At 33.3% G+C, this 129502-nt stretch overlaps 2 protein-coding genes across 2 annotated transcripts in view; both read left to right on the plus strand.

Moving 5' to 3' along the window:
- Window positions 1-19091, plus strand: part of LOC129221058 (ragulator complex protein LAMTOR3-A-like) — a 20877-nt gene extending 1786 nt beyond the window's left edge. The window contains exons 2-7 of the mRNA XM_054855496.1: window positions 845-879; window positions 5081-5139; window positions 10132-10265; window positions 11545-11608; window positions 14788-14874; window positions 18986-19091. Coding sequence (XP_054711471.1) covers window positions 845-879; window positions 5081-5139; window positions 10132-10265; window positions 11545-11608; window positions 14788-14873 — 378 coding nt within the window. The 3' untranslated portion in view covers window position 14874; window positions 18986-19091. The remainder of the gene's footprint in view (window positions 1-844; window positions 880-5080; window positions 5140-10131; window positions 10266-11544; window positions 11609-14787; window positions 14875-18985) is intronic.
- A 35566-nt stretch (window positions 19092-54657) lies between these two features.
- On the plus strand, window positions 54658-102563 carry LOC129221059 (bone morphogenetic protein 3-like). The gene is made up of 6 exons (XM_054855497.1): window positions 54658-54868; window positions 77192-77461; window positions 84371-84546; window positions 91858-92071; window positions 99301-99515; window positions 102372-102563. The coding sequence occupies exons 1-6, from the start codon at window positions 54658-54660 to the stop codon at window positions 102561-102563; spliced, it is 1278 nt and encodes a 425-aa protein (XP_054711472.1).
- The last annotated feature ends 26939 nt before the right edge of the window (window positions 102564-129502 follow it).

The raw sequence follows: 129502 nt of genomic DNA on the forward strand, positions 1-129502 counted from the left end.
GTCCCGTCAGAAACGTATAAACTGTGCTTCACTATATAATCTCTTTCTCAAATCTTTGTCTCAAATTCAAAATCATCTGAAATCCAATAGGATTTGAAATCAAACAATGGTTTTTGGAATTGTCTAGAAATATAAGATAACTCTTGTTAAAAATTGTAATTGTCCAAAAGAAATGTAATTTTCAGTAAAAAAAGTGATTATATCAATTGGGGGGGGGGGGGCAGGAGCAATAAAAATACATCAGTTGTCCAACTGATCAGAAAGTAAAACTTCGTACACACTCTTACTGATCCATTCTTTTCTAATCTCCTGCTTAAACTATGAATAGTTAAAATAGAAGTAAAACAACATTTTAATTCACTTGTTGAATGGAGTTGATCAGCAGTTTTCCATGTTCATGTCTGAGTGATTGGGCAAGAGAAAAAAGCAGCAAAGCATGGATATATTTTAGTAACATTTCAGGGGAGGGGAAAGGACAGGGCCAGATTTACACTTTTCCTGAGCTGGGGAAAATCTTGCTCTCCCATCTTTCTTCAAGCTTTTATATTGATTTTCACCCCCCCTCCCACAGAGATAGGGTGTTGCCAACCCAAAAGTTAATGCTGGGGCAAGGCCCCGGCTTGCTCCTCCTAGGTTCGTTTTAATTTGAAGAACAAATTACTATGTATCAGATTACCTTCAATATTTTCATTAAATATGGTGAAAAAATGATTTGCTGTCGGTTTTTCTGTGATTTTTTTATGTTTATAAGTTATGTATTGTATGTTTTATAACTCATAAAAATTTTATATTGTATACTCATTTAAATTTAAAAATTTATTTCAATTTAAATATTTAATTTCAGGATGCAAAGAAATTTCTGCAAGACATTATTAAAAAGTTAGTATTTTTAAATTGCTGTTAAGTACTGCTCTTTCTGCAACAAATTATTTTTACCAATGATATATGCAGAGCCTGATTACTGAATAGGCCAACTAGGCCGTGGCCTAGGGCCCCCATTTTTCAAAGGCCCAAATGGTTATTTTTTTTAAAGCCAATAGCTAAAACTTTTTGCCGGTGGTTAAAATTGAAAGGGGTTGACTGCACAAGGGCCCCGAAAAAGCATATGGCCTAGGGCCCCCTGATATCTTAATTGGGCCCTGGATATATGTGTACTCTCGCAGTAACAGAAACTGCGACTTGGGTCGTAGACTCTAGAGGAAGTCTGTAGATGACTTCTTAGGCAAGAAAACAAGTTTTTTTAAAGAAAAAAAAAAAAAAATCCTTTATTTCATCTAATGAGTTAGCATACTTTCTGTTATGTAATTGGGCACAGAGTGCATGTACTTCAGCCTTTCTTCATGTCAATTTAGATTTAACGATTAATCTAAAGTCGGTATATCTTGCGGAGTAGGTTTTGATTTTTCATTTGTGTCGCAGATTGCTGGAAAAATCTGGTACTGGGTGTACATTAGAGTATTATTTAAAGTTGTTTCATAAATAATATTTTATGAATTATATTATTTATTATTCTTATAAATTAAGTATCTGCATTTTGATGGTAAAATGCAGAGAAGTTTGATATAGAGCTTGTAGAATTAAAAAATTAATTTTAAAAAATGTTATTTGGCCTATACTAGGGGTACATCAATGTTTTACAGTGAAGGTTCACTCATGAATCAGTGAAGAACAAATATCTTAAGTATGTAATTGATGTTAACTTACATGACAAATACATATCAGTTTGAAGTCTTACATAAATTTTATTTATTTAGATTTCTATTAATCTATTTAAATATCAAGTTAAATAGTTAAATGATAAAACATTACTCATATTTCAAAAATTTATGAACAAAATTAACAAGGAACATGATACAGCTAAAAAATAACTGAAATACAGTAGTATTATCCATGTATATAAAACTGTCCGTGTTTCTTTGTTGGCAAGAAGCCCCCATAGCACCTACAGCCCTGAAACTTGGCACAAAATTCGAATGTACCCATTAGGTTTGCACCTCAAAGCCAAAATTCTAAATTTCTAGTTAGTTTTTTCTTAATTCAATGTTTTATGTGATTTTTAACCCTTTTTTGTGTTCATTTTGTCACAGACCCCTAACCAATCACACCAGGCAAATCTTTTATTATACTATAGTGTAGCAATTTTAATTTCAAATATGATGATTAAAAATATTTTGAAAATTGACCGATTTTTGAAAAAACCTTTATTTTGAGTTTTTTCCCGGGTTAACTTATCATGATGTGAAATGATTAGAAATGATCATTTTACATCAGAAAGGTAGAGGGGGGGGGGGGGGGGTAATTGTTTTTTATTCAACAGACTTCCTTTAAATTCTTAGCATTGACTTCGCTGTGCGGGTACTGCTAGTGTAACATATAAGTGGTTGAATCTATTGGTGTTCATATCAGGTTACTCATTGCTTAATCGTAATATTTATCCGTCAGTTATCTCCCTAACTTGGACATGGTGTCAAGGAGAATCTTACGTTTTCAAAGAGAAAATGTGCAATCAAACATGTTTGAATTTTCTTCGGTATTGGTTAATCTTGGGTGTGTAAGGCTGTAAAATTCTTGGACATTCTAAATTTTCTTAGACTGGATTTTAATGTTTATGAAGTCTGCTGGTGAATAAGCTGGAGTTACACATATTTTCTGGAGGTTCATCAAACAATATTTAATACAAAAGAATATTTAAAGGGGGTAATGGAAGAGGCACAGCTCCCTCATGAAATTCATTTTAAACCACTCACATTGTGAATAAGGAGTTCAATAGTTTCTAATATAAATCTTCAAAGTATACTTGTAATATTTGGCTTGGGCCGTGACGAAATATATTCCTTTATGTGTTACCGAGTCCATATATCGGCTTCCAAACAGTTGCGTTTGGTCCCTTTTTTACTCAAAATGCAAAATATTTCGAAAAGGATTTTGTAAGTGTTCTGATCTTACCTTTGTAATCTAAGATTTCATCTTGAGAAAATACCCATCTTCCTTATGTGAGGAAAAGTATAAAACTTTCTTAGACTTTTAGTATTAAAACTTCTTTAGCTGTAAAAGCAACAAAGTTGAATGCAACTACTGCATTTCATTGTAATCAGTTGATTAACGCACTTTCGTTACCCAATGATTTTTAATGTAGGTCATTGAAATGCTTTATCACAGCAACGAGAAATATGAAATTAAGCTGAAAACTCTCTAAAAATGTAGGCATTAATTGGATTTTCCTTTGTCCTCAAGCGATAATATCACCTCAGGCAGCAAATCTGGAGATTTCTTTTAATGTAACCCAAGTCTAAAGCACTGGGCTTCAAAATAATACTCAGGGTGGTCAACAATCAGCAAGGCTTTCTTCCTCAACTTTTACAGGCCAGACGACAACAAGAAATGATGTGCTATAGATATAACTCGGGGCCAAAACCAGACTTTTTTTTGGGGGGGGGGGGTTACCAAACACATTTTTCGAAACATGTATATGGTCTATCAAATTTGGTTTCATGTGTATTCTATTGATTTTTGCTACAATAAGTTATCTAAATGGAGGGAGGGGATGTTCTTACAAAACCCCATATTGCTACATAATGATTGCATTTCACACAATCTGACGACCAAACGGCACGACCTTGAGGGTCACAGATTTGGACAAAATTCTAGTTATAGGTCCATTCCCACTAGATATGAACGCAGATAAAGCGGTTTGACTGCATAGGCCCTAGTTTCTCTGCAACGAGGGTCCAAACTTGCCAGTTTGGCCCCAGAAATGCAATGAGTTTCCATTGAAATTTCAGAATTGGACACTATGTTCGATCTCCCAACACACCTTTGGCATCTTTTGTTAGTAAATTGAGTATAAGGGAGAACACGTATTTATTTACGGGCATTATCTAAGTTATTTGAAAAGTCGAAACGATCTTGTACTTTTGTGTGCCATGTGCAATAAATCAGAGCTTTTTCTCTTCTCCCTTTTTTTGCTTATCAATGTGGGATCCCTTTGATAGCAGACGATAAATATCCAGTTAAAGTAAATGTTTTTATTAGCAAACGATAAATACTGTTTACTAGCAGACAATTAAACAACCACCGTCATAGTAATCATGTACCATGACGATGGGTAATAGTATAAAACAAAAATAATAGTTTCATTTGCAAACGATAAATATCCCGTTACTATGTTATTTTGGCATTCAAATTAGTGAAATTAAAAGTAGTAGCCAATTTGAGAACCGTTTATTAAATATTAGTATTCAAAGTAATTAATTTAAAGGTAAGCATGCGAACGGCTCATACTGCAGTACAATAGTAGAAGAAGCGAAAAAAATGGTAATTTTAAAGGTAACTCCATTGCATTTCTGGGTCCAAATTATCAACTTTGGACCCCCATTGCATTCGAACTAGTACCTATGCAGTCAAACTGCTATACCTGGGCTCATATTTAGTCGGAATTGACCTATATCTATAATTTTGTCCAAATCCGTGACCCTCAAGGTCGTGCCGTTTGGTAGTGAGTTTGTACAATTTTTCAGTCATACTAATTTCATTTCACAAATAAAATTGAAATAATAATAACAATAATATTATTTTTGTCACCAATATATAAATAAATAAATAAAGGGAAGCATTTCTTTGGATGAAAAATTTCGGAGGGGATTTGAACCATATAAACCACCCCCTTGCATACGGCCCTGATGTAACTTGTTCTTTCCTTTTGTATTTTACTTCTTAATTGACTGCAATCTGTGCATTATTTTTCTAAATAACTTTGCAGTTGAAAATTGTTTTCAGTCTTGTGATCCTTATTTTTAACTTCTCAAAGCAGATACATGTCACTTAATTAAAATTTAAGAACTTTTAAATCAGACAATGAACATAAACCCCAGCAATATCAAATACACACAAATTAATATTACTGTTTGTTGGGTCTAAAATTAATTGAGCCTTTATTAATTGGGCCTAAAAGTTATTTGCCTTATCCTGTTTTTTTTTTTTTTTTTTCCTTTTTCAGTTGATTTATAAATTCTTTACCATTTTTTTTCAGTTCCTTTTGCTATCTTTCTGTTGATTTATGCTATTTGTGTTCCCTTTTCAGGGTTGATGGCTTACATGCTATATTAATAACTGATCGGGATGGTATTCCTGTTATAAAAGGTACTTGTGAATTTTTTCGTATTAAATTGCTTCCATTTCTTAATTACATTCTTAAATTATGGAAGAGTACCTTGATGATGTTCATTAACTCTAATCTTTGAGAGTATCAATCATTCTATAAACTACTTTAAAAGCAACAAATGTTCCTTTGTGTTTCATGTGGGGGGGGGGGGAGGAACATGCAATAAAGTAATTGGTAAGTAACTTTTTCCATAATGAATCTATCTGTTGGAAATACTGTTAAATATAGCAGGACTGCTAGTTTTGCTACAGATTATAGACGTACCGAGTACTCGGTACTCGGCCTACTCGGCCAATATGCCGAGTACTCGGTACTCGGCCAAATTTTGATCAGATACTCGGCCAATACCGAGTAGTTGCAAAAAATTGAATATATTAAAATTAACAAAAAAGCTCAAGCATATATAATTTTCTGCAACCATTTACAATTCAAATTTAAATTTTGAGAATAATGAAGTTTGAAATACTTCAATGGAATAAATCTTGGTTCGAATGTCTCGAAAGTTAATAAAACTTTTTTGTTAAAAATTGTGCAAATATGGAATTTTTGCTACAAACTAAAATTAGTTATAAGATATATATAAAAATACCTTAGCTTTAAAAATAAAAGGAAATAAAACAACGTTAGAAGCACAGTGCTGGATCACTGCAGACACGTGTTTTGGCGTTACGAGGAATTTCTTTTTCAATGCACAAAATGTGATCTCGTTGATTTAAAGGCATCCGGCAAAAGTCGAATTTTTTGTCGTATGCCTTTACATTCTTTAGTTCACATGTTATGCACTGAAAAGACGATCCTTGTAACACAGAAAAACGTGTCTGCAGTGTTCCTGCACATTGATTTTTTTGCTTTTAAAAATTATTTATGTTTAGCGAACTAGACCTATAATGAATAAATTTGTATAATTTGTTTTAATTCCAACTTGATAAGTCATACCTTTTATTTATTCATTTTTAATTTAAAAAATATTATTTTTGCAAAATTTTGTAGTTAAATTTCAGCAGGAATTTAGTTTAAAAACTATTATATGGACAAGGAGGTCTATACTACTATTGCAATAAGTTCAAAATTCATCGGTGTGTGTCGGTGGTCCTTCTTTCAACATAATTGGTACTGGGAAACTCGGCCGAGTAGTGAAAGGCCGAGTTACTCGGTAACTCGGTACTCGGCCGAGTAGTAAAAGGCCGAGTACTCGGTACTCGGCTACTCGGCCAAAGTGCTACTCGGTACATCTCTACTACAGATCAAAATACATTTTGAATTTTGTTTTTAAGTGCGGAGCCATTGTTTTGAAGTAGAGGAACGTTTCATGAATAAGTGGATATCAGATGGAAAATTTTCCTTTTCATCAACTACTATGCATTATCTTTATCTTTACTAATAATAAAGCAGTAAGTCTCTCTGTCCGGAGGATGTCTGGAGGATGTCTGTAGGATGTCTGTAGGATGTCCGTAGGATGTCTGTGACGCGCATAGCGCTTAAACCGTTCGGCCGATTTTCATGAAATTTGGCACAAAGTTAGTATGTAGCATGGGGGTGTGCACCTCGAAGCGATTTTTCGAAAATTCGATGTGGTTCTTTTTTTATTCCAATTTTAAGAAAAAAACTATCATAAATTACGAAATCATCCTAACGTGGAACCGTAACATGGGCACAAGCCAATTGGCGAGATACGAAATTATCATAACGTGGAACTGTAACGTCGGTACAAGCCAATTGGCGAGAAAATTCACCATACATTATTTGTAAATATACAGGCGAACCAAAAGACCTTTAATCTTTCCATTACGGGCGAAGCCGTGCGGGTGCCACTAGTTGCTTATAAAAATGAATGGATTTTTGCATTATAATTAGATAAAAGCTTTCTTTCTCTTTCTTTCTCAAAAACAAATAAAAAACATTAATAAGTAAAAAAACCTTAAAACAACAATAATAATAAACCTTACTCTTTTGATAATTTAATTGGATTAAAACATATTTTTACGAAGTCATTTTTGAGCTTATTTTATTTTGTTTTCGAACTTTGACTATTAAAATGATGAGCTTCTCAGCTATTTCTTATAAAAACATCAAGCTATTTGTTAGTTTAGAGAAACATTTGAGACACTAAAGAGCTCAAAAACACTATGCAAAAATAATAAATACCAATACGAATTTCCGATATGTTTCTAGATTATAAAGAAGCTTTTTTTTTTTTTCAATGCGAAAGAGATAAACTTACGAATGTCTTGGATGAAATTGTACGGATGTAGCAACAAGATAACAACAGAATCAAATTCTTCAAATGCCTTTTTATCTACTTGCTTTTTTTTACATTAAAAGATGCATTCTTTGTAACCTTGAATCATGTCTGCTACTTTTATTCCTATTTGCATGTTCACTTTCTTTAGATTTTTTGAACATATCACAGAAAGGTAAATATTTTAATTTTTTTGAGAAGCTAATTATGTGATATGAGAGTCATTCCATTGTAAAAAGACAGTTTTTTAAACAAACTTGTCCAAATTGAAACTTTACAAATGTATTTACAAAATATTTCATGTATCATTGTACAGTCAACTCCCGATTATCGTCGGTCGGATTATCCACGGCTCGGATTATCCGCGAGTTCTTTCACATTTCTTTTTTTTTTTTAAACTTATGATTGTGTTGTTGTTCACCTTTAAATTTTACATATATTTTTTATGTTCAATGTTAGTCGATGCAATGCAGCAATGTTCAGGGCAGGATTTAAGGGAGGGCAGGTGGGGCTACTGCCCCGGGGCCTCCACAACAAAGGGGCTCCCCCACAATAAAATTTTTACAAAATAACTTTCACATTTCCAAAATATCGGATATATATATCCTTCCTTGCCTCAGGGCCTCCACACTTCCAAATCTGACCCTGGCAATGTTTCTTGTTGTAATCAGTGGTGTTCCCATAGGGTATACTCCATATATGCCGTATACTCTCAAGCCTCATAAATTTTTATATTATGACATACCATATATATGATTACATACACAAATTGTACTTAATCGTTTGCTGGAAGTATACCCTCAGAAAAATTGATGGGAGCATCACTGGTTATAATTAAAATGATTGTGTGAGTGTCCTTAATATTTTTTATCTATTGCATGCACTAAGTATTGTTTTTTGCCCATCATTCGGATTATCCGCGTTTTTTTGCTTATCCGCGGTTACCGTGCCACCCTATTCCGCGGATAATCGGGAGTTTACTGTATTGTTTACTGTTCATACAGTGGCTCCCAAAAGTCTTTGTACACCTTCGACTTTCAACGAAATAGGCCCAAATCCATTGGTTAGAATAAATATTCCGAAATAGGTATTTAATTATAAGATCTATGGTCTATTTTTAGCAAAACTACATGAAAAGTTTTAAAAAAATATTAAAACTTAATTTTTTAAAAACCAAAAACCAAAAAGTGCCGGAAATTTTATCTCACAAAAGTCTTCGTACACTTTATAAAATGTCTATATATTATTGAATAATCTAACTTTTGATTAAGTTATTAATTAGTAGAATATCATACAGCATTCATAACACCTTTTAAACGTCTGGGAATAAATTTCATTCTTTTTCTTTCTTTTTTTTTTGCGTAATTTCTGAGTAAGTGTTCAACCACACTTCGAGTCTTACTATTTCTAGCTCTATTTTCGTTTTGAAGCCCTATTTTCGTAATCTAGCCCCCAGATATCTATAAATACGTTACATTAAGTTAAAATCTGGAGATTGAGGGGGTATTTTCAAAATTTTAGGACAATTTTCGAGGCACTAGACGCAAACGTTGAAAATCGTGTGCTTCTTATCGTTATTTTGATAGAAAACAAAGTTGTTCCCAATAATCAAATTTTTGGCTAAGAGTTCAAAATTGGTTTTTAAAATATTTATAGGAACAGCATGATTCATTATTTCATCCAAAAACTCCAAACTACCAAGTCCTGATGCTGAAATGCACCCTCACTCTAGAACACCTCCACGGTCCTGATTAACTGATCCAAATAAGTTCTTAAGATTAAGTGCCTAATTTTTTCTTCTACTTACAGTTATACAACAATTTAACCAAAAATGTTGAATTAATTTTTATCTGTAAGTAAGACGTAATTCTAAAACGTTTTGAGATTATTTATCATTGGTTTTGCGACGAAAAGCGTAAGCTTTCTGTTTTTCGCACGATCAAGAAAATTTCTGCTGGAAGAGGTCTCATTTAACCCAGCTAATCAGATAACTTGACGAGCAATTTTAGGTGAAAATTAAATGTAAAATGTTTCATTTAACTCTGCAGAAACTTTTACATCACTCAAATGTGTATTTTTCATAATTCTTTTAACTTTAAATCTCCGATTACGTTTTGTCAACTTTGCCGGTTGACCTTTTCTTACCTTGTTTTCGGTCCGATTTCTTACTTTAAAGCATTTTATCAAGCACTTTCATATACAAACAAATAAATTAACTACATTAGAGACATTTCAAACCAATTTACCGCTACTGTGGGAAAAAAATTCAAATTTTGAATGGTGTTTGCGGTTTGTTACGAATACCAGCCATTTTATAGTAATAAGCACAATATTAAGGAATAAATAAACAAAAAATTAAAGCCAAATGACTTATAAGGGTCAACACACTGCAAAAATATTAATAAAACGGCATATGATAATTTTAAACATGAATTTATTTGAAAATATTTGAGTGTACGATGACTTTGGTGGCGTGTTTTTTCTCTGTCTCTTCGTTTTCTGACCCATTTCAAAAAGAAAATCCGTCAGTATTTTGAAAAGAACCAATGGGATGTATTTAGAATGACTTAGGAATGATGTGAAAAAATATTGGACTTCATATTCGAATTCAGTTCCGAGTTATTTTGGTTTTACTAAAAAATTTCAAAGTGTACGAACACTTTTGGGAGCCACTGTACATTGTTTTCATGAATTTAAGATTCTTGTGAACCCGAGCTTGTTTGTGTTTCAGTCAATACTGCGGATACTCCAGAAGTCGTCTCGAAAGCCGGATTTTTAGCATCGCTAAGCTTAGCTGTTGAACAAGCTGGAAAGCTAGGGAGTGGTAGAAATAAAAGAATCATTTGTATGTTTAGTAGCTTTCAGGTAAGAATGCGATTTCAAAATGAATGAATTCTGAAACAGTCTGATGACAAGAAGTAACAAATAAATACCCTTGTATTTTGACTTAACAGGCTTCGCACTGTTTACCAATCTGAGAAATAATCAGTAGCAAAAAAAAAAAAAACACATGAAACTAAAAAGTTGCTTATGCATGCAGTGCATAGAAAATTTAATAAATCTACTTTCTGTGTGAAAAAAAAAAAATACAAGGTTTGTTTCAAGTAGAAATGATAAATTTCTTTTTTAAAACTGAGAATTTTTCTGAAAATAGAATTTTTTGATACTTTTTCGTGAATGTGCTTTAAAAAACACCTATTTTTGTGAGCTGTTATTTTTGTAAAAATGATATTAATGATTTTACGAGCCAAAAATTTTGCGAATTTTATATGAGAAGTATGAAATTGGATTATATAAATAAAGTTGAAACCTTTCGCAAGGCTCTTTTGCGATCATGACAGGCTGGTAAAAATTAAAGCCTTGGAAAAGTAAGTGCTTTTACAGTAGGCTACTGATTTGTTATTAAAAATTGTCAGCTGTGATGTTTTGAAAAAGTGAAAATTGACATTGATATACAACAAGAAATTTTGTTATTGGGTGATCTTTTTGTGGTTATTTAACTGTGAGTACATAAAACCAGACACATAAATAAATAGTTGACTTTTAATGCTTTAAAGTATTAGTACAGAGAAAAGTATTCGAAATAATTTAATTTGGATAAGTTAAAGTTTTCTATTTTTGTTATAGAGTCTTGGGTATTTAAATAAAAATACAATTTTCAAAATTATATTAAACTGAAAAATGTTAGAGTAACACATTTTTAAAAAAAATACTGATAAAGTGAAATTAAGCAAAAAACGTATTAAGTTTAAATAAGAGGTTCAGTGGTGACCAATTGAATGTGAGTTGAATAAGCTTCAAATTTTCCCATTGTGTTTCATCAATATACATATGCACAAAATTTTTAACTTTTAAAATTACCTTCACATGGCAAGTTTAGTTTGGTAGAAAAACTATCAGAAAAATGAAACTTTTTAAAAAGACGTTACAACTAACTCAAAAATTTAACTTTTCTTCATTGCGATTGCAAGTTTATTTGTTTAATTTTAAAATGTCTTGTAAGGAACTTCAAGCTATTTTAAGGCCACACATTTTTTACAAATATCAATCCAAATCATGTGCTTATAATTATAACTTTATTGTGTTAAAGAAATTTGCTGTTTAAATATGTTACCTGTGTTAATTTTTTGTTTTAATTTTTCAGGTTGTTCTGTTCAACAAAAGTCCTCTAATGATTACTCTAATTGCAACTTCAAAAGCAAATACAGGTAAATAATAAACTTCTGATTAAAAAAAAGAAGCCATTTGATTTACTATTATTTACACATTTAGAATATTTATCTCTGGCAGAGTCTTAGTGCATCATGAGGTTGGTCAAGAGAAAGTAGAACTAGTAAATAACTTGTATGCACACAAAAGCAAAGAATTTCCTTTGTGGGAATTGGTATTGAAAATATGTTCTGAGAAAAAAAAATAGTATTTTAATACTAGTGTTTCGTTCTTAGAGAACTAATTAGTTTATATACTACCTTTATTGATCTTACACCTCAAATTTTTTATCTAAACTAGTATCAACATTTCTTTTATTGCTTTTTGATCCTCACCATGAAGCCATACGTTGTGTTGTAATGAAACAAGCTGATGTGTGCATCACATGACTTCCTTTTACTCCAATTTAATGTTATTTCCCCATCATTGGCAATTTTAATGTGATTCAATAGTTTACTCTCTAAATATCACCAACAGTGGCCAAATTGAAACCAGATTTTAAAAAAAATAAAAATAAAAAAATCGCCAAATTTGTCGCCAAGTTGGTGACAAAATTTGGCGACCAAAAGACTGGTGATATATCGCCAAGTGTCCGCCAAATAATAACACCACTTGAGTTTGCATCGAAATTAACAATGATTTCCCCCCAAAAAAGGGGCAAAATACCCCTTTAGAAACACCTGAATGCAACCAAAAGGGGAGGTGCATAACTAGATCCCTTTAGCAGCCTACATACCAAATTTCAACTTTCTAGGACATACCGTTCTTGAGTTATGCGACATACATAAGCACATACGCACGTCACGAGAAAACTCGTAATTAACTCGGGGGTAATCAAAATGAATATTTCGGGTGTCTGTACGTTCCTAGGCATATATCCACGTGTGGTCGGGTTGAAAATAAAACTCAGCATTCATTCGGAGGTGAGCCAAATGGAAATTAAGGCCGATTTTTGAGTGAATTTTTTCGCGAATACAATACTTCCTTTTTTGTAAAAGGAAGCAAAAAGAAATTGATGTAAGTAGCAATCAAAAGACACTGGGGAAACATGTTTTTGGCGCTTAAATCACCTACCCGTGTCCCTTACTCCCTTATGAGGATATAAGTTCTTAATATCTGATCGTATCCTCATGTATATAATAGCCAATTCACTGATCGAGTAACGCTGACACACCGACAATGAAACTCGTGCAATAGCATGATAATTTAATATTATTTTCTGGCAATGTTTGACATGCAGGGAATGCTTTATTTTTACAAAGCTAAACTGGATCCGGTAGCTTAACTGTTTTATTGGTAAAACTCATTTAGGAGATTGAAGAAAAGAAAAACTGGTCAACAATGAACGCTACCTACTGGAGTTAAGTGTTCATCCACTGGAGTGAGGGTTAAAATTTCAAGTATCAAACTATCCTCAAACAGGCAATTGCTTGGTTCAAATGTAGAAGCAATTTTCACCCGTAATACCTTAACGGGCGATTTTCTAGCTTAAAAAATAATCACCAAATTTAGCTGGAAATGGACTCATAAACAGTTGCTGTAGCTTTGTTGAAAATTTAAAAATGATGTTGATCTGATCACTGTTCCCAGAAACTTCTATTTCTTACTAAGTGTGGGACTTTTCATAAAATGTTGCTTGACTTTGACTTAATATTTCAACACCAGGTGGACAAAGGCTGATTTATGTGTCATAGAGAATTTTTCACTATACCCTTTCATCTACTGCTTATTGCATTTGAAAAATTTACTACACTTCCTATGGTTCCCTGGTCAAAGCTGACAGTTTTTCCGATTTGTTCTGTGTAAAATTCTAATAAAGTCTCTACATTATTACATTCTGTCTTAGTTTCATATAAGAATACGCTCTCATGAACCCCATGAGTTCAAAGTGGTATAGTTTTTGTTCTAGTGTTTTGGTCCTAGACTATAGTTGGGGCAAATCTAACTCCACGGTCTTCACAATCTTCAAGGTCAGATTTGATCGAACTATAAATTGAATACTTCATTGATTGGTTTTTGACTCTCAAAGCCGGCAATTTCTCAGGAATTAACACTGAAAAATTCTTGAGGAAATTTCTTTCTCAGGACTAACTATAGAGTTTTGAATCCTGTCTTCTAGAAACCAAATCCTCTCGGCGCAAAATAAGTTCTTCCTGGGCTTTATTTTGTATAGTAGCTCAGCCTCCATACTTTTGTTTTCAGTATGTTTCATTCTTTTTGCATGTGCATGTGAGTTCAGGAAAATGTTGGAACTTATTGCATTAAAAAAAAAAAAAAAAACTTTTAAAAAACCTGTGTTTTAAAATAGTTTTAGCTGTGGAAATATGTACTGCAAAAGCATCATGCTTTAATTTGACATTGTAATTGGCAGTTACAATCAAATCTCGTTACAAGGAATACCGACACAACAAAATATCCGTTACGACAAACAAAACATTTTGTCCCGTTTTAAAACGCATTAAGATAATATATAAAAAATCTTGTTTGAACAAAGCGGTTTTTTTCCCAAAAATTCATTTCGACGAAATGTTTTTCTCAACATAGTTTGAATATTTTATACTTATTGCTGTTTTCAGAAACTGAAAACAGCTTTCACAAACTGTAACGGTATAACTGTAATTACTAAACAGCCATTGAATTTGGAAATCTGCTCATACTGAAGCATAAGTTGATGGGTGACAACAAAAGCCAGTGTCTAGTTATGAGCAGTTGATTTCTGAGCACAAAACATAATGTGCTCTGCAAATTCGCAAGGGGGCAGCAAGTTTTCATTTTTTCTTGTGGTCAGTAAAGTGACATTCATAAATTAGAATATTTTATAATGTTCTCTGGGACTAAATATCTCGTACTAAAGAAAATAGCAACACTTTTTGTGATAACGACCAATGTTTTTTATCAGATTAAATAATGAGTGTAGTTATAATTTAGATTGTTAGTAATGGTAAATGTTGCAGATTCAATTATATTAGAGCAGATTTGCAAAATTAACACTTATAAAAACAATGAAGACTATTCCGTTACAACGAATATTCTGTTACAACTAAATATTTTATGGGTCCCTTGGAGTTCATTGCAATGGGATTTCACTGTATTTGAAACGAATTAATTATTAATTAACATTATTCAGAAATAAATTTATAATTCTTGTTTAATAATGTTTTATTTTTTTCTATTGCAGGATTTTTACTTAACATTGAATCTGAACTAAGTAGTTTTATTGAAGATTTACAAAGAGCAATTGAAGATAATCAAAGTTTGATCTGAGGTATATGAAAACATTTTTTTTTTATGTTGTTAGAAGTACATAATGAATGTGTAATAATGTATTGGACTGCTGTATTTTTTACCTATTAGTTTTTTTTTCTGTAGAAGTTTAAAGTTTTAGTTTTTTGTTATTTAAGTTGGCTTTCCCAAAGTGGGGGATTGAAATTTTTTTGAGATGCCATGTAGAGAACTTGAAAGGGATCACAAAGAGCCCAAGACAGAATTTGTAGTTGTCCTGATATTCCTGATAAAAAATAATTTGTCTTGAGTTTTAGCTTTTTGTCCTGATGTTCATGATAAAAAAAATTAAATTAAATTAAAAAATGAGGCAGTGAGAAGCAAAGGGATGTAAGTGGACATTTTTAAGTTTTGAGTAAAATGACATAATGATAAGGTCCTAGGTAGACTTTCATCAAAATTTTTTTCTAAATCATGCGGTGAAACAGAACATACCAGAGCTGTTAGTACTAACTCTTGCTGCAAGACAGAGGAGAGGTTCACCTACCATTTGTACTGGTTATCTCCAAATTTTTAGTTTTGCCACTTACATCCCTTTGCTTCTCACTGCCTCGTATGCATTTTTTCTTTGTCAACTAAAACACATTAGTGCCAATTTTGCATCACAAATAACTCTTTTACCTAAAAAGCAATTACTTCTCTCAGAATTTGTTCCATGCAAGAACCAGTTTTTAATTCTGATGAAGTGCATTCATGTGGCTCGGAGAAAAAAATCTAAAATGGTCTGTTTTGCTATTGAATCATTCATTTCAAAAACCAGCCAAGCGACACTCTAAAATTTCAAAAAAGCGTTTTTACCTTCATATAATTTTTTTTCTATAACGATTGCAATTCTTTAAACTAAAAGGGATACATAGTTGGGTATATTTCTTTCAATAAGCAAAGTTGTAATCATTGAATAATTTAGTTGGTGATACAAATGTTTTTTCTTGAAATTAGCAATTTTTTCATTAGGCTGTTTTTTTAAATGCACTATTAAATTGTTGATTAGTTTTTTAAATAACTTGCAGCATCTGGCTGGCATTATCCCCCAACCTGTTTTCTCCCCACATTACCAATGTGAAATGTAATACGTGATTTTTAGGTTTTCGGGAGCAGAAATCGAAGCTATTCATAGAAATCACTTTTTAGTAAACTAAACACGTTCTCCGCTGGTAATGACCTTCTAACTAATGCTCCAATCATCCTCATTTTGAAAAGAAATTTAATTTGTGATGTAGAACAATTTTTAGGAATTCTTAAACTAAAGCTGTATCACTTAAATTGAATTTCAACAATGTCTGTAATACGCATGTGTAAAATCTTTTTTTTTTTGGCAATGGAGGGGGAGGGGGAAGTTGAGAATGAAAGTACATTCTAATGTGCAGGCAGTGTTTGACCACAAGATAGAAGTAGCTGTAAGCAGTTCACATGCTGTTGCTCCATTTTCATACTGCTCTCTTTTTGTTCGCTGCTGCCCAGTTCTCACAAACAAAATTTATGTACATCCAGGGTTCGTACGCTCCTTCAAAACTCCTCCAATATTCCTTCATTTAGGAAATTTTTTTGAAGGGCCCTTCAAACTCCTTCATGTTTTAATTCCTTCAAAACTCCTTCTTTTTTAGTTCAAGGCTACATAATCCTCCTCTATGACTCCAACTTAAAATCCTTCAATCGACAACTTTTTCTTAACTTTGTCACAAGGGCGAAGGTACAAAGGTCGATTTTAATGTAGTAATTAATTTTTTTCATAAACACGTGATTTACAAATTGATCGTAGAAGTCATAAAAGTTGAAGGTGAAAATATTATTAGGTGACTAAGATATTTCATAAGTGAAGTAAAACATGCTTAAATGGTGCTTGGTTATTTTTTAAAGTTTTATGATTATTGCTTTTTCCTTCACCACACTATCAGCAGCAAAAGTCAGTTTGTCTAATTATTATTAAATATTCCAAAATACATAAGTAGATATACTATATTAAGTAATTGTGTTAAAAAACAATGGTTTATTAAGTTGTAGTTATGATATTGTAAAAAGGGCTGGTCATCCACTAGTGATGTCATGCCTTGAGGGAGAGACGGGTTCATGAAATTGTGTCAAGGGGAAGATAGATGGTGACAAAAATTGACATCTCACAGTTATTATAATAATATGTTTATTGAAAATATAGCATATGACGAGGAGGAGTAAGGTGAAGTGTTACACTTTGTGACAAAGAATTTAGATGTTCTGCCTTTCTTCCCTGGTATAAGTTTTCAGGTTGCTAAGATTCTGAAGCGATTCCAATTCCAAGTGGTATTTTCTCCTATTAATAAACTTTCTTTCTCTTCTCTTAAAGATCCTATTCATCCTCTTAATTGTTGTGGGATCTATAAAATTGTTTGCAATTGCGGACTCGGATACATCGGACAGTCCCGCCGTTCTTTGAAATTTCGGTTAAAAGAACATCAAAACTATGTGAGGAAACAACAGCTGAATAAATCCAGTAGTGCCCAACACTGTTGGGAATCAAATCATTCTTTTGATTTTAACTCTTATCAAATTATCCAAAAATGCCCCAATTCGTTGGATCTTGATTTTTGGGAATCTTTCCACATCCTGAGGAACCGTTCTAATTTAGTCAATGATCTTACTGCAATTCCCTATTTTTCTTCTGTGTGGACTCCTTTGTTAAAATTGGTTTAGTTTTTATATTATTTTTTATGTAAACGTCGTACATTTCTTACTTTTATTTTTTTCATTTTTTGCTTTCTTATTTCGTTTTGTGATTAACTAATTCCAATATGTTTATCCTTCACTTTGTTCTTAAATGCATTTCTCCATTTGATACATTGCTTTCATACATAGTTTTTCCTGCTGGTAAATTTATTGCTAATTTATTCAGAGTGGTTTCATTTTTGGACTTTTTGCATTGTTTATGGGTTTTCTTGGAAAATTTATTACTTAACGGTTTTTTCCCTGATGGAGTTATATAATAAATTTTGCCTCCAGGTGTCATTTTATCTTTTTGTTTTGTTTAATTTCTAGTTTTTGATATTTATACTATCTCCTGTTGCACCGTGTTGCTTTTCTCGGATGACTTTTCATCCAGAAGCTCGCATTTCTTTGCATTGAAAAAGGTGTTCCTTGTAACACCGAAACACGTGTCTGCAATATTTTGCAATATTTGTGCTTTCTGACGTTGGATTACTGATTTTTTGAATATCCATACATGTTTCAACTTCGAAATTTGCCGCCCTGGGCACAATATAAAATTTGAAATTCATGTTATAGGTTTTCATTTTGCTTCAAAAAATAAATAAATAAATAAATAAATAAATAAAAATGCCTTAAATCTATCTTGTTGTCATTTGGCAGCACAGGAGTGTGCGTATATAAAAATTTATTTTGCAAGGGACCTAAGCCAAATAGTATGAGAAATTTGGAAATTTAAGCCTCTTTGCCACTCCTGCCCCCTCCCTTTAAATATGCCCTTGTGGCAGCATACTCAATTTAGTCTTTAATAAGAACAAATTGAATTATGTTCTTGTTCCCAATAGCCAAGAAAATATTCACTGAAGATGCGATTAATTCAGTCTTAAACCTGTTAATGCACCAATCTTGTGTAAGGGGGAAAAAAAAGCCTTCACAAATGTTTTTTTTAAAAAATAGTTTAGTGCACTTGAGAATGCCTACTTTTTTTCATTCTATGACGATGTACTACTTAAATAAGGCATTTTTACAATTTTTATCAATATTTTGGGACAATTGATGCTGAATTATTTGTTTCTTCAGTTAAATACAAGTAGTTGTTTATCCATAAACCATACCTAAACTAAACTAAGATTTTTAAAAGTATTTTTCTCATTATTTGAACAAAAGGTTAAAGCCAAAGAACGTTATTTTAAAGTACTTCCAAAATGCCGTGCGTTTAAGGCTTGTACACATTTTAACAGAAAAAGTACTATATCTTGAAATTTTCTATTAAAGCTTTGTTTTAAAAGCTTAGTTAAAAATTTTCGTAAAATAAGTTTTTTCAGCTTCAGAATTTTTTCCCACTTTGTTGAAGCATTTAAAATTATAAAAATTATCATGGAGATTTGTATTAACAAGAACTTTTGTTTCTTTTTCAGTTCTGTTACATTTTGATGGCTGAATGGTTTTGGCCATGATAATTGATTTTGTACATACCTATTTATCTTTGTTATGTGTAGTAAAATAAAGTATTTTGATTCTGTATTTTGTTTTGTTTTTTCACTTTTTTTTGTTCTTGATTGCAATTATAAAGTTAATTGTTGAAAGCAATTAACTTTAAACAATTAACAAATAAGCTCAACAAATTAATTTTAAGGCTCAATTTTAATTTATTTTAAGCAAGCAAAGAATTGCAGATGGGGACAATACTGAACTAGAGACATGTCCCTGGTGTCTTTGGGTTCCATTAATAAACCTGCAGTTTTTTATTAATTTATGTACAGTCAAGTTGGCTTAAAGAAATAGCCAATTTGCCAAGAAAAAGTATCCTAATAAGTGGAATATTCCATTATCCAAGATAAAAGTGACCAGTTACAACAATTGGTACATTGAAAGGTTATTACATTAAGCGGATATTCTTTTAACTGATATTCCAATAAGCGAGCTTGACTGTATTAATTTTTTGTTGTCACAGAAGGCTAAAATTTTTTGTGCCTTCATCATGGTTGGGTGAAAAATACCCAATATTTTTAAAGAAAAAAAAAACTCTGCCCAGAGCCCTTCAATTCAAAGTTAGCATGCACTTGTAGTTTTTAAGTTTTTTTAAATTTTAATATTTTTTCTGGCATTTCATGGTGCCTATTTGGATTTCATAATTACAGTAGAACCTCTTTAATTAGGACTAGTAATTGCAATACCGAATACGGGTATTTCGTGCAATTTCGTAATACCAGTATTTGCTCAGGTAAAATATATTTTAGGTATCAGCTGAAAATATTAAATAGTTTCAATTAAGGAATTTTCAATTTATCTTATTAAATATCTGCTTACACTGCTGTGCTAAGTGCAAAAGTCGTATCTGCAGCTGAGGTCAAACCGAAAAACTGCTATTTAAAGTTTTACGCCTCCATGTATTTGATCCAGATTTCACTTTTTTAGATTTTTTTAAAAAATAGTTTCAATTCACAAATGACAATAAAACATTGCATAGGGGTAAAACATGTTATAAAGAACCACCTCGTAACAATAACTCAATTTTGACAAAAAGTGTAGATACCACTTTTGTGCTTAGCACGGCAGTACATTTTAAATGTACATTTCTTTTTCCATGATACAAAACCAAAATCAATCTGTTAATGTAAAAATTTGGCTTAAAAAGTGCGAACTAATAAAATATCATCAAACAAAAGTAGCAGAAATACTGCAACATATTTTCATTACTAGATGGTAATTTTAACCGCATTTTTCTGTGCTTTTGTGCACTATGCTTTTATTTTCCCCCCATTTCCCTGATCACTCGGTTAATTTTGTGAAACTTAATTTCAATTGTAATTTTGAATGCATTTGTCCTATGAGCAATTTATTCCAACCATTAACCTTTCTTAACATTCTTAAACAACCTTTATGATTTCTTGTTTAATTATTTGTCTCAACTGTATTAAATTTTGACAAAAACTTTTCTTGTTAGCACAACAAATAGTAATTTGAAGTCACCAGTATTGGTTTGTTGTCCTGTCTTCCTATTTGGGCTTTCTACTTGATAAGATAATATTTAAAAATTATGTATTGTCTTGAGAATTTGCATAGAAGTAAAGCATAATCAAATCAAACATTTTCAGATATTTAAATAATTATGATTGTGAAGAATTTTGAAAAGAAAGAGAATGCGAGTAAGAGAAATTAACAAGGTCAAATTTAGTCAAGTTTATTGGAAACTGCAAACCAAAGGACTATTCGAAAGCAAACACAAACCTCTTCTGCTCAAGAGAAAATGATGTTAAAGTTTAAAAGGTAACGTCTCTCGGAATGAAACATTACAACTAGCTTTATTTAAAACTAGTGGTACCCGCACGGCTTTGCCCGTAGTAGAAAATTAAAAGGTCATTTGGTTCACCTGTATATTTACAAATAATGGATGATGAATTTATCGCCAATTGGCTATGTTCATTCTCTCTCCCATTCCACGTCATGATAATTTCGTAATTTACTCGTCCATCGTATGATAATTTTGCTCCGGGAAATGTTCTTAAAATTGAAATAGAAAGAACAAAATCGAATTTTTGAAAAATCTCTTCGAGGTGCACACCCCCATGCTACAAACTAACTTTGTGCCAAATTTCATGAAAATCGGTCGAACGGTCTAGGCGCTATGCGCGTCACAGACATCCTGACAGAGAGACTTTGAGCTTTATTATTAGTAAAGATTAAAAAAAAAAAAAAAAAAAAACACACACACAATACAAAAGAAACACACACAAAAGGATTTATCCAAAAATAACACGCAAGAAACCAAATTAATGATGAATGACTTCTAGACAATTAGAGGAGGTGTCTCACGCATTGTTAACAGCACCACCGATCTGCGTGAATTCAGAAAGTATTTTCAACTGAGGAAAGTTGAGCACTGAATGAGTTCCAGGCTTTGGGACAATTCAATAGATGCATTATGTTTTACAATATCATGACAGTTATTATACCATTAACATAGCTGCTAAATTATTTGAAGGCAGTCATGGGACTGGTGGACAGAAGCTATCCTTTTATTGAATAAGATAAGTTTATAATGTTTAAGGTATGTATATTGAAACAGAAAAACGAATTGTGACCCCCGAATTTTGCGGCATGCCGCAAAATTGGGGGGTCACCATATTTTCAATAACACTCGCCTGGTTCTTTTGCGGCATGCCGGAAACATCGAGGTTAGGAAAAAATAAATAATACTTTAAAAATATATGTTCAGCTTGAAAATGAATATAAGTGCTATACATATCTTATTGGTATTTAAAAAGTTTAATTTTGTAACATCATTAGTAATTTTTACAAGAGGGAAATATTGTTTAATAACGAATAATTTTGCAAAAATTAAATTAAAATTAAGTATGCAAACATTGAAGGAGTAAGTTACCGCCCTTAAACCGGTGCTAAAGAATTAACCATAGCTATTCAATAACTTGCCTCTCTAAAAGGAACCTAGAATAATTTATTAAAAAAATTATAAACAAATTGCAGTAACGATGATTGCTTCTGTATTGTTTACTTTATTGGCATATAATTAAATCCATCAATAATGACCTACAATTAGGATTGGGCGATTTCAGAATTTTAGTACCGCGATATATCGCTCTCCAAATATCGATATATCGATACATTCTTGGGGGGTTGAGGGGTGCAAAGGATCGAAAAACAACAAAAAACATTTCCAAATATAACATTTCACTAATTGAAAACTTTCCTGGAGGAGGGCGTGTTCAATGGTATAGCTCAATGCATGACAGAAGTGCGTCGCAACGAAAAAGTTTTAAATATTCAATTCAATATTTTGTTTAAATCTTTCAATTTGAGCAGCCTCAATAATTTGAATGTACTTTGAACTATATTTCGTATTGATGTCTTAAATAGCTTGTTTTTAGTCATTTAATAGCTTTTGCTTTAAGACTTTTTACTTTTTAGTTGAGTAAAATTAAGTAAAATACTAATAATAAATCTTTAAAGAATGCAGCTATAAATGCACTGCAGTTTGATATGTAACTTAAATATTTTCGGGGGGAAAAATTAAAAGTAAAAATTTTATTTATTTATTTTGAAAAAATCAGAATATTATCAAAATTAATGCAATAAACTTTTTTTGGCATTTTTAAATAAATAATAAGGCATTTTTATATTTCAATAAAATTTTTCATAATTTTTAAAATCCACGAATTATGTATATTATTCATTTATGTTACAGTAGTAAATAAAAAAAAATGCTTAAAAATTGTACTTACTTTTTAACTTCATCTGACGGTCTTAGAGAATCTTGGTAAACCATCCAATAAATGTCATCAATTGACAAGCTCAACTTTTTCAATCATGGTACTTGTTACTCTTCCGAAAATGCGTAGAACTTGCATAAAGAACCCATGCCCGTGCATGGTAGAACTCAATTCCATCTTCGTTAATGCCGTACAACTTTCACAAACAACACTATGTCATCGCATTAACGTTAATGCGTACAACTTTCACAAAAAACACTTGTCAGCGCATTAACGGTAATGTCTGCGAGAAGAAGTTCGAAAGTTTCAGTTTCAGGGTTGCCGGCGATAACGCTTTAAAATTGGATAACCGTTTCAAGTGTGCCTCGTGTTATGAACGGAATAAAAATTTTCCCTCTTATTATCGAAGATTCAGAGTCACAACTGACTACAACTGTATTTATGTCGAGGACTGCATACTAAGTGCCTTGCCTCCTTTATTTTATATACCGATAGATGGCAGCACCATCACCGGATCGAACAGTTAATGAGAATTTAGAACTAGTCTAGGAGCTAATAGTTACCTGGTACTAGCACCCCCAGAGGTATCGTTTCACTTGGAGGACATTGAGACCACGAGCATATTTAACGTCGCCCAGTCCCCTTTAATGACGACGGTGGGTCTTCGACCATCGAGGTTCGAACCCAGGACCCTCCGGCCCCGAATCCGACACTCTACCGATCGGGCTACCGCGGCCCTATTATCGAAGATAATAAGCTATTTTCATTCAGCTATGAATTGCGCTCCGTTTAGTGAGATACGAGAGCTCGGAAGGAAATGATTGAGCTGGTGGTGTATTTTATTTGATCTCATTAGGTTTTTTCATTTTTCATTTCTTTTTTAATACAAACATTTTGTTCAGTATATTTCGCAAACCTTTTATTCAGCGTAATATCAATGGTTTACGTTTAATTAGAATTATGAACCGTGTTGATACCTCCATTTCTTAATTTTTAATTGTTGCATTAAGATGCTTTTTTAACCAACACGCATTCACTTTTCCGGGCCCACGAGAGGCCATATCAGATTTTTCAGAAAATAGGGGCGCGGTCCTTAGAATGGCTCCGCTCTTGAAAACGTTTTAGGGGGATGGGATCTGGAGACCAATCTGACAATGGGTCCACCTTGATCTTCGGCGGCCCTGTTAATTTTCCCTTGTACTATAATTAAAAATAAAATAACTGATTGAAGAATGCAGTTAATTTCTTTATGCTCAAGCGAGGAATGGCAACACCACACTATTATCCAGCAATTTCTTCACGCTGAGCAAAATAAAAAAGCAAATAAAAATGAATTTTCACTAACTTTTAATTGCTTCTAGTTCATTTTCTAGTTATATTAGCAGGTTTTTGTTTTTTTTTTAACGGTAAACGGGGAGTAAACGTTTTTAGAAGTAGTTTTTACGAGCTTTCCAACCATACCAAGCTCAAAGCACTAAAATGCATTTTTCGTGTAGAAAAGGCGGTTTAAAAAATGAATTAAAACTTAATGTTTCACGCTTCCAGCAATGAATTTCAACAATGGAAAAGAGATAAAATTAAAATTTTTGAGTTTCGCTAACTAAAAAACGCTTATAACTTTTTTTTCTAGAGGATTTAGGTTATTGGACCTTGGGCACCCTGACAATTTTTTCATTAGGAGTATTTTTTTAAAACCTTTCCAACCATATCAAATTCGAAAAAATTGGACCATCCGTTCGCTTAGAAAGAGCCATTTACGAAGAAAAAATTTTTTTTTATTAATATCTCTGTTAATTAACGTTCGATTTCAAAAATTTTTACTGATGACACTAAAACTCGGCAATAGCTACCGAACAAAAAAAGAATGAAGGAAATCGGTTCACAAACAAAGGAGAAATCGGTACCGAAAGGAAACGGCTTGCCTATTAATATATAAAGATGAGCTTATTAATTTTAATTATTGTTTTTTCGTTTTGAAAGCTGTTAAAGATTTTTTTAATGGAAAAAATTGTATTAGCTCCTTTGTTTAAAAAGTGCTACTATTTTATTTGTTCGTTTTTTTTTTAACGCATCTAATTTTTTTTTTAGATGAGTGAGGAATATTTTATTCCTAGAAATCAGCTCAAAATATTAAAAAAATATGTTTGAAAAAATTTACGATTTTAGCTATTTTTGAGAATATTGATCAGGTACTAAAAAGTAGTATGGGTATACGGGAAAATAGGCTTGTTTAGTTCTAGAAGGAACTTCTTGTTCAAATATACTTGAAAAGCATCACGTTAACGAAATATTAATGTTCTCACCAGTCGTAGGATATACTTCCGAGAAACGAGAGATATACATGTAAACACTTCATCAGCATTATAATCATTTCAGTCATAAGAAGCCTACTACTGAATATAGGCCTCCCCTTCCTGACAGACATCCACCTAGGGAAACTCAGAACTTGGTTGCGTTTAAAAAATTTAACAAACGGTATTGCGAAAAAAGTAGTTTCTAAGACCAAACATGGCGACAATAAATATGAAAAAATTGCTGGGATTGAAAATACACCGGGACCTTCTTACTAAAACAAAGAAGATTTTTACTAAACAAAGAAGATTCTGAATGCAATTTTGCTTTAAACTATCTGTTACATTTTTGTTACCACAATACAAATCTCCTGTCATTAATTAAAAGATTTTGAGCTTGGAGCCAATTTTACTATGGCGAATCACCGCAAGGTAGCGTATTCGAGCGCTGGAGTTCCGAATGACGGACGAAAAAGGTAAAACAAACGCTCGTGGTAACGAAGTAAATGCTAATTCGGAACTCCAGCGCTCGAATACGCTACCTTGCGGTGATTTACAAAACTGCCGATGAAACTAAAACATTGCCACGTTGCGTTCCACGTGTATCTGTTGACGTAAACACAGGCAGTTTGTTCTGAGTATTTATTAACGCAATCGATGAGTCTTAGTTTGCTTTCAGCTACAGAAATTAATTCGTCCCTTAGTAGTATTCTCGAGCTTCTCAAAATAATGTTAGTTTTCCTTATTTCCTTCTCAAATATGAGTTGATTGAAAATAGTGAAAGCGAAAACTGGATTAACAAACTTGGATAACGTTATACAAGGTAAAAATTTTTATTGTTTTGTATGAATTTGTAAGAATATGAGTTTTTTTTAATCTTAAATTAATTTAACTAACCATCTTTTACAGCAGCATTTAGTTGGAATGGACGGTATGCAAAATATTTTCTTGAATATATTATCGTAGAACAAAATGAAAAATGTTTCACCGAGAAAGAATTTACTTTATTCCTTTTATTCTCAGCTGAAAGGTTTCGCCAAATTGGTTTAGGGTTATAATTTTAGTATAGTGCGAGCAAAGTAGCCTTGGCGAGATTTCGCGTTTTTAGTTAAACCATTTTTAATTTTTATCATGAGTGGAATAAAATGGTAGTAAGATTACAGAATTCGATAAGTAAAAAGAAATAATGGTCAATCAACTGAAAAGAAAACTCCCACCAAATATCCGTGAGAATTCTGTTGATGATTTGCATAGCATGACATAATTAAATCGTAACTCAGAAATTAGGAAAATCGAAACAGAAAAATTTTAAATTAACTGATTCGAGAATTCGAGAGAAATAACTCAGCAACAAATGCAAAACAATAAGCGCTAGCCAAGCAAGGCAAAGAAGTATCATCTTCTTTCGATAATAATTTGTAATGTCATATTGAATTTTCTAGCATTAATTGTTGTTTTTGTCAGGCCACAATTATTATTTAGTTTTATCAAGAATTGATAAATATCGAATTCAACATCGTGGAAATAGACGTAGTTTGCATTAATCTTTGACGTTTAGTAATGCTTCTTGAATTCTCATTTCTTTCTACGTGGGCCAGAATATCCACAAGACTTTGAAAATTATTTTAAAAGAATAAAGCAAAAAATATCATACATACGAACAAAAATCACAACACTTTTAGCATTTTCTTCGTTACCACATGCGTTTGTTTTAGTTTTTAAGTCGGCCATTAGACAGTGACTGCAGTGCCTCCTATAGTTCGTTGGAGTTGCGAATAAGTCTAGTAAATTTTGTTCGTATGCATGATTTTTTCGCTTTATTCTTTTAAAATTAATTTTCAAAGTCTTGTTGATATTCTGGCCCACGTAGAAAGAAATGAGAATTCAAGAAGCGTTACTAAAGGTCAGAAATTAATGCAAACTACGTAGTTCGTAGTTCTAAGCAGCCATTTCCACGATGTTGAATTCGATATTTATCAATTCTTGCTAAAACTAAATAATAATTGTGGCCTGACAAGAATAACAATTAATGCTAGAAAATTTAATATGACATAACGAATTATTATCAAAAGAAGATAATACTTCTTTGCCTTTTGCGCTAGCGCTTATTGTTTTGCATTTGTAGCTAAGTTATTTCTCCCAAATTCCCGAATCGGTTAATTTAAAAATTTTCTGTTTCGATGTTTCTAATTTCTGAGTTATGATTTAATTATGTCATGCTATGCAAATCTTCAAAGAATTATCACGGATATTTGGTGGGAGTTTTCTTTTCAGTTGATCTACCATTATTTCTTTTTACTTATCGAATTCTGTATTTTTTCTGCCATTTTATTCCACTCATGATAAAAATTAAAAATGGTTTAACCAACATGTGGAATCTCGCCAAGGCTACTTTGCTCGCAAATACTAAAATTATAACCCTAAACAAATTTGGCGAAACCTTTCAGCTGAGAATAAAAGCAATAAAGTATATTCTTTCTCGGTTAAACATTTTTCATTTTGTTCTACGATAATATATTCAAGAAAATATTTTGCATACAGTCCATTCCAACTAAATGCTGCTGTAAAATATGGTTAGTTAAATTCATTTAAGATTAAAAAAAAAACCATATTCTTACAAATTCAAACAAAACAATACAAAATTTTTACCTGGTATAACGTTATCCAAGTTTGTTAATCCACAGTTTCACCATTTCTCAATCAACTCACGTTTTAGAAGGAATTAAGGAAAACTAAAATTATTTTGAGAAGCTCGAGAATACTACTAAGCGACGAAACAGTTTCTGTACCCGAAAGCAGTGTAAGACACATCGAACGCGTTAATAAATACTCATAACAAACTTCTGTGTTACACGTAGAACGCAATGTGGCAATGTTTTAGTTTTTTCGGCAGTTTTGTCCTTTGAGCAACTCCAGCGCTTTCTCCGCAAGCGCTGGAGTTGCGAATTTCTGAAGATTCATTTTGCCTTTTAACCTCTTCCAAATGAAAAAAAAAAAAAAAAAATAAGTCAAGCAACATTAAAACTTAGCAACTCTATTCTACGAGACCTTTTTACTTTTCAAACTTTACCAAAAACAAAAATGCATAATATTAATTTAAAATATCATCATGAAACTAAACTTTACGTATATCAATAATCAAATATGTCAAAAACAAATAAAATAATTTGCAGTTTTCTCCGTTGCATGAAAATAAAACACTTTTAATTCACTTAACTTTGACATTCAATCAATCGATCAGTCTGTAACTTTCGTAAATGGTCTATGAAAAACCATATTTTGACACTAATTATTAACTACTCTATTTTTAAAAATTAAAAATATCTACAGAATTTTGAAATTTTCCCGTTTTTTCATCTCGTCAAAAGATGGTTTATCACAGTTGTTTTTTCTCCCAAGAAAGACAGACTTAAATCTTTCCCATAGGCTTCAAGTTAAAAAGATTTACATCGCACAACAAAGACTTAAAAAAAAAATAAGTAAATAAATAAATAAAAATCATGAGAAAACATTCCTTTTTCTTTTTTTTTTCTCTTTATCTCTTGCATGTTCTACATTAAGATCGCATTCCAACTTTCCAATTAGGTTTCTTCGGAGCAAATTCGGAAAGTTACATCAGTTTTTATGATGGATTCATTATATATATATCCCTGTAATGTTAACTTTTTTTTTTTTTTTTTTTGGCTGCCCAAAACTGAACAAAATAAAAAAATATATGAAATTTTTTAAAAAAAGCGAAGTATAGAAATGTCTGGTCGTGATTTTTTTGAATGAGTTTCATTAACATAAGTTTCAAATACTAAAAAAAAGATAACACCAAAACAAAACTTCTCCTAATTTTGCAGCTAACTAGTTTCTGTTGTTGAACACGGAAACTTTTCCCATTTGTTGCTATGATTATTTTATCACAAGTATCACACGAGATTTACCCTACGTCACGCATAAAATTTCAATAAAACAATTTACATTTCAAAATCATACAACTTAACTTTCATTTGAAGCATCTCTTCCGTTGCATAAAGCCCAAATATATACCAATAAACATTCTAAAAATATAAAATTTGAAAAAAAAAAAAAAAGAGAAGCTAAAAAGATGTTTAAAACACAAATTTGATTTCAACGCAAAAACAAAAAAATCTAAACACAATCCTGTACACCAAAATATATGACTATGCTGTTTCTTAAATTACATGCCAAAGTTTTCGACATTCCACGAATAATTCCAAAAGCCAAGTCCTATTACGTTTCTCTGTACAGAGACGTTTAAAATGTATCACAATCAGAAATTTCCTCGAGAAGAAAACCATACAGCAGCTGTTCAGAATTTTCAAATGCTATGGTTAAAACATGAGCTATTCATTCTAAATATTCCGAAAGTCGTATCCTTCATACGCTAACACCGCCAAGGCGTAATTCAACAAAACCTTACATCTCCGTTCCCGCAAATATGTGTTCATCAGGCCCCTCTCAGGTCGAGTGGAGTTGCAGCCTGATTAGAATTTCTTCGAATTTATACAGACGATATATTGCAGAACATAGTCGGGTCCTGGACTCGCTTCGAAATTCTCAATCGATCGCCTGCTTGGAACAGTCTTTCTTATTTACGAGTTTAATCAAATGATTTCAAGCCCGTTGTTCGGGGCCACCCTGTTCCATAAAGATTCGGTGACGGTACCTATTAAACTTGCTGAGCAGCCTGAGTTTGCTAGAAAATTTCCTTGATTTTGTAGTTGAAGTGGTTCCGGGTTTGTCACTTTTATAAGAACAACAGAAGACAGTAAAGATTTGTATCGTTCAAGAATTTGAAGCACCGACATTCCACAACATTTCTTGGAGCAGACATGCTTACATAATTTTTGAATTTTCATGCGTTTAATAAGACTATGCAGCAGTTAAAGATTTTATGAATATTTTTATTAAAAACATGCTGAATAAAGGTTTAGTATGTTTTATACGGAAAGCATGTTGTAATATTAAAAATTGGCTTATTTCATTAATTTTTGTAATGCTGAAAGTTATATTCAGATCGTAATCAGTTGTTGGAAATAGTGCGCTACAAGTAGCGACGCTACTGTAGTAGCTATATTTTTTAGTAGTTTGTAGTGTAGCGCACTACTTTAAAAAAAAAAACAGAATAGTGAGTAGTTCGATACAAAAAAAAAATGTAGTTTGTAACAATTTCTGGAAACTACTTTCGAATTAAGTTAAAAAAAAAAAAAAACATTTTATCAGTAGCGTAATAAAGAGGATGGCTTCTAGATCCAGGCCCATAGCTTGAAGTTCAAAATTAATTACTTATAACCTACAAAATATAAGTTCCTATAAAATTAATTAATATATAGAAAATTGAATCTTTTCTCCTTTGCTTAAAAGATGTTTTCCTCATCTAATCAATTTTATGTATGTAATATGCATGCCGATGTAAAATTTCAATCAAATTATGAATTTTAGTCAAATTATTAATTATTAACATTTTTCAAATAGCCGAATTGTAAAAATTTTAATCTTTAAACTTTTCAATCCTCTCTTGCAGCGAATAGTCGTAAAAATAGTTGAAAACAGAAAAGAAAGAAAGAAATTCTAATTCTGAGAATTATTCCCAGTTCAAATGATCAACTTAAACTTTATTAATATGGACAACTTTTCGGATTTTTTCATTCAATCCTCAAACCGTATATGGTATTCTTTTTATTTACTTATTTAAAACAAGAAGTTCCGTCTAGAACTAAACGAGCCTACTTCACGTATACCCATACTACTTTCTGATCAATATTCTCTAAAACAGCTAAAATCGCAAATTGTTTCAAACATATTTTTTTAATATCTTCACCTTTTAAACAAAGCAGCTAATACACTTTTTTCCATTAAAAAAATTTTTTTAGCAACTTTCAAAACGAAAAAATACTAATTAAAATTAATAAGACCATTAAAATAAATACATCATATCCAAAAAAAAAAAATTCTTTCTTTTTCCCCTGTTGCCAAAAATAATTTTTTAAATGAATTAATGCACTTATCAAAATAAATAAAAACAATAAAATGTCAACTTAAAGAAATAATTTTTATTGTCAAAAAAAAAAAAAAAAAAATCATCTGGGCATATTTTATGTAGAAACATAAATGACTTCGAGTTTATTCGCCGAAAACTGAATACCTAAATTAAAACTTTAGCGTGAAAATAAAAACAAGTAATATCAACAACAATTATTTCACAGTTAAAACCATAGCTGCGGAGTCGGAGTCGAAGTCAATCTCATTTTGGAATGAAGGGGTCGGAGTCGAATATCCAAGAATCGGAGTCAGTCATTTGTCCTCCGTGTATAAATTTTTGCCAAAGCTACGAAGTCACAGTCGAAGTCGGGGAGTCGGAGTCCGATTAATTGTCGGGCACAGGAGTCGGAGTCAGGTGCCCCTAAATTCTCGGAGTCGGAGTCTGGAGTTTGGCGTTAAAACCAATTCTAACAAAATTTGTTTGAAGGAAATCCGCCTTAAAGTACGGAATATGCATTGACTTTCAGTTTCCCCGTAGGCGCTGATGTTCAGGGATTTGAACTGTTCAAAATTGAACGGAAAATTGTTCAAATCAAAAAGATATTTTATATACAAGTTTTTCATCGAAAGCTTTTTCCGACAAAGTTTGTTTGAAGCAAATTCGCCTCACAGTTCGGAATTGCCTGGAATTTCCCCGTAGGCGCTAATGTTAAGTTTTTTTGAACTGTTCAAAATTGACCAAAATGGTGTTCAAATCAAAAAGTGAAATATGGGAATGAGGTGTCCTCGCCGAGATCTTTCGAGCAAAAAAAAGTTTGCTCGAATCGGATTATTCATTCAAAAGTTATTTAGGGGGGGGGGGGGAGGGGACAGACAGACAGACCGACAGACATTTTCCCCCATCTCAATACCCTACGTTCCAATTTTAATTTTTCGATATTCATTTAATTATTTTATTTATTTTTGACTTTTTTTTTTGTTTTTTTGCGATATTTTTAAGATGCATTAAGCCTTCTTTCATGCTTTTTTCTTCTTTTTCTGACTTTTACTGGGAAAGCAGGCTAAAAAGTAGCGAACCTTAGAAAAACACGAGTTGACAAATATATATATATATATATATATATATATATATATATATATATATATATATATATATATATATTAAAGCCGAGCAAGGCTCGGTCGTCCAGATACTACTATACATAATATAAATAATTCAATTCTAAAATCCTCCCCTCATATATCTTAAATCATATTTATTCTATTAAATTTCAGAGAAAATAGAGCATAATATTTTGGATATTTTGGAAAGGGGTGGTATATATGCATGTTGGTAAATTTTATAAAAAAATTATGCTTATCTTTTAATTTACCCTTTCGTTACACCACAAAAATAAAAACGAGTTTCAAAATTGTACGAACCTTTGGGTTTCTATAAACATTACAGGTTATTATTATTATAATTATTATTATTTTTTTTTTGGTGAATAGAGGGGCGCTGTCACCACATGTTAGTGCCCCAGGGTGACACCCATGCTAGGAACGCCCCTGTTTTACCTGAAATTGTTTTATTTTCATATTCGAAATCCTCCCCCCCCCCCGCATTAATTTTGTTGCTAAAAAGATACATTTTAAATAGTTTAGAGAAGCTAAAAACTATTACGTGAAAATTTTGGTTAGTTTTAGAAAATCGACGTTGACTTAGAACTTTTAGTCTTAAGTCTTACTTCTAGACAAAATTCTAGTTTATTTTTAAATTATCTCACTAAATTTGAAAACTATATTAAAAAATTGAGTTCAATCACAAAAATTATGCCTCTAGTTGATGCTCTAAAATTTTAAAAGACTGAAAAATATTTTATTTTTAGACATCTCATTAATTTATCTGAAATCTATGCATCGAAATAAAACCCACTTTCGTGTAAATAGTTTCAAATTGGCAAAAGTCTTTGATAACCATCTGCGCTTTGCGATAACAAACAATAAAATTCTATGAAATTAATAAGCGAATAGGAAACTGTGCCTTCAAAAATTGAATCCAATTATCCCAGAACTTTCAGATTTCGTTTCTACTCTTGTTATATAGCACACAGGTCTGCTCTCCAATAAAAAAAAATCGTAACGAAAGAAAATCGCTTCAAATTCAATTTTTCTTTCCGAATGGCTTGCTGAAAAGTTGATCAGAAATTAATTGGGGCAGCCCAAAGATTAATTGGCTGACGTCAGTTTATAAAATAAAAGCAATCAATTTCAAGTTTGAAAAATGATTGTGTATTAAAGCAAGACAATTTCATATCATTTCTTTTCAATCAATACCTGTAATAAGAAAAAGAATGATGTAAAAGTCGATTTCAAGTGGGAAAAAAAACTTTTGTTGAACACAACATGGATCGTTCAACAAGGCTCACTTCCAAAAAATATCCAATTAAAAAGTGAAAAAGATAAAAACTAGAAAAGTATTTGACATAATTTTTTTCAAGCAAAACACGACATTCATCACTTAGACAAAAAAGTCGATTTTGTTTGATAAATAAATCAAACTACTTGACTTTTACGATTTCTATGTAAAATAATGGCAGTGCAAATCATTAATAAAATACCGTAACGAGACAGGAACTACGGTTGCAGGGCGTTCCTTACGAAATTGGTACATTGTATTTTTAAGTTGAAAATCCAGTATTCTATAAAATGCCTTAGGCATTGTATATTATGGTGGGCCGATATTTTCGAGAAACGACTTCTAATAGTAAAAAAAAAAGTTTTGATTGACATCCTAAATGTAGGAAACATTATTAAAAAATAAATATTATGTCTTTATATTGCGCACGATTTTCAGAATAAAAAAAAAAAAACATTTTTGTCGCCACATTATTTTTTAAAAATTTTGTTTTTATGTTATTTAAATGCTTCCTTTTAATGAACTATCTTTCAAACTTATGTCACATAAAATATTATAGCAGCAGGGTCATTCTTCAAAAAGTGTAACTTTTCTGTCACACGCCATTTACAGTAAAAATTTCAAGGAACAATTCATTTAACAATGATTTTCAATTTCATCAAAAATATATCTATTTAATCCTGCCAAAATTTTTTTTAATAATAATTTTTATTTGAGTATATTTTTCGTTCATAACATGTGAATTCTCACCTCCGTGACATGTCACACACCTTGTGTGACTGTTTATGTTGCTTAATAACTTGTTTAATTAAAAGTATTTGCTCATTTATTTATTATTCCTTTCTCAAGTGTCACAAATACTAATTGTTTAAGTATATTTAATTTTTACTTCCTTTTACAAAAAAGGAAGTATTGTATTCGCGAAAAAATTTTCACTCAAAAATCGCCCTTAATTTCCATTTTGCTCACCCCCAAATGAATGTTGAGTTTTTTTTTCGATTCGACCACATGCGGAAAAGTGCCTAAGAATGTATAGACACGCGAAATATCCATTTTGACCATCACCGAGGTAATTACAACGACTTTTCTCGTGACGTCTGTATGTATGTGTGTATGTGCGTATGTGCGTATGTATCTCGCATAACTCAAAAATGGTATGTCCTAGAAAGTTGAAATTTGGTACATAGACTCGTAGTGGGGTCTAGTTGTGCACCTCCCCTTTTGGTTGCTTTCGGATGTTCCTAAGGGGGTCTTTTGCACCTTTTTGGGGGGAAATCATTGTTAATTTCGATGTAAACTCAAGTGGCGTTATAATTTGTCGGACACTTGGCGATATATCGCCAGTCATTTGGTCGCCAAGTTTTGTCGCCAACTTGGCGACAAATTTGGCGGAGTTTTGTTTTTTTTTTTTTTGGTTTCAATTTGGCCATTGTTGGTGATATTTAGAGAATAAATATTGAATCACATTAAAATAGCGAATAATGGGGAAATGACATTAAATTGGAGTAAAAGGAAGTCATGTGATGCACACATCAGCTCGTTTAATATTATGTTTTAGTTCGTTTTAGTAGGACAAGGAATCATGTCACACAATAAATTCTCACCTCCGTTTCCTAAACACAAAATGCCATTCCTCATTAATATGTGGCAGTAGTGACATCACATTTTATTTTCCATGATCAAGGGTTATCATACCCTTGTTTATTTTCAGCCATAGTTGAAGTTGTGAGATTTTTGTCAAAAGCCAGGAAGAAAGATTTTTCTTTAAAAACTTAGTGTGGTTCTTCTGACTTCTCACCTCCTTGAACTTGAATTTCATGGATGTGAAATTAATGTAAAAGAAAAGTGAACATGTTTTCATATGCTTAACATGTGCAGATTGTAGCAACGAAGAAACAAAATATTCCCTGAAAAATGTATCTATTAGGCCTATATTAATGGAAAATTCCTCACCTCCGTGACAGACCTTATCAATGACATTATTTCTGAGGTGAAAATAAATGATGGAGGGGAAATACATCACTAATAGGCATTTGACCAAAATTATAAATTGCTAGTATATCCTCAAATTTATTATATTCTATTTTTTAACATACATTTGAAACTACTAATGAAGCTGTACTTTAATTAAGAGAGCTTAATATTATGTTCCCACTAATCATTAAAATAGCTGATAGTTTGCACAACTAACAAAATTTCTACTTTGATATTAAATTGGCCTCAATTTTTAAAGATTAAAAGATTTTGTATTTTTTTTATTTCCGTAAATAAGGCATTTTTAATTTTTTTTTTTATGAGTAAAATTATTGGAACTTAGCTGGACCATTGTTTATGGTTACTTCCAGTAGGTAACACTTTCATGTAAGAGTAAAAAAAAAAAAAAAAAAACAGAAAACAAAAGGTATCGAAATTGAAAAACATTTGCATTCAAAAGTTACGTTTTCTGGAGAATGACCCGAGCATTTCTTTACGAAATATAAAGAGGAAACTTTTGCATCTATCTGAAGTTTTCCAGAAATTGAAGTTCAAATCCGCTTTATTTTGACTGCAACACAAAAGATAAGAATTCACTAAACAGAAAACTCACCACAACTCCGCAAAAAAAATTTCTTTTTTTTTTTTTGAGCAATCACGATTGCTTATTGCTTTCATTTGACTGTTTTGAATTCCTTTGATTTTATTTCCCCCCCGTCACCCTTCGCAGCATCACCGTCGACCGACTCCTCACAATGCTGCACCTCTAGCGAAAACCGTCTCCAGGTTGCATCCATATCCTACACACACGCGCATACATACATAACTACACACACGCACACACACATGCATACACATACACACACAAACACATACACACACGCATACATACAGACACCTACACACGCACATACACACAACTGCCCACACATTCATGCCTTCACAGACACAAACACATATGCCTACACACACATACAGATACCCCGCCCCCACGCACACAAACACTCATACACACAACACCCACACACTCATGCCTGCACACAGACACAAACACACATGCCTACACACATACACATACCCCTTGCACACAAACACACATACCCCCACACACAAACACACACGCCTACATACACACACACTCGTCATTGCGAAAAACATAATTTAAATTCAAAATGAGAAAATTCAAAATATTATTTTTTTTTTCAAAAGAAGAAAGAACACTAGAGAAAATATCTGGTGTAAGTTTCATCAACAATTAAAATGTCAACTATCACGCTTCCATAATAAGTGTACCTCCCTTCGAAAAAAAAAAGACTCTTAAGCTGACTTTGATATCCAGTTCAAAGACGGATCTAGGTGCGGGGGAGGGCGCAAGCCGGGAGCCGTGCCGTCATTTTGACCTTGCCCTGTCAAGGTCAAAAAGTGTCTAGCGGAAAAAAGGAAATTAAATTAAACGTCTGGAGAAAAAAGGATCTCAATGAAGCCTCATTTAAGGAGAGGAAAATATTCGCCTTCAGTCATCACAGGAACACTCAAAACAACTTCTATGCATTCTCCATTGTGTACGGAACAATTTGGTTTTAATTCGGAGTGATTGAATTATGGGTCAATAAACCCCAGACGATGATTTCATAAAGGGAGGGGTTTTTCATGTTTTTTAATCCTTGCCGCGCGTTGTCAGAAAAGCCAGTAGTAAGCCACATACAGCAAACCCTCATTAATTCGGGCCCTATTAAGCCGGACTTCGCTTAATCCGAACAACCATTTAGATGTACATACTGAAAAAATAAATAAAAAATTATTAAATATAAACAAAAAACCCGACTGCGTAAAAACCAAAAAAAAAAAAAAAAACCTAAAAAGAAAAATGTTTAAGCCCAGTAGTTTAGAATGTTATTAAGTACTACTGAATAACTACACCGTTGAAATAGTTTTATAACCGTACACAGATAAGACAAATCATAAATTCAAATACGGGATAGGGGACCATCCCTTTCTGTTTAAAAAAAACCCGTAAAATTTAGGAATAAGGAACAGACATACGTACATAGACTTATAAACACATTACCCTTCTTTGCGTCGCGCACGCGCAGTCTGGTAAAAAGCGAGTTTGCGTAATGATGCATTTTTAACCCCCGACACGCAAAGGAAGGGGGTTATAAGTTTGACGTGTCTGTGTATCTGTGTGTCTGTCTGTGGCCCTCTAGCGCCTAAATAAATAGACCGATTTTGAAAAAAAAAAAAAAAAAATTCGAAAAGAGAGTTGATCGAGAGTGTTCTTAGCTAGGTTGCGTCTTTGGATGACATTAATTAACGAAGATATTAATTAAAAACCTCTAAAAGATTTTTCGCGATTTTTGCAGTGAAAACATAGTTAAAAATTTTAAAATTTAATACCAAAATAAAGAGAATTTTTTTCCGCGTCTGATAGAATGTGTTTGGAACTTCCATGTCTCATAGAATTCGAGTTATAACGTATTTTAAAGCAGATTTTAATAACGGCTAAGCCTTTATTCACGCGATTGATAACCGAATTCATTGTTGGCCGAGAAGGAATTTAAAATTTTTATCTGTTCCCAGTTTCTATTTAATTTTCTTTACTCTTTACTAATAATAAAGCTGAAAGTCTCTGTCTGTCAGGATCTCTGTGACGCGCATAGCGCCTAGACCGTTCGGCCGATTTTCATGAAATTTGGCACAAAGTTTTAGCTTTATTATTAGTAAAGACGATACTGTGATTTACCATGAAAAAACCGGTTTTTTTTTCTTTTTTCTTCTTTTTTTACTGATAATTTTAATGCAACAACAAAATTGTTTCGAGTTTCTGCAACAGATTTAAATTATATACGTATTAATTTGGATCAGAATTCACCGGAGAAAGATAATGCCACTCAAAAGCGACATTTTCTGACCCATTAGGGCATTGAACCCAAGATCGCGACGCTCTAACCTACTCATCTAATGGACCTCCGCCTCACGATGATGTAATTAACGCAATGCGTGATAAAATAACAAAATTAATTGAGGCGGAAGCCTTTGTTTTTAAAATTATGTACAGTTGAACTCTCTTAATACGATCACGTTTAATACGAAATCACAGCTAAAACGAACATTTTGTACGTTAAGTTTGGTTTGCTATTTAATTGAATTAAAAATGTAAAGCGTAATATTGTAACAACCCCAGTAATTGGCACTTTATGAGTTTGTCCTTAAACTGACCTTTGCTTTCATTACTTAGAAAAAAAATATTTACTTGCAAATATTTTTGTACCAAAGAATGCACTTTCGTGCATCTATTTAGTTCACTAAAATCAAAAATAGTTGAATTGATATTTTTATAAAAATATATATATATACTAGCAAAAATACCCGGCGTTGCCTGGGTTAGTAATAATTATGAGAAACAATTGTTACTTGCCCTTGTTTTCTGTTTTAAACGAAAGAATTTAAAACAAACCTTTTTGACGTGATTAAAAATCTAGCTTCTTCCTTACTCATTAAACTAAAATAGCAATAAATATAAAGAACAAAATAGTATTCAATTATAAACGAAGCACGACATTTAAGCATATACAAATTTGAAGAATTTCCGAAACATGAAATTAAACTTTACATGTTTAAAAAAATCTATCTGTTAGTACTTTTTTTCTTTTTAAATCTAAAACCTTCTCTGTATGGCTATTGATGTACGAACGGTTTTAAACAATTTAGCCGCCCGTGTTCCCCTTACACTTGCTTTAGTTATTTTGGGAAATTTCAATTTTTGTGGGCACTTGGTGCGGTTTAAAATCTTACCAAATTTGCGAGAATCATTTCGGGAGACTTTCGATAATACTCCCCCTTCTTACTAATTTTTATTATAGAAATATTGTTGCCAGATGCTGAGATACTTTTGGTCCAAAAAAAAAAAAAAAAAAAAAAAAAAAAATGGCGCTAAATGGTTTTATCCGAAACGGTTTTTCCAAAATAAGTAGTAAAATTTGGCAATTGTTTGAAATCATGCAAAAAGAAAAATTAATGGAAGTTTTTGTGCGGTTTATGGATTTGCCTAATTTAGTTGTTGAATTACTTTACACAGTTTTTTTTTTTTTTTCAAGTATCTTTGATTGGCGATATTTTGTTTACATGGTGAAAGCTGAGAAACATTATTAAGTAGTCTTTGGGCTCAAAAACAGCGACAGTGGAAAAAACTGCCAAATTCATCAGCTACTGAAATCTTTCTGAAAAAATTCTGGCGATATTTCTGCTGGTTGATTGGATATAGTGAGCGAGTGTCCAATCAGTATAAATAATAATAATAAACCATTAATTACATAAGTTCCGTTTAAAAGTAAAATGATCAGCCAAATCCATTTATTTTTAGCCAATCTTGTGGAAAAACATTACTTTTAGATTTGACTTGAGAAAAGCCTCAAAAAGTCAGACGAAACGCAAAAATATTCAACAATACAACAGTTCTTGGGAGTTGAGATGACTCACTAAATATGACTTGGGTTGATGAAAGCCTTCGAACAGGGAACAAAAAAGCTCATAACTCGTTTTTTATACAACTTAGAAACTTCGAACAGATGCTATCTTCAGCAGAAAAATTGGCGCTTTCGATGGACATATAATGTTAATATGTGCACGTTTTTTTCCACACCCATATTGGGGCATTTATGCGAAAATTGGGACTAAAATTGGGACAAAAAGGGAACTATCAATCGGATTTTTTTTTGAACTGGTCTATAAACCTTCCCAGTACCAAACTGAACAAACGGTGAAAGTTTCAGCCAAATCTGCCGGGTAGTTTCTGCGATCTTAGGGAACAAATTTACCAAACTCCATTTATATATATATATAGATATATAAAGTTACCAAAATCACCAGTAATTTGCACCTGATACCCCAGTGTATGACACCTTGTGATCCAGTCATTGGCACATGTTAATAAAACTGGAAAATCACTTTATTTTTCACTTTTAGATTACAGAATTTTAGTCAATCATATTTTATCATCATAAGAAATATAATTAATGTTAATTTAAAATAGATAACTTTACATAAATTAATGTTAAATCACACATCATAACGTTGAAAAAGTATTTTTGAGAAATAAAAATAAATTTGGAGTGTTGGATGGAAAAAAATACCGAGAATATTGCTATTTCATTAGTCGGTAATGCAGTTTCGATTTTAGGAATTATAGCTGTGTCCACAGAAAAAAGAACATTGACCCGATGATTCTAAGGGACCATAAAAAATGAACCGATTCTCTACAGTCGCAACATCTGACTGATGGCCAAACATATTTGTTTTTCATTGTTTCTCTTAAAACTTTAACAGAATATTTTGTAGGATTCAAATCAATAGTAGAACCCATATGATATAGCTGCTGCTGAAGTATCAGAAATCAAACTAGTGACATATTGCACAACACTTTAGTGTTTATAGACACATGTGCCAATTACCGGAGACTAGCAAAACTGAAGCACCACTAAATGGCATACATCATTGTTTCAAAAATCCAAAAAGGGACAAAATATATTTCTACCCACTCAAAACAACATCTGCCATCTAAACAAAACTTTTGACAACGAAATTTTAAAACATATTTTGAGTCATATTTTAATGGATTGATGCGCATGCTTCCCTTAAGCCAGAGAAGAAGCTTTTGCAACAAAAATGGCTGATTTAGCACAACCCACAATTGTTTCTCTTTCCTATACACTGCTACCATTCAGTAACATGAATTGAAGTTATAATCTTTTAAGTAAATGTACATTCAGTTGATATATAGCCTTCTACTTTTAAAATATTGTATACGAACCTTATTTTAAGACATTTTTGCTGGAAGTGCCAATCACTGGTGACCTGCCAATTACTGGGGATGTTACTTTACGTACATTTAATTGAAAGATTCGGCTAATACGAACAAAATTTTGTGACCTCTTTACTTAAAATATTCGTGGTTGAATACTGTAATTTTCTTTCATTGAAATCATTCATCATTTTATTAGGTGGTAGAAGTCCCATTGTGTACATATCGTAAAGTAAATTCGCATTAGAAAATAAAGTCCACATTTTTTTACCTGTAGACATTTGAATTTATCCAAAGGTAAAATTGTTCATCTTTTATTGTGGATTACAACCTATTCCGCGATTGTTGATTGACATCTTCTTTTTTTAATATTTTCCAAAAACATTTTTTTATAAGAAGTATGATGCAGTGAGAAGCAAAGGGGTGTAAGTGAACATTTTCAAGTTTTGAGTAAAACGCGTATAAAGATTAGCTCCTAGGTAGGCTTTCCTTGAATTTTTTTTTCTAACTCGTGCTGTACAGCTGCACCTACCAGGGCTATTCGTACTATCTTTCCCCAAGACACAGGAGGGGTTCCCCTACCATATATACTGGTTATCTCCAAATTTTTAATTTTGCCACTTGCATCCCTTTGCTTCTCACTGCCTCATATGATTTTTCCTGAATGTGCTACTAGTTGGATTACAATAGGTGTTAGTAGTAATATTTTTAAAATATAGGTAAACATTTCTTCGCTCTTTCACAGTATCATTCACTCACGGTTGTTACGAACAGCGGATAATACGAGCAATTTCGTGGAATTTCGACAGTTCGTATTAAACGAGTTCAATTGTTTTTTTTTTTTTTAACTTTGTATCGTGATTTACCGTGTTAAAATACGTGTTTTTTTTCCGATTTTAATACAGAAACATAACTGTTGCTCAGACTCTTGCACAGAGTTTAGGTTACAGACTCATGAAAATTAGACTCAGAATTTTGCAACTAAAACAAATCATTTTAAAGCGACCTTTTGGACCCATGGGGGATCTAATACAGAATTTTCTCACTATTCGCACGACGCTCTAACCAGCCGAGTCAATGCTTCCCTTGCTAGATGCTACACATAAAAGCAATACTTGATTTAAAAAAAAAAAAGCGTAACGAATCGAATTTTTGGAAAAAACGCCGTTGTTTGTTTATTTTTCGCCGAAAGCGGTGAAAAAAAATCTTTGTAATTATGCCTTAGTTTTGATGTTTCATCAATTATTGAGGAAGTTATAACGCTAAGTAACACAAAAAAAAAAAAACAGCTTTTGTAAATAATATGTATGATTAAAAAAAGTGCAAATCTTTCACTGGTGTAGATAACAATGTATTGTATTTCTGCACTCAATACTGATAGCACGTTTTGGGAACAATAGTTGATTTATTAATAAAATTGTTATCAACTTTTAATTGATGTAAATGTTTCTCTTATGGTAACAATGTAGTTTGGCAAGTGCATCTTCATTGCATTTGTATTCCATTCTTGTGGTTGAGAAACATTCTAATTAAAATGCGATTTACGGCCAGGTATATAGCAAATTTATCGAGCATGTCACTTTCTGTTGAGATTCGATATCATCCGTAGACCCAGGCTCGGGAGAATATTTTGAATCGATTGGACGCATAAAGTTTCAACTGCTAAATGAATTCATTTTTGACGGCACTTGATGATTTTTATTAAAAAGGCTCGTCAAGGATCGTTTTCGTGATTCAAAACTTAACAAACCTCATATGAAGTAGTGAGAAGCAAAGGGATGCAAGTAGACTAGTTTACGTTTCGAATAAAACGCGTTTAAAGATCAGATCCTAGGTAGGCTTTCATTGATTTTTTTTCTAATTCATGCTATACAGCAGCACCTACCAGTGCTACTATTACCATCTCTTGCCCCAAGACGGAGGAGAGGTTCACCTACCATGTGTACTGGTTATCTCCAAATTCTTGATTTTGCCACTTACATCCCTTTGCTTCTCACTACCTCATATGATTGTTTTGATTAATGAAAACACTTGAAACGAAAGTTTTTTGCCCAACCTACGGCCCGTAGGCCACATGCGACTCTCGAAGCTGACCCTATTATCCGTTGTTTTGCTCAATGTTACAAATTTAAAACTATGGTTATTTAGAATGTTGCAAATTTGAAATCAAATGTTCAGAAATTGGTTTCTGGAAAATAGATGCAAACTTTGCCTTAACAAAATAAGTAATAACAATGACATCTCTTGGCGGAGTCCGATGCTCTGATTTTACCACGAAATGTAAGTGAAAAAAGTATAAAACAAACCCTAAAAAAATCGTTTTGGGTGACTTTTTAAATATTTTAGGGTGAGAACTCCTATGAGTGCTCCAATTTACTTCAAATGTTCCTGTTCTTGGACATTGCACCTCTCTAGCCCCTCAGAAGAATGTTAATGCTGCATACAGTGCTCCTTTCTCCTCCAAATAAAAAGAATGGCTGTGAAACTGATGAAAAAAATTGGGGAGCGCCATTTCCCAAAAATGAAGGGAAAGGTGTTCATGTTTAGATTCAGGGGGTCATTTTACATAAAAGGCAGCTAGAATGGTGTGTAAAGCATTTTGAATGTTTTTTTTTTCTTTTTTTACCGCGAAGTGTAATTAGTTTCGTCTTCAATCATAGCAGAGCGGCGCCTTTGACAGAAAATGATATGACACTTCCATAACACTATCCATAAAGGCGGCTACTGTAAATGATTATATGCATGATATTCTAATTGCTATTTTCAGCATCTTTTGCAATTATCTTTTTTCTGATTACGAAAAAGAAGTTTAATTGCACTTTTTGTTTGTCTTCTCAGATAATTTAAGTCTTATATAAATGTGACCGTGCTGAATTCGCAAAATGGGAGCTGCAGCCTCTGGCTAATGGCGTCTGAAAGAGGTAAAACCAAGACAGATCCACTTACGTAGGTTATTGATCTGTCCAATAAGACAACTGCCTTGCCCGTGCAAAATTGGAATATTTTTCATCTTTGGCTACTTTCTTAAACCACTGTAAGTGGCGTATTCAAGCTCTAGAACTGCATGTATGATAAATGAAAATTGATTTAAAAAAGCTTTGTGCTCAATATGACAAAACACAAAAGTAAATAAAGCTCAAAGTCTTCATCAGTGCTGAAGAGATCATTGTGACCTTGAAATTGAAATATGCTGTATTTTGAGATGTTGTGCTTTATTTGCGTTGGTTTTCCACTTTACTCAAGCATATGTGGTGCTTCGAAAATTTTATATTTTGATATCAAAGTATGAAATATGTTTTGATATTGGGGAGGGTGGCCCAAAGCGGGTAGGCATTCGTATGCCGCCGCATGGTGTGCAAGCTGCAATGTATGCGTACGGCGTGTTTACTCGAACATCCCCAAGTTTCAATCAGTCACAAGGTAGCGGCAGTGAAGCGACATGGCGTAATCAGGCTTAAAACATGGAAAATGATACGCATTTAAAACAAAACTGAAGGTATGTAACTTGTGATTAGTCGAAAACCAGTTTATTCTTTTATTTATTTATTTATTTATTTATTTTAATATCAATAGCATTATGTTATTCTGACATCATCCACCAACAAACTACGATGGTCATTTCGTTTGTTTCCTTCGAAAATTTAAGGTTATATTGAAATAAAAAATGCACTTTTGAGCAAAGCGGGTATAAGATTTAATAATACATTTATTTATAATTTCTTGACACGTGAACTGACTTAGATTTTCCATTTCAATAGGATAAGTATAGCTTCAAAAAGTTATTTTTATGATGGCAATTAGTTAATCTATTAATTTAAACAGTTATTTCTTTATCTATATATATATATATATATATATATAAATGAATGTTTGTATGTATGTCATCCATGAACTCAAAAACTACCCGGCAGATTTGGCTGAAACTTTCACCGTTTGTTATTTTTGGTATTGGGAATGTTTATAGACCAGTTCGAAAAAAATTCGATCGATAGTTCCTTTTTTATTCCAATTTAAGTCACAATCCATTGGATAAATACGAATAAAATGATCGGCTGCAGAAATTAATTCGCGTGAAAGATCTCATTGATAAGAAGTTAGCTGTTGCCATTTTTCTTGAGTTTGAACAAATAAATTCTTTCTTTATTGTTTTATGGCTTTTTATGCAACGGGGGGATTTAAAACTTTTTCTATTTGATATTTTTAGCGATAGATAGATCTTGCAAACTGCGTGAGTACAAAATTTGAGTATAGTCACGGCTTCACTTGATACCTGGACCGATTATTATGAAAATTGCTATATATATATGTATTTTTCCACGGAGAAGGTGCATAATATGTCGTTGAAGCCACTCGCCACCAGGTGGCACTGCAGAGTAGCAACTTCTGCCCCGTTCAACCGATTGTCATGAAAATCAGTATAATGATGTATTTTTTTGTTGGCGTAGCAACGCGCGTCGGGTACAGCTAGTATTTTATAAACAAATGTGCTGACTTAGATTTTCAATTTAAATTGGATAAGTATAACCTTTTTATATTTTTTTATAATGGCAGTTAGCTAGTCAATTAATTTAATCATTTATAATTTCCTATTTGATTGGCAAATGTACCAAATAACAATTAGTTAAGCTTACCCGCTTTGCAAAATAGAATGCAAATGATGCAAAAATCACCTTTATTTTGAAGTTCAAGAACCCTGTTAGGTAATAAAACCGAAATTGTTGCTATAAAAATTCAAAAACTACTACTTTCGAGCGTTCTTCATTAACATACCCACTTTGGGTCACCCTCCCCTATTTCATATTTTGATCTTCTGAAAATTTCCTATTTTTATAACTATCTATCGGCGAAAGGCCTAATATTTCCCGCATTTCATCGATGAAAATTCTCCAATATTGGTCTTTCATAGCAACATATAAATACACATATTTTTTATACATACTAGCTGCGTCGGCCGGCTTTGCACGGTCTACCTCTAAGATAAAAGTTATGTCATGTGACGCAGGTTCAACAATCAGTCTTAAACAAAACAAATATGTACCGTATTACCCCGCATTATCCGGCATGCCGGAAAAATGCGAGGTTGACCAGTAATGCTGAGGAATTCAAATTTTCCGGCATGCCCGATAATTCGAGGTTTTTTTTTTTTTGAAATAAAACAAAAGTAAATTTCCCCATTCAGTTCCAATCAAAAAGCAAACCACTGTAAAGAAAAAATAAATAAATCTCAAAAGTGACCGTCTTTCAAAAAAAAAAAAAAAAAACATGCATTGCATATATTATGTACTTGTTATTTATGGTAGTTCATTATTAATGAATTGAATTATATGCCAATAAAGTAACCAATTCAGAAGCAATCATCGTTACTGCGATTTTTTCATAATTTTTTTGAATAAATTATTTTAGGTTCCATTTAGAGAGGTAAGTTTAATATTTTAAATAAAAAATAATCATATAAGCTTTGTACTACAATATGATTAAAGTGAAAAAAACCAACGCAAATAAAGCACGAATTTTTGAAGAAAATACAGCATATAGCTATTTCAAAGCTACAATGGAGCCTCTTCATCAGTGCAAAAAGCTCACCAACGCAACCAAAGTTGTTGAGTTTGCAAATTAGATACAGACTAAGATTTTTGTCCACACGGATGAAAGTTTTTTCAAATGCTGAACCTTTTCCTGGAACTTATATGGAGTCGTCTCCCATATGATAGTTTACAACCATTGAGCGTTGGGTTATTTTTGCTTCCGAGAAGGAATGTGAAAAATGAAGAGAAATAGAGACCATTTATCACCTGTTGAGTGTAGGCACTTCATCTACTGAAATAGAATAGTTTTTTTTAGCATTTAATTTTGTTAATACTTCACTATAAAGTGTTGAAAAGGTCTCAAAACCGTTAGTCTTTTTTACTTCCTTTTACAGAAAAGGAAGTATTGTATTCGCGAAAAAATGTTCACCCAAAAATCGGGATTAATTTCCATTTTTCTCACTCCCAAATGAATGTCGAGATTTTTTTTCAGCCCGACTACACGTGGATACGTGCCTAGAAACGTACAGACACAAGAAATATTCGTTTTGATGATCCCCGAGTTAATTACAACGAGTTTTCTCGTGACGTCTGTATGTACGTATGTATGTGTGTATGTGTGTATGTATGTCGCATAACTCTAGAACGGAATGTCCTAGAAAATTGAAATTTTGTACGTAGACTCCTGTTGGGGTCTAGTTGTGCATCTTCCATTTTAGTTGCATTCGGATGCTCCAAAGAGGGTCTTTTGCCACTTTTTGGGGGGAAATCATAGTTAATTTCGATGTAAACTTAAGTGGTGTTACAATTTGGCGGACACTTGGCGATATGTCGCCAGTCTTTTTGGTCGCCAAGTTTTGTAGCCAACTTGGCGACAAATTTGGCAATTTTTTTTTTATTTAGTTTTAATTTGGCCACTGTTGGTGATATTTAGAGAGTAAACTATTGAATCATAATAAAACTGCCAATAATAAGAAAATGACATTAAATTGGAGTAAAAGGAAGTCATGTGATGCACACATCAGCTCGTTTGTTTTAAACCGCTGTGTGCTTACAATTTTCAACAAGTTAGTTTTGGACAGTTGTATTTTTCATAAGTGTAGATTCTGCAACATAACTTTTTTTTTGCCATAACTATTTAATTTATTGTTTAATTAGCGCAAAATTTTATTCTGAGTTAATCCTAATAACACAAAAACTCAAAATAAAACAACGTGCTAATCCAACAGTAAATTAAATAACTATGGCAAAAAAGTGTCATGTTGTGAGCTCTACATTTGGATAAAATACTGTAAAATGGCCCTTTTGTAACGACTATGCTAAACATTTGCGCGTTCGGTTAAAAAATTGCTTTAAAATATGAAAGATAATTCCTTATTTGTTAGATAAAATATTGATTTATTGCAGTTTAATAATAAATTTTTAATAGTGAAAGAAGATATTTGTTAACCATTTTAAAAATTGTATTAAAATGACCCCATATAATTTTTTGTGTGTGTTCCACAACTTAAATCAGTTTTAAACAGTAATTTATACTGACAATGCCACACTACATTAGTATCTCAGATGGAACAAATGACGTTTAAACTAGACGTGTGTCGATTAATCGGTAACACCGATTAATTGGTAATGATTGATATAATCAGCCAAATTTTGCCGATTAATCGTTGGAAAAAAAGAATTTTCGAAAATATTTTTTTTAATTATACCTTCAACTAGAAACTATGATGAAGAAGCTATTTATTAACAATAAATAAATGTAACTTTCTGAAAACATTCCTATAACATATCGTAAGAAAGTGCGCAGAGTGAAAACAAAAATAGTTTTGAAAGTGCGTAAAACTGAATGAAATATTAAGAATAACCTCACAGATGATAGTCACATAACAGTTTAATGAATGGTAAAACTCCAGGGCCTTTAAATTGCGATGCGAAAAACATAAGTAAGAAACTCCCCTATCAAAATTTATATCTATATCAAGTCAATATTAATCCCATCCTAGGCCCCAGTTCCTCACTCTTTTCACAACACCTGCCTTGCAGCTACTTTTAGTTTTTTAATTATTTATGTTATTTCTTTTTATCTGTTGACAGAAATGTAACAGAAATAATCAAATGTGTAAATGATCCCCCTGCAACCTCACCTCAACTCTCTCCAACGAGAAAAGAAAAACTTTCCTAATTATTTTGTTTCATTTCTTATAGAAAATCAGGATCATTTAAAAAGCTTATGTTATGACACCCTCACTCCAGTTTTTGACGACGCATCGTTTTCTTTTTCCGTTATTTTGTTCCTGGCAACTATGCATGTGAGTACATAATACATTTTTCAACTTTCACTTTAAATTACTAATTTTTACATCAGCGAAAATTTTATTTTTTAAAATATTAGATTTTTTTTTTTCAATATATTCATACTTGATTATTATTTCATTTGCAAACTGATTGTTGGAGGCATGCTATTTTTTTATTTATTTTTCCTCTTTTGAATAAATATACACATGTATACAATGTTGAAACATTTTCATGTGTCGATACTTTCTCCTTTAGCATAGTACTTCTAGATAACCTTATAACCTTTTTAAAAATATAAATCTTGAACTTAAAGGCAACTAATAATGTTTTTAAAATAAAATAAAATTGCTCCTAAATAAGGCTGCTGACCATAGTCTGCCCCCTAATATTATTAAACTTTCATGTCTAGTTAACATAATGTAATTTCAATTAACAATAATATGAAAATTGGCTAAAAGAAATTGGATGAACGTTTGAATTTATTTTGGGAAAATTAGAAAAGTAGAGAAAAATAAATCGACTCTCAGAAATAAACGCAAGTGTTTCAAAAATCAATATTGTAAATGAAAACAAAATGACGGAGAAATTGGTAGAATTGAAAATAATTATTATAATTATTAATCGGCTCTGCTGATTAGTCGGAAGTTGGTTTATCGGTTCATTCCTAGTTTAAACGTTTCATAAAAGCTTTAAAATGGTTGTCACTACGTCAACCATCATTTGACAACATAAATATAATGAAATGTGCTACCTGGGACGAGTTGCTGTGACCCTGATTTTGACCATTAAATAGAAATTAATTTCAGTACAGCCTCATTAATCCAGGTTAATAGGGGATGCAGGTCGTCCGAATCCTTGAAAGTACGAATTAAACAAAACACTTTTAAGTTGCGCCAAGATACATAAACAAACTACTGCACACAGTAAAAGTTGTATTTTGATTAAACGTGAGACTAACCTAAGAGAGAAGTACATTACAAAAATACAATTATACGGCCTGTAACAAGCAACGATAAAATTAAAAATTTTTAAAAACCCCGACTGAGTCGCAACTGCAGAATCAAGAGGGAAAATTGAAAATCCGTTTAAAAGCCTTAGATTATTAAAAATTAGTGTCAAGTGTTTTATTTGCTACTAGTGGTACCGGCACGGCTTTGCCCGTAATAGAAAAATTAAAAGGTCTTTTGGTTCACCTGTATATTTACAAATAATGTGTGGAATTTTCTCGCCAATCGGCTTGTACCCATGTTACAGTTCCACGTTATGATAATTTCGTATCTCGCCAATTGACTTGTGCCATGTTATGGTTCCACGTTATGATAATTTCGTAATTTACTCGTCCATCTTATGATATTTTTGTTCTTAAAACTGAAATAGAAAAAGAACCACATCGAATTTTCGAAAAATTGCTTCGAGGTGCACACCGATTTTCATGAAATTTGGCACAAAGTTACTTTGTAGCATGGGGGTGTGCAGCTCAAAGCGATTTTTCAAAAATTCGATTTTGTTCTTTTTCGATTCCAATTTTAAGAACATTTTCTTGAGCAAAATTATCATAAGATGGACGAGTAAATGACCAAGTTATCATAACGTAGAACCGTAACATGGGCAAGCCAATTGGTGAGAAATTCATCATACATTATTTTTAAATATACAGGCGAACCAAAAGACCTTTTAATTTTCTACTACGGGTAAAGCCGTGCGGGTGAAACTAGTAAATAATATTTGTTAAGTTTTTTTCTTTTTTTTTTTGTTTGGTGCTTCCTTAATACCTTATAAAACTACTGAAGTAAAATATCATCTCAAAGTTTTTTTTTAGCCTACTTTCCCAGTAAAAGTCAGAAAAAGAAGAAAAAAGCATGAAAGAAGGCTTAATGCATCTTAAAAATATCGTGAAAAACAAAAAAAAGTCAAAAATAAATAAATTAATTAAATAAATATTGAAAAATTAAAAATTGGAAAGTAGGGTATTGAGATGGGGAAAAATGTCTGTCGGTCTGTCTGTCTGTCCCCCCCCTAATAACTTTTGAATGAATAGTCCGATTCGAACAAACTTTTTTTTTGTTCGAAAGATCTCGGCGAGGACACCTCATTCCCATATTTCACTTTTTGATTTGAACTATTTTTTGTTCAATTTTGAACAGTTCAAAAAAACTTAACATTAGCGCCTACGGGGAAATTCAAAGCAATTCCGAACTGTGAGGCGAATTTGCTTCAAACAAACTTTGTAGGAAAAAGCTTTTGATAAAAAAACTTGTATATAAGATATCTTTTTGATTTGAACAATTTTCCGTTCAATTTTGAACAGTTCAAATCCCTTAACATTAGCGCCTACGGGGAAACTGAAAGTCAATGTAGATTCCGTACTTGAAAGCGGATTTACTTCAAACAAACTTTGTTGGAAATAGCTCTTGACGACCTACTCCCGACTCCGACTCCGAGAATTTAGGGGGACCTGACACCGACTCTGACTCCTGTTCCCGACAATTAATCGGACTCCGACTCCCCGACTTCGACTCTGACTTCGTAGCTTTGGCAAACATTTATACACGGAGGACAAATGACTGACTCCGATTCTTGGATATTCGACTCCGACTCTTTTATCCCAAAATGAGATTGACTCCAACTCCGACTCCGCTGCTGTGGTTTTAACTGTGAAATAATTATTGTTGATATGATTTGTTTTTATTTTCACGCTAAAGTTTTAATTTAGGTATTTAGTTTTCGGTGAATAAACTCGAAAAATATGCGCAGACGATTTTTTTTTTTTTTTTGACAATGAAAATTATTTCTTTAAGTTGACATTTTATTGTTTTTTTTTTATTTTGGTAAGTGCATTAATTCGTTTAAAAAATTATTTTCGGCAACAGGGGAAAAAGAAACGATTTTTTTTTATATGATGTATTTATTTTAATGAACTTATTATTATTTTTTCGTTTTGAAAGCTGTTAAAAATTTTTTTTAATGGAAAGAAGTGTATTAGCTGCTTTGTTTAAAAGGTGCTGCTATTTTATTTGTTCGTTTTTTTTGAAGAAAAGTAAGGAATATTTTATTCCTAGAAATCAGCTTAAAATATTAAAAAAAATATGTTTGAAAAAATTTGCGATTTTAGCTATTTTTGAGAATATTGATCAGGTACTAGAAAGTAGTATGGGTATACGGGAAAGTAGGCTCGTCTAGTTCTAGACGGAACTTCTTGTTTTCATTGTCATCCATCGAAAAACAAACGAACAATTCACATTTTAGTGTTTTTTCAAAAGATTTCCCATTAAAAATAATCAAATTTTTGAATTTCCACAGTCAAGAGCAAAAGTTTTGCACGGGTCAGCTAGTTTTTGGTATTTCATTTTAAATTTCTCTCACAAAAACGACAAAAGAACTTTTCTAAAAGTTTTCAAACGGTACACATTTTCATTCAAAATTCTTTTGAAGGTATTTTGGTTCTTCTAGCTAAAAAAAATGTAAATGAGATGCACTAGTTGCATTGTGCCCTGAACCTGGCTATTTTTAACTTTGGACTTTTATTTAAAAACAAAGAGTATAAATAATTTTTCCGCTATTTACAACAAAAGAAATAAAGCGATATTTTCAGTAAGTTACCGCCCTATAGCCAGGGCTAAGGAAGAAATACGTGAAATATACCGCCAGCTCAGTCATGGCTTCCTTAAGAGGTTTTCCATCTCCAGCTCAGTCACTTTCCTATGCCGGGCTGATGAGTGCTAATAAGCACGAAACTGCATGTCCTCGGCTGGAAATGACTGAGCTGGCGGTGTATTTCACGTATTTCTGCCTTAGCCCTGGCTATAGGGCGGTAACTTACTGAATACACCTACCTTGCCTTCAAAATTCGAGTTGAACCGAAACATTGCTTCGGTCACTCGTCTGGTTTGTGCTAATTCTGTATTAGCTACCAGTTTGTTTGGCACTCTTGGCTTCCTTAAGAGGTTTTCCATCTCCAGCTCAGTCACTTCCTATGCCGAAACTGCAGTCCTCGGCTGGAAATGACTGAGCTGGCGGTGTATTTCACGTAAAGCGATATTTCTCAAAAAAAAAAAAAAAAATTAAGCCCTATGTTAGCTATTAAAAAATTTAGCCTTTTGTTACTGGACCAATTGGCCAAGATCGTAAACTGTATACTTTTCAGATAAAAAGTTCTATATATAGTTATTTATGTTAATGAAACAAAGCAAAAGAAATAATAATAACTAACTGCTTCTTATATTCTCTTAATATGTTAATCCTTATCTGCCCATGAATATGAAAAATGGCGAAAAACAAAACTTAATGAAAAAATAAAAATAAATAAATTGAATATAACGAAAATAATAATTTTGAAACATTATCATTTCATATTACACAATAACCTTACAAAAACTTTTCTTTACAATGTACAGAATTTTTCGTCCCAACTTGCTTTTGAGTTTAGGCAAACAGGAAATCAACGAAAGAAAAGAATATCATAGCAACGTAGCGAAAACTTCGCGCAGACAAATTTCCGTCACTAATTGTGACTGAACTCCAAGCGGCGCGGCCCGGCTTGGCGGGGTTAAAAAATCGTTATAGTAAAGAATCTGGAGAAGCGAATGTCGTCGAATCGAAAGTGCATTGTATTCAGTTATACCATAAACTCTGAACTTACTTTAGACGGAAAACTTTCCCTCTGAGAGCATGAACGTGCGCAAAACCAAATAATGCCTATTTCGCGCAAAAGGCACTGTCGAATGATATCGTTTCTTCTAGAGCGCAATCGTCTGCGAGCTCCATCCTATCTCCGACGATCAGCCGCATCGTTTCCGGTCATCGGCACGCAGTGGGGAACGGAAGAAAATCATTCGGAAATTCGGCGGAACGTCTCCAGTTTCTGTTCCGTGAAACCATTCGAATCAAGGGCTTTTTGACAGGTGATTTGAAAAGTCCTAGGATTCATTGTTGCTAATAATATTTTTGGTTGGAAGAGGGTTTTAGAGATTAGCTGTTCGAAAAGTCCTAGGATTCATTGTGGAAAAATAGTTATTGGAAGAAGATTTTAGAGTCGAGCTATTTGAAAAGTCCTAGGATTCAATGAAGAAAAATAGAGTTATTGGAAGAAGATTTTAGAGACTAGCTATTTGAAAATCCTAGGGTTCATTGTGGAAAAATAGAGTTATTGGAGTAACTTTTTAGAGACTAGCTATTTGCAAAGTCCTAGAATTCATTGTGGAAAAATAGAGCTATTGGAAGACGATTTTAGAGACTAACTACTTGAAAAGTCCTAGGATTCATTGTGAAAAAATAGAGTTATTGGAAGAATATTTTAGAAACTAGCTATTTGCAAAGTCCTAGGATTAATTGTGGAAAAATAGAATTATTGGAAGAAGATTTTAGAGACTAGCTATTTGCAAAGTCCTAGGATTCATTGTGGAAAAATAGAGTTATTGGAAGGAGATTTTAGAGACTAGCTATTTGAAAAGTCCTACGATTCATAGTGGAAAAATATAATTTTTTATTGGACGAAGTTTTTAGAGACTAGCTGTTTGAAAAGTTTTGTGAACTCCACTCAGGCACCAATGTCTCCATGCCTTTGAATATTTCAAGTTTTTATGAAAATGTGGAATGTTTTGTTTATGTTAAGTGCTGTCGCGTCGAGTGCATCGGAGAGTGTGTGGCCCGTGGAGAGTAGAGTTCTTCAACTACGGAATGCCTCTCCTAGACCCCAGTCGCCGCCTTCGTACATGCTGCATCTGTACAACAGGTACAGAAAAGGACGCATGCCGTACAGTGCTGCCAACACAGTTCGAAGTTTCTTTCCCACTCCAGGTAAGACACATATTAAAATTTCTTTTTATCTAATAAAGTACAGTGACCCAGCGTTATATCACTCATTGAGATATATGCCGCTTTTCCTTCGTTACCAGCTAAAATAAACAAAAAAGAAAAGTTGCTGTATGCAGTACGTGGGGAAAAACTTCCAGGAATAGTATTTTCTTTTTTAAATCAATGAAAAAACTGGCATATTTTCCCATACACTTTGTTGCAGTTTAAGCGGCAATTTTAGATTCGTATTCCAGCATAGAAGAATACAAATGTTTTAAATTATTATTACTTTTTTTGTTTTAACAGAAAAATCGGTAGAGTAATTTTCTTATGCTTTTTGTTCGGAAAATCGTCTTAATATGATGATAAATTATTTTTTTTTGTAGGTGCACATGTCAGTAGTTTGTATATTAATTGAATCGTTGTATTTATGACCTCGGTTACATCGCGTTTTCGGATATATCGGGCTGTTTTGTTGTTTCTCTATAAGCGCAGCACAACGAGGTATATATTTATTCTGGTAGGGTTACTTTATCGAGATTCCTACATAAAGTGTTTGTGTCGTTCTTAAAAACTGTTATGATACCCAAAATTTGATACATAAAATATATACAGAAAAACCCGTTTACAACGAATACCAAAACAACGAAACATCCTTTTCAGAGAAATAATTTTCCCGGTCCCAAATTGCTTGTCATTACATTGCTTGAATTCCATTGCAACAAAATTCTCGTTACAAAGAATTAAATTGAATTGCTTTTAGCTAAAAACAATTTTTATTTATTAATTCATTAAAACTTGTACCTTTTCACTTGGTAGGTAACGCAAATTTCCAACAAAATTTAACCAAACAAAAAGCCACTAAATTTAATTACAACTGATTTATTAAATAAGGACAATGCCGACTTTGTTACAACTCTTTATTTATACAGTTGAACTCTCTTAATACGACCACTCTTAATGCGAAATCACGAACAATACGAACATTTCGTTAGTGAAATTTGATTTGCTATTTAGTTACTGTTAATAATCTCACGCATAATACTTGCAATAAAAACCAAGCTTCAGCTAAGACAAACAAAAAAGTCTCAGCTCTTCACACACACACACACACACACACACACACACACACACACACACACACACACAAAACTTTCGTGATCGATTACAGAAACATTTTTAGAAGAAATTATTCAATATTTTATGCGGTTTTAGAAGTTCCAACAAACATAGAGAAGTATATATTAAATCTTTTTATAGAGACCAAAGCCCATACACCTGTTTACCTATAGCTATTTCAATATGCTTAGATGTTGTATTTTGCTGTATATGTTTCATTATGGAGTACCCCTTTAATACGTTTTCAAGGGCTACAGTCAGAAAATACCGATACACAAATATAATAAGGGAAATTTTATGCCAAAATATATGAATAGTGAAAATCAATAGGCCTAAAAATAACTAAATATAAAAGTTTTTTTTCTTCCAAAAATGTTGAATTTTTAAAAGTAAGTTAATTTTTTCTCAACGTACCATTAATTACGTTACAATGTGTATGTTAGTAATGATAAAATAATAAATTCTTTTTTAAATATGGACACTTTTTTTTCTCACGATTTTACTTAATCGCAGTTGCTACAGACAACGTTTAATAGGATCAAATTTGAGAATTTTTGATATTTCGTATTTGACAAGATCAACAACTTAATTATTTTTTAATTTACGAGCAGTACAACCAACGATATTTTATCCGGAGTAACTGGGACCAGAGGCAATCCGGATTCTTAAATAAGCAGAAGAAAAATCTTTTATTACAGCAAAAAAAAAAAAAAAACCGACAGAATTACACAGGATTATTTCTCGCAAACACTTTATCATTTATAGTTCAGCTGCAATGGTGTCGGACTGAAGCTCCAAGTACGCCATGTGGTTACAGTATTATAATTAATTGTACTTCTTTTGCAGAAGCTCTGCATTTCATCAAAATGAAAAGCGAATATTTGGTGAATTTATAGTTCCGTTCTTGCTATCAAAATTTCAAATTATTGTTTGAGTGACTGTATATGCATATTTTTTAACTCTACAAATTTGATCCGGATAAACCGGAGGTCCGAATAACCGAAGACCAGATGAACGAGGATCTCCTGTATTTATTTATATAAGTATTTTGATATATAGCAGTTGATAACTGTTTCGAAATGTCCAATAATCTTTAAGAAAAAAATTATACAATACGTAGAAAAAAGATAAATAAATTGCTTCCTCTGTTTATATTTTACTATACTAAGGTTTTACTTTGCTATATTTAGTTATTTACTATACTAAGGTGGGTAGGGGATAGGTAACAAATTGGATGGATAACAAAGCAAACAAATATTCCTTATGTTGTGTTTGCTCATTCTGTTTAAATGTTTTAGTCTTAACATTTAATTCACTTTTATCAAATCATATAGGACTAAAATTGCTAATTAATTATATTTTTAACTAGTTGTACCCGCACGGCTTTGCCCGTAGTAGAAAATTAAAAAGGCATTTGGTTCGCCTGTATATTTACAAATAATGGATGATGAATTTCTCGCCAATTGGCTATATTCATTCGTTCTACCATGTTACGGTTCCACGTCATGATAATTTTGTAATTCGTAAAGATTACTTAATAGTCTTTACTAATAATAAAGCTGAAAGTCTCTCCGTCTGGATGTCTGGAGGATGTCTGGATTTCTGGATCTCTGTGACGCGCATAGCGCTTAGACCGTTTGGCCAATTTTCATGAAATTTAGCACAAAATTAGTTTGTAGCTTTTGGATGTGCACCTCGGAGCGATTTTTCGAAAATTCGATTTTGTTCTTTTTCTATTCCAATTTAAAGAACACTTTCCCGAGCAAAATTATCATAAGATCGATGAGTAAGTTTCCCAGTTATCAAAACGTGGAACCGTAACATGGGAAAGCCAATTGGAGAGAAATGCACCATACATTATTTGTAAAATATACATGTGAACCAAAAGACCTTTTAATTTTGTACTTCGGGCAAAGCCGTGCGGGTACCACTAGTTTTGATATATAGCAGTTGATACTTGTTTCGAAATGTCCAATAATCATGAACAAAATTATACAATACGTAAAAAAAAAGATTAAAAAATTGCTTCCTCTGTTATTATACTAAGGTGGGTAGGGGGTAGGTAACAAATTGGATGGATAACAGCAAGCAAATATTCTTTACGTTGTGTTTGCTCATTCTGTTTAATTGTTTTCGTCTTAACATTTAATTATCTTTTATCAAATCATGTAGGACTAAAAACTGCTAATCAATTATATTTTTAATTACTTCATAGTTAAAAATAAAGAAGGACATGAAGGACAGGATTTGGTAACATATTACGAGAAATAACCCATGTCTTCCAGACTGACTCTTGAGACTCTTAAGTACAAAACTGACTAATATGTGAATTAGTCGAAGAGTCAATTTTTGTCGATGATTTGTTTCTCATTCAATGTTTGAAATTCAAAAGATCTAGAATTACTTTCTTTACTATAAAAATATGCATTCCGCTGTTGCAGTAGTCGGAGGCTTTCACTAGCACAAAGAAAGAATGTTTTTTAGTTGCAACGAAATTTACAATTAAGTCTTCAGTTTAAACAAATAAAAATGTTCAAGGACTACAAGTTACGGTGCTTTTTGCGCGTAATGTAGACCGGGGCACGTTTACGCATGGGGCAAGTTGACGCAGTGCCCGTTTTTCAAAACGAATTATAACTGGGGAGCCCCCAACAGTCATGAAATATTGATGCTGCTCCCTAGCAACTAACCTCACAAGTTTTTGAGCATCAGTCGAGCTTCGGTCTAGCATGCAGAAAGAATAATCTGTTTTCTCCCAAGTCGAGTAAATTTTGAGTTCAACGTTTTGAAACTTATTGTTAATAAATAATACTTAGTTAAGAAAGAACAAATGTGTAAAAATTAGCAGAATTTTATCCTCTTTTGAGAATTGTATTTGTATGAACTGAAACGTTAATACATTTTTTTGCACGTTAAAAATAAATCCAAACTCGGCGACGGAGCAAGCTTACGCGTTGACGTCTGAGCCCCTTTATACGAACGTTCTTACTGTGTCTTACTTCTAACCGTGCCCTGACCCTTTTTTCCTTCCAAAATGTCTCAAAACTTTTTACAATTTTCAAGCTATTTAGTTTTGAAAATCACCATTTAATTTTTTATTGAGTTGTAAATTCGTATCTTATAGCTTACAACCATGTAGCTTACATCATGTCGGCATGTCCGTTCAGCTTTTACTTTATGCACTATTCAGTTTGTAATAAATTTGCTTTATTTTAACGATGGTAAGACATTATGTTCAAAACACTAACAGAACCACGTGAGGTGTCAAAATAAATAGGCGCAAACGTGCCCCGTGTCCGGAGCAAGGTTACGCAACCGACTTGGACTAAAAATAATTTTTTTAAACGGTTAAAAACACAAACTGAGCAACAACAGAATATTCCAATTTTGACTCCACTAACTGTTTCAGAAAACCGCAATGTCTAAAATTTCCTATGTCAGAACATAAAATTTAGAAAATTCGTTGAAAAAAAATCCTCGTTAACGTGCCCCGGTCTACCTTACTATTACAAATCCTAAGGAATCCAGCTTCATTCAATGTACAATGTCATACGGTTGATTCTATTAATATGTTTAACGCTGTGTTGTTCACCCTATTCTGCCGTGGACAGGTAAAGGAAAGTAACTGCAAATTTTTCATTTTTCATTTTTTTTTTTTTTTTTTGCACTTTGTCATTTGTTATACGTTAGTTTTATTGTACATAGTGGTACCCGCACGGCTTCGCCCGTAGTAGAAAATTAAAAGGTCTTTTGGTTCGTCTGTATATTTACAAACAAATAATGTACGGTGAATTTCTCGCCAATTAGCTTGCCCATGTTACGGTTCCACGTTATGATAACTTGGTCATTTACTCGTCCATCTCATGATAATTTCGCTAGGGAAAATGTTCTTAAAAATGGAATAGAAAAAGAACAAAATCGAATTTTCGAAAAATCGCTTCGAGGCGCACACCCTATGCTACAAACTAATTTTGTACCGAATTTCATAAAAATCGGCCGAAAGATCTAGGCGCTATGTGCATCACAGAGGTCCTGACAGAGAGATCCAGACAGAGAGAGATTCAGTCAGAGATCCAGACATCCAGACTTTCAGCTTTATTATCAGCAAAAAAGCTTGCTTATTCGTTTCCGCTGAAAAAAAGGCGCGAAAAAAACGTCTAATTCCAGCATTTCCCCATTGTTAGTATTGAATCCACTACACGTTTCTGCAAATTTCTCGAAAACTCATTTCTGCAGATACTGCCGTTTACCTGCACACGGCAGTATTATCGTATGTATGAAATTGATGACTTTTATAAATATTCCCAATCCAAATGAGCTGTAAAAATTTTGTAGGACTGTAACGCTAAGGAAAATATTGATACTCAGTGCTGAACTCGAACCCCCCTCCCAAACTCTGGTGACTGTTTCATGCTTTTTTCCCCCCTAAGGTTAAACAACAACGTGTAAAAAAATAAATAAAAGGATTTGTTACTTGCAAAGATATTCATTAAAACTTTGGAAAAATTGTTATTCGCAACTCCAGAGCTCGAATACGTTACCTTGCGGTGATTAACAACACTAAAGAAAAAGGTAAAACATTCCATTCCACGTGTTTTCTTTGGGCTAAATTACAGGCTTCAGACAGTTTGTGGTGTAATGTAATTTCAGAAGAATAGAAGAGAAAGCTTCCCACAAATGCGATGAAAAATTACTGTCATTCACTAAGCGTCAAAGCAAGTTAGAAGTTACGGTATTTGTTTATTTTACCCTTTTCATCCGCCATTGGACAGTGGCTGCAGCGCCCCCTATAGTTTATTGGAGTTGCGGATAGGCACATTAGTTTCTTACTGATTTACTAAATTGGAGAATATGGAAATTAGCACGTAAATAGCAAAAATGTAATAAATGGCCGGTAGAAACGTACTTCGAGGATAAAAAAAAACATTTTATTTATTCTTAAAAAGTTCTTGGCGTTTAATGACGAGTACAAAAGAAAATGCCAAGCTAGAGTTCAATTTTGACTTTTAAACATGTAAATTAAAAAATGAATTCATTTTAAACACAATAGAATGTACATCTATGTTTTTTCTAATATAATATATATTGATCAGTATCGTTACACCGAAACAACTAATTTCGTTTTCGTTAACAAAAAAAGAGATCTGTCTATTACTTATATTAGTCTTTAAGAAAGATATGACTTTTGTTTCTAACGTACTACAGCAAAGGAACAATGTAACTGTGTATTTTGAAATAAAAAATAAAATAAAAAAGAAGAAAACGCGTGGAGTTCGCAATGTCTGAGCTGCAAGGAGACGTAGTGACAGGAAATAGTGAAACGCGAACAAATTTCCAGACACCTCAAGACTTTTTTTTTGTCATAATGCTCTGATGGGTCTTTTGATACTTCCCGAGTTTTTCTAATGTTAGAAGTTAAGCGTGACTCAATAAACCAACTTTGCCACATACATACATAGATTTTTACTTCCTTTTACGAAAAAGGAAGTATTGTATTCATGAAAAAAAATTCACTCAAAAATCGGTCTTAACTTCCATTTTGCTCACCCCCGAATGAATGATGAGTTTTTTTTTTACAATCCGACCGCACGTGGATAAGTGCCTAAGAACGTATAGACACCCGAAATATCCATTTTGACGATCCAGGAGTAAATTACAACGAGTTTTCTCGTGACGTCCGTATGTACGTATGTACGTATGTATGTCGCATAACTCAAGAACGGTATGTCCTAGAAAGTTGAAATTTGGTACGTAGACTCTAGTGGGGTCTAGTTGTGCACCTCCTTTTATGACTGCATTCGGACGTTCCAAAGGGGGTCTTTTACACCTTTTTGGGGGGAAATCATTACTAATTTCAATGCAAACTCAAGTGGTGTTCTAATTTGGCAAATACTTGGCGATATATCGCTAAGCTTTTGGTAGCCAAGTTTTGTTGCCAACTTGGCGACAAATTTGGCGTTTTTGAAAAAAATATCTGGTTTTATTTTGGCCATTATTGGCGATATTTAGAGAGTAAACTATTGAAACACATTAAAACTGCCAATAATGGGGATATAACATTAAATTGGTGTAAAAGGAAGTCATGTGATGCACACATCAGCTCGTTTAATTGGTCACCCCTCCGCATTGGCTCCAAGCTACCTCAAATAGTCTTCATTGTTGAGTTTAGAAAAATATTTCAAAATACTGCTCATATTTGTAAGTAAAAAGAAACTAATAGTTATTAGGGAAGCGATATTGTTTTTTTCCCTTCTTTTTTCAAAATACTAGGCATCATGTTTTTATTTTGACTATTAGGATTTTGCAATAAAAAAATGCACAATATATCAACATGCTATGTTTTAATACAATCTGCAAACCAGGGTTGCCAATTGCTCCGCATTTTGTGGAGTTGCTCCTCCATAATAGCGAAACTCCGCAGTTCCGCAAAAAAGTTGTTTGCTCCGCACTTCCCGGCCGAGCGTTTTCAAGCCTGACAAAGAGTGTTTAAAACTGTTTTTTATATTTATGCTAGTGCTTAAAATGGTTATCAAAGCTCAAAAACAATTTAAGATAAGTGGTTTTAGTATTTTTTAGTGAATTTTGTGCAAAATACCGAGTTGCTCCGCAAAATTTCAAAATACTCCTCAAAATCACCACAGACCCCCTCAAACTGTTTCTCCAAGGTTGACTAAAATGATAAACAGAGGAACTATGTACGGCGACGCTAACGAGGATTACCGCCTGGTTTTAAAAGATAGTTTAATGAATTTTTTAAATTTTCTTTTTCTTTTTGATTACTAACGAATTTTTATTCTCTATAGTTAATACTTCCGTGTTTCTAAAAAATATTGTTGTACGGATTTCAGTCGATCTTTTCAATTTTTTTATTCACAGTAAATATGTACAAAAAGTAAACAATTAAACCGTAATATTTAAAAAAAAGTAGATCATAATATCAGACGCAATCAGCAAAAAATCTGCGCAGTAAGAATGTGTGCAATTGTAATATTATAGGAAAGAGAATGTTTAAAAAAAATGGGAGATTAAAAATAAGCAATTTAACTTAAAATAGACGAAATGAAAATGAAAAATAAATAAATAAATAAATAAATAAAATAAATAAATAAATAAACTGTTCTTAATTAATTCATTTAAATATCTTTAATATAATAAACTCTTAAGTTCGATTATGATTTAAGGAATAATCATTCATAATTTCCGTATGTAAACATTCAAAGTTAAATATAATGTTCCGAAAATATACACAATGGTACTTATACCTTTTCAGAGAAAAAGGTATAAAAGTATACGGCAGAGGCATACTCACATTTTTTCTTTCATGAACTTAGTTTTAATTAAAAAAAATATTAATAAATACTTATCGAGTTAGATATTTTACTATTCCTTTTCGTATTTAAGTGATTTTTTTCAGGGAGTTTTACTAAAAGGTGTCAATGGTTTCAGCTTCACAATAATAACCGCAACTCTCCTACGAATGTTTTTACTAATTTAGGACTATTTTACTATGAAAAACGTTGAAAATCAATATGTTTATCACTGATTTTTTGCTCTAAAATAAAACTATCAATTTCCCTGCGCTTTTTTTTGAAATTATGCTAATTTCCGCTTTATTTTTTTTTGATAGTTTATTATTCAAAATGAACCTACAATTTCAAGAACCAAATCGCAAGATTTTTAAATTGAAAAAGTATAGATTTTGCAGATTAGAAATAAGCAAAAGTGCTTTTTTGTAAAATAAAATGTATTTTTACACGCATGAAAATGAATTGCCTAAATAGAATATTTAATTGAAGCTTGAAAATAGATCACAAATTTGCGTGAAAGATTAAAACGAGGGCCGGTTGTTTTCCTTGTTTGACACTGCACTGGCAGAAAAACGACTTTTACAGAATTCATTAATTGAATTAAAAGCGCAACGTGTTTGGCGACAAAATAAAGGAAATTTAGTGGACTTTTTGATTCAATATGTGGAAATTCTGAATTTTTTTTTTGTCCCACAATGTCAGTTATTTTTTTGCAGTTTTTTCATAAAGTATAACCAGATGCTGCAAATATTGTCATACCGGAACGTAATTTGCATAAATTTTTAATCTGTTCAAAGTTATAAATTGTTTTCTCCTGACACTTTAAAATAATAGCATAAAAGAATGTTACATTTATTGTATAAATCTCATTATAAAAGTAAAAAGTAAGTAAATAAATAAATAAAAATAAAATGAATACAAATAAGTGAAATAAAATAGAATGAAGAACAAACAAATAAATAAAATAAAATAAAAAATACAAACAAATAAATAAAATAAAAATAAATACATAAGTAGATAAAATAAAAATGAACAAATAAATACATAAAATAAAAGTAAATAAATTAATAAATAAAATAAAAATACATAAAACTTTTGAAAATTAGATCATGAGATGGGGAAATACTAATCTCTCGGTTTGCTTGTTTATCCTAATAGCTTTTTAGGGAATAGTAGGACCGATTGATAGATGAAAGGAATCTTCAGTTCAAAAGATTTTCAAAAAAATACTATCCGGTTGAAATTAGATTTTTTCGTTGTTTATTGTATAGAAATAGCTCACATTTAATGTGATAATTTTTCTACTTGTTGAGATTAGAAGTTTTTTTTAAGGAGTGTTCTTTATAAAAATTTATTTGTATGATTTCTTTTTCCTTATATTGAACGACTTCTATTTTGAAAAAAAAAAGTGCGTGAACTTTGAATAAGGTAAAGCAACCAGTATTTGACACCCATTCTATTAGTTGACCCTTATAAATAAAATATAAATTAGCAAGCAAATTTATAAATTCATGCAAAAATTACCAAATAACGTTCAAATTTGCAATGCCTATTTGCGATAGGGTAGACGGGGGCACGTTTACGCATGGGCACATTTACGTAGTGACCTTTTTTCAAAACGGATTATGACGAGAGCTAACAGTCATAGCAGGTTGATGCTGGTCCCTAGTAAATATCCTCACAAGTTCTTGAGCATCAGTCGAGCTTCGGTCTAGCATGCAGAAAGAATAATCTGTTTTTTTACCAAGTTGAGTAAATATTGTGTTGAACGTTTTGAAGCTTATTGTGAGTACATAATACTTAGTTAAAAAAGTAAAAATATATAAAAATTAGCAGAATTTATCCTTTTTACTTTCTTCTATATCTAATATATAGAAGAAAGTATTGGGTTCGTGCAAATTTTCGAATTTCGAATTTTGACGGATTCGAACGTTTTGAGGTGTGCTGAGTCCATTTCGACCATTTTTGGAAAATGTCTGTCTGTCTGTGTGTGTGTATGTATGTGTGTGTGTATGTATGTGTGTATGTGTGTGTGTCACGTCTGTGTGTGACCAGTTTTTTGTGGCCGCTCTACAGCAAAAACTACCGCATGAAATCGAACGAAATTTAGTACACATATGTGCCCCTATGTGAACTTGTGCCCATTAGTTTTTGGCGCGAAATCCTCCAAGGGGGGGTGGAGCAATGGGACGTTTTTCGAGTTACGCGTGCTTGCTATTCCTCAGGAAGTAACTGGCGGAATCAAACAAAATTTGGTCCATATGTTGGTATTAACAGGAACAGGTGCTGATTCAATTTTGGTGTCAATAACTCAAACGGGGGTTGAGCTATAGAACGTTTTTTGTCGTCAATTGTGACTGCTGTATCTCAAGAAATGAAAGAAAAATTTATCGGCAAGTAGCCCTTAGTGGGTATAAGAACTGATTTTATTTTTGTGTCAACAGCTAACTAGTATGTTGTGGCCATCACGAAACTTTCTTCTATATTTTTCCTTTTTCTGATCCCTCCCCATGCTTGACGAGGAAGCAATATTCCTAACAAAAACAAAATTACACATGCAAAAACTTGACGACCCTCCCAATGTCTAAATTATTGCAAAAGCAAAGCAAAGAGCGAAAATTGAAAGTTATTTTAAAAGCCTTGCTTGAATTAAATACAAATATTTTATTTGTTAACAAACATAAGATGGCAACAGTTAAAAATTTTAAATCATTGAGATAATATTTCCTATCATTTCCATACAATTAAAATCACGAGAAATACGCAGACGACAATCTATTACGATTTATCTTTCTTATTGTTGCATTAATAAAAATATTTTTATTCGCAAAAAAAAAAAAAATCAACACCTCTTGAAGCGATCGGCGTCAAAATTAAACCAGAGCCTGTTTACATATGGATTCACATATATTCCAAATTTCAACCAGAACGTAGCATTACTTCTTGAGATAGGGCACTCAAAATGGAAAAAAAGAACGAGTGTTTGCGCTACCCCCCCTTTTTAGCTGTTGACACAAAAATAAAATCAGTTCTTATACCCACTAAGGGCTACTTGCCGATAAATTTTTCTTTCATTCCGTTCATTATTTCTTGAGATACAGCAGTCACAATTGACGACAAAAAACGTTCTATAGCTCAACCCCCGTTTGAGTTATTGACACCAAAATTGAATCAGCACCTGTTCCTGTTAATACCAACATATGGACCAAATTTTGTTTGATTCCGCCAGTTACTTCCTGAGGAATAGCAAGCACGCGTAACTCGAAAAACGTCCCATTGCTCCACCCCCCTTGGAGGAATTCGCGCCAAAAACTAATGGGCACAAGTTCACATAGGGGCACATATGTGTACAAAATTTCGTTCGATTTCATGCGGTAGTTTTTGTTGTAGAGCGGCCACGAAAAACTGGTCACACACAGACGTGACACACATACATACACACACATACATACATACACACACACATACACACACACACAGACAGACAGACATTTTCCAAAAATGGTCGAAATGGACTCAGCGCACCTCAAAACGTACGAATCCGTCAAAATTCGAAATTCGAAAATTTGCACGAATCCAATACTTTCTTCTATATATTAGATATAGAAGAAAGTAAAAATGAAAGCGCACCGATTTATGTAATTTTTTAAAAATATTAAACTTGAACAAATTATTTAAAAAATGGTCAGATACAATATTTTTAAGCATGCTCTTTCAGAAAAAAATACTTTTAAAATTTTGGAAATGACCCCATTGTATTTGTATGAACTGAAATGTTATTAATTTTTTTTTTTGCACGTTAAAAATAAATCCAAACTTGGCGACTGGGCAACTTTACGCGTTGACGTCGGAGCATCTTTACTTTACGCACGTTCTTACTGTGTCTTACTTAAACATGCCCCTGACCCTTTTTTCGCTCCAAATTGTCTCAAACCTTTTTAGTATTTTCCGGCTATTTAGTTTTGAAAATTACCATATAATTTTTAATTAAGTTACACATTCGTATCTCATAGCTTACAATCATACAGTGATGTCTTCATGCCCTTTCAGCTTTAACTTTATACACTATTCATTCTATAATAAATTTGCTGTATTTTAACGACGGTAAGAAATTTTACTCGAAACACTAACAGAACCACGTTATGTGTAAAAAAAAAAAAAAATGCGTAAACGTGCCCCGTGTCCATGGCACGTTTACGCAACCGACTTGGATTCAAAGAAAAAAAAAATTAACGGTTGTAAACACAAACTGAGCAACAACTGAATATACCAATTTTGACTCCATTGAACTGCTTCATAAAACCGCAATGTCAAAAAATTAATAAGTTAAAACATAAAAATTAGAAAATTCACTGAAAAAAAAATTCCGCGTAAACGTGCCCTGTTCTACCCTTCCCCAAACTTATTCTTAACTGATCTTTTAACGCCTGTGCTTCTCTTGTTAATTTCTTTCGTTTCTTTTTTTTTAAATTTTTTTATACAAGTGTTTAATATTAGTACAGTGTCAACCACCAGTACGAGTGTCAGTTGCTAGTGATTTTACCTTATTCCTGTTTGAAAGGTAACAATCACTGCATTTTATTGGAACACTAGTGGCACCCGCACGACTTTGCTCGTAGTAGAAAATTAAAAGGTCTTTCGGTTCGCATGTATATTTACAAATAATGTATGATGAATTTCTCGCCAATTGGCTTGCCCATGTTACGGTTCCACGTTATGATAAATGCGTAATTTATTCGTCCACGTTGTGATAATTTGCTCGGGAAAATGTTCTTAAAATTGGAATAGAAAAAGAGCAACATCGAATTTTCGAAAAATCGTTTCGAGGTGCACATCCCCATGCTACAAACTAATTCTGTGACAAATTTCATGAAAATCGGCCGAACGTTCTAGACGCTATGCGCGTTAGAGTCATCCTACAGACATCCTCCGGACAGAGAGACTTTCAGCTTTATTATTAGTAAATTAAAGATGACATAGGACGGACAAGAGCGTGGAAAAAAGCGTGGGGGAGCTGCCTACATTTTTGCAGGGATAACAAGTGGAAGAAATTTAAGACAACTGATAAGAAGTCCCCCACGCTTTTTTCTATTACAGTAAAATTTAGTGTTTGGTCAATTACTTTATATTCTTGTCATCCAAAGATTATTTTTAACTTTTTAATTCATTTTGCTACTAAAGCGTGTTTTTTTAGTTTTTTAAACTATTATTTTTTTAGAATTACGTTCTCATGGCTCGATGCGGAGTTGGATTCTACATACAATGCACTAATAAACGGAAAATCGCAGTGTTTGGACTTACGCCACTTTGGCTCTGAGGTACAGAGTTGTATCTTAAAGTTTGTTCAGAGTGATCAAAATGCGCAATTTTACTTAAAATTAGTTCAAAAAAAAAAAAAAAAAAAAGGTACTTTTAGGCATTATATACCATGCTAAGTATTTTCTAGAATGCCAGAGCTCAAACATTACTGGTAATATACATATTAGTCTAATCAGAACCTTTTAAATTATTTTTCGGAATAGAATTTGTCATTCTATAATCTATGCAACGCCTAGGTATTGTATATAATGCCTACAGAAAGCACATACCGTATTACCTCACATAATTCGGCATGCCGGAAAAAAGCGAGCGGGAAATTCAAATCTTCCGGCATTTATCAAGTGATTAAATGAATCCTCTTCGGGACCCCTGATAATTTCGACACGGTTAATTCGCTACAAAAATTCCAAGTTTTTTCCCAATTAACAAATGATTATGTTTTAACTATTATTTTAGAAACATGTATTTTTATAAAGCTGTAATGTATAGCTGTAATTCTTTAAGTAATTTGGAGTCCCTTAGGAAAATCGGGCCCCAGACACTTACCACTGAAAGGAAAAAAAATAAATAAATCCCGAAAGTAACCTTCTTTCAAAAAAAAAAGTGTATTGCATATAATATGTGCTTGTTATTTATGGTAGGTCATTAAGTATATCTTTATACATAAAGGGCTAATCTCTGTCCGGATGTCCGGGGTAAACTTCAAAACTACTGGAGGGATTTTAACCATTTTTTCACCATTGATAGCTACATAATCGGGGAACAACTTAGGCTATAATTTATCGCTAAAAAACTCAGTTTAAGAACGTCGTGATCTAAAGCAGTAAATGTCATGTCATTTCCACATCAAATGATTGAAGATTAAACCCATTGTTTCGAAAATTCGTTGCCAAACAACAGCAATATTAAAAGTAATCATAATGTAAATTTTGAATCAAGGCCTCTCTGAAGCAAGCATGACATTGCTTTCTTAGGAGTTGCATCCTCATCTTTATACATAAAGAGCTAATCTCTCTCCGAATGTCCGGGGTAAGCTTCAAAACTATTGGAGGGATTTTAACCATTTTTTCACCATTGATAGCTACATAATCGAGGAACAACTTAGGCTATAATTTATTGCTAAAAAACTTAGTTTAAAAACGGCGTGATCGAAAACCGTGAATGTCATGTAATTTCCACATCAAATGATTAAAGATTAAACCCATTTTTTCGAAAATTCGTTGCCTAACCACAGCAACATTAAAAGTAATCATAATGTAAATTTTGAATCAAGGCTTCTCCGGAGCAAACATGAGTCTAAAGTCATTTAAACATTTGGAAACTCACTTTTTGCACACTTAAGTAAACATAGTAGAGAGCATTTTTTTTTTGTGTACTATTTAAGTAAATAAAGCGCACAGTTTTTTTTAGTGATCTTTGTTTTTGTTAGATATATTTTGGAAATTCTTCAAATTTTTATATGCTTCACTTTGCGCTTTCGTTTCTAAATGAATACTCTTTCTTTCTTTATACTTATTGCTGTTTTACTTTTATGGGTAAGGATGAAGCTCAATTTTTAATGACGTCAAAGCGATGTGTTTTGAGTTCTTTCAGTTAAAACAGCAAAACAAAAGAATGTAGCGATTGTATCTCACAATTATTACTGACCCAGGCAACGCCGGGTATTTTTGCTAGTAGTATACATATAATTAAATCCATTAATTATATGTCATAGTTTTACATATAATTAATGGATTTAATTATATGTAAATAAAGTAATCAATTCAGAAGCAATCATTGTTACTGCGATTTGTTTATATGCATTTTTTTAAATAAATTATTTTAGATTCCTTTTAGAGAGTTAAGTTTATTTATTTGTTTATTTATTTATTATTATTATTTTTTGAATAGCTATGGTAAATTCTTTAGCACTGGTTTAGCGGCGGTAACTTACTGCTTAAATGTTTGATTACTTAGTTTTAATTAAATTTTTATAAAATTATTCGTTATTAAACAATATTTTCCTTGTTAAAATAACAAATGACATTGTTAGTAAATATTTTTTCAAAATTAAACTGTTTATTAATACTAATAAGATATGTATAGAACTTGTATTCATTTTTAAGCTGAACATAAATTTTTTATACAGCAGACCCTCGTTTTACGCGGATTTATTTTACGCGGATTCGATTATGCGCGGTTTAAAATTTGACACCTTTATTTTATTTTACGCGGATGCGGCAATGCGAACACATAAAATCTTTCCCTTTTTTAAAATCCAAAGTCCTAAAGAGTGTAGGTTACGCGTAATTAACTGCATTTTGGTGTGCTAACAATCGAGCTTGGGCCACTGGAGACATTTTATGCGATTGGTTCCAGAGCTCTTTCCAGAAGTAAAGTTATTAAACACACAGTTCAGAACTCACTGGAAGAAGAGCGTTTAGGAGTGACAAAAGAAGCCAATACCAACGAGTATACCGACGTCGGTGACGCACAACCAAAAACATTCACATTGTAAATTTTGAGATATTCCTAGACAATAGAAATGATATTTCTGATTCATTAGTGAAGGAAGATTCTATCATGGAAATGACGCAAGTGATTATGGATGCGTTAATGCTCTGCAAAGATTTACAGAGAAAAATTCTTAATGACCGCAAAAAGACTACCATAACCAGCTCCTCTTTATGAACAGAACACGAAATCAGTTTATGTTTTCTTTATGCATGTTGTGCATAAAAGTCGATATAAGTACACATCAAACTTATTATACAATTAATTAGTCATCTCCAGAATGAGGTATTTTGTTATCTACGGAACCAAACTCCTATTTTAACACTAGTATTAGTTCTCAATTTACAGGGTTTCGATTTACGCGGCATTTCCGTGGAACGTAATCCCCGCGTTAATCGAGGGCCTACTGTAGTATTAATTTTTTTTCTTCTAACCTCGATTTTTCCGGCATGCCGGAAAGGACCAGGCAAGTGTTATTGAAAATATGGTGACCCCTGATTTTGCGGCATGCCGGATAATGCTGCCAATAATGTCTTAAGTAAAAGGTCAAGAAATAGTAGTCCCAAAATGGTAAAATACTAGATTAGCGGCCACCTCTCGCCAAGTGGCTAGTAAGTTAAAAATCTTTGTGACTAAAACTATTAGTCCCATTCGACACCCAATAATTATGGTAACTTTACGGTAATAAGTATGGTAACTTTACCTCGAAACATCCTGCATTGTATCCAATGCCTTGATATTCTACATTACACCGGCACTTCATACTTTTCCGGTAACTCATATCAAACATTTAAAACTTAGTTCGGGAATATTTGCAGCCTCTCAACACATGTTTGTGTACTAATAAGACAAAAAAAAATTATTTTTCACATCATTCAGAAACAAGAAATCTATTTCTTTTCCCGCCGGAAACGAGTCCCTTCAATTTGGGTGGGTGGGTGTTTGCTTATGTGGTAAGTCAGACAAGCGTTCTATTTATCCGGGCGGATCGTTCGTCACTCGGTCCATCAGTATCAGTCGCAGATCCGGCTGACGATGACAGCCCATAACTCTCCCGGACTGACCCAGGGCCGCGGTCACGCCCAAGTGCCGGACGAAGACCGGGTTTTTGCCACAAATAAGGAAAAACAATACAAATCTGAATTTTTCCTCAGCATATTGAGTATAATACAAGGGATGCAGATGATTTATCTTTACATTTTTAGGGAAATCTGTGTGAAGAGTTGAATAAAGCGAAACTACTTCTTTTCTTATAGCATACATTACGCAAAGATGGTCATATATGTGAGATAAAATAGGAATAAATATAAAACAGGAAACATGCATAAACAGGAAAGAAAAGAGGATATGAAATCAATAAATAAGTTTGAGGAAAGCTTGTCATGCATGTCTTTTCTAAAAATTACCCCAATTTCCATCAGTCGAAGATGCTAGTAATTTCTAAAGTGAAAGGTCAAGAAATAGTAGTCTAAAAATGGTAAAATACTAGATTAATGCCTACCTCTCGACAAGTGGCTAGTAAGTTAAAAATCATGGTGAATAAAACTATTAGTTCCATTCGACCCCCCATCACTACTCTTCCCAATCCTACATGCGTCATCCTTAAGACACACACACACACAAAAAGAAAAATATATTAATTTGAATTTTTGGCATCTTGAATTCAAATTATGTTTTTCGCAATCACGAGCATGTGTGTGTGTATGAATACGCGTGTGTGTTTGTGTAGGCGCATGTGTATGGGTGCGTGTGTCTGTGTATGTATGCATGTGTGTGCGTGTTGTGCATGCAGTGCTGTGTGTGTACGCGCGGTGTGTGTAGGCGTTCGTGTGTGTGTGTGTGTATGTAGGCATATGTGTGTGTCTGTATGCAGGAATGAGTGTGTGTGTTTGTGTCTGTGCGCAGGCATGAGTGTGTGTATGTGTGTGTTGGCGTGTATGCGTGTGTGTGTAGGATATGGACGCAACCTGGAGACGGTTTTCGCAAGAGCAGCAGCATCGTGAGGCCGGTCGACGCGACGGTGGTGCTGGCAGTGGGTGCTGGTGGGAAAATAAAATGATAGGAATTCAAAACAGTCAAATGAGAACAATAAGCAATTGTTATTTCTCAAAAAAAAAAAAAAAAAAAAAAAGAAAAAAACATTAAAAAGGTAGCAATTGAAAAAGCATACTGAAACAGGTTTTTGCCGCATAAATTATTTGTCCTCATCTCACCGTATTGAGATTGCTTAAGTTTTAAAGTCCGTCGAAATTTCAAGAAAACTCGCCAAATTTCAACATGGCGAGAATTTGAAGGTACCGCGTGACTTCTCCTTCTGTATGTGGCAAGACATTCATCTGGAATGTGTTTGAAAGGTGTCTTCCATTTGTCACGGAAAGTCGCCAAATTTGGTGACAATTCTTACAATTTCGGCAGACTTTATGATGTTACATTTCGATTGCGATCTTTTTTTTCCATTATTGCACCTTCGTATTTTTTCCTGATAAGTACACGCCACTTCTAACTTCTAGTAGTTATTCTGTTAAAAGCCCTTCAAATTTTTTACTATCCTTTTCAGGTTCAAGTCAAATAATTTTCTTATTGATTCATTTGAAGTCACATTTCTTTTCACTAACGTACTAGTGAGAGAAGTTTTACAGAATCCAGAAAAAAGCGTGCGAGAATTTCACTACACTGATCATAAAATAAATTAACTAGTATTAGATCTGATAAAAATGTGTCGATACAACGTTACTATACAATATTTTCCTTTGCATTTGATGGCACTTTTTACGAACAAAGTTGTTCTGGCTATTTGTAACCCCTTAAGGTTAGTCTTCGGCAAGATTCACATAATGAATTGTTAATTAAAAAAAAAAAAAAAAAAAACTTTTTTAACCACTTAAATTTCCACTATGTGTCCACTTTTAAATGTTGACTGCAACTTTATCTTCCTGGGCGGTACCTCTGACGTTGTGCCTGATATCACATTCCAGGATCCCCCGTACCTACCACCCCTTGTGGTTTAACCGGTTGGATGGGACCCTAAAGACACGCTTTTCTTTTTTCTTTGAACTAGACCAGAACCCGAGCAATCCCTGGTCCATCAACTCCAGAGGCATTGATTCCCTTGGAGGACTTTATGATCGCGACATATTTAACGTGGCCCAGTCACCATTAACGAATACGAATGATCTTCGACAGACCGGCATCGAACCTTCTGCGGTTACGAGTCTGACGCCTTACCGATCAACCACCACGGACACGTGTTGTGCCTCATATTATTGATACGGTATCTCCATTACTTTCAATACCAAGTTCATTGCTGAAACCGAAAACAATAATTGTTTATCATTTTTGTCAGCGCTCATTTCTAAAAGACAATATTGAATTTTCTACTATAGTTTGTTGAAAACCAATTTGTCTCCCTCCGCACTTGCCTACGTGCCCATTGAACAAAATAGTGACAAAAAAGCTTCAGCCTGTTATACGTTTGTCAACCTTGCAATAAATATCTGTTCAACACCCGCTCTTCTTAATGAAAAGCTCAGCTTCTTAAAAAGTGTGGCCATTGACAGATGTTCTTCTTATCAAATCATTTGCACTGTTGTCCGTAAACAGCGGTTACTTTTAAGCAATCGGTATATTGAAAGCGGTTACTCTTATCAAATCATTGACACTGTTGTCCGTAAAAAGCGGTTACTTTTAAGCAGTCGGTATATTGCAATCGGTGATTCTTATCAAATCATTGGCACTGTTGTCCATAAACTATTCAATCACATCCCAACCTACACGAAATTCAGTTTTCTTTTCAAAATTTGTAGTCTTACCGTTATATCAAAGGTTCCCCCCCCCCCTCCGAATTGCGAGGGTACTTAGTAAGTTTGATTTGAGAATTATTTTCAGACTTAAGTTTGATTTTCAGATCAAGTTGTGTTCAAACCAGCGGATTTTTTCAAAATTAGATATCCGATTTGAACCATTTGATAATTGGGGTATTTGCTGCATTAAGTGTGAAAATAATACATTATATCTTGGGCAAACAAGATGAGCGTTTAAACCTTTGATTTAAAGAACAGGAAAACTGCGCGAAGAAACAAGAAATTCACAAGTAGTCAATAACTGTTCATTGTTGAGGCACAGAGGTCGCAAATTGAAATGTTCCGAAAGCATGGATATTTGCAAAGCTTCAACTGTTGGAGAGTTGAAATTTTTGGTAGCTTTTTATTTTCACAAAAATCAAAATAATATTTGTAATTAGTGTTTTACAGTTATCTGCATTTCTCCGATTCTTCATTTTCTAATACCTTTTTGGTCAATATTGGATCAGCAAATGTTGAAAAGTCCTGAATCCAAAACCTCATTGGTTTTGGAGCAGCCCCCTCATGTATTTAAACTTTACGCTTGCAACACTCTCTGGTTCGGCGCTGACGTAGGGGGCTATTGCCCTTGAAAATAGTGTGCCTGTTAGTATTGTTTTTTTTAAAATATTTTTTAGCTCTAAGTACCCGATCTTAAAAGCATATAAATAATTCTTCTGCTAGTCGAAGAAGCAGCTTTACTATTTAAATGCAACACAGTTGCGTTTTTTCATTCTTTTTTTTAAAACTTAATATAAACACATAAGTTTGAATCATTTGCAGGCATCCTTTGCACTAAAACGCCCTTCCTTGCTTTCATGCAGACTACGACCATCAGAGTTGAATTTCGAATAATAGTGGTCAGGAGTTCAATTTACTGTTTTCTGTTCCTAACTAAAATGTTAGGTTTCTGACTCAGTTCAACAGCAATAAATTCTGTTTCGCTAACTACGACTATCAGAGTTGAATTTCGAATAATAGTGGTCAGGAGTTCAATTTACTGTTTTCTGTTCCTAAATAAATGTTTGGTTTCTGACTCAGCTCAACAGTAGTAAGTTCTGTTTTGCAGACTACGACTGTGAATGTTAAATTGCGAATAATAGCGGAAAAGAAAATGAAGAAAAAGAAATATTGAACAAATGCGTATGGTAAAAATTTGCAAAACCTTTCTGCTCTAAAGATTTTTTAGGAAGGCAATTAGTGATTGAAAATTGTAAAAGGACATTGAAATCAAGAAATACAAACAACATGAAAAATTTTGAAAACTGCGAAATATGTTGTGTATTAGGTACAAATGTGCAACAATCTCAGTTAATTTTAAATGTGAATTTTTTTAAGTAGCTGATTAGGTCGTTGCAGAATTTTTTGTAGTTACTATGCGATAAATTGAACACAATGTCATAAAGTGAATTGAAATGATTTCCCCTTTCATTTGGGTCTTAATGAAATGGGTCTGAATTTGGAATAGCTGGGTTTGGAGAGCATAAAAAGTATCTGCTATTAGGCACAATTTTTACTGAAAGAAAAAAAAAGAAAAAAAAAAGTTTTTTTTTGTTTGCTTCATTAAATAATTAATAAATTACACCTCTATTCTTAAATAATAGAATGCTTTATTTTAGTATTTTGGTGTTTGCACGAAAGGATTAGAAAATAGGACTTTTGTTTGATCCTTTGTTTTTATTTAATCAAAAATTCTGATTTTTTATAAAGAGAAGTCGTGCCAAGAAGAGAAGTCGTACCTGCACTTTTTTTATGCATGTATAAAAACTGAGTTATTGTCAACAGGTGGTTCTTTATGACATAGTTTACCTAAATGCAATGCTTTATAAGGCAATACAGTAAAACCTGTGAAGTTGACCACCCTTGTAAGTTGATTACCTGTCGATGTTGACCTTCAATATGCACGAAATTTGACTGAGAATCATATAGCAAATCCTTTGTAAGTTGATTACCTGTCGATGTTGACCTTCAATATGCACGAAATTTGACTGAGAATCATATAGCAAATCCTTTGTAAGTTGACCACCTGTCTAAGTTGACCACTTCTTTACAGTTTTTTTTTTTTCATTTTTTTTACCAGTGTTATAAGAACGCGAGTTTCAACTTTTGTGTGCACTAGTCAAACGTTTTTACTCTCTCCCGCAGAGTAGTGATAAGGTGACTGACGCTAGTCCGGGTTTGATGTACAGAAATATGTCAGAATTTGTTTTAAATTTACTCATACCTAAAACGTATGTGTTTTCTTTCAGGAAGGTTAGGAAACGACGACATTTTGGTGTTCAATCTGACGGGAGTGCATCCCACAGAATACGTCGAACGGGTCGACCTCCACCTGCAGTCCAAACACCCAGTCAGGCAGAAGCAGCGATTGGATCAGAAGAAGCTGACGATGGAAGTGGACATCCTGGATCTCACTCGCCCCCTGAGGCCCAAGATCGAGACGATTCCCTTATCGAGGATGCATACGGGGGGATGGCAAACCCTGGACCTCACCGACAGCATCATCGCCTGTCTGGAAGGTGAATCTCTCGAACAGAATCGGCGCGATCGTGTTTGCACAGTTGGGGCAGATTACGCAGTCTGGATATCAGCCAAAATCGTTCTCGTTGAGTAATATTAGTAACTGCTATCGCATTTGATTTCGAATTATGAGGCATTCTTGGCTATTCTGAATCAAAATGCAAGGCTTATACCAAGAATGCCCATATAAAGGGGCAAGTGGGGGTTCAAGCCCCCCCCCCCTAGAAATGAGAACTTCCTTGTTTTTATGGCTTTTTATTTTTTTGCAAAAATGCATAAAATCTTGTTTTTTAACTATTAATGAATAAGTTATTAAAAATGTCAAATTTTAATATCTCAAATCTGTACTGAAATCGGTTTCCGTGGGGAAAATATTCTGATAAACCATGGGGGAAATTTTTGACCACCCCCTAGAAATGAGAACTTCCTTGTTTTTAGGGCTTTTTATTTCTTTGCAAAAATGTATAAAATTTTGTTTTTTAACTATTAATGAATAAGTTATTAAAAATGTCAGATTTTAATATCTCAAATCTGTACTGAAATCGGTTTCCGTGGGGAAAATATTCTGATAAACCATGGGGAAATTTTTTGAACCCCCCCCCCCCAGAGAAATGAGAACTTCCTTGTTTTTAGGGCTTTTTATTTCTTTGCAAAAATGTATAAAATTTTGTTTTTAACTATTAATGAATAAATTACTAAAAATGTCAAATTTTAATATCTCAAATCTGTACTAAAATCGGTTTCCGTGGGGAAAATATTCTGATAAACCATGGGGAAATTTTTGACCCCCCCCCCTAGAAATGAGAACTTCCTTGTTTTTATTTCTTTGCAAAAATGTATAAAATTTTGTTTTTTAACTATTAATGAACAAGATATTAAAAATGTCAGATTTTAATATCTCAAATCTGTACTGAAATCGGTTTCCGTGGGGAAAATATTCTGATAAACCATGGGGAAATTTTTTGAACCCCCCCCCCCCCCCCAGAGAAATGAGAACTTCCTTGTTTTTAGGGCTTTTTATTTCTTTGCAAAAATGTATAAAATTTTGTTTTTAACTATTAATGAATAAGTTATTAAAAATGTCAAATTTTAATATCTCTAATCTGTACTGAAATCGGTTTCCGTGGGGAAAATATTCTGATAAACCATGGGGAAAATTTTTGAACCCCCCTCTAAAATTTTGCATATTGGCGCCCTTGGCTTATCCTGAGACGCAAAAATAAGCAAAGCAAAACCTGATTATTTTTCAAACTTCAAAAGGGACTTATATTTCTAATTTTGATCCAAAGATATAAAATTAATGAGATGCAGTGTTAATATTCAATATAGTGATAAATATGATACATAATACGCCGCTTTAACTCATTATACGGAATGGATTTTTTAATGCCAGAAAACCAGTGCTGTAGTTGGAGGGAACTTGGGGGACACCGTCTCCCCAAATATTTTGGCTTTTATTATGAAAATGGTGCAAATGTATCGTAAATTGGTTTCAAACCCTCTCTTTTTGTGAGTCCCTTCAAACTGCAAAATAAGTTCCCCCAAACATTTTTTTCGAATTTCAGCTTTGCAGACAACTGTTGATCATGTATCAAGAAAAATGAGGGCGTCTCATTTTATGTGAAAGTTTTTTCACAATATCTTTTGCTTTTAAGATTGACAGCACTAATTCCGATCTCAAAATTTGGTTAGAGAAATGAGTGGTTAAATAATTTGGCAAACTTCAAATAAAACTTTCAACAACCTTTCTTCTTCTTTCTTCAATTCAAACTTTTAAAAACTTCAAATTTATTTCTAGGTCTTCAGTACAGGATTTTTTTTCCTTCCACGGATCTCTACAACACCATAGAAAATGTATGCTTACATCCATTATTTTTAAAATTTGATTAATTCGTGTTTATAACTGCTAAATTTCATGCCCAGCTAATTAATAAAATAAATAACCTTAAGGGAATTTGCTTCAAATTATGTTGCCAAGATGAAGTCGACTGATGATGGTCTCCACTTTAGGCGACTAAGACTTTATTTTTTGGTAGCCATTTTCAAAGAAATGGTAGCCCGTTGGCGACTGACGGCCGCTAGTCTAGGGCTTTAACTCCTTGTAAATGATTTGCTCATGTCTTGGTACAACTTGGGAACAACTGGAACAACTTTCAGATAATGCATTGAATTTTTCTTATCATTCTGTGATCAAAAGCAGAAAAAAAAAAATATTCCGAACTCATATAGATACTTTATTTACTTTTTGAAACAGCACAAGTTCAAATGAACCTAGCGGATTAGGGAAACATATTCTTAATAAAATTTCAATTCATTCACTTTACAAAAACTTTAAACTCTTTACAAACATTAAATTTTTCAAATTTATTGTAAAAGCCCTCATTTTATTTTGAAGCTTAGTTTTAATCAAAAAATTTTTGTCCTAGAAAACAATCATAATTTTAATTAATAAAAATTATGAAAATAAAAGTCACTACTGTATTTTTTTTTTGGTTTCATAGCTCTTATAATAAGTTCTATACGTTAACTCATTTTGGTATGTTTTTCGAGTTTTTCTTTTCATGAGATTGATAAATGTTTCGTTCCTAGTAAAAGTGGCATTTTCCCATTCTTTTAAAATAAGTGTTTTCTTGTTAAATGGTATCACATTTAGTTATATCTTTTACCATAAAAAAGAAGCAAAGCACTTTTCATATATGTCATATATGTAATGATTAATACAAGCTGAACACTTGTGTTATTTTTTCGCAATGAAAAATTTCCAAAGAGCTTTGTATAATAAGGCATGAGAAAATCATTTACAAGGAGTTAAAGCTCTAGATTAGCGGCCGTCATTCGTCAACGGGCTACCATTTCTTTGAAACTGGCTACCAAAAAATAAAGTCTTAGTCGCCAAAAGTGGAGACCATCATCAGTCGACTTCATCTTGGCAACATAATTTGAAGCAAATTCCCTTAAGGTTATTTATTTTTTGCGGTGAATATATACATTTTTAAAAAATTGCTACCAAAAGTCAAAAGCACTGCTCGCCTTGTCTAGTGGTCAGAAGAGGCTGACTGCGATGAAGTGGTCCCAGGTTCGAATCCCGGCTTGGGCATGGATGCACTTTCTCTCTCCTGCCCTTGTCCTTCCCTTGTGTGAATGTGTTGTTATGCTGTGAATGATTGCCTAACCTGTAAATGGGTCCTTATGGCATGTGTGTACTGTTGAAATCGGACTTCACACCAAATTGCGGTTCAGTTGGAAAAGTGAAGCAATGCACCCCAAATTGCCAGCCTAACTGGCACAAGACAACAACAAAAGTCAAAAGTGGCTACCATTTTTTGTGACTTTGGTAGCCAGTGGCAACCTTAGGTGGCTATTATTCAGAATCTCATTAATGGAGGGACCACTTCAACAATGAACTACTCAAATGAAATATTTAAATACACCGCCAGCTCAGTTATTCCATCCGAGGACTGCAGTTTCGTGCTTTTTAGCACTCATCAGCCCGGAATAGGAATCTCGTGAGCTGGAGGCGGAAATCCTCTTAAGGGAGCCAAGCGAGCCAAACAAACTGGTAGCTAATGTGGAATTAGCACACCAGATGAGAGATCGCAGCAATGGTGCGGTTCAACTCAAAGATTGATGGCAAAGCACGGTATTTTGTAGTCTATGGTATTTCGTTTAGTTGTCTGTTACAAAATACCATGCTTTGCCATCAATCTTTGAGTTGAACCGCACCATTGCTGCGGTCGCTCATCTGGTTTGTTAATTCTGCATTAGCTACCAGTTTGTTTGGCTCTCTTGGCTCCCTTAAGAGGTTTTACGCCTCCAGCTCATGTGATTCCTATTCCGGGCTAATGAGTGCTAAAAAGCACGAAACTGCAGTCCTCGGATGGAATAACTGAGCTGGCGGTGTATTTAAGTATTTCTGCCTTAGCCCTGGCTTAGGGCGGTAATTTAATACAAAATACTCAAATAAAAAATCAATCTTTCACTTTTGTGTTAAACTTTTCCACCAATTTCTTATACAGTTCTGATTAACAGGTTATACAATATTTTAAATGTTTATTAGATTTTTTAAAATTATCTTGCTCTTTAAAAGTAAAATTTTTTGTAAGATGAGTAAAATTACTATAAACGTTTTCTCCAGAAAACGGTAAACGACGGAAGAAAACACGGGTCATATTTGAATTCAAGAGGTCATTTTAGCTAAGAATCAGTGGGAATGGTCTCAGAAGCAATTTTTCCGCAGTGCCGTGGAATCCATCAACTTAAATGAAAAGCACGTGCTGTGATTATTCCAAGAATGGTCAAGAGCAAGCATAGAAGCAAACTTTTGATTTGTCTCAATACAATCAATCGTTATAAAGGAAGGATACTCTGTCAGTGTCAATTAATCTTCGAGTGCTCACTGTTGATCTCTGCCCCTCTCTTTCATTTCTTCTTAACTGTGTGATTTGCCTTCCATAGCTTAAGTACATCCTCAGCAAGTCGTGGACCGTCGTCGACCCGAGAACAGTAAGCGTCTTTGAACTAGCTCTAATGGTTTTGTCCTGACAACTCTTTCTTGGCAAGCACATTTTTACGTCTAAGTGTGTATATGAGATAAATCTCGTTCTAATCTTATGAACTGTAAAAATGTATCAACAGGGAGTTATTTCAAAAATTCTGCCAGATTCGTAGCTGACGCATTCATTGATCGAAAGGTCATATTCACTACGTAACAAAAGTTGCCGTGCAAGGCAGGAAATTCAGCTGTTTCCATGAAACACATCGAGCACTGACTCATTAAACTATGAAACTATTTACCTAGTTTTTGAGTTATACTTCTTTTGGGACGCTGATGGTCACAGTAAATTGGTAAAAAAACTACATAAAAGAGTTAGTTTCCCCTGCTACCTTTAAAGCGCGTGCACAGAGCTTCGCTTATATTTATTTTTTTATCAATTTAGCTGTAACGATGTCTGTGTGATCGGCCAGCGCGTTCGGCTGTTAACCGAAAGGTTGGTGGTTGAAACCAACCGGAAGAATGAGTTTTCTTTACTAATAATAAAGCTGAAAGTCTCTCTGTCCGGAGGATGTCTGGATGTCTGGATATCTGTAGGATGTCCGTAGGATGTCTGTAGGATGTCTGTGACGCGCATAGCGCCTAAACCATTCGGCCGATTTTCATGAAATTTGGCACAAAGTTAGTATGTAGCATGGGGGTGTGCACCTCGAAGCGATTTTTCGAAAATTCGATGTGATTCTTTTTTTATTCCAATTTTAAGAAAAAAAAACTATCATAAATTACGAAATTATCATAACGTGGAACCGTAACATGGGCACAAGCCAATTGGCGAGATACAAAATTATCATAACGTGGAACTGTAACGTCGGTACAAGCCAATTGGCGAGAAAATTCACCATACAATATTTGTAAATACAGGCGAACCAAAAGACCTTTAATTTTTCTATTACGGGCGAAGCCGTGCGGGTACCACTAGTTTTAAATAAAAAGAGGGTTAGTCACTGGATTGGCCGACAGAAGATATGCTTTTATTGAATAACGTAAGCTTATAATGTGCAAGCTGAGAAAGTTGAATTGAGAAAGTGAGAAGCAAAGGGATGTAAGTGGACATTTTCAAGTTTTGAGTAAAATGCGTTCTAAGATAACAGCCTAGGTAGAATTTCATCGAATTTTTTTTTAAATCATGCTGTATAACAGAACCTACCAGGGCTACTACTACTATCTCCAGCCCAAAGATAGAGGAGAGGTTCCCCTACCATTTGTACCGGTTATATCCAAATTTTCAATTTTACCACTTACATTCCTTTGCTTCTCACTGCCTCAATTGGTAAATCTACTGCACCAATTAGTTGAAACTTAATTCGATTTGATGTTTCACTATACCTTCAACATCATAAGCTTATGTTCTTCGATAAAAGCATAGATTCTGTCGGCTAATACATATGGAAGTCGACCCTTTTTAGAAACATGGAGTAATCAATTATGGATCATAGAAGTTCGAAAAGAGAAAAGAATGTTTCAAAAAAGTAATTAATTAATGGCCGTTGCAGGACTGGCCGACAGAAGCTACGTTTTTATTAAATAACATAAACTTTTAAAGCTGAAGATATATTAAAACAAAGTGAATTAAGTTTCAGTTAATACAGTTAGATTTATCAATTTAACATAATCAAATTTAACACTATAAGATTATGTTGTTTAATAAAAGAATAGCTTCTATTGCTCAGCCCCGTGACTCCGATTTTTATTAATTATTTTTCAAATGGAGACGCAATGTCATGACATGTACCCAATGGACATGCGGAAATTCAATCTTCGTCCTTGAGCTACATAAAAAAAAATCTGTTTAATTTCATAATTAATTTGAATTCTAAAATTTTGAATTCAAATTATGTGTTTCGCAATCACGAGTTGCGACAGGACCCTACTCATTGGTTACTACCCTACTCACTTGTTTCTAGAAACGGCTCCTGCCCCCCCCCCAAGCCTGCCTCTCCTCTTGGACGTTTACGTGTGCGTAGTTGTGTATGTGTATGTGTAGGCTTGTCTGTGTGCGTAGACCTGTGTGTATGTACGTTGGCGGGTGTGTATGTGTGTATGCTCGTAGGTGTGTGTGTATGTGTATGAGCGTGCGTGTATGTAGAACATGGACGCCACCGACCAGGAGAAGCGGCTACCGGGAGGAGTCGCGCTTGCAGAGGACGGTGGGGGTTGAAAAAGGAACCAAACATCAAGGACGGTCAAGTGAAAACAATTAGCTATCGTGAATGCTCAAACGAAGCTTCAAGGTCCACACGACATTCAAACTCTCTTTGGTTTTTATAGATTTCAGTTCATTTTAAAATCCGATCAGATCAGAGTCTAAGCAACAACTGACACAACACAGTTTCAAAACATTCTCTTATTTTTCCAGGAGAAGCCGAGCAACACCATTTAGTGGGCGTGGCAATAAGAAGCCGTGACAACACAGACACTGGCGATGTGATTTCACAACCCTTTTTGGTCCTCTTCTCGGAAGATGATGATCATCTAAATATTGGAGAGTTAGACAGGAAAGTAGATACTGCAGGGCAAAGGCTAAAACGAGAGGTAATTATGCTCTATTTCAGATTTAAAATTATGCGAAAAATGTAGCATTGTGTTCAGTCTAATCTCACTTAGACTACTTTGATGCGTATGAAATCGCTTTGACAAACATGGCCCAGCTAATAACGTTACTGATATATATATATATATATATATATAGAGGGTGTATCAGTACAGCGTTTACAGACTTTCAGGGCAGATAGAGTACACCTAGACGATGGGAAACCACATAGCAATGCATGGTCGGAAACGCGTTCCTGGCGCGGTAGTGACGACACAAATCACCCGAAAGACAAGACACGAATAAGAGAAGAAAACATGTTCATTATCATCCTTAGTGCAGCAAAAAACTAAGAAAAAGGAACATGAAGGAGCCAACGATCGTCATCAAAGTAGGTGTTCAAAATTAATGATGCATGCCTCAGATCTCCGGCGATTGAAGATCGAACGTCAAAGCGAGGGCGGCAACAAAAACCGCGTGTGCGCATGCACCGTCATCTGATGCTTCGGTTTACGTAACAACATCGATTGTGTACACCAGACCAAAACTTAACCAGTATTTTTTCTGTATTAAAATAATAAACATGTTTTCTCCTATAATTTGTGTCCTGCTTGTGCTTTGTCTCGTCACTATCGCATCAGGAAAGAGTTTCGACCATGCATTGCTACCTGATTTCCTACCGTCTAGGTGTACTCTATCTGCACTGAAAGTCTGTAAACGCTGTATAGTCCAGTCAATAGGTAGAAAAAAACGGGCTTGCCTTACAAAAAATGGGGTCAAAGATTTTATTTTTTAAATTTGTGTATACTAGTGCCAATATGAAAAAACCAAGTTATCCAACACGAAAGACCTCGGGAGAACTTTTGGGGGCCGAAAACCCCCAAAAATTTGTGACTTTTTGTAGTATTTTCAAAATATCTCAAAAATGGTTAAAATTACAAAAAAACTTCCAATGCAAATGTTAAAGAGGATTAAATTTCCTTCAACTTTTGTCATTACAACATTTTTGTAGCGTGAAAAGCAAGCGAGTTACAGCTTCTTGAAAGTCACACTTTTTCAGAACCCCTTCAGCGAAGTGCGTGAAAGCGCATCGGATAACGGAGAAAAAAAGGAGAAACGCCGGCAGTCTGACCTTGGAAATCATTTGTTTTTCACAGCTGAGGGTAAATGCCTCCGTTCTCTTTAGTTTAAACAAAACACCCCCATTCCATCCCCCCCTTTTTTTCTCCAAATGAGATGAATCGACTCAATAGCTACTCATTTTGGTCACTTCAGGGTTTGCGCGAGAGTATGTTTTATCAATTTGTGTGTTCTGAATTACAATTTTTTTCCTAGAAGTGATTACGCCTGACCAAGGTGTTTTTTTTATTTTTTATTATTATCATTATTTTTTTTGAAATCAGTTTGCATGAATGCGAAATAAAGATTGTGAAGGAGAAGGGAACAGAAAATCTTCAAAGATGCAGCGCAAAACGGCAAAATTAAGAACATCAGCATTTTTTGAAGTTCTTAAAAGAAGTGGCAATTCACACTGCCTGTCACAAACGCTATATCAATGAGCAATCAATCTCTTCCCTTGAAGTAATGGTTGAACCTAACATGTTAACTAAATTCCTCAAGAAAGATTTCTAGCAAATTATAACAAAAAGAATTGTCTTATTCTACTTCTTGAGACATATTTCGAAGAGTGTGGTATTGAAGTCAGGCAGGCTCAAGATGATGCCGACTCACTCACTTACTGCTCTTTCAAAGGCAAAAGAAATTGAAAAGGTTGCTATAGTGAGCGAGAGGACTGATGACAGCTTTAGGACAGCCTTTCAGCAACTTGTTCTTTTTAAAACCTGGAAGAGGGAATGCTTGTGATTTGTTTTTTCCCCCACTAAATCTTTTAATTTTAACCCCAGTAATATTCTTTTCATCCATGCGTCTAGTGGGTGTGATACGACTTCGGCAATCTTTGGCCAAGGCAAAATTAAATTGTACAAAATAGTCAAAAAAAAAAAAAAAAAACCCTCCTAAAATTAAGGAAGCTATTGAAGTATTTATAGACGCAATCAGTCATCATGATGCCATAGCTGCAGCTGGAGAAAACATTTTGAAAATATTATACACAGGTGACGTAAAGTATTTGAACCTATCTTTGGATACTTTGCAATTTAATCTTTTTATAAAACTAGTATACAGGGCTAAGATAAATCTTGCAGAGCTACGTCCAACGTGCGGGGGGGGGGGGGCATGCTGGACGTTATCACTCATATCGGTTCTACCACCAAATTCAAAGTTGGTTGGGCAACATAATTGATCCAGAGAAATGGGGTTGGGAACGCAGGACGCAAGGTCTAATGCATGTTGACACGAAAAGAGATTCAGTTACTCAGAATCTTTTGAAGATGGTACCTTGTACCTGCAAGAAAAATTGTACTGGAGCCTGTTCTTGTCACAAGGCAGGTTTAAAATGCTCCAGCACGTGCAAACAGTGCAGTGGCACAAATTGTGAAAATGTTGCAGAAATTTCATCTTTGGATGAGACTGCTGAAGAAGATAATTTGTTCCAGGAGCTTTTGGAATTACCGCAACAAGATGAACAATTAAAGGACCACTGCTTCTTTCTACTCCCTACAGATTCTGAACTGGGAGAACCTGGACCTTCAAAACGGCTTCGAAGAAGATAAACAGCGTATTTTGTTGTTATTTCTCTATTTGCTTTAAGGTCGAATGAATCTCTCTGTAATTTAGATGTATGTATTAATCTTCTACAGTTGGATTTTCATTTTGTAAGGTAATTCTTTTGGGTTTTTCATGCCTCAAAAAGTCAGTTTCTGCAGAATTTTTTCAAAGTGTTCATTACGTATTACTATTGTACCTTTATTTATTCATTTTTATGTCTATTGTTTGCTTATTATCACCCTAATATTTATTCATTCACATTTATATTCGAATATTGCATTTTCGCTTGTAATAGAATAGATGGTACGAATTATGTGCTTTAAATGAATGAGAAGATTTTATAATTCAATTACAAACTGCAATATAAATCATATGTTATTGGAGTCTGACTGAAGACTACCTCTGTCAGACTAGAAATATTAGTTCATGAGCGGTGGGGGAGGGTTTATTATCATTATTGTATCAGAGCATAGGATGCATGACTGTGTTGATTGTTTGCTTATTAGCTGCCTAATATTCATTCCTTCACATTAATATTTAAAAATCGCATCTTTGTTTGCAATAATTAGACTAGAATGTACGAATTATATCCCTCAAATGAATGTGTATATTGTGTAATTCAGTTACAAACAACAATATATCATCTATTATTGGAGTCTGATGAAGACTACCTCTGCAGATCAGAAAAGTTAGTTCGTGAGCAGTGGGGAAGGTTTTTTTTAAAATTATTATTGCATCGTCGTATGTGCTTTAAATGAACGTGTATATATGTATTCCAGTTTCATAATACATCGTTTGTTTTTGGAGTGCGGGGACTAATCTGTCAGCCAGAACTGCTACTGTGTCCGGCGGGGGGGGGGGGGGGTGAGCAAGAAACTCAAATTACTCTAACTGTCGATAAACTCGCTGAAACTAAAGTTTCTATTGAAGTTCTAATAATTATGACGCCTTGCTTTCAGTGTGAAAGCTTTTTTTTTTCGGAGTGGAGGAAAACTGCCTATTTTCAAAGAGCTATAGCAAGCTTGTTATTTGTGCTACAAAAAAGTTGTAAATACAAAAGTTGTAGGAAATTTTATGTTCTTTAAACTTTACAGTTAAAACTTTTTTCTAAGTTGAACCGTTTCGGAGATATTTTGGAAAAAACAAAAAAAGTCATAAATTTTTGTGGTTTTTCGGCCCCCAAAAGTTCTCCCGGGGTCTTTCGTGTTGGATAACTTGGTTTTTCCATGTCGGCACCAATATGTGCAAATTAAAAAAATAAAATCTTTGACCCCATTTTTTGCAAGGTAAAATGTATCTATTGACTGGACTAGTACTGTTACGCCCTGTATATACTGCACTGTTAAAAATTTTCCGGAAAATTTACGGTAATTGTTACTGGTATCCATGTTGCCAGTAACTATTACCGTAAAAATCGAATGTTACTGCAAAATGTTACGGTTTCCTCGGTAGGCCACAGCAACTAATTGGAGCTGGGATCGCTTATTTCTCCGGTATAAATTACCGTAAAAATCAGCGATGCTGTAAGTTCGCCATTCTACAGTAACAATTACTAGAAAATCTTCCTGAATTTTTAACAGTGTGCCGTGGACAGATAAAGGCAGCACCTGCAAATTTTTCATTTATTTGCATTTTTGTTATCTAGTGCTCGTTAACTTTATTGCACTAGCTTGCTTATTAGGTTTCCGCTAAAAAAAAAGCCCGAAAAAAATTATCTAATTCCAACATTTCCCTATTATTAGAATAAGTGAAAAAAGGCCTGAAAAAGTTGTCTAATTCCAGCATTTCCCTATTATTGGAACTGAATCCAAAACATGTTTCTTCAAATATCTTGAAAATTCATTTCTGCAGATACTGCCGTTTATCTCCCCACCGCAGTATATCCCATAGAAATTTTGGAAAATACATATTCCCAGTTTTATTGTTAAAAAAAAAAAATTAAGTAATAAAATACTCAACTTACTGTTTTTTATTTTTTATATTGCTGGTTGAATAAACTTTTGAGTCTATTTCTTTACTAGGTTTTTGATAAAATAAGTGGTCGATTTATGCGTTACTAATTCTTTAAATCCAATAGAAAACCTGCCTCTAAATACGATCAAACCAAGTTGACATTATAAACTGTTAAACGAATATATTTTTAAATCGATATTTGAGCATTTACACAAGATTTCAATTTAAAATGAAAAGCTTCTTTTCACGCTTTTTTCTCTCTTAAAACCTTAAGTTGGGGAATGTAGGGCAAAGTGAAATTGCACGGCAAAGTGAAATGGTGAAATATTTACTCTGCCTTTAGAGCTACCTGCCTAGTAATATTTTAGCTACATAGTAACACTCGTAGTCTACTCCATACAAGAAAAAGTAACCTCCGTAAATCAAAGAATATGATAACAAAGGGAATTTTCAAAAATTAATACTCATATTGGAAATTTTTGTTGTAAGTAAAAAATTACTCCTGTCATTATTAACCTATAAAGTTATTGTTATTAACGCTTTAAAAATCAACGAAAATCAACTAATATTCAGTGCAGCATTTATTTATTTCATTTTTAATTAATTTGTATTTTAAGTGCTTTGTACAGTTAGTCAAGTGCATGCGGGGGGAAAGTGGATGGGTCAAAGTGAGCTAACTTATTTCATTTACTCACTTAATCTTTTATCAAATCACTTACGTATTCATTTATTAATTATTCCATTTGCATTACTTCATTTACTCACTTAATCTTTTATCAAATCACTTACGTATTCATTTATTAATTATTCCATTTGCATTACTTCATTTACTCACTTAATCTTTTATCAAATCACTTACGTATTCATTTATTAATTATTCCATTTGCATTACTTCATTTACTCACTTAATCTTTTATCAAATCACTTACGTATTCATTTATTAATTATTCCATTTGCATTACTTCATTTACTCACTTAATCTTTTATCAAATCACTTACGTATTCATTTATTAATTATTCCATTTGCATTACTTCATTTACTCACTTAATCTTTTATCAAATCACTTACGTATTCATTTATTAATTATTCCATTTGCATTACTTCATTTAAAATTTCCTTATTAGTTAATTGATTCATTAATTTTCTTATTCATTCGCTTCTTTATTCTCGTACTTCTTCTCATATATTGATTAATTAATTAGTTTATTGTTTTATTTTCTTCTCTTTTATAGATTCACTCTTTTATTTACTCATTTATTTGATCAAAAATATCTTTAATAATCAAATAGAAAAGTATTTCATTGGAAAAAAAAATGTTAATTTTGTTCCATGAAAAAACGAAGTGAAAATTTCAACTTTTTTTTGGAGGTACAAATTTACTGCCAAAAAGAAAAAAATAATGATTCAGTGCAGGTTTTATTGTAAAATATATTGTTCGTTCTTTGTGTACCGTAATTTTCAAAACAAATTTCCAATTTGTTTATTTCACTTTGTCTCACTTTCTCCTATATAGAATAGGGTTGTGTAAGGAATAGCACTTTGGGCAAATGATCTCCATGGATCTGCTGGCACATATACACTCTTTTGTCGAACTACCCCATGATCACTTTGCATTAAGCGGGCTGAATTTCGTTGATGCAGTAAAATTTCCTCCCTCAATATCTCTCTTATTGACGTAGACCTGTGATTTCAAATAAGCGCGTAGAAAGCAATCCAGTGGTGTTAAATCCAGTGGCGTCAATACGCAGGGGGAAGGGGGGGGACCGCCCGCCCCGGGAGTCACCCGTCTGGGGGGTGACGCACTAAGTAGAATTGCATGTTTTTGAAAAATATGAAGCTAAAATGCATTTTTAAGACTATAAATGAAAAAAATTTCCGGTGGACAAACCCCACGGACCTCCCATTTTTATTTATTTTTTGTATCACTTAAAATTTCGTAAAAACAAATCTAGTTGTTTCTGAAAATTTGCATGAATTTCAAGTTTCAATGTTAAATATTTTTTTTCCTTTATGCGTCTGTAGGGGGAGGGGGTGACACCACAATTTACCGTCCCGGGTGTCACCCATGCTAGATACGCCACTGTTAAATCACATGAACTATTTTGATCACCGATGCTACAGTATACTCAATCAGGAAAGGTCTTATGCAATAGCTGAATTAGCAACCAATAGTAAACAACGTATATCAAGCACAACTTTTATTTCACCTTAGCCTTTCCATTAGAAAAAAGAGGGCAGACCATTGTATTGTCGTCCTCAGCAAACTAATCCGCGTTGACGCTAGACAGGGGTGCCCACAGGGGGGATTATGGCACAAGTTGCGCCATCAAAATTTTTGGGGGGGGATTTTCTATTTTTTTTTAAATTGACTTATTTTTAATTAAAATAATTTATTTTATTTTATTCTATTTATATTTTATTTCAATTGTTTATTTAGTTTGTGTGTGTGTATTTCATTGGCGTAGCACAGAACTTTTCTAATAAAATAATAATAACAATTATAAATAAATAAACAAATAAAAAATAATAAAAAAATAAATGAAATAAAATAAGAGAACTGACAAAAAGGGGAGGGGGGGGAGACGGTTGAGAATTTGTTTTTGGGAGGGGGGATTTGCACCATTGACTTTGGGGGAGGGGGAGCACCCCTGACGCTTCAACGTAATTATATTATTTTTCGTATTTATCTCAGGTTTTGGATAATGAGTTGCCAGATTATCCTTCAGAGGGCGTGGACGGATCTCTTGTGGAAGTGCAAGCCAGGATGAAATACAAATCTCTGGACTCATCTATGATTCCTCGACCAGAAGCGAGAAAAGTGTCAAAGTCGGAGATGAACAAGCATAAAAAAAGACGACGTCGGAGAAGAAGGAAAGACAGGCGCTTGCCATACGCCTGGGGCAAAGGTAAAGAAGTTATAACTGCTCAAGTAGCTAAATAATTATTTAGCAAACGAGCTGATGTGTGCATCACGTGACTTCCTTTTACGCCAATTTAATGATAATAGTTATGCCTGGGAGTAAGCAAAGACACACTTTAAATATTTTTGCCCCAAGTTTGTTGCGAACTGAAGCAAAAAAAGTTTTATACAGATTAATTTTCCCAATATTGGACATTTTAATGTGATTCAATGGTTAACTCTCTAAATATCACCAGTAGTGGCCAAATTAAAACCAAATTAAAAAAACAAAAGAAAAAAAATCAAATTTGTCGCTATGTTGGCGAAAAAACTTGGCGACCAAAAGCTTGGCGATATGTCGCCAAATTATAACGCCACTTGAGTTTGCATTGATGTTAACAATGATTTCCCACCAAAAAGGTGTAAAAGACCCCCTTAGGAACATCCAAACGCAACCAAAAAGAGAGGTGCACAACTAGGCCCCACTAGGAGTCTACGTACCGAATTTCAACTTTCTAGGATATACCGTTTTTGAGTTATGCGAGATACATACGCGCATACGCACATACATACGTACATACAGACGTCACGAGAAAACTCGTTGTAATTGATTCGGGGATCGTCAAAATGGATATTTCGAGTGTCTATACGTTCTTAGGCATATATCCACGTGTGGTCGGGTTGAAAAAAAACTTAACATTCATTCGGGGGCGAGCAAAATGGAAATTAAGGCCGATTTTTGGGTCAAAATATTTTCGCGAATACAATACTTCCTTTACTTCGTAAAAGGAAGTAAAAAGTGATAACATTTTTTAAAATAGTTATTACAAAGCTATAATTTTCTATACGAATAATTATTCATGATTTTATTTACATAATTTACTTTAATACATTTTTAAACTTTTTGAACATTTTTTAAAGTTATATAAGAACAAAAAAGATCTATCCAGTACAAAATTCTAGAGTTCATTGTGATGACAATGGGCCTTATAACGCAACGTGTACGGGTTCCTAAACTAAGGTGGATGTGCTAAATAAGGCCTTGTAGACCAAAAAGGCCAACCTCCACTTTTCTGCGTAGGATAGCAAAAATTCGCTAGATTGCGATGACGCATAAGGCACACATCAAAAGATAATTATCTTTGTCGTAAGAAATGTGCACAAGAGCAATATATTAAATACAACAGTCAAAAGTTGAAATAATTGTGTTTATTCGTACATGCACTGGCTTCTTAATAGGTTAACAAAGAAAACGTGAGGTGCTTATATCAATTTCTTTTTAATTTAAGTTTTGTATTCTTTAAAAAATAACTGCACTTTCAAGTCATTTATTACGTTTTTACACATGCACGTAATCATAACCACCATTTCAAAAAATTCCAGAATACTTATTCAAAACAAATTATAGCAAAAAAATAAAATAAAAAAATAAAATAAAAGTAAATAAATAAATAAAATAAAATAAAACCAGGAAATTTTAGAAGCCGTACTATGGCACATAGGGCAAACATCAAAAAATAATCATCTAATGTCGTAAGAAACGATCACAGATGTCATATTGGATACAATAGTTTAATATTTAAAAAATTGTGTTTATTCGTATATGCACTCGTTTCTACGTTTAAAAAAAACTGATTACTTAAAAAAGAGTACAAAGAAACCGTTTGGTGCTTATATCAATTTGTTTCCATTTTGAATTTTGTTATTCTTAAAAAACTAGTTTTTTTTTTTTTTTTTTTTTTTTTTTTTTAAAGTCAGTTATTATGTATTTTGTACTTACATATACACCTAATCAGGACTGTCATTTCAAAACTTTCCTGGATACATACTCAAAGCATATTGCAGCAAAAAACATATTGTAGCAAAAAATAAATTATGAATAAACTAAAAATTAAATGCAAGCACAAATCTATATTCATATTGCATTTCTCAAAATAATGTTTTTTAAATACAGGTCCCCCCCCTTATCCCCTAAATAGCAGTCATGTACCTAATCCTGTAAAAGAAATATTAAACACACTATTAAAGCCTGTTTTACTTTCGCAGCATCAGAAACAACTTTAAATGCGTTGAAAATGATTAAGCACTTGAAGTTCTGTAGTATTATGAATCATCCTCCCCCATACATCTCTGTAAGTAAATTCTTGGTTTAGCTTTTCTGGATGTTTATTTTTCAACTGTTAAAAGAACATTTAAGAAATTTTCCCTTTACCGACATATCCGTTTTCCACCTCCGTAAAAGAATGAACCGGTTGCTTTAAAATGTTAAAGTGTGATCGACTATCGATTTAGCATCATTAAACGAACTTTAATGATCATTTAATGATCAGTTAAGAGATTTTTTCCTTCAAGAAAACGAATACTGAATGTTTAAAAGGATTTAAAAAGTCCCCCTGTCATACGAGAGGGAAATAATGAGATGACAGCCGAGTTAAGAAACCAGTTCTGTAAGTCCCATTTTTTACTTTCTTCTATATCTAATATATAGAAGAAAGTATTGGATTCGTGCAAATTTTCGAATTTCGAATTTTGACGGATTCGAACGTTTTGAGGTGTGCTGAGTCCATTTCGACCATTTTTGGAAAATGTCTGTCTGTCTGTGTGTGTGTATGTATGTGTGTGTGTGTGTGTGTGTGTGTGTGTATGTATGTGTGTCACGTCTGTGTGTGACCAGTTTTTTGTGGCCGCTCTACAACAAAAACTACCGCATGAAATCGAACGAAATTTAGTACACATATGTGCCCCTATGTGAACTTGTGCCCATTAGTTTTTGGCGCGAATTCCTCCAAGGGGGGTGGAGCAATGGGACGTTTTTCGAGTTACGCGTGCTTGCTATTCCTCAGGAAGTTACTGGCGGAATCAAACAAAATTTGGTCCATATGTTGGTATTAACAGGAACAGGTGCTGATTCAATTTTGGTGTCAATAACTCAAACGGGGGTTGAGCTATAGAACGTTTTTTGTCGTCAATTGTGACTGCTGTATCTCAAGAAATAATGAACGGAATGAAAGAAAAATTTATCGGCAAGTAGCCCTTAGTGGGTATAAGAACTGATTTTATTTTTGTGTCAACAGCTAAAAAGGAGGTAGCGCAATCACCCGTTCTTTTTTTCCATTTTGAGTGCCCTATCTCAAGAAGTAATGCTACGTTCTGGTTGAAATTTGGAATATATGTGAATCCATATGTAAACAGGCTTTGGTTCTATTTTGACGCCGATCGCTCCAAGAGGTGTTGATTTTTTTTTTTTTTTTGCGAATAAAAATATTTTTATTAATGCAACAATAAGAAAGATAAATCGTAATAGATTGTCGTCTGCGTATTTCTCGTGATTTTAATTGTATGGAAATGATCGGAAATACTATCCCAATGATTTAAAATTTTTAACTGTTGCCATCTTATGTTGTTAACAAATAAAATATTTGTAATTAATTCAAGCAAGGCTTTTAAAATAACTTTCAATTTTCGCTCTTTGCTTTGCTTTAGCAATAATTCAGACATTGGGATAGTCGTCAAGTTTTTGCATGTGTCATTTTGTTTTTGTTGGGAATATTGCTTCCTCGTCAAGCATGTGGAGGGATCAGAAAAAAAAAAAAAAAAGAAAGAAAAATATAGAAGAAAGTTTCGTGATGGCCACAACATACTAGTTAAATATCCTTTTGATTGAGATTTCTAAAGTAAAAAGTGATCAGAACATGTTTTAACTATTCGTTTCGTTATTTTATTTTTTTATTTTTTAACTTTGCAAGTGCCAAAGTGAACTTCGTAGCCAAGTGCGATGAAAAAGGGCATTGGATGACAATTGTTTTGTTAGATTAAATGTTCTTAAAAACACGCATTTCTATTAAAAATATTGCACACGATTGAACATCGTTACTGTAAATAGCAGAATGTTGAAAAAGAAAAGAAAAAGTATTTATAGGTCAGTCATTTCAAAATTTTCCAAATGGTTAAAGGGGCAAACGGTACATAAAGTATACTTCTACTAGCTGTGTCGCCCGGCTTTGCACGGTGCACCTCGAAAATAATAGTTATGTCTAGTAACGCGTGTTCAACAATCAGGCTTGACCAAAAAAAAAAAAAAGAAAGAAATCAGTAAAATTTTGCGGCAGATTGCGGAAAAATACCCAAAAAGTAAACATTTTAAAAACCCCCGATTGCAGGAAAAGCCTCAAAACATTTTTTTTGTTTTATTTTTGTTTATATTGGAGGGAAAAAATGGCAACAAATCTTTCATTTAACGATTTTCTTCACGCTACAAGCTACAAATTTCAATAAAATCATTGTTACGGAAAGTTGAGATGAAGCACTGAATAATAATTGGAATGGAGGAAAGTCTTCGAAAAATATGGATTTTATTTTGAAATCTAAGAGTCATAATTAATAGTTTTTAATTGTATCCGCTAATTATTATCGGAGGATTATGTTAAATAGCCAAACATGAAGACGGGAAGATTACGAATCCATCGATACCTGGTTCGATGGTCAGTTCACTGTCGTTCGGGAGAAGAAGCTTGAACATACATAGATACATAGATACGCTCAGTTTTTAATTATATAAGAGACTAGCTGTACCCGACGCGCGTTGCTACGCCAACAAAAAAATACATCATTATACTGATTTTCATGACAATCGGTTGAACGGGGCAGAAGTTGCTACTCTGCAGTGCCACCTGGTGGCGAGTGGCTTCAATGAGCATATTATGCACCTTCTCCGTGGAAAAATATATATATATATATATATCTATATATATATAGCAATTTTCATAATAATCGGTCCAGGTATCAAGTGAAGCCGTGACTATACTCAAATTTTGTACTCACGCAGTTTGCAAGATCAATCAGTCGCTAAAAATATCAAATAGAAAAATTTTCCAATCCCCCCCGTTGCATGAAAAGCCATAAAACAATAAAGAAAGAATTTATTTGTTCAAACTCAAGAAAAATGGCAACAGCTAACTTCTCATCAATGAGATCTTTCACGCGAATTAATTTCTGCAGCCGATCATTTTATTCATATTTGTCCAATGGATTGCGACTTAAATTGGAATAAAAAAGGAACTATCGATCGGATTTTTTTCGAACTGGTCTATAAACATTCCCAGTACCAAAAATAACAAACGGTGAAAGTTTCAGCCAAATCTGCCGGGTAGTTTTTGAGTTCATGGATGACATACAGACAAACATTCATTTTTATATATATAGATAGATAGTATAATTTAACATTTTTAATATTAAACAACAAAATACCTACAAACATTATATGTTAGGGGATACTGGGTACATTTGATTCCTTTTTTTTTTGTTGGAGCTCATAACTTTTGTGTGATTCAATGGAACTAAACGATCGTTCATTATTAGGGGAAGGTTGCCGTCAATGAACCACATAACATTTTTGACCTTTTTCAGGCAGTAGTTCAGACTCAAAATTTATTTTGACGATAGGAATAATTACTCAGTGTATTTCTTCCTTATGAAATTATTCACTTTTATATTAACTACTAGCTGCGTTGCCCAGCTTTACCCGGTCCACCTTGAAAATAAAAATTGTGTCAAGTGACGTATATTCAACAATCAGGCGTAAAAAATAAATTAAAAAAACATCATGATTTCTTTTCCAAACAATGACGACAATATTAAAATACTTTTAAGAAATTAAATCCAGAAAGATGGATTTAAAATGCGTAACCATGGAAACACAAAATAAAATAAGTTCAAGGAATTTAAATGCGAAAGAAAATGGTTCACAATTTGAATGGAATCGAGATTTCTTAAACTTGATTTAAAAAGGCTTGTTTTCCTTTCGAGATAAAAGCTTATTTTTTCGACCATAGGTCGAGTTAGATCTGGAGTAAAAAACGTCGCTTTTTCCAAAGGCGTCAAAAAGGAAGCTGTGGGAAAATTCCTTCACTTTTTATTGATTTGTTTAATAAAGAAAGAAGTGCCTAAATTTCTGCTAAGCCTAAAAAAATTCGAGCTAAAAACGCAAATAACTCCCGCCATAATAAAATCAGAGCATTGAAACAAATTGGGTAGAACGCGGAAAATTCTACCCTTTCTAACGATATGTAATATTACTATTTGCGAGTAATTTTTCACCCCCATATTCGGGAATTTATGTGAATATTGGAAGTAAATTGGAATAAAAAAGAACTATTCATGGAGTTGTTTTCGAACTGTTCTGCAAACCTTCTCAGGACTTAAAGGAACAAACTGTGGAAATTTCAGCGAAATCGGCCGGGTAGCTCTCGAGTTTTGCGAGTTCAAACACACAGACGCTTCTTGGGGACTTCATTTTATACTATGTAGAGATATTCAATAAAGAATAAAAAGTAAAAAGAAATATTTTAGCATGTGATCTATTCAGGGGAACCAGTTGATATGGGTGGACCATTGAGTTTCCATCGATGAACCACATTCTCCAATAAGAAAATGAAACAGTAAAATATAAATAGTTGTTACAGGAGATAAACAAACACTACAAATAATAGTAAGTTACTCAAAAAAGAAACGTGGTTTTTCAAAAATTGTTTTTAATCACAGGAGAAACATAGACGTTGCATGCCCTCAGTTATCCACTGGCTTTATTTCACTTATTTTGGTATTTTTCTCGAACAACAAACGTACTTGAAGCTGTATTGAAATTTACTTAAACAAATACTGAATCGACCAAACGAGTTTTCAAATTGAAAATATGATAACTGAGGGTAGTGCTGAGTTATCGTCCATTTTATGTTCAAGCATCCATGAAAAAAAGAGGGTTTTCGAGAAATCAAAGTCTCTTAAATAAAAAAAATAAAAGAGATAAAAACCTAAAAATTTGGACTTTTGATGAACTCGAAGGATACAATTGATGAGCGAAATTTCAAAGAAATGCAAAAAGGTGAGGGAAAAAACTTTGGATCACTTGACATGGAATGACCCGCACGCCACATTGCGATCATTTAAGAAATTAGCGAAAGCGGTAAAACATTTGTCCGTAAAAGGCAGGTGTCTCATTGGACAGGCTCCTGCGTTAGCCTCTTTTAGCAGCTATTAGTCATAAAGATTGCAGCGAATGCTTGTTCATTTGAAGTGCTAATAGTTTTTGTTTTCGGTATTTTTCAAGCACTAGCGTTGCCAATATTAATAATTCGGACAATTTAAATGCGAAATTTATCGCTGAGTTATTTATGACTATCGTATTTTATTTTTTTCTTGCTTACGAAATTCTGTGTTTAATTTTCCTTTCATTGTTAGGGTGGTGGAGGTCAAACAGCATGAAGGCAGGTCAAGACGAACAAGGAGACGCTGAAGAGGATGAAGAAGATGCCATTGAAGACGACCCGTTCATTTGCCAAAAACGGAAGATGGTTGTGAATTTTTCAGAAATTGGATGGGGTGATTGGATTATTTCACCAAAGACATTTGACGCCTCGTATTGTTCTGGCGTATGTGAGCATCCATTGAGAAAGGTATGTGCACCAGATATTGTACATATGAGGCAGTGAGAAGCAAAGGGATGTAAGAGATTAAAGTTTTTTTTCTAGTAAAAAATCGGCAGCAGTCCGCTTTGGGTTTACGTCATATCGTCATGACTACTCCCTCAAACCGTCTCCGCATAAAACTTCTGCAACCGGAGACGATTTGAGGGAGGGGTTATGACGTCAATCCGCAGTGGAATGGTACCGATTTTTTCCTGGTATACGACAATTCCACGAAAAACGGTAATTTTGTTCCGCACGTAACAACTCATATATTTCATATATTTCTTAAAAAATAATGATTTAAAAAGATAATGAACAAAATTTTGTTTAGGAAATCCCAAAGGTATCTGTATATTTTGAGCAAAAAAATTGATTACTTTTTAAAATTATTACTTTTTATGGATTACAGGAGCTGTCACGTCGGCGACAAAATGTCAGCTTTTTCGTGGAATATCGCCCTATACATATTTTTTTTCAACGGTTTTAATAATTAATTATTTTTCAACAAATGAGATATGTTCCATTGAAATTGCAACCGTAGCTTTCAAAAACTAATATTTGTTTCGTTGTTGCTGTATTATTAGAGCTAAAATACATGCTATTTCAAACAGCAAACTACAAGAGGTTGACATTAGATGTCCCACACATGATACTTGAAAATAAATCAAATTTTAAATTAAAAAAAAAATAGCAAAAATATAATTATGTCAGGAGTATCCTTGTATGAAATTTAAAGGTTAAAAAATGTGCTTACTTCTTAATCAAAACATTAATTTCTATAACAAAATGTTGATGAAATTATAGAGTCTGACTCTCTCGCAGGTGATGGTGGAATGTCTCTATAGGATCCTAAATTTAACAACTTTCAGTTGAATATTTTTCATTGTCGTATTCTCTAAAATGTATAGTTTAATCAAGTGGTGCCCAATTTTTCTTCTTTCCGAGGGCCTTATCTCATATTAAAAGGGCCAGAACTCATATAAAATTTTATAATTAATTAAAATTTTTCTTCATAACATGGGAAAATATGAAAAAGGAAAGAAAATAAAAATTCAACAATTGGGTTGTTTCCCATTTTTCACAAATATTTTTTACATGTCAAAAACATGGGGTAAGTAACTTTTTTCTTAATTTTGACTTATTTTTTGTCTTAAAAAAATAATCTTAAACGACAGTCAGCCATTGTTTTAATTTTCGCTGCTGACGTCACAAGTAAGCAAATCGCTAGGGTTACCTGAATAAAGTTTCAGGACACTGACAAACTTCACTAAATGAATATTTCATTTAACTAACAATTTTCGTTCCGCTAATAAATCCTCGCGATGAAAAAAATCATTCAAAGGCGATATTTTGCCAAAAAAGACAACCACGCGCTTGATTCAAGATGGCTTTCATCACTTGTGACGTCACACGATGAAACATTTTGATTTAAAAAGCAGACAGTTTAAAAAAATAACTAAGAATTAAATGTTGGGAAAAAATGTATTTTCCAGGTCCATGATTTTTTGCTTATTCTACATATTTCAGTGACTAAAAATAGTACTATTGACTGTATTTTTATCATCATTACTTGATACTTCTTTTATTAAATACGCCTGTTTTTCAAAAGCCTTGTTTCGGAATATTTAACTCCAAATTTTATTGTTGTCATTAATCGTCTTTACGATTTATAACATTATACAAAACAACGCACCACACGGATCAGTTTCGCAGGTCATACACTGTTTGAAAAAATACTGAAATTTTATGTTAAAAGTTACTGGCATTTATGTTGCCAGTAACTTTTACGGTAAATCCTAATTTACTGTAAAATTTTCCGGTAGAATAATCGAGAGTTAAAAAACGCAAAAAGCGATACAGCATGTTCGAACTCGGGACCTTCATATTGGCAGGCGGCTCTGCTGACCACCATGCGCTTTGCACTGCAAGCCACGTGATGTATCAGTCATTTATTTTTTTCGGTACAATTTACTGTAATTTTTTTCTGTACTGTAAACACTCCATTTCACAGTAATATTTACCGTAAAAGTTTCCTGATTTCTTAACGGTGTAGTTCGGGCACCATTGGTTTAAGGGGGTCCAAGACACAAAAATCGTCAATTTTTGCAATTTGTTTAGCATTTGAAAAAAAAAAATTTCTTTTCTGCTTAAAAGGACGTTGGAATCTTGTTTCTATCTTAATTAGAATGAAAGATATAATTATTTTTGCTTACCTACATTTGCTTAGTATTATATTTAACGTTAGAACTTTAAACGTGTTTTTCTCCATGATGCAATTTTCCCCTATTTTTTGCACTCAAACTCTTATAAGTCAAGAACTGATAAAGATAAAGTAATGAAATTTGGAATATATCTTTTTCAAGCAGTTTACTTTTGTTTTTATTCGGCGAATTTGAAAAAAAAAAAAAAAACAACGTTTTTGCAAAAAATAGGATTTTTTTTTTAAAAGTATCTTCGAATTTTTCGAAATTTTTCTTCATTTTTTTTAATTGAATAAATATTTTGGAAATCACCGAGTAAAAATTAAAGCTTAGATATTTGTGCATAATTTTTTGAAAAAAATTTGAAAACTGACCAAGAATATTTTGAGTTTTCGCAATTTAAAGCAACCCAATTTTTGTTTTAACAAATTAAATTTAAATGAAAATTTTTTTAAAAATTTTTATGTTATGATTTTGTTTATTAAATAGATATTGAATCAGTGCAAAAAATTTCAAAACTCTAAACTGTTTAATAAAAGTTTTTTTCAAAATGTGTCCCGAACCTCTTTAATCTATACAATTTTTTAAATTCAATCTTATGCAAACTGCCCAAATTTACCTGCTTTTTCTTCCTTTTTTCCAGAGTCTCCATCCCTCAAATCACGCCGTCTTTCAAAACCTGGTGATTTCTCTGGGATTGCAGAAAGACGTGCCGGGGCTCTGTTGTGTGCCACAGTCACTGTCGCCCGTCTCGCTCCTCTTTTACGACGACAATAGGAACATCGTCCTGAAAAGTTATCCAAACATGAGTGTTGAAAACTGTTCGTGTCGTTAAAGACTTGCTTCATTACGTGTACTTAAAACTTTTGTTGTAAATTGATTTTATTGAGAAAGAAAACACGTGATCTTCATCTTTTCGGTTCAAGAAGTCTCCAAGTGTCGCTACAATGCAAATTGCTTTCAAAAATTTGAATACTATTTTGGCAAGTTTTTCTCTTGCTTTTTTTTGCTTTTACTCTTATAAAGTACAGTGCTGGTAAAAAAAATTGCATCACCCTCGCGTTTTCACAACAATGGAAATATGTGAGAAGTTTTGGTCGACCGATGAGCGATGAATGTATGTGAAATTCTGCAAAACTGATGAAATAAACATTTAACAGCAGGAATCCGATGATTGTTTACGAAGATCGGGGCTGTTTTCGGGCCAAAGCAAACTGCCGGACCCATGCTCATTTTCCCATGTCTGAACCTGCGTGTGAGTTTGGAGGGAAAAAAATTACTTAACCCCATGTCAATTTAAGTCTAATGGCAGGATAAAGGTTTTAGAGTTGTTACTTACCAGTTTTGCCCTAGGGCACGGAGCAGAATCATCCTGGAAAATGACGTCTGGAACTGAAGTAGAGTGATCCCGGATAGTAGGAAGCAGTTTCACTTCCAAAATGCCTATATACACCTGAGCGTTTAGTGTTCCCTGCACGAAGTGAAGCCCACCAACTCCTTGACCAGAAATACATCCCCAAATCATCCGGGATACGGGATGCTTGACTGTGTGTTGAATGCAGTCGGGATGATGTTCCTCTCCTTTGCGGCGCGGGTGATGCAATTTTTTTTTTACCACCACTGTAGTTAATTATAAAAATTTCGCTTAAATTAAAATTGTTTCACTTTTTCAATAAAGTATATTATTTGGGGCGAATACTGCAACTAGATAACTGGAATTCATTTTTATCCATACTGCCTCCAGAAAAACGCAAGAAACTAATGTTTTTTCAAGATTGTTGGAGAATGAAGATGGAGAATGTAAGATTTAAATGTTGTTAAACTACCATTTATAAATTTTATTAAATTGTCTGCTTTCGAACAAAAATTATCAACAAAAGGGAATTATTCTATTTTGCCAATTGTTTCTTGTTACCTAGTTGTAGTACAAAGCCTACAACTTGACTCGTAAATTTATAAAATAGTTACGACAATATTCACGCGCAGTGTAAGTTATTTATAGCTTTAATTATCATTCATCATATCCATGTACAGAGTGTTTCAGCTAAATATTTCAAAAACTTCGATGACGGTTAGGGGACTCGATGGGGATTTGGAATCACATAGCATTGCAAATCCTTTCACAGAATTTCTGTTAAATGCTACAAATGTGAAAAAGTAAACTTCTTTAATGTTGCATGATTCTTTGGCGACAGCTGCTTTGCGTCGTTAGCTCAAGATTTTTCCCCCATTGAAATCTAGTAAATTATTGAAAAAAAAAAAATTGAATTTTGACCTCTTGAATTCAAATTATGTTTTTCGCAATCACGAGTCTTTGTGTGTGTGTAGGCGTGTGTGTTTATGTGTTTGTGTGGGGTATGTGTGTTTGTGTGTAGGGGGTATGTGTATTTGTGTATAGGCATGTGTGTTTGTGTCTGTGTGCAGGTATGAGTGTGTGGGTAGTTGTGTGTATGAGTGTTTGTGTGTGGGTGGGAATGTGTATGTGTGTAGGTATATGTGTTTGTGTATATGTGCAGGCATGAGTGTGTGGGTAGTTGTGTGTGTGTATGTGTAGGTGTCTGCATGTATGCGTGTGTGTGTATGTGTTTGTGTATGTGTGTAGGTATATGTATGTGTGTATGTGTTTGTATATGGACGCAACCTGGAGACGGCTTTCGCTATTGGAGCAGCATCGTGAGGAGCCTTTCGACGGTGATGCTGCAGAGGGTGCTGGTGGGAAAATAAAATCATAGGAACGCCAAAAACAGTCAAATGAAAGCAATAAGCAATCGTGATTGCTCAAAAAAAAAAAAAAGAGTTATGAAGCAATTTTGCATGTTTTTTTTTGCTTTAACAAAGTTGATTTTATCGTTTAAAATGAACGCAATCAAAGTATTTAGCGCCCAAGGGAATAACGTTTGTGTTTCCGAACATTCGCAGAACGCCCTCTGTCGCACGAAGGAGAAACTTGCAATGCTATGTGATTCCGAGTCATCAACGTTTTCCCTACCACTCATAGATGTTCTGTAACATTTATCTGAAATACTGTGCATATGAGTAATAAACGAAAAAAGTTTCCTATTATTTTTTTTTTGTGTGCTACGTTTGTATTTTTCTAATATGCTTTTTAAAACTGCGAGAGAATTGGTTTTGTTTATCAGCATTAAAATGTATCAAGAAAATTTCATCTTCTAATGTCCTCTAAGAAAATTATTAAAAATAAAAGTTCGTAAGAATTTAATAATGATGTTAAACAGCTGAATATCAAGTCTACTATCAAAACTTAATGTCTTGTTACTAACTCGTTCATATATTTTCATTCTGAAAAAGTATTCAGCTTAATGATCAGTATCAAACTGGCATAGAAATGCTATCAAATTTCAGCATAAATGTTTTCATTTCATGATTTTACTGAAATGTTCTAATTAGGAAAGAGTAAAGACATGTGTTTTCTTTCTAAATTAGTAGTGACGATGATTAAAGGTCTGAAATTTCATAGGCTGCTTGCTTTGCAAGAAATATTTTATGCTACAAATTATATGATTAGGTGTGGATATACGCTTATTTCTAGAAATTTCGATTGGTTTAAAGGTACGTTGTATGTATATATTTTAAAGAAAGAGAGCGATTGATATCTCACTGTATATATGCTTTGAAAATGAACAATTTCGTTTTGAGATTTACGCTGTTTATTTATACTGAAAATCTCTCAATTGGCAATTGAGAAAAGAAAAATTGGTTGACTTTTTGACCATTTGTATTTTAATTGCCGATATTTTATCCGAATTACGGGATTTTCCGATTAGTTAAAGTTCCTAAAAAACTCAAAACATCATTAATCACAAAACAGTCACACAAGTTCACATTCTACTCGAACTAGGAATGCGGTGCAAGGATATGTACCCATACTTACATTAAAATAGAACACAAAAAGTAAGCTATAAAATAACTTCAAAGGGCAAATATATTTAAAAAGTATTGAGTCAATTGGCAAATCTTAAAATGGTAGTGTTTCGTTTTATTTTATTATTATTATGATTTTCTTGTAATCATAACAATAATCATAATTATCCTCGATATTTTAATCAGTAATTTTTAAGATGATGTTAAGGAATCACAGAAACAGAAAAATATTCAAAGAAATATAAGGGGAATAAAATGCTTAAAGAGTTATTAATGTTCAACAGTACCTCATCATTTTATTATTATTATCATTAGTGTATTATTATTATTGATACTATCTTTAGTGTTAATTTTATTAGCATTATTATCACCTTTGTCATTAAAGTTACTAATATTTTCATTATTATTATTATTTCTTTTATTATTATTAGTGCCAATAACATCTTTATCATCATTATTATTATTATTGTCCTGGACATTACTATTATTATTGTTATGATTATTGTCATTAACGTTATTATTATTATTAATGTCCTTGACATTACTATTTTCATTGTTATGATTATTGTCATTAACACTATTATTATTATTTTAATTGTATTATTATTATTATTATCATCATCATTATTGTTATTATTATTATTGTATATTATCAATATCCATACTTTTACTTTTATTAGAACGTTGGACTATTTTTTCTGTTCACGATAACATTATTTCCTTTAACTTCAACCAATAGAATTGGATCTTTTTTCTTTTTTCCTGAGCTTATTGCAGGAAGTAATTTATTTCTGATACAAAATTTTACTAAATCTCGAAAACAGTGAATAAATTCCAAAACACAACTTAATCTTACTTCATTTTTGAGAGTGCTGAGATTTTAGGGGAGCCCATTTAATAAAGAATGAAGTTAGGTTCAAAGAATTGTGAGCCGGAGACTTTTTAATGAACGATCAATTATTAAAGTACAAAGCTTTGATCGTTTTTACAGTGGTGAAATTCAAATTGTGTTTCATAGTTGCAAAAAAATATTCGAAGCATCATCAAAGCACACACATCTTCAAATACTCAAAGTATATTGAAAAGAACGGAAAGCAAGACACAAAAAAGGCTTTTTCTGAATTTTTTTATTTTTTTCGTTTATTCGTATTATTGCAGTTTCTGTAGTTAGAAAAATATCCATAAAGTTTGAGTTTAGAAGTTCAACGCGTCTCAAAACATATTATTGCCAAAAACTAAACGTAGTTCATTGAAATTAAATATTTTGCAAGGTTTTAAACGTTTAAAATGAATTAGAAAAAAAAAAACTTTAACAGATATCTACCGTAAGAAGTACTCAATTTCTCATTAGAATAACAGACTAAAAGATAAAGAGCAAAGCCATAATGCCAAAGTAGTCATTAAAACGCAAAAAAAAAAAGTCTCAAATGATTGGTTTTTGTGTCTCACAAATTACGTAAATCATTAAAACTGGTAATGTTTTCTTGAAATTAGAATAATAAACACAAAACGCATGAAGTATAATGTTTAATGTCTCTCTTAAGTTCTTTTTAATTTAACAGTATTATTTCGTCTGCTTGAAAACTTTATCATATGTGCCAATAAGTTATGGCTTTCATTTTGACTGGATGGACCATCGATCGGTAATAACTTTTTAATAAACTTTAAAATACTATTGATTTATTGATAAAAAATTTCTAATTCATATTCTTCTTACCGGTAAATTTTTAATCTGAGTCCCGGCTGCAGTGAGTAGAAGAAATGAAATATCGATAGAATATTTCTACAAGTTTCGGACTTACTTTGGCAGTAATATTTATCTGTAAAATTATAGATTTTTCTAAGCATCAGTTATCTAAATTTTCACAGGTGAAAATAATTATTTAGATTTTTATTTTTATAACATATTGGATACCAAAATACAATTTATCGAATTAATCAAATGAAAGCATTCCATTAATGACAAAAATTCTTGATTTTTATATTTCTTTCAAATATTATTACACTTAATTCATTGAACCAAATGAGAAATTTTAGCTTTTAAAATTTAAACTAAAAAATATTCAAGAATCTTCAGCTTAAATTTTATAGCGCGTTTATTTATTTATTTTAGAAATACAACAAAGTTAATTTCGGATGATTCATTACAAATAAATATGAAAGTTATATATTTATGCATTTTTCCGTTTCACTCAGATAGCACACATAACATTGAAACGTTTCACAAACATTTAAAAATGGCTGTCACAACGTTAACAAACATTTTTCAACGTTTATGAAACGAAGTGTGCGCCACCTGGGCAGTAGATTAGAAATAAAACTCTTATTTAAAATAGAGTGTTGAATTAAGCAAACAGAAAAAAAAATCGGATTATAATTTTAGAGAAAAATGTTATATTTAGAGCATTAGTAAATAAATTTTTATTATTATTATTTATAGGTAGCACACGCAACATTTAAACGTGTCGTAAACACTTACACGTTTTAAAATGGTTGTCACAACGTTACAACGTTGAAAACCGTTTTAAAACGGTTATGAAACGAAGTGTGCTACCTTGGTTCCCAAATAGCACAAGTAACGTTTAAGCGATTTATAAACGCTTTAAAGTGGTTGTCATACCGTTGAAAACCATTTTAAAACGGTTAGGACGCGAAAAGTTCTGCAAATAAGTCTTTTAAAAGATACATCGGTACCTTTTAAAAAATCTTTAGAGGGCGTAAGTTTAGGAAGCATTGAAGTCAAACAGCCAAACTCCTTTTAAATACTATTAAATTTCAACTTATAATGAAATATATACGATTGAAACTCAAAACAGCTGTGATATAATCAAAAACTTCAATTTTGCTTTTAAATTTGTTACGAAACTACAGTCGAACCTCTATATATCGAACTTCCACATATCGAAATTTTCTATATATTGAAATCCCAGCAAACTTCTATGTTCATTACATAGAAAAATTGTTTCTATATATCGAAAAAATCTCTATATATCGATTTTTTTTCGAGACATTCGTAGATTTTTTTTCTACTTTAGACTGTTTGTCTCATGAAAAATGAAGGTTAGGGGAGAAAATTATGTTTACTTATGGTTGCTATGAAACTCATAAGGAATCTAGGGTTGAGGGGTGTGTAGATAGGTCGTTGTTTCGTTCTAGAATTTTTAAATTCCCTCAAGTTTATTTCAAATCTTAGTTATAACCAGTAACATTGTAAAATCAGTTTCAAGTCCTCCTTTTGTCTGTTAATTATCATTCCTAGTCTTTTTAGCTGCAGTAAAAATCATTCAAGTTAAGTAGATTGATTTTTTACTTTTCTTTCGATTACATTGTCGAAACGAAAATCCCCTAATGTTGCGGATCAAGCTGAATTAAAGAAGAATGAAGATCTATGTATGAAGGCGCAAAAATTTAATTTCTGTCATTTTTTTTCAATTATTAACTTTTATTTGATCCGATGCTCGTATCAATATGAAATTGAGTTTCATACACGTAAATTAGCTTTAATTTTAATGTTTTAGGATACTTTTAGGATAAAATAAGATCGTTTCTATGTATCGAAATTTCTATATATCGAATTTTTTCCCAGCAATTTGCTACTTCGATATATGGAGGTCCGACTGTACTTAGTTTTAAATAATAAAAAAATCCGAATTTAAACTGACTCTGTAAATATAAAACTATTCAACAATAAAATAAACGCACAATTTTGTCCACTGTTTGTAAAATTCCTGCTTCGCAAAAAGCCAAGGGAGAGAAAAATCCAGAACAAGCAGCCCATGAAATATTTTTAAAAACTTTTTTTTGTATCCTTACCATACCTTGTTGTCAGTATTACGAAATATCATTACACAAACACATAATCATTCGCACAAAATTTATCTACAGTGTAGTATGTTGGCATTACATTTCCATTTTCCACTTTTTTAAAAGTTGTATTTAACATATTACAGCAATACATCAAGTTTCAATCACACTTAGACAGGGTTGGCTTTCTGCCGGCAGAAACTAGTTTTTGCCGTGCCAGTGGCAGAAACTGGTTGAAACCGGCAAAAACCGGCAGAAACTGGCAAAAACTTTAAAATGTCTTTATTAACTCTAGTAATTAGTAAATGATATTTGTTTAAGTAAACTAAAAAATTAAACATCATTTCATCATTTAAAAAAATAAAATCCCATGCTAGTGCCCTTGATTTAGTTCAGAAAGGGAACTTTCCTATTTCAGAGGCTCGTAGTATTTGGATTAATTTAACAAAGGATAAAAAATCATGCAGGGGTGCTTAGGAAAGAGGAGTGACAAACAGAATTAAACAGGCATTACTGATTGCAATTTGCTCACTTGTATGCTTTCTCTAATTTGCTTGTGATTGAAATTATCATGTCATGTGCTTCAAGAAGAAAGTGCCAGAATTTTACTTGCCTAGATTTTGTACCTAATGTCACAACTTTGCAAAACAAATTGGCCCCATTTCTCAAAACTTATTTTTCCAGTCTAATTTTTACCTCAACCCCAGTTACTACATGGTGGACCAGTTATACAATAGATGAAAGTTTCATGAACATTGCTTGCTCCTTGATGCATTGTCTGCTAGCTCTTCTGTTTCAAGAATATTCTAAAATTTCTCATTTGTGCGTAGTAAACTGAGAACCTGTTTAGATTTTTTGAAACCACCTTTTCTAAGAGGCAATTGCAGGATCCAAATAATGTAACATTTGATTTTGAATTGTAATAATTTTGTAATAAAATTACAGTAATTTTTTTTTTACAATTAATTATTTTTTCCATGCATTTTCAGTTTTATATCAAGAATTAATTTTTCATTTTGTGAGTTTTTGCCAGTTTCTGCCGCAAAGTGGCAGAAAGTGGTTTTTGCCATGCCAGTTTTAACCGGTGTCTACCAGTGGTTTTAACCGCCTCGGCAGAAACTTGCCAACCCTGCACTTAGAGCATATAATGTATAGTACTGTCTCTATTTATGTCTTGGGTATCCTTTAGACATGTCTCATACTTTTCATACAGTTCATCAAACTGCTACCTTTGTTTTGTGTAGAATTTTTTTGTACTCGATGGAGCTTGGATTTTTTTCAAGTTTTGAATGGAAGTTTTTTTTTCCGTATTACAGTAGAAGACCGTTATAACGCCGACCTGTATAACGCAATTCTCTATAAACCGCACTACTTTTCAGAAGTAAACAATAGGTTTTGAAGTTTAAAAACTCCCTCTGTTTTGTCTTGAAAACATAAAAATTGTTAGGCAAATTAAATTTTGAAAGTTTTTCATCTTTCCGTCTTATTTCAAAGCTTATAAATTGAAAATGAGTACTCATAGTAAACAGAAAATACCAGATGACTCTTGAAAATGCAGCTGTTATGCAAACCATGAAGCTAGCAGAAGTGCAGGATTTTAATTGTGAAACATATTTATTTATGAACAACTAATTGTAATATTGGTGTTTTAATGCTCATTGCAGATACAACTCATTCTGAAGTGCTTATATATAGATATATTCTGAATATTAGTTTCAAAATTTGTGAAATGATCTATATAACGCAAAAACCTGTATAACGCAAAAGCTCTGGTCCCAAGGTGTGCGTTATAACGGTCTTCTACTGTATTCTGATTTTTCTCTTTTCATAATCGTTTCCTCGAAGCAAGTACGCGATTCATTTTTATTTATTTACTAACTGAGGGTGTTAAGCTTTTTATTTTTATAAGTGGGGCTGCGTATTAACTCCTCGCCATTTGCAGACCTAGTGTACAGACCCCCCCCCCCCTCCAGGATTGGCATCGATTCTTTCACTAAACCCCATTATTGGCGGATTGTTTTTGACACAGTATCCCACCAGGTGAAGTTATATGGGATTTTGCGATGCGAATCTGCACCAGCAATTTAGTTTTGCCGAGAATATTCAATGCCAGATGAAAACTCAAGGGATCATTAACATAATCATACAAAATGAGACAATTTTATGCATCCCTAAAACTCACCGGACTTTTGGTCTGCGGGATTTGAACCTGCGCACAAAGGCGTAAGAGTCGAACACCGAACAACAACGCCCTCTAGCTGACTTAATTATTACAGAAGTTAGCATGAGTACATTTAAATATTAATCCCTATTCAAAATTCAATTATTATTCAGGAGTTTTCCTAATTTATGTTATCGGCATTTCTTAATGTTTCACAGTAATTATTACGTGTGTAGCTAAGGTTTAGCTAAGTTTTCATATCTAATTACCAATTCTTACATTTTATTGTTTTTTTTTTTGAATTTAAGTTATAAAAGAGAGGGGAACGATGAGTTTTTACAATATTATTATACTTTCATATATGTTATTTTATTGATCTCTTTTCATATGTTTTTTCATCTTTCTCCAGATGCCTTTAAAACAACAGATATTTTCAATATATTATTTCGGTTTTCATTTAATTGCTAACACAGTATTTTCTCATGATATACACAATGTGTCAAAGTTCAGCATTTTTCATTTGGTTTTTAAATAATCATTTTTTTTCATCTTATCACAAAAGTCAAATTCTTCAGTAAAGTCTTAATTTGATGAGTTCTAATTTAATAACTTTGTCTTCATGTTGTGCTAATAACAGATTTATTCTAAAACTTCGAAACTTATATTGTTTTCTATAAAATGTGTGTAAAAAATTTGAAACCGAAATCTTAATGTTTAAGAATTAGACTTGAATTTTTATGACATGGTCTTGATGTCACTTTTGGTGTAGTTTTCGAAAAATTAAAAACTGTTATTTCATTTTCTTGTGTGATTCTTAAAAAAGAAAAAAAAAAACAATTAATTTGAATTTTGACATCTTGAATTCAAATTATGTTTTTCGCACTCACGAGTGTGTGTATGTAGGCGTGTGTGTTTGTGTGTGGGGGGTATGTGTGTTTGTGTGTAGGGGTATGTGTATGTGTGTGTAGGCATGTGTGCTTGTGTCTGTGTGCTGGCATAAGTGTGTGGGTACTTGTGTGCATGAATGTGTGTGTGGGGGGGGGAGGGTATGTGTATGTGTGTGTAGGCATATGTGTTTGAGTCTGTGTGCAGGCATGAATGTGTGGGTAGTTGTGTGTATGTGTGTGTATGTGTAGGTGTCTGTATGTATGCGTGTGTGTATATGCTTGTGTAGGTGTATGTGTTTGTGTGTGTATGTGTGTGTGTGTAGTTGTGTATGTATGCGCGTGTGTGGAGGACATGGATGTAAACTGGAGACGGCTTTCGCTGTAGGAGCAGCATCGTGAGGAGCCGGTCGACGGTAAAGGTGCGGAGGGTGCTGGTGGGAAAATAAAATGATAGGAATTCGAAACAGTCAAATGAAAACAATAAGCAATCGTGATTGCTCAAAAAAAAAAAAAAAAAAAAAGCAGCGGTTGTGCATGGTAAAAAAAAAAGGTGTGCTTCACACCCAGTAATTACATAGAGTGCATCCCTTATGAACCCCCTGGAAAACTATGAAATGGCGGGCCTGCTTGCGAGCTGCATTGATTACATTATACATGTACTTCAATTTGTAGTTTTAAAACATAGTTTCATTTTGTTTGAAAATTACAGTGAAAATTGATATTCTACACACAGTGTAGTTGAAATAGCAAAACATGATTTAAAGTATTTTCAGTAAGATACCGCCCTATAGCCAGGGCTAAGGCCGAAATACATGAAATACAACCGAAAATGGTATCTTACTGAATCCCCCATGGTATCTTACTGAAAGTACCATGCCTTGCCTTCAATCTTCGAGTCGAACCGAACCATTGTTTCGGTCACTCGTCTGGTCAGTGCTAATTCCATATTAGCTACCAGTTTGTTTGGCACTCTTGGCTTCCTTAAGAGGTTTTTCCACCTCCAGCTCAGTCACTCCTATGCCGACCTGATGAGTGCTAATAAGCACGAAACTGCAGTCCTCGGCTGGAATGACTGAGCTGGCGGTTGTATCTCATGATTTAAAGGCTTACACATTATTCTTCTAGTGTGTTTTTCTGTCGCTCTTCCGTATTCCGTAAGCAAGTTCCGGGATTAAGGAAGGCGAACACCCTAATTTCCATAAAAAAATTAAAAAAAATCAATTTTGAGAAATTTAGAGAGCCCCAGTGTTCTTCTTTCTAAATCAGCAATTGTTTTTTAAATCGATGAATTATTGAGAAAACTAGAAGACATTTACCTACTAAACTCAAATGCGCTGCTTATAACTGAAATTTAATTTTTACTTCTTGATTTTCTCATAATTACAAATACAAATGTGACGACCGGCAGCAAACTCTGGGCCCAGCTAGGCTGGTCTTAGTCAGTTTATAAGTCTCCAATGAAGATCAATGGCCCTCTTAAAGCTATCCACCTTTTTGCTCATTACCACCTCTTCTGAGCGTAATTTATTAAGTGTATCGGTTTCATACAGGTTACGGCCCGTCCAGATTGACTAAGCTCCCAAAAGGAGCGAATAAGTCTCTGGATTCCGTAGCTTTGCATGAATTTCAGGCAAATTAGATTCTAGATACTAACTTGCAATTCTGTCTTAGCTTTAGCCATATTTGCAATAATGCTATCGGAGTTTTCTTGGTAAAAAGGGATGGTACCATGCTAGAATTTCAAGTCTGCGTAAGTTTCGTCTAGAAGTTCAAGAGAAACGACTTGCATTAATTAGGAAGATTTCTGAATGCTTCAGAAAGATTCCAGGATAATTTCAGGAAGCGTACTGAATTTTAGCGGAAAGCATCCCTGTTCTTTGCAAGATACGTTACTTGCAGAAATTGGGCACATTAGCTGCCCATTATTTTCCGGTGAAGTTTCTAAGTAGTTTTTGCAGTGTGACGAAAAATAGACCCACGGATTAAAAACTATTTTTCGTCCAAAAAAAAAAAAAAAAAAAAAAAAAAAAAAAAATCCCGTTTTTCTGTTTTTCTCTTAAATGTGAGCAAGACACTTTCGTAGAACATGTTCATAGATCTCATTCGTCAGATGGAAATGCTGTAAACAATGGGTGACAATTATGTGACCCAGGTGAGCTCTAGCAACAACCGAAGCCACTGAACATGAATTAGCTCTAAAAATACCCGGATCACTGGGAGAACCTTGGTTAAGAGTTAAAGCAGGATTCAGAAGAAAAACAAACCGGAATTTCTGAGACAGTTCTAATTTTTATCTTTTGAAATTTAGTAGTTTCACAACTACTTGGCAATGAAAATAAATAAATAAATAAATAAATGCAGAATAAGATAAAGAGCCCTAAAGCTGATATCTTCAAATAAAACAGATATTTAATGTGTTACAAATTTTCTAAAACATTCAGAAAGAGTACATTTCTTAAGAAGAAAGACAAACTCAAACCTTTTGAATTCTAGACAAAGCACCTAATACTTTAAGTCTCACTAAATCAGAAGCTCCAAGAAAATTTCCTCTTACATAGTTCATTACATTCTCAGATTTCGATTGGTGTCAAAATTTTGCATGTACGAGTATGTTTCACCACCTAATTTGCAAATGAAATGAACGTTAATAACCTTTATAATTAATGTCTCTGTTAATTCAGTTCTACTTCGTTTGATACAGGAACTAATGGAAAATCCAAGGAAGTTGCATACAAACCTATATAGGTTTGCTTATTTCACGTGACTCGCTTTTACCAACTACAAAGAAAATATTTTAAACCACAGACACTATGCGAAATCTTACTACTATTATATATGAGAAAGTTAGTCGGGATGGATGTTTGTTACTCTTTCGGGCAAGAACTACTGAATGGTTTCTAAGGAACCTTTACCATAATCTAGCTCATGCATCAGAATAACATACAGGGTAGTTTTTGTAACCAGGGCCGATCCTAGACTGTCGGCCGCCCGTGTGCAAAGAACTAATGTGCCGCCCTTGAAGAGCAGTTTGCATGTTTTGACTATAACGCCCAATAATATTCCTTATAAATCTTCCTTCAAATTTCTGTATCAAGTTCTAATTTGAAAAAAAAAAAAAAAAAAAAAAAAAAAAAAAAAAAAAAAAAAAAAAGAAAAAGGATGAATTTATGTAAAAAGTTAAAAAAAAAAAAAAAAAAAACTCCTTAGGTAAAGGTTATATCTTTGAAGAAAGTAATAGGTACAAAAAATTTACTAATTGTAAAAACGCATTTTATAGTCTGTCTTCGGTGACATCAGAGAAAAGACGGAGGAAGGAGAAACGAGGGGGGGGGGGGGGGATCGCCCCCAGAAAATATTCGAAATTGGCGTATGAAAAATAGCTTAAATTAAAAGAATCTTTGGTTGTGTTTAGTTGCAAGGACAAAAGAGTCGGGAACATTCAAGGACCATGGAGAAATTTTTAATATTGACGTCAAAAATTGCAATTTTAGGAAATTTTTCGAGACTTGAGGGGAAAGTAATGTTGAAGTTCTTCCCTAAAATTCTTTAAAAATTGATTTTAAATTGCAGCTATTTTTTGTGACCTTAGTTTAGAAAGGATCGGCGCTCTTCCAGAAAATTTTCTGAAACGGAAGTTTTAAACAAGCAATTTTTGGTTATCTTTGTTGACGTTGCTGGAGGGAGGGAGATTCGGTCGTCTCCTATTTAAAGTTTTCAAAATTGAAGTTTATAACTCAAATTTAGGCTGTCTTTGGTGACGATAGGGGGTATAGCATCTTTACTCTAGCAATTTATCGGCACTATTTTTTCAAAAAACACATTTTTCGCTAAATTTGGACACGATAGGGGAAACAGGAAAATATTCCGAACTAAGAGAAATATTTTTCGGAATTAAAATCAGTTTTAAGCTATTTTTTGTGAAGAAAGGGTTTTAGGGCTCTAAAACGCGCTATTTTGTACTATCTTTGCTGACGTTAAGGAAACCGAGAAGCTTCAGCGGATCTTTCTGAATATTTTTCGATATTAATATCTGAAAAATACAATTAAAGACTTGTCTCGTATTGATGGGGGATGTCGGATGCCCTAGTTCCGTGAAAATTTACATAAGCCATCCGGAATTTTTTAGAAATGGAAGTCCCAAAATCGTATTTTAGGCATTGTTTGATAACGATGGGACAAAGAGCGATTGGGGATTTAGTGTGTCCTCAAGAACTGTTTTTTGAAACTGAAGTCAATTTCAGGCTAGTTTAGGCAGGAAGGGTTTGGTGCCTACACGGAACCATCTAAAAACGAAATTTTGAGCTATAGTGATTATGTTGGAGAAAAGGGGGATCCGCGATATTTCCCCCAAAGTTTTTCGAAACTGATGATTGAAAAACGCAATTTTAGTATGTTTTTTAATACGTTAAGTGAGAGAGGGTAGGATTGGGGGCCTCTCTAGAGACGCTAATTCATATCATCTTCGGTAGTAATCTTAGGGAATGAATTTCATGGCCCTCTACCGCAAAAATTTCAAAAAAGAAATTCGAAAAATACCATTGAGCAATTTTCAATGACATTAGGAAGGGCTGTCCACAGAAAAGATATTTGGGATTTTGGAGCCATCATTTTCTGGCTATGTTTGATTACATTAAGGAAGAAAGGATGAATAAGAGAGTTAATTGGATCCTTAAAATCGGTGGTTCAACCAGCGAAATTTTCCGGAATTAACGTCCTAAAAACGCAGTTTGAAGCCTTGTTTAGTCTCGTCGAGGTATCCTTTTGGATCTTCGTTTTGGAGTTACACTTAAACTTTTGGAGTAACCCGGGGCAAGGGTCCTGTCCTCCTGCCTGATCTGAAACCGGGCAGTTCATTCGTGATTTTAATTAGAAAAAATGCTGTAAAGGAGGAAAATCAAAAATTTTAGTTCGTTGATTATATATGTTTGACTCTCAGGGGAGTCGCAACTTTACATTGACTCTCCAGTCTCCACGCATCTACGACTGCTGAACGCAGAATTTGTTGTTTGAAATGCTTGCGAGAGTATCCTATCAGCATAGTTTTTTTTAATATAAAATATGTCTTCATTGTTAAGGGTCAATGAAAGCTTGGGAGGCTGGGGATGAGCAATAGTGGCCTTTAGAAGGCACCCTTTCATGCTTCGGGGAGGTGGAGATTTCCGCCATTGCCATTCCCCTGTATCCATGCCTGATTACCAGTTCTGTCACAAATTTTGCAACCAAATGTAGCATGTGAGTAAAGAGTTGATATTAATGGATAATGGAGCAACACAATGTGCTCTAAGATTTCATTTTTCTTAATATGCTATGCTGTTGGAAAATTGTCACTTACTTTGATAATTGAACATCTAAAATTCTGCATATTTATTCGACTTATAATGTTATCTTGTGAGAAATTCTTGAGGAATTTTGCTTGATTAAAAGAACTATATGATGCGGCCTGCGACCACCCCTTGCTTTGGCCGCCCTTGTGCGGTGTACACTGTGCACACCTGCTAGGATCGGCCCTGTTTGTAACGTTGTGGGGGTAAAACCCTCCACATAGGCGGCGATAAAACACAATTTTCCCATAAATTCTCTAATATGGGGGTGAAAAAATACTCACACTAACATTATATCGCTCGTTTGGAAAAAGAGTGCCACTATACGAAATTTTTAATTTTTCTCTTTTTTTCGCTTAAAGGCTTTCAAAGGACGTTATCTTCTTTGAAAAATAATAGCAGATTTTTTGTTCTAATATTAACCACTGGAGAGCAAAGCAAACTTACTTTTCTTAATGCAAATTGCCTGAAGAGTTCAGCTTCAAACGCTTCTCCTGTAAAATTTCATTTCTTCGAATTGTGGCAGTCTTCTTCCAAATGAGTGAAATGTCTTTCGAAAGCTCTGATTTTCTTGCTGAAGATGGCATCTGTTTGAAATTTATACATCGAATAAAAAACGAGCTATCAGCTTTTTCGTTCCATGTTCGAAGACTTCTTTCCTCTGCCCAATTCAGTACTTAGTGTATCATCTCAACTCCCTGTCGATAGCTAGAATTGCTGTATTGTTGAATACTTTTGCTTTTTGTTCAAGACTTTTCTCAAATTAAATCTTTAAGTAACATTTTCCCACAAGATTGGCAAATAATGAATGGATTTGGCTGACTACACTGGTAAACAAGTTCCTCATTAAGTAAGTTGTGACTTTTATATTTTAGGGGATACTGAAAAAGAATATGACAATAAAAATATTCCATCACCCACAGATTTTTGAAAAATCCAAAATCTTTAAAATTTCAATTTAATGACACTTATTCAACACATATGCAATATTGTTTTCATTTGCCATTTTATATAAACAATTACAATGCTCAAAACCAATATAAAACACAAAAAATATACATTGTTTAAAGAGTTTTAGAAGAAAAAAAAGAGATTTTTAATGAAAGAATAATAATTCTTGTAAAAACATTTTCTAAATTTCATACTTTATGTAGCTGTAAATGCCTTAACTGCGAATGCGCTCTTATAGATAGGGTAGACGGGGGCATGTTTACGCATGGGGCACGTTGACGCAGCGCCCTTTTTTCAAAACGAATTATAAGTGAAGAGCCAACAGTCATAACAGATTGATGCTGCTCTCTACCACATGTTCACATATGTTTTTGAGCATCAGTCGAGTTTCGGTCTAGCATGTACTAGAAATAATAATCTGTTTGTTTCCAAGTTGAGTAAGCTTTGTGTTGAACGTTTTGAAGCTTATTGTGAATAAATAATACTTAGTTAAAAAAGAACAAATAAATAAAAAAATTAGCCGTATTGTATCCCTTTTGAGAATTGTACTTGTATGAACTGAAATTTTATTATTTTTTTTTTCACGTTAAAATTAATCCAAACTTGACGACGGGGCAAGTTTACGCGTTGATGTCGAACACCTTTACGCACGTTCTTACGGTGTCTTGCTTCCAAACGTGCCTTGACGCTTCTTTCGCTCCAAAGTGTCTCAAACGTTTTTAGTATTTTCAGGCTCTTTAGTTTTGAAAATCACCATTAATTTTTAAATTGAGTTACAGATTCGTATCTTATAGGTTACAATCATATAGTGCTGACTTCATGCCTATTCAGCTTTTACTTTATACACTATTCAGTCTGCAATACATTTGCTTTATTTTAACGATGGTAAAACGGTATGTTCGAAACACTAACTTAACCACGTTATGTGTCAAAATAAATATGTAAATGTGCCCCATGTCCGGGGCAAGTTTACGCAACTGCCTGGGACTCAAAAATAATTTTTTTAACAGTTAAAAACACAAACTGAGCAACAAATGAATACACCAATTTTTACTCCATTAACTGCTTCATAGAATCACCATGTCTAAAATTTTCTAAGTTGAAACATAAAAATTAGAAAATTCAATGAAAAAAACTTCGCATAAACGTGTCCCGGCGTACCCTATTATCACAAACTTCTCTAAAAAAATTTCCAACAGTAATCTCGAGCATATTAGGAGTAAACCGTCTTTGATATTGCGCTTCAATCGCAGAAATATCCTGGTGAAAGGCCTGGTTGTCGTTCACAGCTCCCATACTTTCAGGGAAAAAAAATTAAGTGAAGCGCCAAAAAATCAATTGTCAATGACATTAAACATTCTAATTTTTTGTAACTTTTTAACATGTCATTAATTAATTTTTCATAGTTAGGACTTCTATTATTTCCTAAGAATTGTGTCAAAGCATTTTTAAAACCAATCCATGAAGGTTTTCCTAAATCACCTAAACTAGCTTCAAAATTTTGGTACTTCGTAAGCATTCTTATTTGTGGATCAATGAAAATACCCTGGTTAATTTTTGCATGAGTGAGTGATGGGAAGTGTTCCGGCAAATATTGAAATCCACACTCTTCTTTATCCAATGCTTTCACGAAATTCTTCATCAACTTTATGTGTAAAGATGGGGGAATATTTTTTAAAAAGGAATTGAGGAACGGTTTTTTGGATATATTTTTTTCACCTGCAATATATTGTTTGCGCTCTAGCCATTTCTTTTTGATATAATATTCATGTTTTGCCCTGCTGTCCCACTCGCATAGAAAATAGCAGTATTTTGTTTAATCGAGTTGCAGACCAATGGGAAAGGCAAAACACTGTAAAAAGTAAAAACATGCTCCGATTATGATGTGAGTACTCACTTTCATGAAACAATATCTTCATATTTTCGTAAGATTCTTTCATTGTGCAAGAATAAGCCATTGGAACTGATAGCAGGGTATTTCCATTGTTGAATAAATACGGCCTTCAAGCTAGTTTTTGAGCAATCGATGAACAATCGCTGTTCTTCTGACTCATATGAGCAATTTAAAGCAAGACATTAAACCACTTGTATTATTGCAATAGCATACATCACCTTTTGTGGCAAAATATATATATATATAAAATTAATTTGAATTTTGACATCTTGAATTCCAATTATGTTTTTCGCAATCACGAGTGTGTCTGTGTGTGTGTATGTACGTGTGTGTTTGTGTCTGTGTGCAGACATGATTGTGTGGGTATATGTGGAGTGCGTATGTGTGGGTGCGTATATATGTGTGTGTATGTGTGTGTAGGTGTGTGTATGTGTGTGTATGTGTATGTAGGTGTGTGTGTATGTGCGTGTAGGTGTGTGCGTGTGTAGGTGTGTGTGTGTGTATGTGTATGTAGGTGTGTGTGTGTGTAGGTGTGTGTGTGTGTAGGTGTGTGTGTGTGTAGGTGTGTGTGCGCGTAGGTGTGTGTGTGCGCGTAGGTGTGTGTGTATGTGTGCGTAGGTATGTGTGCGTATGTGTGTGTGTGTGCGTAGGTGTGTGTGTAGGACATGGACGCAAACTGGAGACTGTTTTCGCTAGAGGAGCAGCATCGGGAGGGGCCGGTCGACGGTGGTGTTGCAAAGGGAGGCGAGGGGGGGGGGGAATAAAATCAAAGGAACGCCATTCAAAGACCAAATGAAAACAATGCGATTTCTCAAAAAACGAATATTACTTATATCGGTCTCGGTAAGTGAATATCTTAATGCTCTCTTGGAGAACGTTTCAACCTTGCAATCTTGATCCAAGTAATTCTCAGAACATTTTTTTTTTTTTTTGATAAATTTAAGTCTCACACAAAATAGTGTAATTCGTCTTGATGAATTTGATGTGGTTGGTCATTTATGTCAGGAGCATAGCTTAAATCAGATGCAGTAGAAAAAGTTTCAGCTTCATCCACTTCCATTGGTTCTCGTCGTGGTTGGCATCGTCACGTGTAAAATTTTCTGGAGGGGTGTAGGTATTGGTAATTCACATCATTATGAGAAACTGGTCGCATTGCTAAATGTAAGTCCGGCTACCTTATGTTTACTTTTTGCCGAGAATTCTTTAATGTTTGTGACACAAAAGTAGCAGTCAACTACGTGATCCTTTGTCTCACGCCATATCATAAGTATTGCAAATGACATACTTTTTCTATTTCTAACACTTTGTATACAACATGAATGAAGTGACCAGACCATATCTTGCTCACCTCTTGACACCCAAAGTACAAGCAATGGGCAGTCTTTATTAGCGGCGTAAAATTGCATCGATGCTTTTTGAAAGTTAAATCTAAACACACATAGCAAAAGAAATCAGATTATTTAACCCAATCTCTTGACATTTTCTTTATATTTTAAAAGAAAATAAGATAATTCTAAACAAAATTTATGTGACAGGACTTAAACATAAAAGAAACAGTAGTACATCCGTGCTGAAAGACAACTTTAGCTACCGTGATCTTGCATGACACCGAAATGATACGGAACGCCTAGTGCCATCTGCTCAAGGTCGCAAATATAAAAATTATTAAAGTGCTCTTTCTACTCTCTTGTTACATGTTGTATAGCTTTAATGGGTAAAAAAAAGTGTCTATGGGTTGAATGCATCGAAAAGAAAAATGTAGTGAACTTATAACTGCTATAAGATATCTTATATAATCCAAAACGTATAAATGAGATTTCTTAAAATTGCAGGGTGATAAAAATTTTTTGCAAACATATTCTTTTTCAGCACCTTGAAATCTATAAGAAGCACCCAAAGTAAATTGAGGAACAGAAAATTCGTTAACATTTGCTTTTCAGTGTTATTTTCCCTTTTAATGGAACTTTAATGCAATTAATGGTTTGTTTAATTTATTTGTGCTGATTGGACACTTATTCATTATTCAATCGACCAGCAGGAATCTCGCGAAACTTTTTTGCCGAAATATTTCAATAGCTGAGGCATTTTCCAATTTTTTTCAACTGTCGATTTTTTTGAAGCTATAGACTACGTAATACAGCTTTCCTGTTTTCACCATGTAACCAAAATATTGCAATTAAATAATCTTTAAAACTTTTGTTAAAATGTTAACTAATCCGCTAACTAGATTGAGCAAATCCATAAACAGCACGAAAACTTCCATTAATCTATCTTAGTGAGCAATTTCAAAAAAATCTTCAAAATTCGCTACTCATTTTGAAAACATTTCGGATGAAAATGTTTAGCATTATTTCACGGCCAACAAAAGTATCTCAGTATTTGGCGACAATATCTCTTTGACGAATATTAGTAAGAGATATTTTTAAAAAGTAGGGAGGGGGAACATTATTCAAGGTATCCCAAAACGATTACCGCAAATTTGGAAACATTTTGAATCGCACCAAGAACCCACAATTTTTGAAATCTCCCAAAATAATGCAAGTATAGAGAGAATACGGGCGGTTTCATTTTTTTTTAAACAGTTTGTACTTCAATAGCTCAAGTGTTTTAGGCTATGTTCAAAAAAAAAAAAAAAGTTAAATCTTTTTAAACAAGTGAAGTTTAATTTCATATTTTGGAAAATTTTCAAATTTGTCCTATATGCTTAAATGTCATGCTTTCGTTTCTAAATAAATACTATCTTGTTCCTCATACTTAGTGCCATTTTACTTTTATGGGTAAGGAAGAAGCTCGAATTTTCACGTCAAATCAATGCGTTTTAATTTCATTCAGTTAAAACTGAAAACGATTGAAAGTTGTTTCTCATAATTATTACTGACCCCGGCAACGCCGGGTATTTTTGTTAGTTACTAAATAAATTGTTATAACTACTAAGAAATTCACCATAGATAAACAATAAAATGACTGATAAATGGCTATATAACTTTACTTGCTTTAAGATAAGTAGGATTTCAACAACTTCATATCAGCGTTTTAAGATAGCTCTTCTAAACAGTAAGATTTGCTGTATTTTTAAGAATGTTGGGCACAGTTTTGCGATCTTTTAAACTAAAACAAAGAGTAGAAAGCTGATTTAATAACCTCGCTTGCAGAGTGTCCTACTGGGCTTTGTAGGGTTTTTTTTTTCGATTATGCTAAAAAAAATTAAGGCAGGGCAAAGTTAGACCAAATGGCTCAAAGATGCCCTGAATGACTGTAACTGTTATCATCCACAAGCTATTTTCAAAACGGGACGCTGCAAACTATAACTTTAATCTGAATGTTCGCAACTCCAGCGCTCGAATACGCTACCTTGCGGTGATTTACAAAACTGCCGAAAAATCTAAAACATTGTCACATTGCGTTCCACGTGTGTCTGTTGACGTAAACACAGGCAGTTTGTTCTGAGTATTTATTAACGCAATCGATGTCGTAGATTGCTTTCAGCTACAGAAATTGTTTCGTCCCTTAATAGTATTCTGGAGCTTCTCAAAATTATGTTAGTTTTCCTAATTTCCTTCTAGAAAGTGAGTTGATTGAGAAATGGTGAAAGCGTTAACACAAGAAAACTCTGGATTAACAAACTTGGATAACGTTATACCAGGTAAAAAATTTTATTGTTTTGTGTGAATTTGTAAGAATATGTTTTTTTTTTAATTTCAAAAGAATTTAACTAACCATATTTTACAGCAGCATTTAGTTGGAATAGACAGTATGCAAAATATTTTCTTGAATATATTATCGTAGAACGAAATGAAAAATGTTTAACCGAGAAAGAATTTACTTTATTGCTTTTTTTCTCAGCTGAAAGGTTTCGCCAAATTTGTTTAGGGTTATAGTTTTAGTATTATGCGAGCAAAGTACCCTTGGCGAGATTTCGCATGTTAGTTAAACTATTTTTAATTTTTATCATGAGTGTAATAAAATAGTAGAAAGATAACATAATTCGATAAGTAAAAAGAAATAATGGTCGATCAACTGAAAAAAAAAAACTACCACCATATATTCGTGAGAATTTTGTTGATGATTTGCATAGCATAACATAATTAAATCATAACTCAGAAATTAGAAACATTCGAAATAGAAAATTTTTTAATTAACCGATTCGGGAATTTGAGAAAAATAACTCAGCTACAAATGCAAAACATTAAGCTAAGCGCTAGCCAAGCAAAGCAAAGCAGTATCATCTTCTTTTGATAATAATTCGTAATGTCATATTAAATTTTCTAGCATTAATTGTTATTCTTGTCAGACCGCAATTATTACTTAGTTTTATCAAAAATTGATAAATATCGAATTCAACATCGTGGAAACGGCTGCTTAGAACTATGAACTGCGTTATTTGCATTAATTTCTAACGTTTAGTAATGCTTCTTGAATTCTCATTTCTTTCTACGTAATTTTTTTTTTCCTCAGACAATTCCAAAAAAAAAAAAAAAAAATCACTTCAGTTCAAATCGCCATTTCTTTTTAAATTTGAAGAACATCCTCTAACTTCTGAACGAAAGGATTTATTGTGATTTGTGCTACCTTCGACTTGTACTCTATATTGAATGTATTGAAGTCAACCCCTGCAAAAAGTTTTCCCGAAAGTTTCAATCCTATAAAACAGCATTTTTGGAAGAAGGATGAAGTTCTTTTCGGTAGGTGTTGTGTTTCGAATTTCGTAGGGTGAGAACATGAATGTGAAATACGAATACACTGTTATAGCTCAATCTTTTAGTATTGCCATCTTTGAAAGGCTCATGTTTTGTATTAATGAAAAAGCGTCAGAGCCTTTCCCCTATTTCGTTTCCCTTCATATGATTCAACTCGATTTTGTTACTTTTTAAGAAAGAATGTGGTTGTCTTCCTCAGTCAAAAGTAGTACTTTTTGTCACTGAAATTGATGGGAAAAAAAAAAAAAAAAAAACATGTACCCAGAAAATACTTTCATTTTCCTAACAGTTATTTTTTGATTATTTTTTAAAAATCTCCGATCTTTCAAACAAGGCGTGGTTTTGATGACGTCACAAATGATGCTCTTTGGCGCATCTTTCTACTGCGTTTCCACGTTATGATAATCCTATTCCTATTCAGAGTCACAGCTGACTACAACTGTATTTATGTCGAGGACTGCATACTAAGTGCCTTGCCCCCATTATTTTACATACCGATAGATGGCAGCACCATCACCGGATCGAACAGTTAATGAGAATTTAGAACTAGTCCAGGAGCTAATAGCTACCTGGTGCTAGCACCCCCAGAGGTATCGTTTCACTTGGAGGACATTGAGACCACGAGCATATTTAACGTCGCCCAGTCCCCTTTAATGACGACGGTGGGTCTTCGACCATGAGATTCGAACTCAGGACCCTCCGGCCCCGAATCCGACACTCTACCGATCGGGCTACCACGGCCCGTTATGATAATCAATTAGCGAAATAAAATTGCGCTCTATGCTTGCTAACAGCCATATCGTTGCCAATACAAGTGAGTAAAGATGCGAATTAAATATTTTGCTATGTGAATGGCAACACTGAATGGTATTTCATCATTTGTGACGTCATCGGCAGAAGCGTAAACAAAAAAGCGCACAGATTTAAGGAATTTTTCAAAAATATTAAACTTAAACAAATTATTTAAAAAATGGTCACATCCTATGTTTTTAAGCATGCTCTTTCAGAAAAAAATACTTTTAAAATTTTGGAAACGACCCCATTATATGTTCCTAAGAATTCGGCATTTATTCACTACAACTCAAAAGTCAATATTTTACTTCAAAAAAAAAAAAGCATTGTACTGGAAGTACATTGTGTGTACTTTTCAATGTAAATTACCCACCTTTTTCAGAGATACTGTGAAATTCTCAGCAGATTTTATTAGAAATGAATGTGTGCCTTATTTTGATGATTGCTATTTCTATTAATGTGAGAAGAAATTCTCTGCACCCTCAAATTAAGTGTCATGCCATTTTCATTTTGAGTTTCTCTCTTAAAAGCGTTCCAGTTCGCAACAGAGTGTTCACATAAAAAGGAAATTTTCATTTCGGGGGGGGGGGATTCCTCATAGGGTCAGAAATAAGATGAAAGGGCAGCTAAATAATTTGTTAGTTTAATTATATTTCATAAAATATTATATAAAAATTATATTATAACGTTAATTTTAATTCCATTTAGCCTACATGAATTAAAACTGCAATTTTGAAGCGTAAAAAAAGGAATGAAGCAGCAAAAAAAAAAAGTTTTTCTACTCGAAAATGGAAACCATTTGTCTTAAAAAACCGATTCTTGTCTCATTTCATAAGACATTTTTATTTGTGAAGTCTCACCTTATGCACGTATTCGTGAAATTTAGTGGGAAAACTACCAATAGCGTACTAGTATTAATTCTGACACTGAATTTCTGTATTCATGAGTTTAACAAAAGAATCGACTTAAGCTCCTGCAAAAACTGGAGTAGGAGTTTTTTTTTATTGGTTAATAGCCCCAGTAATTCGCCATTTAGACAGCGATTGCTGTTTTTTATCAACCTATAAATTTCAGCAATAAATACAACAACAAAAACATTGTAAGGCTTTAAGCTATATCTTTCTGATAATGATTCACTAAATTGTTTCAGAAATAAAACTATTTTGACTTAAAAAACTAATCTATTGTTAACACGAGAAAATGCTCCAGTAGTCGACCATAGAAATCCAGTGCTCGGTCATGTATGAGCCAGTAGTCGGCCGTATCATTTTCATTTCTCTTATGGGGCTTGAGTGAATAAATTTAAACAAAATTCAATGCGAAACTTGCAGTATAGCATTATACTTACACAATTAATTATTCCAATAATTACGAAAGAATTCTGCATTCTTGATGTCTTCGTAACATCTACGTTTATATTATTTTTCAATTTGCAACCTGTTTAGATATGCATCCCATGCGATATTTTTTAAAAATTATTATTTATCTTCTACATCACTTACTAAAGTATTATCATATACTGCGAAGAAAGAAATTATAGAATGGAAAAGAACCGGATTTTTTGGGAAAGGAATTTTGAAAACATGACAATGTAGATCCCCCCCTCCCGCCCCTGGCGCAAAAAGTTTTAACTGTGTATGCTAAGATAAAGACTGAATAAAAGAGTTGATAAAATTCCTGATCAATAAAGAGCGAATTAATGATCAATACGATTTAAATTGGCTGGTCCTTGTTCATTAAAACGAAACTTCAATATACGGAACATGAAATTAAAATTGTAGTTTTGGAAACAATTTCACTTCAACAAAGCAAGCAAAAATCCATTCAAAAAGCACTTAAAAGATTGGTAATCGTAGGCACATCTAAAACAAAATGTATCATAAAGATGGTACTTTTAATGTGAAAGAACTGAAGTAAGACGAATTATGTTGGCAGTGTACTAATCGGTATCTTAAATTGAAATTGTAGGTAAAAATGTTACCCTTTGCCGATTCTTTTTGGGCGTTTGCATCTTTAATTGCTGAGAGAGTTATTGAGATTGAATAAAGAAAATGCACAGTACTATCTAAAAGAAAACTCAATATACAGTTGGCTCTCTGTTTAACGACGCTCTATTTAACGACTTTCTCTATTTAACGACGGCTTTTCACGGTCCCAGGTGGTCCACTTTAGTGTTGAAAGCATTCTATTTAAGGACGCTCTCTACTTAAAGACGATTTTTTATGGTCCCTTGAAAGTCGTTAAACAGAGAACGAACTGTATTAACAAAACTATTTACAACTTCAAATAACAAATTTACAAATCGGACTCCATAAAAATCATTTTTTCGCGTTCCACCAATTCTATTTATTTTTTATCTCTCGTTCAGTAGTTCCCTTCAGATCCGAAAAGCGGTGGGCGGAAGGAAAAGTTCGAAAATAAAAGTTCAAGGCTAATTTGGTCAATTGCGACATCCAGGTCCGTATTTTCAAAGTTTTTTCTCGGGGGGAGGGGGAGGCAAAGGGTATGAATTCAGTGCATTTTATAGAAAGTACAAGCAAAAATGCAGATTTAAATTATGTTTTGAAAATACAGAGGATCAATTGCACCCCCCCCCTGCCTATTGCCCAGATGGCAGGCCTGTATGTGGGTAAATGGAAATCGAGAAATGGGGGGGGGGGATGACATCTTACAGCTTTCAACAAGAACATTAGTAAACAATGAATAAACTAGGGGTGGGTAGCAACTAATGCAACTTTAAAACCATGTTATTTTAAAACAAATTCAGCATACTTTTAAGCAAGAAGTAAATTTTGATTTCCTTGTGAAGGAAACCCAATGAGTTAAATATTTGGTAAGAAGCAGTTATAAAAAGTGGTACCAAAATTCGTAATAATTAGTCGAAATAGAATACAGGTTTCTTGAACCTTTGGTGAAGCAAATAGTTTAGCAAAATGAGCAATGGAGAGAATAACCACAGGTTTAACGCTCATTGAAATCATTTGAGCAAACGTAACTATTAAAGTATTACCTCTTATTTCCTTACAATGTGAATGTTTATTTATTGCTGATTAAATACTAATTGCTGTCTGATCATATGTTTTATCACTTTCATCAACGCATCATGGTTTGCTTTTAACCCCCCCCCCCCCCGAGAAATTACCATTTGGTAATGAAAAGTTGAGTATTAGAACTTATATTCTAAACCCAACGACGGACTGAATCTACAATTTGTTTTCAACCCTGTTTTTGAGAATTCTTCACTAAAATCAACATTAGAAGCCAGTAAAATGATGAAATGACTCTATTTGTCAGAAAAAGTTAAGGCACAAAATAAAACATTTTCTTATGAAGAAATAACGTTAGAAAGGGAATTTTTACTCATAAAACAGCTAAATTGCTACTG

This window comes from Uloborus diversus, chromosome 4, assembly GCF_026930045.1.
Source record: "Uloborus diversus isolate 005 chromosome 4, Udiv.v.3.1, whole genome shotgun sequence".
Taxonomy (NCBI): Eukaryota; Metazoa; Arthropoda; class Arachnida; order Araneae; family Uloboridae; genus Uloborus; species Uloborus diversus.

Coding starts and splice junctions, on each gene's coding strand:
- LOC129221059 (XM_054855497.1), top strand. CDS start 54,658: ATGTGGAATGTTTTGTTTATGTTAAGTGCTGTCGCGTCGAGTGCATCG. Junction 77,462..84,370: donor CATCATCGCCTGTCTGGAAG/GTGAATCTCTCG, acceptor TTATTTTTCCAG/GAGAAGCCGAGCAACACCAT. Junction 92,072..99,300: donor GCCATACGCCTGGGGCAAAG/GTAAAGAAGTTA, acceptor TTTCATTGTTAG/GGTGGTGGAGGTCAAACAGC.